This window comes from Hyaena hyaena, unplaced genomic scaffold (genome assembly GCF_003009895.1).
Source record: "Hyaena hyaena isolate Hyena2069 unplaced genomic scaffold, ASM300989v1 scaffold_1176, whole genome shotgun sequence".
Lineage (NCBI taxonomy): Eukaryota > Metazoa > Chordata > Mammalia > Carnivora > Hyaenidae > Hyaena > Hyaena hyaena.
The window spans coordinates 90,732-234,910 of NW_024081810.1; the positions used below are offsets into that span (position 1 = coordinate 90,732).

The following is a 144,179-nucleotide window of genomic DNA, read 5'->3' on the forward strand; positions in this document are numbered from 1 at the left end:
AGTGCAGGCTCAGGTTTGCTGTGGAAGGAGTGGAAGGAGTCTGATCCAGAAGGGCACCGAGCCAGATCAGACCGCAGGGCCCTGAGGCAACTGGGACACGAGCATCTGCTCACACAGGGGTGTGGTGTGGCGAGGGTGTGCACACAGAGTGTGGGTCTACGGTTTTCACACAGAATCAAAGAGACCTCTGACACTGAAGCTGCACCCCAATGGAGGCGGACAGTCCTGGGGCTCACCCCTGCTTGCAGCCCAGGATGCAGTCTGGATCTTCAGCCGCAGTCCTGCTCCTCTCACTTTGACACTCTTCTCTGTTAGTCCCCAACACCTGTCTCCCTATGCTGTTACAACCGCAGTGATAACATCAGGAGCACATGGGGCCCTCACTGGGGGCCTTTTCATCTCTGTGCCTATGTCCAGATTGGCGTCTGTGGTTCATTATCAAGCCCTGTGACCTGAGGGGATGGGGGACTGCTGGGGACATCTTGCCTGATGCCCTTTCTTCTCTAATATAGGACCCCGGTGATACACCTCCATCTTACTCTCTGCATCCACAGCTTGCCCTGCAAGGAAACACCTGGGGTACCCACAGGAAGGCCTCTTACCCTCCCCACTCAATTTTGCAGTTGCCCAGAGATGAAAAGGAAAAGAGGCAGCTGCAGTGGAGTGGCACAGGAGGGCGGTACATGGTCCTCTCTGACATCCTTCCTCTGCTAACGTATTCAAAATATTTCTCTAGTCAGATATATGGGTATCACATAGCTATGTAAATAGACAGCTATAAATCATAACTTTAAGACTCTCAAAAATAAAATCTCCAGGCCCAGATGGTTTCCCTGGAGAACATTACCAAATATATATATATTTTTTAATTAACACCAAATTTATACAACCTCTTCCCAAAAAATAGAAGAATTTTCCAACTTATTTTATGAAGCCAGTATTACCCTGAAACCAAAATCAAAGATAGTATATATTTAAAAAACAAAACCAAACTCCAACAGAACAATATATTTCTTGAACAAAATACAAGCAATCCCAACTCAATAATGTATTAAAAAGATTACACACCATGATGAAGTGGAATTTATTCCAGGTATGTAAGGCTAGTTCAACATTTGAAAATCAATTAATGTAATCCACCATATCAAAAAGCTAAAAAAGAAAAATCTTAGAATCACATCAACTGACACAGAAAAAGTACTTATAAGATCTAACATTCATAATTTAAAAAAGAAAACATCTCTCTTCAAGTTAAGAACAGCAGGGAGTTACCTCAATTTGATAAAGACCATCTACAAAAAAACCTACCCTTAGTATCTTACTTAATGGTGAAAAACTTGAATGTTTTCTCCCTAAAATCAAGAACAAGGCAAGGATGTTCATTCTCACCACTTTTATTCAACACCGTACTGAAGGTTCTAGCAACTGTCATAAGTCAAACAAAAGAAGTAAAAGGCATTACAGATTGGAAAGGAAGTAATAAAACTCTCCCTGTTTGCAGGTGACATGATAGGTTGTATAGAAAATCCCATGGAATCAGGGTGTCTGACTGGCTCAGTCAGTAGAGCATGTGACTCTTGATCTCAGGGTTGTGAGGGTGAGCCCCACATTGGGTGTAGAGAATACTTTGAAAATATAAAGGGGCGCCTGGGTGGCTCAATTGGTTAGGCGTCCGACTTTGGCTTAGGTGATGATCTTGCAGTTCGTGGCTTCAAGCCCCACGCTGGGCTCTGTGCTGATATTGTGGTGCCTATTTGGGATTCTCTCTCTCTCTCTCTCTCTCTCTTTCTCTGTCACTCCCCCACTTGCACACACTCTCTCTCTATCAAAATAAATAAACTTGAAAAAAATTAAAAATAAAATAAAATCTTAAATAAAAAGAAAATCCCAAAGAATCTGCAAAAAAAGCCCTCTTAAGGGGCGCCTGGGTGGCTTAGTCGGTTAAGCGTCCGACTTTCGCTTAGGTCATGATCTCACGGTTCGTGGGTTCGAGCCCTGCGTCGGGCTGTGTGCTGACTGCCAGCTCAGAGCCTGGAGCCTATTTCAGAGTCTGTGTCTCCCTCTCTCCCTGACCCTTCCCTTGTTAAGGTTTTTTTCTCTTCCCAAAAAAAAAAAAAAAAAAAAAAAAAAAAAAAAGAATCATAGACGGAATGTAAAATGTAAAACTCTAAAACTTTTAAGAAAAAACAAAGAAGATTTTCAGGTCTAGGCAAAGAGTTCTTATTCTTGACACCAAAAGCTAGATTCATAAAAGAAAAAATTTATAATTGAGCATCATCAAAATTAAAATCTTTTTTTTTAGTTTATTGACTAATTTTGAGAGAGAGCAAGAACGAGAAGGAGAGAGGCAGAGAGAGGGGGACAGAGGATTCAAAGCAGGCTCTGTGGTGACAGCATAGAGCTCAATGCAGGGCATGAACTCACAAACCATGAGATCATGACTTGAGCTAAAGTCAGACACTTAACTGACCGAGTCACTCAGGTGCCCCTAAATTAAAATCTTTTGCTCTGCAAAAGAACCTATCAAGAGAAGGAGAAGACAAGCTACAGTATGGGAGAAACCATTTGCAAACTACTTATCTTACAAAGGACTCATATCTAGAACATATAAAGAACTAATAAAACTCAACAGTAGAAAAGCAAACAGTAAATAGAAAATGGGCAAAAGACATGAAGAGACATGTCACTGAAGAGAACGTACAGATGGAAAATATGTACATGAACAGATGTTCAACATCATTAGCTATTAGGAAAATGCAAGTTAAAATCACAATTGAAATAGCAACACACAGCTATCGGAATGGCAAAAAAAAAAAAAAAAGACAAAGCAAATCCTGGGGAGGTTGCAGAGAAAATGGATCACTCATACATTGCTGGTGGTAATGTAAATGGTATTTGCCATTCTGGAAAATACATTAGCAGTTTCTTATAAAACTAAACTTGTCATTATTATACAGCCCAGCAATTGCACTCTTGGGCATTTATCCCAAAGAAATGAAAACTTCTATACAAAAGATCTACACAGGAATGTCCATAGACAAACTGGAATCAGCCCATGTGCCCTTCAAGAGTTGAATGGTTAAATAAATTATAGAGTATCTATCCATGGAATACTAAAAGGAAACAATTAATGACACACAAAACAACTTAGGGAATCTCCAGGGAACTTTGCTGAATTAAAAAAGCCAGTCTCAAAAAGATACATAGAGTATGATTCTATTTGTATAACATTTTGAAATTATAAAATTTTAGAAATGGAGAAGAGATTCGTGGTTGCCAGAGGTTAGAAACAGTAGGGAAGGGAGGGTGGTAACAGGAAGGTGGGTATAGTTATAAAAAGGCAACAGAAGGTATCATTGTGAAGTTTGAACTCTTCAGTATGCTGACCATTGTCGTAAATACACAAACGTATACACATACTTGTGCACACACATATAAACAAATGGGTACAAGTAAAACTGGGGAAATCAGAACAAGATAGGATTGTATCGGTGAGGTCAATATCCTGGTTGTGATATTACACTATCGTTTTGCAAAATACCACCAGGGGAAACTGGGGTCCTTGTATTCTTTTTTTTTTTTTAAGTTTATTTATTTGTTTTGAAAGAGAGAAAGAACACGTGCATGTATGCCCATGTGAGTGGGGGAGGGGCAGAGATAGAGTGAGAGAGAGAATCCAAAGCAGGCCCCCAGTTGTCAGTGTAGAGCCCAACGTGGGGCTCCATCTCACGACTTTGAGATCATGACCTTAAGCCAAAATCAAGAGTCTGACACTCAACTGACTGAGCTACCCAGATGCCCCAATCCCTGTATTATTTCTTAAAACTGTATGTGAATCTAGAATTTCCTCAACAAAATTTCAATTAAAAAATACAACCAGGGGTACCTGGGTGGCTCAATCGGTTAAGTGTCCGACTTCAGTTCAGGTCATGATCTCGTGGTTCATGAGTTGGAGCCCTGAATCAGCCTCTGTGCTGACAGCTCAGAGCCTGGAGCCTGCTTCAGATTCCGTGTCTCCCTCTGACTCTGCCCCTCCCCTCACTCACACTCTCTCTCTCAAAATAAAATAAAGACATAAAAAAAAAACCCCACAACCATAATATCATCACATGTTAATAGTATTAACTCTGATTATCTGAATGACAGGATATACTCTGAAAGATCATGATGGGAAGGGGCGCCTGGGTGACTCAGTCATTTAAGCCTCCAACCTCAGCTCAGGTCATGATCTCACAGTTCATGGGTTTGAGCCCCACATTGGACTCTGTGCTGACAGCTCAGAACCTGGAGCCTGCTTCAGATTCTGTATCTCCCTCTTTCTCTGCCCCTCCCTTGCCCATGCTCTGTCTTTCTCAAAAATAAAATAAACATTAAAAAGGAAGTTTAAAAGATCATGATTGGATAAACTCAAAATGAGACGCACCAAGGAAAATGTGAAGTTCTACAATTAGGTCCAGTCAGTTAAATCAGTGAGGGAGACCTTTTAGGGAGGGTGTCCAGATGATTAGGTCACTCAAGGATTTAAGCAACACACTCAGAGGTTTAATTACTGGGTATGTCTTTCTTCACAAGAAGGCACCTGGGCAGGAAAACAGCAAGAGATGTCCCAACTTTTAGGTGGTTCCATTATGTTAATGCAATAATTTGTACTTGTGTGACTCTCTTCTACTTGTAAAGTTCCATACCTGACTCCATTATGGGCAAAATACTCAGTCTTGTTCCTGTATCAAAGTGAAAATTGCTGCTTCTTTCTGAGCCCTACAGGCAACATCATTAATATCCTTATGCTACTTGTATAATATATTCCAAATATCATCTTTGTTTAGCCCGTGTTTATGCAACACATATACATTGGGTGTGAGATGGAAAAACAGTAATGCCCATGAACGACTGATGCCACGCAACATAATAGAGTTACGTAGAAAGTATCATGGCTCCTCCGCATGAGGAATGATTCCTTTTCTGCTAGGACGCTAACTAGGAAATAGGAAATGACTCTATGAGATGGGAACTCAAGCCAAAAGTGATTCTTTCCACCTTCAAAGGGATAAAAAAAATCCTCTCCAACTGTTACAGAATGTTGTCTTGAGAACACAGTTAAGGGGAGGGGAAAAATAAACCTTTGTTATCCACACAGCATTTTTTTGGTAAGAAGTGTCATCAATCATGTGTATTGAAGTCAAGTCTCTGAAGAAATCAGTTAATAAAGGTTCTACCTGATGTAAATGTACAAGTGCAAAAACAGAGAATACAGTTTACCCTTAAACAACAAGGGATTGAACTATGCAGGTCCACTTACACACAGATCTTTTTTGATAAATACAGTACAGTACTGTAAATGCATTTTCTTGTCCTTGTGATTTTCTTAGCTTACTTTATCATAAGAATGTTGTAGATAATACATGTATTATATAAAACATGTGTTAATCAACTATTTATGTTATTGGTAAGGCTTCTGGTCATTAGTAGCCTATTAGCAGTTAAGTTTTGGAGAGTCAGAAGTTATATGTGGATTTTCTATTGCACCAGGATTGGCATGTTGTTCAAGGCTCAACTGTATAGTCAAGGGGAAAGGGGAGAGTAAACTCAGAAGTAAGGACAGGACAGACAAATTAGCCACATTGAGGAGAGTGAAAAATCTGAAATAATTCTATCTTAAGCCACACTGGATAGGGTGGAGAGAGGTGCTGGAACCCTCTGTATAATCTTTTGATTCCTTCTAAATATTTGTACTTTTGTTTTTATAGAGAAATGTATTGTTCTCATTCTAGCAGTCTCGACTCAAGTATCTGAAGAAGGACCACCGGGTGGAGCCTCTGGTGTTTCCAATAGAGTTGAGACAGGTGACCATGACTATTAAGATTCAGCGTGGGCAACACTAAGCAACATTTTTTGCACAGAGTTTCATTCACAATGTTGATCTCTCTCTCCTGCAGTCTATTAAGTGCTCTATTGCTGTTGTAACAAATTACCACAAATTTAGCATCTTATAACAACACACCCTTTTTTCATTACAGTTCTATAGGTCAGAAGTCTTACACAGGACTCACTGGGCCTATGAGTAGGCAGAACTACATTCCTTCTAGAAGCTCCAGGGGAGAATCTATTTCTTTGCCCTTTCAGCTTCTAGAGGCTGCCTACATTCCTGCTCATGGCCCCCTTCTTCCATCTTCAAAGCCACCAATGGCTGACTGATTATATTTCATGCTTCAAATTTCTCCTGCCTTCCCATCTCTCTCTCACTGCATCCAGAAAATGTTCTCAGTTTTTCAGGACTCATGTATTATTAGATTGGGCCCTCCCTGATAATCCAGGATAATCCCCCAGTCTCAAGATCCCATAATATTAATCACACCTTTAAAATTCCTTATTCCATGGAAAGTAACATATCACAGATTCCAGGGATTAGAGCATGTATATCTTTGGAAGACCATTTTTCTGCTTATGACATGGAGCTTGCAGTGTAGAGGATATTGGCACTATAAACTGACGCCATGCTCTAAAATTCCTCCCTCCAATACAGTTAATTATTTTAAGAAAATTACTTTGTAAGTGACCAGAAGAACAGGCTAAGGCTGAGCTGGGACATGGCTGCTGGCATCATTTGCTGCTGGAGTAACTGGTGCCTACGTCCCAGCTTCAAAGGGTACACAAACAAATTCATGCCTCAGGAAAGTGACAGATTACTTCATAGTCTTAAAGTATGGTCTTTGGATCAGCAGCATCACATTACCCAGAAGCTCATTAGAAATGCAGACTCTCAGGCTACAACCTACATCCTACTAAACCCGAATCTGCATTTTAACAAGTTTCCCAGGTAATTCATGCGCACATTAAAGTTTGAGAAACGTGGGTCTAGAGGCTATTCTCAACCTTGGCTGCCCCATTAGAATCATGAGGCAGATGGTTTGGTTTGGTTTCTTTAAGTTTTGTTTTAAAATGATTTCAGACTCAGAGAAGAGTTGCAAAATATAGTACAGAGAGCTCCCATATGCCCTCTATTTCAGCCGTGCATATGTACATAAGCATGGTACAATTATGAAAATCAAGATATTAACATAGATACAATATCATTAATTAAGCTTCAGGTTCTATTTAAACATCATCAGTTTTTCCCCCTAATGTTCTTTCTTTTTTTCTCAGGAACCAATCCAGAATCCCATATTTAGTTACCACATATCTAATTAATCTCCTCCAGTCTGTTCTCAGTCTTTGTCTTTATAACATTACCTTTTTTTAAAGAGGACTACTCAGTTGTTTTGTAGAAAATTCCTCAGTTTGATTTTGTCTGATGCTTTCCCATAATTTGACTGAGGTACTACATTTTTGGCATGTATTGACAGGGAGTACATGAGGCTAGTATGTCTTATTCCTGGTGATGTTTGGCATCTCTAATGTAAAAACTACGATTTCCCTCTTTATAATTAATAAATAACTTAGGGGAGATACTTTGACACTATGAATATTCTGCTTCTCCTCAAACTTTCATCCATTAATTTTAGCACTTACTAGTGGCTACCATTTGCAACAATTACGGCTGTGATGTTCCAATTAACAGTGATTTTCCATTTATTACTTAGAATTTTGTAAGGAAGAGCTGTTCCTTCTCCACTATTTATTCATTCCTTTGTTCAACTATTTATATTAGTGTGGACTCATGAATATTTATTTTATCCTATTGTTACTTACTTTGGTACCCAAATTATTCCAGCTTTGGCCACTGGGAGCTCTTTCAAATTGGTTCCTGTGTCCTTTTGACTTACTCCCACTCCTCACTCTCTTTTTTTCATGTTATTTTTATTAACAGAATTTTTATTTTTGGAATTATTTTAGATTTACAGAAAAAAACTGCAGACAGTACACAGAGTCTCTATATATCTTCACCCAGCTCCCGCCAATACTAACACCTTGCATAACCATTATATATTTGTCAAAACTAAGAAGCCAACATTGGTGCATTGCTACTAAATAAACTCCACACTTATTTGAATTTTGCCTGTTTTTCCACCAATGTTCTTTTTTCAATCCAGGATTCAATCAAGGATACTCATTTCATTTAGGCCTCCATCCTTTTTCGGAGCACTTTCTTACCACAAATACTCCAGACTTGTATTTTCTTTGCCCAGTCCTGGAACAAACCACTTCTCTCAGGAGCTCCACCCAGGGAGTTTTGAAACATCCCAATGGCCAGAAAGCACCATAGATTAATTAAGTCAGACTCTCTGGCTGCGAAACCCAGCATTTGTAGTTTTAAGAGCTCCCCAGATGATTGCAATGATTGCAATGTGCATTTGAGACTTAGTGCCACTAATCCAGACCTTACCTCCAGTTGCCAAATAGTAGTTGAAGCTATAATGGTAAATTCCCAAATGCCAAAGACTTAAATACATTTCCCAGGAGGCTCTTAGTTTCCCTAAAGGCAAGGGACTCCAATTTGTCATCTATAATCAGCACCTTGCCCAGAACCCAGCACATAGTAGGTACCAGAAATGTCAAATGAGGAAAAGTAAGTGAAGCAAGCTTGGCTCCCTTCATGAAATTAGCTTCAGCCTGACTTCCTTTTTCCTAATCTCCTATGTTGCATTTGACCTTTTGGCTGCTAAATGAAGGCTGCCCACCGCAAAGCCCTTGGGCAAACTTTCCAGGCAGAAATCCTTGTTCCTCCTCCCTAGAATGATGCCACGCTGGTTTCGTCCCACTGGGTCTGCTGTCAACTCCCCTCTTTTGGGTTCCTTTCTGCCACTTTCACCTCCAACAGCCATTATGGAAAATGCTCAGAAAAGGTATTTCTTTTTGTTTCTTTATTCCCTTTACTTTGTCCTCCCTTTTCCTGGTCTGCTTCAGTGTCTCAGCAGCTTCTGCAGAGGAGTACAAAGGGCACAGGCTATGGAATCAGCCAAACCAGAGGCAAATTCCAGTTCTCCCACTTACTAGATGCATTAACTTGGGCAAATTATGGAACCTCTTTGAATCTGTTTCCTAGTATGTAAAATGGGGATAAAGCCACCTACCTTACAAGATTGATGTGAGAAGTCAAGAGAACATTTTTGCTAATCTGGAGCACAGTGTGTGCTCAAAAATGGCCAGTGTGATTATTATTATTGTTATTATTATTATTGTTGTTGCTGTTGGTGGTAGTAGTAGCAGTGGCAGTAGTAGCGAAAATAGTAGTAGTGGCAGTAGGAGGATAGTGGTGGTGGTGGTGGTGGTAGTGACAGTAGTAGTAGTGGGAATGGTGGTGGTGGTGGTGGTGGTGGTGGTGGTGGTGGTGGCGGTGGTGGCAGTGGCAGAAGGAGGGGGAGGAATGTGAATAGACTGAGCTAAACCCCTGGCATGTGCCTGTGCAGATAAACCAGTGACCCCTGGAAAGACCAGCAATTACCTCTACCTCATTATAATATGAAAATCTCCACCGGAGGAGGACCACACGCTTCATTTATGTAACATAGACTATATGGATAGGCATGTTTCCTTAAGGTGCATGTGTGACAAGGCTTCCCTATCTAAACAGTCAGCCTAACCCTAAATAAAAGGAACCCATTCACCCTTGGGGAGTTACTGCTTTTGAAGCCATTCCCTACGATCTCCTTATTTGCTGCAAATACAAGTTTTCTTTGTGCAAAAAATGAAGCTGGTGCAGTTTCTGACTCCTCAAGAAGCGAACTCACAAGGGTTCGGTTACATAACTATGTATGGTGATGGATGTTAACTAGATTTGTTATGGTACAAGTACCAAATCATTACGCTGTATACCTGAAAATAATATAATGTTATCTGTCAATATACCTCAATAAAGGAAAAAGAACCTAGAAGAAAAATGCTGAGCTTTCCCCTTCTCATTTGACCTTCCTGTCTTCTCCCTCTGGCTTAGTGGGGGCATGTTTTCCTGGCAACTTGTTCCACCAACTGATCAACCAGCTAACTAACCAATTAACCAACAGGTTTACCCTATGCTAGGAGCTAGCATAGGTGAGGACACCAGAAAAGATGCCCAGCACCCTCCTACACTGCTGGTGGGAATGCAGACTGGTGCAGCCCCTCTGGAAAACAGTGTGGAGGTTCCTCAGGAAACTAACAATAGAACTCCCTATGACCCAACAATAGCACTGGTAGGAATTTACCCAAGGGATATAGAAATGCTGAGGCATAGGAGCACATGGACCCCAATGTTTATAGCAGCACTCTCCACAATAGCCAAAACATGGAAAGAGCCTAAGTGTCCATCAGCGGACGAATGGATCAAGAAGATGTGGTTTATCTATACGATGGAATACTTCTGGCCATGTGTAGCAACATGGATGGACCTTGAGGGGGTTATGCTGAGCGAAATAAGTCAGGCAGAGAAGGACAAATACCATATGTTTGCACGTATAGGAGGATTAGGAGGAACTTGACAGAGGACCATGGGGGAGAAGAGGGGAGAAATGGTGGGGGAAAGGGAGAGAGGCAAACCATGAGAGACTCCTGAATGCTGAGAACAAACTGAGGACTCATGGGTGTGGGGAGGAAGGGGGGAGATGGGCATGGAGGAGGGCACTTGTGGGGATGAGCACTGAGTGTTATATGGAAACCAACTTGCAATAAACTATTTGTAAAAAAAGAAAAGAAAAGAAAAGAAAAGATGCCCAGGCATTTCCCTCAGGTCAATGCAATTAACAGAAGTAGCCCCCCTAAGTAGAGTATGTGGGGTCAAGGGTCAAAGGGGAGAGAGGTCCAGTAAGAGTCTGAAGGAAGAGCGGCCCATCCAGAATGATGATAGGAGGTTGGGCTGGAGATGGGGCTTCTGGTGGGAACCATCATAAAAGCCAGGAGGAGATGAGGGTGTTACATGTCAATGTGAAGACAGCAGCTGCCTGTCGTTTGTATTTGTTGTCAAGGAATAGTGAGAAATAGACTTGAGGCCTGAATATGCTGGGTCATGAAACAAACAGCAGATTTGAACACCATGTGCTGAGCAATTGGGACACCATAAATATGATGTTAAAGCCAATTCTAAACATTTGCAATCACTTTAGCACTAATGTGTTGCCTGATTTAAACTAAAACAATTAGTTCTCAGTGTTAAAAAAAAAAAAAAAGAAAAGAAAAAGACAGTACTCAAGGCTCCTACCAACAGTGCAAAGTTCCCAGTACCTTGGAGCATTAAACATGAAGAAACATCAAAGACTAAAGAGCTTCAATTTTGGAACAATAAAGCATGTAGGTACAAGCAGCCAGGGGTGGAGCAGAGAAAATTGTGTAAACTGACTGGTAGGGAAAATACTCCAAACCAAGTTTGTTCAAATGCTATGGAATATCTAACTGCTACTTTCTCTGCAGTGATCAGGAGAGAAATCCAATTTTTATAAGTCTTATACCCAATATCAAGGTTGCAAATTAAGCCTTTTTATTCATGTGTATTTTGTTAGAATCTTTATTTTACTTTAACATGTCCTTCCAATTAACATCTCCAAAGCACACAAAGACTGAGATAACCATGTTGTGCCTTGTAAAACCAGATGAGATAAATAATAAAATGCATGGAGCTCTGCTAACCTTTAAAACTGTTTGTTTTGATACTTTATTTTTTTAGATTGTTCTGTGACCATTAGGAAAGAGATTTCCAAACAGAACGCTGGCTTTTGCTTTGTGATATGGGATGAAGATTTAGGCGGTAAGAAACCTTTTTATAGAAACAGACAGACATAGGATGTTCTATGCATATATTACAACTCCAAACTCTGCTGAAGTTATTTTTCCACCTTCTTAACCTACATTTGAATCCCAAGCTATTGGCCATATCCTAATTCGTACTTACCAAGGAGCAAACATGGAATCAAGGCGTAGAAAAACCACATGGTAAGACGTGTCAAAATTTCTTCTAGAACCATAGAGTGGGTCTGTATTTGGCCGACTCAGCTTGACCTGGACCACTGTTTCCTTCCAGAATGAAGCATTCTGTCCATCTCAGCCATCCTTGCTTCAGAGTATAGATGTTGGAGCTGAGGTCTGAGTTGCTGTGAAGCCTGAATTGTTCTAGGAAGAGGAGCCAGCCCAGACAGCTCAGAAGGGGCGGGCTGTGCAGCACCGTCCTTTCTGTCCAAACCCATATATTGCATCAGAGGGAGTGGTCTAGGAGAGCTCCAAAGATAACTCTGAGGAGCTTGAAAATCTGCCAGAACCTGCCTCGGAGAGATACCTGACCACAGGCTCTGTCTTGGGGGACCCTAGGAGTCCCTAGAGGCCCCCTTGGTGGTAAGCAAGCAAGATTATTTTACCTCATCAAATAAACTATCCTCTTCCAAGTCTCCATCTTGTGAATTCATTCCAGCTGAGTACTTATTAGCTCTTTTTGCTACATACTTCAGAAAAAGTACCTAAACATTTTTCTTTTTAATATAAATTTTTAAAAAGGTCAGAAGGTGAAGAATATAGCTTTATATTTGCTTGTATTGGCAAAAATAAAACCTGGAAGGAGACATAGAAACTAACAAGATTGGTTACCTTGGGGCAGAGAGAGAGGAAATCGGGACGATGTAGGAGAAAAATGGGAATGAGACTCCTTGCAGTATATTTTGTTTGGGGGCTTTTCTTGGAAAATTTTTATTGTTGTAACATACACATAACATAAAATTCACCTTCTTAATAATTTTTAAGTATAAAGTGATATTAATACATTCAAATTGTGCAATCATCATCACCCTTTGTCCCCATGAATTTTTTCAGCTTGTAAAATTAAAACTCTATTATCAATTAAATAATAACTCCCCATTCTCCCTTCCCCTTAGCACCTGGCCACCACCACTATACTTTCTGCCTTTATGATTTTGACTACACTAAGTATCTCATATAAATGGAATCATGCAATGACTTGTCTTTCTGTAATGGACTTATTTCACTTAGCTTGATGTCCTCTAGGTTCATCCATGTTGCAGCATATTGCAGAATTTCCTTCCTTTTTAAGGCCAAATTATATTCCATTGTATGTATATACCACATTTTGCTTAGTCATCCATTTACCCATCAGTGGACATCTGAGTTGCCTCCACCTTTTAGCTATTGTGAATGCTGCTGCTATGAACATGGGTATAGAAACATCTCTTCAAGACCCTGCTTTCAATTCTTTTGGGTGTAGTATCTTTTTATACCATTTGATGTATGCATTAGTGGGAGAACATGGGTTTTAGAGTGCCACAGAATTTTGGTTCCAGTTTCAGAACTTATTTGCAATATAATCTTAAGAAAGTTAATCACTTATTTATTCGTTCAGCAAACAATCACTAAGGGCCTACTGTGTCCTAGAAGATCTGGGAATTCAATAGTTCCTGCCCTAAACCACAAACTTACCAACTAGTGCAGAAGATAGGTATGGGACAAATCATAAATCAGTACTGAAGATGAAGTGACAGAAATATTCACAATGTAGGGGTGCCTGGGTGGCTCAGTTGGTTAAGCGTCCGACTTCGGCTCAGGTCATGATCTCATGGTTCATGGGTTTGAGACCCACATCAGGTTCTCTGCTGACAATTCAGAGCCTGGAGCCTGCTTCGGATTCTGTTTCCCTCTCTCTCTGGCCCTCCTCTGTTTATCCTCTCCCTCTCTTTCAAAAGTGAATAAATATAAACATTTTTTTAATTAAAAAATATTCACAAGGTAAAATAGGAGCATTAAAGAGAAATATCTAACCTAGCCTGGGGGATTAGAGAAGGCTTCCTGAAAGGGGGACTTTTAAGCTGACTATTACATGCTGAAAAAAAATTAGTGAGGCATGGTGTACTTAGGAAACCACAAGAAGTTTCGTTTAACTGGAGAGCAAGGCTGGGTAATGGGGCCCAAAGGCAGACAGAACCAGGATTCCAGACAGCTTTGAGTGTCTTGTTGAAGGGTTAGAGTTCATCCTGAGAGCAATGAAGATCAAAGGAGGGACGAAAAGCTCAAAACCAATGTTATTCCCTGCATTTGAGCTTTAAAAATGTTATGACTGGAGTGGAGAAAACAAAAGAAGGGGCCAAACTGGAAGTAGGAAGACAAGGAGTGAACTGGTGGTCAACGAGGTGAGAGGTGTTGTTGGCTTCCACTAGGTTTTCCCAGGTCTGTAGACAGAAGTGACTAAATTCAGAAGATGAAGGAGACAGAATTGACAGCTCTTAGATTTAGAATGGATTAGGAGGGTGGAGAAGAACATGACTTTCAGGTTCTAGGTTTGAGTAACTGGGTGGTTGGCAGCACCTCAACTGAAAATAATGGAGAGGAGGGAGAGGTGGCTTGAAGCCAGGTAGGGTTGAGGGTGGTACAGTAAAAGGTTGAGCTTGATACACTTCAACTTGAGATGCTTATGGGGCAGTTGCAGTCTCTTTGGGATGTCTTTGGGATGTCAAGGGTATGGTGCCATTTCCCCAACCTTCAGCATTCCAGTGGTAGCTGAGACCAGGAAGTGGGTGAGAACATTCAAGGAAAGTATGTAGATTAAGGAGACATGTGGATGTGCTCCTGGAGAAGACTCACATATAAGAACCAGCACGGGGCGCCTGGGTGGCTTAGTTGGTTAAGCGTCTGACTTTCGCTTAGGTCATGATCTCGCGGTTCGTGGGTTTGAGCCCTGCGTCGGGCTCTGTGCTGACTGCCAGCTCGGAGCCTGGAGCCTATTTCAGAGTCTGTATCTCCCTCTCTCTCTGACCCTCCCCTGCTCACGCTCTCTCTCTCTCCTAGAAAAAAAAAAAAAAAAAAAAAAAGAACCAGCACAAGAAGAAAGAAAACGGGAAAAAAAAATAGGTCAGAGAGGTAGCCCTGGAAAAAAGCTATAGTCCTGTAAATGATGAAGGTTGAAGAAATCATCAAGGGGGAGTGCAGAAGAGTCACTGAGTTGATCACTGAAGAATGTCCCCTGGGTTTAGCACCAGGAAGGCTATTGTAATCTCACTAGAGAATTTTCAGTGGAGAACTTGGATCAGAAGATAGTTATAGAGGGGCGCCTGGGTGGCTTAGTCGGTTAAGTGTCCGACTTTCGCTTAGGTCATGATCTCGTGGTTCGTGGGTTCGAGCCCCGCATCAGGCTCTGTGCTGACTGCCAGCTCAGAGCCTGAAGCCTATTTCAGAGTCTGTGTCTCCCTCTCTCTCTGACCCTCTCCTGCTCACACACACACTCTCTCTCTCTCTCCTAGAAATAAAAATATTAAAAAAAAAAGTATAGATTGAGGAGTGGATGGCAAAAGTAGTATTCCTTTGATGTGAAGGGGAAGAAAGCAACTTCATAAGCCTCATGTTTTCATTTACAAAATAGATACTATTTTACATAGTAGTTGTGGGATTAAAGAATACAGACAAAGCAAATTAGTCCAGTGCCAGGAAATCAAGTCTTCACAAATGCTATATTAACCATTTGTTATATTAATAATGTTAACAATAAATAGAGGGGTAGCTGGCTGGCTCAGTCAGAGGAACACGTGATTCTTGATCTCAGGGTTTTTGGTTCAAGCCCCAGATTGGGTGGAGAAAACCTAAAAATAAAAATCCTAAAAAAAATCACAATAAATAATTAGAGATTATTTGCTCTGCTGGCTGACCCTTTCCAGGCTCCCCATCTTCTGGCTTGGCCCCTGGATCCTCAAAGAAAAGCTTCCAGTTGGAGATCTCTGTTAGAGGGTAGTAGTTAAAAGAATGGGCTCTTGAGACACTATCGGTTGGCCTCTGGGCTCTGCCACTTACTAGCTATGTTTTTTAGGCAAGTCATCTAAACATTTAGTCTGTTTTAGTGCCCTCAATTATAATAATACCTAATTCATAGGGCTGTTGTGAGGACTAACTGAAATGGTACACTTAGAATGGGATATGGCAAAGTAAGTATACAGTAAATATTAGCTTTCTTATATATTTTTTACTACATCATGATCAAGAACACTTGGTGGATACTCTCCTTGACCCCAGCAATGTAAGTCAGTGGCCACATCTGTGCCCTGACCTCTAGCTGCTTGTAGTCTCACTGCTCCCCTGGTGTCTGATCCTGGTTCCCTTTGCCCTTGGGTTAACACACCCAAACTTCGGAGTGCTTCATATTTGCTGGCCTCAACACCTGTCCCCAATTTTATCTTTGTTCTCCTAGTCCTGGCTTCCTAATCCTCCATCTTAAATCTATTTCTGCCCACAATTTCCACATGAAAAGCTAACAATAAAAGTCAATGTGTACTGGGTATCTACTATGTGCTGAGAATTGTCTTAAAGACTTTCCACAATTATAAATATTTCCATATATTATACAACAGACTTGCAAGGTAAGATTTGATTTCCAACTTCTCAGATGAGGACACAGGGCTCAGAGAAATGTACTTACTGCAGATCACAGAGCTAGTCAGGGATAGAGACAGGAATTCCACCAAGGTTTGCGTAATTCCAAGTCCCTGTCACTCACCTTACTGTCCTAGGTCTGAGGAGTAGTGTGGTGAGTGATTCCAAGATTAGCAAAGAAGGTTTTAGGGAATAGACAGCTCTCAATATGGAATCCTCTGGATCTACCAATTTAGATTTGGGTTGGAGAGATGCATTCAGTTTAGCATTCCAAGTGAGAGAATGGCATGAGCCAGGCCCAAGGATTGAAAAGCTGCAGGGAATATAGACAAGAGGATGGAAAGGAAAAGCTAAGTAAACAGAAAATGAGAGACTGAAAAACACTTATTTACTGATGCTGTGGGGGAAGGAGTTGTTCATCAGACTGGGTCTTAGGATAGTTAGCTCTACTTGGATACGGGTTCTTGTTAAGATGCCCGTCTGCCATTCTGACAAGGCAGTATTGCCTACCAATCCTTCACAAGCCACTGCAAGGAGTCTCTATCTTGGGCTCAGCACACCTCAGGGGACACTGAGGGGGTAATGCTACCTGCCTGCTACAGCTTTTGAATGACCGTCCCTGTCAGGGCTGGTTCATGACTCAAGGAACTCAGACCACCCATCTCTGCTTTGACCTGACTTTGGTGAGGACTTCCGGAGGGCTGTGCTTCACCGAGCTCCTACCCTGGCCTAGACATCCCCACTCTGACCTTGCCCTTCCTCTTCTGGCTTTGAGGTACTTCTATTCCTTCTCATTAGCTGGTTGTACCCTCTTGTCTATGCAACATACCCAAGGCAAACTATCCTTTAACCCGTTTCCTGCACTTCTCGGGTTAATTTCTACTGCTCTCCAGAACTGAAGGATCATCTAAGTCTGAAAATGAACTGCTGGAAGAATGGAACTATTTCCTACCATAAGCAAGTACAGTCTAGAAATAGGATTTTTTTCTATTACATTATTTGCCACTCAACTATCTGATATTTAATTATGGAAGAAAAAAGGAGATAAAAAGTTTTTATGTAAAGGTAAAGATGCAGTGGGTAGGGATAGGAGGTTGATGGTCAAAGAAATTTTAAAAAGCCCTCTGAGCCCTGTAGGGCAGGGACTAGAATGAAGCAAGGGGCAGTAGGGTGCAAAATTGGAAGCACTCACTCTTAGGGTTGCAAGATAGGCCCTGGTGCCCTGGCACAGCCTGCATCATCAGTATTCATTCCAATAACCATTCCTTGCCCTTCTTAGCACAGAGGAGTTCCCTTCCCTTCTCCAGGATTTCTAAGTATCTATGCCCTATGTTTTTAGCACATCTAACATTTAGTTGTAATCCATTCTAAAATTTTTTTAAAGTCTATTTTGAGAGAAAGTGCAGCAAGGGCAGAATGAGAGAAAAAGAGAAAATCCCAAACAGGCTCTGCACTGTTAGTGTGGAGCTCGATGTGGGATTCGAACTCAAGAATAGTGAGATCATGACCTAGGCCAGAATCAAGTCAGGCATTTAATTAACTGAGCCACCCAGGAACACCCCCACCCCTTTTTTTGGAAGTAACACATGGTATTTAAACAGTGGAATTTCCATCGTCTTATATTCTTCGAGCTCCTGCTTTCACGGAATCTGCTCCAGATGTAATTTCCATACTTTTAAGCTCTAGTTTTCAGGATCCTTGGAGCCCTTTTTCACCTCCTCTAAATATACTTTAGTTTTTCCATTTCCTCCCTAGTTTATGGTCTGCCCACCAGGGCAGAGCACCAGGAATTTAACCTTCCTTAACCTCAATGTTTTCCTTAAGGTGTGATCAATGAGAAACCTTACATTGGTCAAATGGTCCTTCTTCCTGTAGTTATGACCAATGTTTTTCAATGTGACACTCCCCCCCCAACAACTCCTCTTAAGATGGAGAATCAAGCTTTATTCAGAATAGCCCTTTGTAGTTAAAAGTTCTGTATTTAAATAAAATACCATTTTATTCAATTTAAAAAATTGACAACCAGAAATAATGCTCTGTATAATTTTCAAATGATTATGGTTGCTATATTTTCCCTCAACCACTGGTTTAACCCCAGTGAGTCATCAGTGATTATATTAAGAGGAGTACACAATATGCTCAAAGGTCAATTTTTTTAAAGTGTTTATTTTTAAGAGAGTGTGCGAGCGTGAGTGGAGGAGGGGAAGAAAGAAAGGGGGACAGAGGATCCAAAGCGGGCTCTGCACAGAGCCTGATGCAAGGCTCAAACTCAAAAACAGTGAAATCCTGACCAAGGTAAATTTGGACGTTCAACCAATGGAGCCACTCAGGTGCCTCAAAGGTCAAATTCTTTTTTTATTAGAGGCTTCCTTTAATCACCCTATTAAATTAACACCTTCCTCTTACTCTCAACCCCCTTAGCCTGCTGATCTTTCTTTAGAGTACTTCTCCATCAGGCATCACTAGAAAGGGAAATTTTATAACAACTTATAGACAACTTTTTATTTTCTTCACTATCACATTGCTAGCTCAGAACTTTTGATATCTAAGCATTAAAATATTTGAGGTGAGTTGGTTAGATGCATGATGGATAAGTATCTCCAAAAGCTAAACACTGACAATCATACACAGATGTAACGGTTCAAAAATTATTTTTTTCATCTTGGCACCAAGTGATTAGCATATGCCCCAAGGAAATCAATATTTGTTTTCTGTAACATCCTCTTTATCTATAATCTAGAAAACATATCAAAACAAGTAAATTTTGGCACTGCATTCTCCTAGAAACAACATGCTTGAATATTCAGGGATTACAAATTTCTTCCACAAGAACTCAAGAAAATCAATTTAATAATAATTCCTCCAAAATAGACAATACTTCAGTCTTATTCTGGAACCCACCTGTCTCCCAAACGCTATCTGCAACTTTTCCAGATACAAATTTTCATACAGCCAGCCCAGAGATATATTTAAACCAACTAGATCTCTTTACCTTAGATGTCTATTTATGTTTTCCTGTTTCAAAGTCATTATTATTCCAAAAGGTACCAGAAAACATGAAATAAAGGAAATTGACTACTCTTTTTGTCTTCTGTGGTTAAAACTAAAAATGAAATTCGCCACATTATTACAAAATACCGAGCTCAGCTTTACCTGTTTTAAAAACAGCTTAAAAAAGGGGCGCCTGGGTGGCTTAGTCGGTTAAGCGTCCGACTTTCGCTTAGGTCATGATCTCATAGTTCGTGGGTTCGAGCCCCGCGTCGGGCTCTGTGCTGACTGCCAGCTCAGAGCCTGGAGCCTGTTTCAGAGTCTGTGTCTCCCTCTCTCTCTGACCCTCCCCTGTTCACGCTCTCTCTCTCTCTCCTAGAAATAAATAAAAATATTTAAAAAAAAAAAAAAGAAAAAAAAAAAACAGCTTAAAAAGTAATTTGAGAAACATTTAAAAATGAGCCAGACCGGAAGGTAAATTAAATGTGCTACCCCACTATAGGCAACAGGCCAATTCTGAAATATTTGATAATTAAAGTGCTCTGGCCAGCAAACCTTTGTAAATTGACACTTTGGTTTAAAACATTTACCTCTATGAACATGGCCAATTGCAACTCCTATGTCCTTCAAGATCTCAATTTCAATTTAGGTTTTACTCCTTAAGCAAAAAACGTCTTGGCAAATTGTGTACACTTCCAGATCAAAAGAACACCTTGTTAGTAAGCCAGAAAAATATATTTTGGTTCCTTGGTCACTTGGTTTAGTTCATGTAACAAGAAATTAGGGTGTGGAGTATGCATAGTTATACTGGTCTGCACGTGCTTAGAAGATGACAGAGTTGAGTCATATAAACAAACCTGCTATACCAATAGAATGAGCTTATCAGAAGAGAGGAGCTTCCTACTTGCCTAGAGAAAAATCAAGTAATGGTTTTCCCTAGCAGTAATGCTGCATTTTTTTAAAAGTCCACTGGATGAAGATGTCACTTCTCTTGTATCAAGTGTCCTTTACGGAAGAAGTGACTAAAATTGTAAAGCCATACTATTAAAGAAGAATAAATTAAAGCATGTTGTAATGCTACATTTCTATTTTGATTTGGATATTTCATCTGTTTCTAAAAATGATAGATTCCGGATTCTAAACCAAAAAAATCCATGTTACAGGAAAGTTAGGGCCTAACAACAACTGCATTTGGAAACACGAACTAGGGAGATAAGGGCTGGGAAGTAGACTTTTAGAGGGTTTTTTTCCCCCCCATGTACATCACTTAACACAAGGGGACCATTCACATTAGGTTCTATCCAATAGTCACCTATGGGAATCCAACTCCAGGATGGTCAGCTTCTTATTATTCAAGGTAAAGCAGAACTCTGAATTTTATGTGAAATTCCTCAATTTTTAAATGTTAACAATGACTTTTTAAAGCACTCGTGGGCTGTATTCCTATTTGGCTGTACCCTGCACAAGGTACCTGGCCAAGATGTGGGAAAGGGGTAGTGGTGAAATTTGGGACTTTTCAACAAGGAAAAAGGCTGGGCTTGCATTGACGGGGCAGGGGGAAGAGGTTTCCTAATTCTCACAGAAGTACTTAAACTGACAGTAGTGCCCCTGCTTCTCTACAATCTCTGGATTAGATGACTGAATTAGAGCATTAAAGCTGGAGATAATTTATGTGCCACAGATCTCTAAGGATGGCCTTTTTCTAACAACCCAAGTTACTCATCTGCTAGGCCTTTTTATTCTCCCAGTAATAGCAACGGGTTACTTACCTGTCCTGTTTTCAGTGATATACCTGTGACACTGTCTTTAATTATGCTAGGCACCTGTGTTACTGCTCATAGTAAAAGATATGTTATGTGTTCATATATATCCAGCTGAATCCTAAGGACTTATGACCGATTAACAGCTACTGCAAAAACAGTTTTTCATTATTGGACTTATATAAAGTTCTGAAACAAATTCTTCCAAGATTTTGGAGAAGTTATTTATAGAAGTGGGTTGGGCAGGGTTATGTGTATTATCTGTGTTTAAATTGATGGCTAACTGTCTCCTTATATGTGGAAGAAAATTTCTGTAATACTGCTCTCATCCCCAAACTCTTAGTCTAAAACAAGCACACAGAGGGCAATGTGGTACGATACACGACGTACCAGGCTGGGAAGAAGTGAAACCTTGTTTCCAATACAAGTCTGCTACTAGCTATGTAGATGTTTTCTATGGTTTTTTCCTTCCTCTTAAGAAGACTGCTCCAAGTAAAATTTGTGCTTATAAAAACAGCCATTGATGTAACGACTGGTTTAAGACGTTTAAAAACTGACAAAATATTGGGGCATCTGGGTGGTCCAGTCGGTTGAGTGTCCAACTTCATCCCAGGTCACGATCTTACAGTTCATGAGTTCAAGCCCAGGATCAGGTTCTGTGCTGATAGCTCCGAGTCTGGAGCCTGCTTTGGATTCTGTGTTTCCCTCTCTCTGCCCCTTCCCCACTTGCACTCTCTCTCTCTCATTTAAAAAAACTAAAAACAACAACAACAACAACAACAAACCCCAAACTGATAAAACATTTAAGTACAAAATTCCACAGTTGCCAGTGAGGTTTTCATCCCATAATAATCAGAGCTCACAACAGACATTATTGGCTCATCAACTCCCTGGCATTTGCAGCCACCTGGACTTGAGAAACTACAGGTATGAGGATACCTTTTATATCTGTATGGAATAGGTTTTTCTCTTGCCTGACTTGACAAATGGAAGAGTTCTACAGCCTGCTCTGCCTGCCTCACTCAAAGGATGCTGTTCAAGCTTTGTTTTGTTGAACAACCAGATGCCCAACTCTGATGAGCTGGAAGATGAATAAATGCAGTGCTTGTTAACATGGTCATAGGGGCTATCTGGGCACTCTACAGTTATTATAAATCTAATTGTGGCACAGAAATGTGCAATCTACTTCCAGTGCTACTCCATTCCTAGCTGCTTTCTCAAAATCCTTAACATAAGCTCACTGGAGTTTCCTATAAATACTTTATGACTGTGATACAAAGTATTAATTGCTCTTCTTAAAAAAAAAAAAAAGCAAATGTCCTCATTTGAAAAAAAAAAAAAAAGACGGGGAAAATGGAGAAAAAGCATCATAAAATGTTTAAAATTAAATAAAAAGATGTTTACTACCTAGTCACATTTACAACCACTTTTAAAACTATTCTCAATTTCTATTAAAGTGATTTTACAGCAAAAAAGGTACATAAACAAGACTTTTATTTCCATTACACTTCTCCACTAATAACCATCTTAATAAGCAAAGTGAGATTGACAAAGATAATGAAATATGAACTAAAGGGCTTTTAAAAGTGATGTGATGAAAATGAAAAATTATACATCGATGTCTTAATTATATTTGCTGACTCCCGTTGCTTAATGGAAGAAGCCAGGGCTGCCACCCAGTGGCAATCTAAGTCTTTTAAATGATTTTAAGATTTAAAGAATAAAATATATTTAAAATAAATTTTAAAACACAAAACCAAAAACCTCATGAATTAGACCTCTTCAATGTTAACATCAATAATTTTGGTATATTAAATGCTCATCTATTACATACTAAAGAAGAGAAACATTCATTTGCTTAGGCAGCACTGGGGAATTGTATGATTTCCTATTATGTTATATGGCTTTAGTAAGTATTTTAATTAAAATAGTGAAGGTTACTTTGCTTAAATTTAAATTCCAAAATAACGTGGGGCTGAGGAGCTAAGACCACAAAATACAGCTGTTTTCTTCTATGACCTGCAGAAGTAGATTCGATACTCCATAGTTACCTCCCATCTATATACCCAGACTTCTGCTTATTAGTAAACAAAAAACGTTAACAGAAACCCTTGCAAAAGTAAGATTTTAAAAATAACTTTCTCTAACCATTTGGCACATCCCATTTTTTCCTCAGGTATAATCAAGTTTAGTGTCTCAGTTAACAAAACTCAGAGCTAAAAGGAGGAAATGAAAATAGTAGAAATACCATGCCTGGAAATTACTGATGTTCACAGGTGGAAAACCAAGTAACTCATTGCCTCCTATTTCCCCAATATTTGGCCACGGCTTTTTTTCACACTGATACAGATATACCCCAAAACAAGATGCCTTGGTAAAATAAGAATAGAGAAAAATAAATTACACTAAAGCATCCACTTATAGTTTGAAAAGCTAGATATCTCAGACACTGTTTTATTCTCCGGAATAACCAGTTAAGAAAGAAGCACTCCCTTCAAAAAATCTTAGAAAATCAGAGATTTTTGTTTCCAACAGCTGTAAATTAAAAGTCTACAAGATACATTTTCTAACCATGTCCCATTTGTTTTGCTTTACAATGAAGACAATGAATAAATTTTTAAAAATGGGAGACACAACATACTTGATATTTACAATGGCTTATGACAAATACCTGCAAATAATTTCTAATTTTCCATTTATTATTGCTATTTAGTCACAGAAAAGATCAACATTCTCCATGAAATTTATCTTAGCATATGTCATATACTGATATAATAATTTTATATGAAGAGAAATTGTTGCGGAAGTGACTTAACATGGCGCCCTTACAAGGAAATAAAGGGAAAAAAGACAATAAATTCTTCCATATAAAGACTTCTGAGCTGCATCATTTCCTCAAAATATAAAACCTTAATATTAGAAGCAAAGAGAAAAACAGCAAAGGAAACAATAAAACAGAAGACCAAGGATAAGGAATTACTTTGTGCAGATGCTTTGCATATGTAGTATATATGTATGGGCTGAGTTATAATAAAAATACTTATGTATTATAGTCAATTCTCATGTAGAGTTAGAAAGCATTTCCAATCAGACACGACTGGACTGACATTTTCTCAGTCTTCAATTACATGATGAATTATAGCTGTGTAGCAGTCACTTCTGGTCAGCATCATCATGACAAATGCTTGATCAGATACAATTTTTCTCCTTGTTCACTTGTAAAAATTGGTGCCTTTTTGTAATGTTCTACAAGTTCTTCCATGGTGCTGAATTTACGCTGCCCAATACAGTAGACAGTCTCTTTTAGTTGAACTTTAAAATGCTTGTTTTTCCCTTGTGCTTTTAGTGATACAGAGAAATCATTTGGCTAAAAGAAAAAAACAGGTGGGGTAAACATTTTGAAAGACATCTACTACCATTTTTCTATTAAACTAATAATAACTAAAATTTGAGCACTTACTAAGGCTCTAAGCTAAATTATTTACATAGATTATCTCCTTTACAACTCCAAATAAATCTGTTTAGAGATGACAAAATCGAGGCCAAGAGAAGCTACGTTGCTCAAAATCATCCATCTAGTTAGTTAACAAGAGAGCAGGATTCAAACGCAAGCAGTCAGACTCCAAAGTCTCTTAAATAATATGCCCTAACACCCACAGCAAATCTTAGTTTAACATCTGAGACACAAGAGCTAGTTTTTCTCCTGTCAGACTACTGGAGTAACACATGAGAAAACATAGGATAACAGTAGTTCTCCTACAGACAAGCTGAGATAATGCTCTGAACTCTCAAAGCTGACAGACATTAATGAGCAAATGCCTACAAGGGGAAAAAGACATGTAAACGAGTCACAGAATAGACAGGAGGAACGACAGTACATGGCCAATCTAAAGAAGGTGACCACTTAGCTGTGATTGTTGCCTTACTGGAATATGCGCAATGTTGGCAGGCCTTCCAATTTTAAAAGGAAGTCTGTCATCTGATTTTTTATAATAAATCTCAATATTTAAGTAATGGTAACAAATTCAAATGTTCAAAAACATTGCTCAGGTCAAACAAAATATGCTTGTATGAGACCTTTACTTTAAAAATTCTACTGCTAAACATAATGGTGTTTTTTTGGCTAATATCCATGCTCATTTACCCACCACAAAAAATACACAATATTCTGCAATCAAGCTACTTTCTGATTTTTGTTGTTTGTTTTTTTAAATCTAACACTTTCCTGAACAGTCTTAAAGCCTCCAATTATATAGTTAATGCCAAAGTTTTGAACAGCGGGCTTCTTGGAAATATCCTATACATACGGTTACTCTTACTACCTGCTCTTACTACTTATTACCTGGGCTTCTTGGAAATATCCTATACATATGGTCACTCCCTTCCTAACCCCTCTGGCCCACTGCTTGTCCTAGAAAGCAGGATCAGGTCAGGCATCTAACAGAAAACAAATCCCACCACTCGTCCCTATCATCAATCCTGCTCTTCCTGAGGGGTTACATTTCCTGAACTTCTATCAAATGTCCAATTAGCTTCAATTTCTCCCTCTTCTTTCCTCCCTCCCTCTCATAAATATATATACATCATATGCATGTGCACACACTCATACCAGACAGGTTTTCTTCTTTCATTCAGCCTTTTACACAATCACATCTTCACTTTTGTACAACTAGATACACAGAAATAAAGCCAATACTAATGATTTGAAAAGTGGAAAAGTAGTGGTATTCTTTTTTTTTTTTTTTTTTACAAATAGTTTATTGTCAAGTTGGTTTCCATATAACACCCAGTGCTCATCCCCACAAGTGCCCCTCTCCGTGCCCATCCCCCCTCCCCCCCCCCCCATCCATCAGTCCTCAGTTTTTGTCAGCATTCAAGAGTCTCATGGTTTGCCTAGTGGTATTCTTTTAAAAGGAAAAAGAAAGACCATTTTAAAGGGAAACTGAGTACCATCAAATTTCTAATATCCTCACCAAGAGCCCACAATTATTTTCTTTCAATTTTTACGGTTTTATGGTTTTACTAGTGCTAGAATAACAATATCTTTTATTGTAAATGCATTTCAAATACAATGAGTATTAAAATAGGTGTTTCAGGTAAATAATAAAAGTGTATTTCAACTTCCAAACAGCCAATTTATGAAGAAACTTAAACCTGAATTGTTTTAATTTATGGATTTTTCTTTACTATAAGGATGACCGCGCATCCAGTATGCAATTTAAGACACATTTTCCCAGTTTAGTTTACTGCACTGTTAACCTAGGGTTCAATTTTGTCCATTTTTCAGTTTAATGCAACAGAAGATATTTCAGAAATGCAAGACCCAAAGATTTAAACAAGGCAAAAGAATCCAGTGAGGTATCACTGCTAGAGCGATATTTTATTCAAAATAAATATGGTTGGAAACAACACTGACATTAGCTTCTGAACATGTTAAGTTTACCACCTGGTTAATTTTAGGGAAGCAACTAAATCTCTCCAATCTTCTATTTATTTATTTACTACTCAGCGCTCTATTTCCATTTACCTTTGAGAATCGACTTACCGAAGATTCACTGTCACGAATGAGGAAATCACCTTCATGCCCTCTTTCATTTAATGCCATTTCTGCTTGATGCCTGGTGACCTTTCCATAATACCATGGATTGCCAGCAAACTTTCCAGTGAGTGAAGGCCTAATGTAATCACACTGCGGAGGTGATGGTTCCAAACCTGAGGTTAACGGATTATTCTGCATAATGGTAACATAGTTTTTTGGCACCAAACCAACCGTTCCATTGATCTTCCTGCATTTCCACCATTCAGGGTCATTTTCAGGCTTTTCAATAACATCCATTACATCTCCTTTCTCAAAATTAAGTTCTTCATCATTGGACGAACTGAATGGATAAAGAGCCTGTACCACATGCAACACTTGCCCGGTATTTAGGTTATTGACAACTGCTGCTAATTTCTCTGACAGGGAACCCACATGGTCACCCAAAGGACTATCGCCTTCCTCAGTTACATAGTTTGAAGGGAACCATCCAACTTGTCCATTGTAGCTACCCCGCCACCACCCATCACTGCATTTTTCCATGACGATCACCTTCGTCCCTTTTATCAACGATAATTCATCCTCTCTCTCTGCCATGTAGTTAAATTTCACATAAGCAGGCATATTGAGGTCATAGAGACGTTCCCCTGGGTCAACAAAGCTTTCATCAGCAGGAGATGCAGAATCTGGCACACTAGGTTTTCTTTTCACTTTTCCAATGCCTGTTGACATAAAAAAGAGTAATAGGAAGAGACTATAACACAATGATAATCCAAAAACCCAATTTATTCATTATTAAAAAATATCTTCAACTCAGTAGTTCTCTTAAGGCTTTAAACTTAGGTAACAAATTTCTTTCTTCTTTTTATTTTCTTTTTCTTTTTTTTACATCTTCATGACTTGTTTATACTTGGAGGTTTGTACCTTTTGACTTTCTTCATAAATTCTCTTTTCATAACCAAACATATAAACGCAGTTATTATATGACAGTTTACCTTCTCATCTTTTCTCTCACCAAAGGTGCTGAAATAACTGTATACTATAATCACAGTGTTCCTAAATTAAGAGAAGTTCTTCCAAATGTAAATATAGATTATTTCTCTCATATCTACAATGTAAGTACATGAAGGCTCCACCAAGCCCATATTATGATCTTATTTTATTAACCTAGATTCTACAAATAGTTGTACAGAAATAAAACAAATCACAACTTGATATACGATATAAAATTGTAGTTATGTCTGGATAATCCTTCTATTTGCTTTCTAAGTTCCCAGATCCATGTTGCTCTATTTACCTCATTATGTTTATTTTAAAATAATACATTATTTACTTGTTTGTTTCCCTCACCCTGTTCACATGTATGCTCTTAAAGGACAGGAAGTTTTGTTTACTTTGTTCACAGATATAACACCAAGAATCTCAGACAGTGCTTAGTACATGATAAATGCTTAATATATATTTGTTGAAAGAGGTGAGAAAAGCACCAAAGAGTACTATCATCCCAAATGTATGCTACCATCAACTTTGGTCATGTGTTTTCACTGCTTATCATTTCTTACACATGATTTTGTGTTGTGCTTTTACTGGGTAAATGGAGGCATTTTTAAAATTTCTCAAACCTTCTCCCTATCTTAAAACTCTTTATTACCCTGACTCTTTTTCTTTGAGACTCTTTACAAGTTTTCAACCTCTGATCCTTCTGGGTTCTTAAATACCATCATTCTTGCCACTTTTGGGACTCTTGGCCATCCTTGTTTCCCTCCTTCTTAGTCTCTTCTACTGTCTAAAATCATACATCACTTCTATCCCAAAATAAAGTTACTTCAACTCTGCTACTCTTTTTGAACTACACCATTCTTTAAAAAGGTGTCTCCTTGGGGCACCTGGGTGGCTCAGTCAGATAAGCGTCCAACTCCAGCTCACATCATCATGATCTCACCATTCATGAGTTCGAGTCCCGTGTCAGGCTCTGTGCTAACAGCTCAGCCTGGAGCCTGCTTTGGACTCTGTGTCTCCCTCTCTTTCTGCCCCTGCCCCTGCTCATATTCTGTCTCTCTCTCAAAAAAGAAAGAAACATTTTAAAAATTGTTAAAAAGGTGTCTCCTTTTTTTCCTTCAACTTCTTTACCACTCACGCACTCACTCCCTAACGTCTTATGATCTGATCTGGTCCTTTAATCTCGACCATTCTACCAAAACTACCCATTTAACCATTCTTATAAAAACACTGTCATTTCTTTACTGCCAAATCAGTACCTTTTAAAGTCCTCATTCTTTACAAACTCTCTATGTGGCAACCAAGTTCACAGATTGATTACTCTATTGTTCTTTTAACTTCCTTGAAAGTCTCCTGCATTCCCTACTGACTAAATATTCTTGTGTGTATCCATCTGGACTCCTCTAAACCTTGTTATAAAATTGTATCATACTCGTTTCTTGAAGGCAGAAAACTAGAAAACTATATCTTAGTACCTTTTTATCTCCAGTACCCACTAATAGGAACAGAGTGAATGCTTGCTGAATAAAAAAGTAAATGACTGCTTATAGTTGAAAGTGCTTCCCAAGATACGGTGCCTTGACTTCCTCTCTACTTTGAGGAAATCTTACACTTTCATTTTCCGTAACTTCTATATAGAAGGTTCCAAGGTCTCTTGGCAGTTTCAAGCTCTTTCTGGGAAATCAAGCACTACAATTCCAGACATTGCTATACATATACCATACTGTACTCTTAGCACCTCAAGTACAACACTTTTGTCCAAATAAAACTAGCCTCTCCCATACCCATAATCAACTCCTTCCCTCCCAACTTCCTTACTTGTGGTGTTCATGATATCACCCTGAAAAACCCTCACATCAGGGATTTCTGACAGAATAGGGAATTCTAGGGCTCCATCCACCAAAAAACTGATTAATGAGTTGCCAGGTACTGTCAGAATAAACTTTTGCAGCACTGTGGAATCTAGTAAAAAAAAAAAAAAAACTCAGAAAAACTTACAAAAGCTAGGGCAAGCCTTAGTGAAAACAGCTGCTGCTTTGAAGTAAGAGAATGCTGTGGCATTTTAAATTGCCTGGCCACAATGGCTTTGAGGACAGCAACTGGCATTCCTAATGCCAGAAGGAGCTTATTCTTAAAGAATTGTGATTGCGGATTTCAACCTGTGTCACAGCCACCTGAAGGACTGGCACAATGGCTTGTCTTGGTTTCATTGGACCTGGAACATTCCCATTCTTTTACTGAAATCATTTCATTGGTGCAGTACCTTGGGGATAAGGAACAGACTGAAAACCCTGGGAAGGAAAACACAGAACACCAACTTCAGAGGCCACACATGACAAAGAATATAGACTTTACAAAAACAGTTTAGAAAAGTCACTCAACAAGCAAACAACAATGCACAATTAGAAGCAACAACAAACCCTAGTAAGAGGATAGAATCTGATGCTAGAAGAAAAAACTGTCAACCAGGAATTCTATAATTAGCAAAACTGTCCTTCAGAAATGAAGGAGAAATTAACACACTCCTAAATAAACAAAAATTGAAGGAGTTTGTCATACCAGACTTGTGCTACAAGAGATACTATAAGTCCTCCAGGCTAAAATGAAAAGACACTGAACAGTAACCTGAAGCCATATGAGGAAATAAAGAACGACAGTAAAGGTAGCTCCATTCATAAATATAAAAGCCAGTAGTATTAAGTTTTTGGCTTGTAAATCCTTTTTTCTTATATGATTTAAGATACAAATGTAGAAAACAGTGATTTCAAATCTCGGTTAATGGGCACACAATGTATAAAAATGGAACTACAAAGGAATAGTTTTTGCATACCAGCTAAATTTCCATTAATTCAAACTTGACTGTTAAATTGTAATCCCCAGGGTAATCACTAAGGAAATACTAAAACATATACAGAAAAGAAATGAAAAGGGAAAATAGTACATCAGGAAAAAAAAACAATTACAGAAGAAGACAGTAATATAGGAATTGAGGGGAGAAAAGGTGTAAGATCTATAGAAAACAAAGAACAAAACAGCAGAAGGCCTTCCTTATCGGTAATTACTTTAAATGTAAATAAATTAAAATACTGGATTAAAGGAGCAGAGACTGGCATAATGGATTTAAAAATAAGATCCAAGTCTGTACTATCTACAAGCACTCACTTTAGATCCAGAGATAACAGATAGTGAAAGGATGGAAAAAGATATTCCATGAGAGCTGGGGTGGCTATATTAGAGTCAGACAACACAGTCCTCAAGACCAAAGTTGTTACAGAAGATGAAGACATTATATATTGATAAAAGGGTCAATACATCAAGAAAAATAATCACAAATATTACACACACCTAACAAGAGAGCTCCAAAACATATAAAGCAAAAACTGATAGAATTAATGAAAGAAACTAACAGTTCTACAATATGGAGACTTTTTTTTTTTTTTTTTTTAAAGCACAGCAATGCAAAACTCATGGCTCTAAATAAACTGCATAAAGGACACTTATTCACTGAAACAAAAAGGCAGAGCATCACCTTGTTCAACCTTAGCTGGCAACATGTTCATCAGGCAGGTCAAAATTTCTGCCACTCTGCATAAACCCACAAAAGCAACACAATTATCAATTTGAGGCTTATAAGTAACTTTTAACAAGTAGCCAAATTCACAAATGTGGAATTTGCAAAAGCAGGTTTCATCTATACTAGCAAACAATGTAACAGTATGTTAACAAGAGTGTACATCATGATAAAGGGTGATTTGTCTCAGGAATGTAAAAGTAGTTCAAGACATGAAAATCAGTATTTTATATATATATATATATACCACATTAATACAACAAAGGAAAAAACCCACATGATCATCTCAACTGATGCAGAAAAAGCAATGAATAAAATCTAACATCCTTTCATGATAAAGAGTATCTATCAGCAAATTGGGAATATAAGGGAATTTCCTCAACACCATAAAGGGCATCTATTTAAAAAAAAACAACAACTCTGCAGTTAACATCACACTCAATGGTAGAAGACTTAAAGCTAAGATCAGGAAAAAGACAAGGATGCCCTTTTACCCACTTCTATTCAACACTGTACTAGAAGTGCTAGCCAGGGCAATTAGGCAAGAAAAAGAAATAAAAGAGATCCAAACAAGAAAGGAAGAAGTAAAAGAATCTTTATTTGCAGATGACATAATCATATAGAGAGAAAATCCTAAAAAACCCACACACAAAAAACGTTAGAATAAACAAATTTAGCAAAGTTGCAAGATACAAAATCAACACACAAAAACCAGGTGCATTTCTATACAGCAGCGGTGAACAATCTGAAGAGGAAATTGAGAAAACAATTCTATTTATAATAGCATTAAGAATAAAATATATAGGGGCGCCTGGGTGGCTTAGTCGGTTAGGCGTCCGACTTTCGCTTAGGTCATGATCTCGCGGTTCGTGGGTTCGGGCCCCGCGTCGGGCTCTGTGCTGACTGCCAGCTCAGAGCCTGGAGCCTGTTTCAGAATCTGTGTCTCCCTCTCTCTCTGACCCTCCCCTACTCACGCTGTCTCTCTCTCTCTCCTAGAAATAAATAAAAATATTAAAAAAAAAAAAGAATAAAATATATAGGTTAAGTTTATTAATCAAGGAAATATAAGACCAGAATACTGAACACTACAAAGTACTGCTGAAAGAAATTAAAGTAGACCTAAAAAAAATGGTAAGACATTCTGTATTATGGACTTGAAGGCTTAGTATTTTTAGATGGCAATAACTAACCAAAGTGATCCATAGCTTCCATGTAATCCTTATCAAAGTTCCAATATTTTTTTGCAGAAATGAAAATGCTGATTCTAAAATTCATATGGAATTGCAAGGGGCACCAAATAACCAAAACAATCTTAAAAAAAGAAAACAGAACAGGAGGAATCACACTTACTAATATCAAACTTAGCCAAAGTATTCAAACAGTGTGGTACTGCACAAAATGACAGACATATAGACCAACAGAATAAAGCTGAGAGTCCTGAGATAAATTCCTACATCTGTGGTCAACTGATTTTTGACAAGGGTGCCAAGACCACTTATGGGGGAAAGAACAGTCTCTTTAATAAGTGGTGCAGGGAGAAATGGATATCTACATGCAAAAGGATGAAGTTAGACTCCTATTTCACAAACAAAAATTAACTCCAAGTGGATCAAATACTCAAATATAAAAGAGTTAAAACTTTAAAATTCTCCGAAGAAAACAGAGGGGAAATTTTTCATAACCTGTGCAGATTTGACCCCAAAAGTATAAGCAATAAAAAATAAATATGGTGCCTGGGTTGCTCAATTGTTAAGTATCTGACTTCAGCTCAGGTCATGATCTCACAGTTCATGAGTTTGAGTCCCACATCAGGTGAGCATGAGTCCTGCTTCAGATGAGTACACACCCCACTTTGGTTAAAGTGTGAGCCCAGATGAGCACCACTTTCTCTTTCTGCCCCTTGCTCACTTGTGCCCTCTCTCTTAAATAAATGAACAAATAAATAAATATTACAGAATATATCCAGAACATCTAAAGAACTTTTAGAACCTAGCAACAAAAGAACCTATTTCAACAATGGACAAAGCACTTGAACAAACATTTCTCCAATAAAGATACACAAATGCCCAAAAAGCACATGAAAAGATGTTCAACATCATGAGTCATCAGGGAAATGCAAATGAAAACCAAAATGAAATGCCACGTTACCTATTAGGATAGCTATAACCAAACCAAACCAAACCAAAAAAAAGGGGGGCGGGGATAACAAGTGTTGGTGAGGATATGGAAAATCTGGAATCCCTCTTACACTGTTGATCAAAAAGTAAATATTACAACTGCTGTGGAAAACAATGTAATGGTTCTTCAAAATATTAAAAACATAATTACCATATGATCTAGTAATTCCACTCCTAGGTATATACTCAAAAAAACTGAAAACATATATTCCAACACTTTTACCCAAGTGTTCACAGCTTCACTATACACAAAAACCAAAAGGTAGAAACAACCCAAAGGTCCATCAATAGGTAACAGATAAAACATAGTACATACCCATATAATGGAATATTATTCAGCCATAAAAGGAATTAAGCACTGACACATGCTACATACAACACAGATGAACCTTAACAAGAGGCCAAGTGAAAGAAACCAGACACAAGAGATAACGTATTGTATGATTCCATTTACATGAAATAGCCAGAATGTAAATCCAGACAGCAAGTAGATTATTAACTGCCATAGGATAAAGAGAAAGGGTAATGGGGAGTGACCACTCAATGGGATTGGAGGTTTTTTTCGGGGGGGGGGGGGTGATGAAAATGGTTTGGAACTAGATATGATGGTTGCACAACACACTTGAAAATGATTCATTTTGTTATATGAATATACCTCATACAAATTTTCTTTCTTAAAAAGGTTCCCATATCAAATCCTTATTCCCTTTTTGCCGACACTTTCCAGTCCCACTATTTGCATACTATTTCAGGCCCACTTTGTTGTGCTTGAGTCTTCAATACCCTCTAAACTAGTTCCTTACTAATTCAATCTGTCCTGCTACTACCCATCATCCACATAACTGTAAATACAGTTGCAATCAGATGACATCACTGCTCAAAAGTCAACAGTGGCTTTTCTACCTATCAAATTAAGAAAAATACTCTTCCTAGAATCTACAAACCTCTCCAGAATATCCTCATCCTTACTTTCTAGGCTTACAGTATAGAGTAATGAAAACAGCATAGACTTTGAATAGCCTTTGAGTTCAAATCCCAAATATATCACTTACTGTGGAAATCCGAGCGAACGATATCACTTTTCTGAGTTTAGAAATGGAGAAAACACCACTTACGATGTAAGATAAAGTAATAAATAGCACAATACATATAGCAAGTGTTAAATAAAAGATTCTTCCCATAATGTCCTGCATTGAAATTATCCTAAATCTTTCTTTTGCATGTTGCTGTCCAGTTCTCCCAGCACCATTTGCTAAAGAGACTGTCTTTTTTTCAATTCATACTCTTTCCTGCTTTGTCACACTAGTTTCTCATACATTTGTGGATCTAATTCTGGGTTCTCTATTCTATTCCATTGGTCTATGTGTCTGTTTTTGTACCAATACCAAGCTATCTGGATGATTACAGATTTTGATGCCTCCTACTTTGGGTTTTTTTTTTTTTTTTTCATTATTACTTTGGCTATTTGGGGTCTTTTGTGGTTCCATACAAATTTTAGGACTGTTTGTTCTAGCTTTGATAAACTATCCTAAATCTTAATAAAAATGGGCCACTTAAATCCCCTGAATAAATAATATTTCAACCTTCACTGTTTGCCTTGCTATTTCTTCCCAAAACCTTATTAAAACTTCTGCCTATCAAAAACCCATTCAAGAAGTGCCATTTCAAGTTGTTTTATTCATTTTCCATTTTGTGTTTTCCAACATCCTTCATTTCCCACCATCATCCCCCAATGATATAAGCTTTCCTTTTTAAAGCACCCTAGCACCTTGTACCTCTGAGGTACTTATATGACAGCATACAAGTCTTTTAAGCTCATCCACTAGAGTCATCAGCTTTCAGAAAGAATTATTCCAGGTCTCACTGAGTTTTTGCATTTCCTGTACTATTCAGAACGGTGTACACACCAGATACTCAATAAATGTTTGCTACATTGATTAAAATTGAAGAGTGATATAAGCAAATTCAAAATTTAAACTTGAAGCTAAAGTCTAGTTTCAAAATGATTTTTTTTAATTCTGAAAAAGATGTCTAAGACTAATTATACACTGTCAAAAAAAGAATGAAGAATTTTTGCATAGACTCGTGGAAAACACCAAACACAACCTATTTTAATCTCAGAGGCCAGAAATATTTCAGGAAAAAAAACATAAGCTTAGAATATTTGTTTTCTATGCAACACAAATCCCTCTGTGATCTCTCTTATGAGCATGTTTTCAACTTCACACGAATGCTAGAGCACATAAGCTCTTCAGTACCGGAAAAAAACTCATGCTCTTGAAAGACTGAGCCTTCGCCCATGATGTATTTTATTTCAAACACTTGCCACCCTCATTCCTCAAGACTCAAACACTCAAATCTCTTCTCACTAGAGATTTTTCCTCTCTCCCCAAAACAGAACAGATATATTTCTTTTTCGTGGCATTACTACTCTTTGTAAATATTTTTACTACCATGCTCGACCCTCTGTATACCAATATTTACTTCTTCGAGATCAAACACCATGTTTTTAATCACGCATCTCCACTGCCTGACCCATATTAAGTGTTCCATTAATGTTTATCATGGGATTGACAAATGCATGTATAATCAATATCTTGCTTTTTCCCCCCTGCTTCCAACTCTTTGAAGAACCTATTTATTATTGGCCTTTCTCTCTATTGCTAAAAAATAGTCCTTCCAATTTCCTGTTAACAATGAAAAAATGCATGGAAAAGTACTTTACAAAATTATACAAACATACCAGTTTCTCTTAATTTCTCAATTATGTTATAATCAGCAACAATTAGATCACTCCACAATAAGCAAGCTCCCTCAGATCAAGGCATTACCTTTTCTAAATTCTTCTCAACTTCATAGTTAGTTCTCCACAGTCCTCCTAATCGGTAGTCCCCTTTGTGTCAAATCTCACTAATCACTGCTTATCTGACCCTAATTCTTCCTCTACTCTTTAATCATAATGGGCAAACTAGGAAAAGTCTAACAAAAGAACCCCTAAATTTAAATTTTAGTCCTGCTATTTACTGGTCAATTTGATCTTGGTCAAGTTATTTAATCTTTAAATTCCAGTTTCCTGGTTTGTAAAACGGTGGTATGTGGTAAAAACCTACCTCATAAATTAAAAAAAAAAAAGTTAACGTTTATATGTAAACCACCTACACAGTGCACAGCACATAGCAGGCACTCCATTAATCAATGGTAATTATTACTCCTAGTGCTTCTGGCACTTAATTTTTCAAAAACACATTTATCTTTATTATTGCATTTTATAGCTAGACCTGGCCAGAGGTGGAAGAGAATCCTCAGGTCTAAGCACTGAGGATAAGGCAGTCATTTTTGATGTAGGAAACAAAGGCAGAAGAAAATGACAGATAAAATTAAATTTCCTTATAACCTGCAGCACACTGACAAATACTTGAGGCTGGCAGAGTAAAAAACATTTCTCCAGGAACTTCCTACTATCTTAACGTTAATGCATGGCTACAGAGTAAAACAACCTTAGCTTGACAAACAAAACAAAACAAAACAAAAAGCTAGGCCTCCAGTATTCTGTAAGTCTTCTTTAGCATAAGAAAACTCTTTGGAAACTTCCCATTTGGACTTACCTCTCCTAATTCCCAAATATATAACCAGTCCCTCCTCAAGGTCCCAGGGAAGCTCTTTCTGCACCGGGTCCTGTCCCCGTGCTTTAATAAAACCACCTTTTTGCACCAAAGACGTCTTCAAGAGTACTTTCTTGGCTGTCAGCTCCAAACCCCACCACCACTCCAAAACTTCATCAATTTTTATCATTAGCTTTGTTAAAATAAAACCAAAAGTGTTAGTATAGCTTCCAATCTTTCCCTTGCTCTTACCCACTGGTCTTACTTCTTTTCTATAGCACTGCTTCTTGACCAAAACAATGTATTATTAACTCCTCAATATTTTTAAGAATCTAACTGAGCACTGTGAATATTACAGTCACATGACAACTGTCCTTTTCCTAAAGGCAAATCTTTGTACCCATAACTACTTTTATGTGACCTGGTTTGTAGATCCTTGATACTGCAATACTGGGTGCCAGTATTTGGAAGCATCCAAGTTTCCCAATACCACTGCTGAAGTATATATCTATCCAAAGTGGATAACTATGACATGTTTTATTTGGCCAGCACACACATGAAGTGGCTATTTGCATCCTTTCACTTGAACTGCACCGATGTGAATCAATGCTATCATGAACTGCACTGAAATTCTTTAGGACCCATATTATCACAGCAGCTCTTAATAAGTCTTTTACTGATATAATATCCTGCCAGGCCAGGTTCTCAGCAATCTTTTCAATTCCTTTTAAAAACTTTACATAGGGAGCCTGGGTGGCTCAGTCAGTTGGGCACCCAACTTCAGCTCAAGTCATGATTTCACAGGTTCGTGGGTTCGAGTCCCCCATGGTGCTCTGTGTTGACAGCTCAGAGCTTGGAGCCTGCTTCGAATTCTGGGTCTCTGTCTCCTTCTGCCCTGTCCCCACTCATGCTCTCTCTCTCAAAAATAAAAAATTAAAAAAATTTTAATAAATATTTTAAATTAATCAAACTAACTAGAACCTTACCTTAATGCCTGTCCCTATTCACCTTGTTTGTTTCCATCTGTTTTTACCTTTCAAACATGCCTGAACCCAATGTATTAGTTATTCTTCCAGTATTAGGTCTTCTTTATTTTAAGCATGTCACTTTTCCTCCATCTAAATCACTGACTAAATAAATGTTCAATAAAATGAAGCCAAAGAAGTACTACTGATCCTTCTAATTCTTTAAGAAACTGTAGTTCTGTTCTTATGTTTCTACTTCTTCAAAACCAGTTTCTCTCCCCCTCATGTATTTTCCCCTGATTTCTATCACATGTAAAACTCATCAGTGGTTTACCAGGATTATAAGACTTTCAGAATTAGAAGGGACTTTCCAGGATCATCTAGTCTTGCCTAACTCTCTCCTTCACAAGTAAGTAATAAGAAATCAGCAAAGTTTAGTTATATAACTTTGGCCACATGGCTAAGTAAGGGGTACATCTGGGAGCACACTAGGGAATTCTAAATACATATAAATGGTGTCCTTTCCATTACAAGTTTATTGGGAGGGGGGATGCACGTGCACACATGCAGGGAAGGGGCAGAGAGAGAGGGAAAGGGAGAGAATCCCAAGCAGACTACGCACTATCAGTGCAGAACCCACATGAGCAGGGAAGGGGCAGAAAGAGAGGTAAAGAGAGAATCTCAAGCAAGCTCCACACTATCAGTGCAGAACACAACTCGGGGCTTAAGCCCATGAACCGTGAGATCATGACCTGAGTCTAAATCAAGAGTCAGATGCTTAACCAACTGAGCTACCCAAGCACCCCTTCATTATAAGTTTTTATTTAAATTTTTGTATTTTTATCTGTTCATTTCACCTATATGAAATAAGACAAATTTTTGTTTTTGATTATTCTGTTTTACCTAAAATCCTGAGCCCTCTTTTTTTATTCTAGCCACCACACAAAGATGCACTGTATCTTCTACTGCAAATTCAAACTTTGGCTTGCTGCAGGTAATGAGAAAAGGAATACCCTGGTTACAAACCCTGACCCTCAGTCTACAAACATATTTAAGATTATCAACTTTCTAAGACAAATGAATGAATAATTTTATTACTGAATTGATGGTATATAATAAATCACCATATTAATGATATAATATATTCCTTTTATACCATTTCTGGTTGATTTATGGTCAGCATCACTTAAAACCAGAGATATGAAATCCACTGTATTATCAATATTAAATAGCCACCACCACCTATTTCCTCACCATGTGAGTTCCATGAGAGTTAATATTAGTTTTTCATTCTATAATTTTTATCTGGCTTACAGCTGCTCTCAAGAAAAATATGATAAACGAATGAATAAATTAATAAGCTTTCTAAAAGGAAAACTAAACCCAAAAAGTGGACCTAAAAATGTATTAACTTTCCAAAAAATAAACAAAAGAGATCTATTCCAGAAGGATTCACTTGGCCACCGAAGTTAACTAAAGAAACAAATGAGTCTTAATAGTACAATTACAGTATTCTTTTTCAACAAAAAGTACTTGCTCCTTTCCCATACTGCCCTTTCCCTGAAATCTCTCAACAGGTTACCCTTTGTTTCCCTAGAATCCTTATGCATAAGAAACTTCTACAACAACTCCTCTGTTCATTTTTCTAGAAACACCAAGCAAATGTTCAAACAGATCAAATCAAGTTCACTATCATAAGATCATAAAAAGGCCATCAGCAAATAAACACCTTAGGCTCTTGTAAGTTAGTATTACTTTATAACATGAACTCAAAAATAATCCCAATAATTTACCATCTTCTTTCAGTGTTTTCATTTTCTCTGGATGCCGCTGCTCTCTAACTCACTTCAAAATATCAAATCTCACATTTACCAAAATAGCAGCTTCTAGCAATCCTACAATGATTAAATGAAAACATTCCCTTTACTGCTGCTTTATGCATTATTATTTTCTACACTGTTCTTCTAAAATCTAAGTAAAAAGTACTAAAATAATATTATGTTAATTGAAATACTGAGGTTGAAGGAACTTGCTCACCTAATCCTTTCTTTTCTTCATATTTTTAATGTTTATAATTTAACACTTCAAATGTATATATTAAGTTCAAAGTTACCAAATTAAAACTAACTGCAAACTCATTTATATCCTCTTCCTACTTATTAAACACTGAAAGTAAAGCATTTTAAAACTATTTTACCTATCAAGTCGAAACTAATACTTTATGAAGTATCACCAATCATTTAGCTTATGTTTCATAAACAATATAAAGCACCAGTCTGTTATATAAATGCACTAGGTTCTCTCCAGTTTTTCTTTAAATTCACAAAAGTGAAAAATCTAATTCAAAAACTACAAGAAAACTATGGATTTAACAAACAGATTAACTTACTGAAAAAATCTTTAAAGACGTTTAGCCAATCCATTTTGAACAAAAATCCCGTGTTCTCTTGTCAGTTTGTTAACACAGCTCAGGATAATTCTCAGTGAGCTTCCTGGTCTGTTCTGCAACACTGAAACTCCCCACACCCAATCCATGTGACCTGGCCCACACCCAGGCAATAGAAAGTCTTTCTGAGGCTTCTCTCTTTCCAAAACTTTTTCCCCTCTAAACTAAAACAGAACCTGTAAAACAAGTATATCATCAGGGCCACAAATGTTACCTTATTATTCAGCCCTTTTTGGAAGAAGCTTTAAAACATGTATTTTCAGTAGTTGAAAATATATTCATGCATTCACGCTTTCCTTTGTTTTCTCCTTTTCCTTCTTAACTATCAAACAAAGTCTCCACAAGCACAATCATTGTAAAGCAAATCCATTAAATACATGGGACATTTAAGTTACCAAAAGGGGGTTCAGAAATTCTTAGAGAAGGCAATCTGATACAAAAGGTGGATATACATTATTATACAGAAAAACTAAAAATCATTAACATAAAACAGAATGCTTTCAAGTATCCTGCAATATAGGCAGCAATAACTGTAATATAATAAAGGTAACAGAGACTTCTCAGGACTTAAATAAATTAAAATTGTCTTAATATCAGAAAATAGTATGGAAGATGTCCCGGGAGTATTAACAAATAATAAAAATTCTATCTAGTTGGGCCCTTTTTATACATTAAAGTTTTTTTTTTTAATGTTTATTTGAGGGGGAGAGAGAGAGAGCATGAGAAGGGGAAGAGAGAGAGGGAGGAAGAAAGAGTCCCATGCAAGCTCTACACTGTCAGCGCAGAGCCCCATGTGGGGCTGGAACTCATGAACCGTAAAATCATGACCCGAGCTAAAATCAAGAGTTGGACACTGGGCAGACTGAGCCACCCAGGTGTCCCTATCTAGTTGGGCTTTTTAAATCTATATGCAATAGTATCTAAAAGTGGGATATTTTTGGGGTGCCTGGGTGGCTCAGTCAGTTGGGCGTCTGACAAATCTTCTGATTTGTCTTCCAATTTAAAAACTAATAGGGGTGCCTGGGTGGCTCAGTTGGTTGAGTGTCCAACTCTTGATTTCTGCTCAGGTCATGATCTCATAGTTTACGAGTTTCAGCCCCACATGGGGCTCTGCACAGAGTGTGAAGCCTGCTTGAAACTCTCTCACTCTCTCTCCCCCTCTCCCCTGCTTGTACTGTCTAAAATTAAAAACAGGGTGCCTAGGTGGTTCAGTTGGCTAAGCGTCAGACTTTGGCTCAGGTCATGATCCCGCAGTTCATGGGTTTGAGACTTGTGTTGGGTTCTGTGCTGACAGCTCAGAACCTGGAGCTTGCTTCAGATTCTGTGTCTCCCTCTCTCTCTGCCTCTCCTCTACTCATGCTCTGTCTCTGTCTCTCAAAAATGAATAAATGTTTAAAAAAATAAATTAAATTAAATTAAAAACAAAAACCTTTTTTAATTAAAAAAACTAATAATGGTCTTATTTGTAAAACCTTAAAAGTCAAAATAAAAGGTAACCTCAGATACAGAGTTAAAAGTTAGGTGAAAATTCAGATTAATAACTCCCACTATTAAACTACCTTTAGAATACTGGAAATTTTATTATCTCACAAGCCAATATTCTAATATTTTATATTTACTTTGAGTTATACTATATTTCAGTTTTTGCTATTTGTCTTCTATTGCTGATAATTGAAAGAACACTCTAGAATAACAATAATGCTTAAGAAGAAATAAAATATAAGGCAGTTAGTCAATAATATTTCATATTTGTTAATCATGGCACATTACTTCCAAACCATCATTGCAATGAAAAATTTTACTTTCTCTTCTACGTATAGACAAAGAACCATCAAGTAACAGTATGTTTGCCTGAATACCAAAAATGAAATTCTGTCCCTCCCAATTCCTTCCTGTCAGCCAAGGAGAGTTTAAATTAAAAGAAAAAAGAGGCCAGTCCTCATTTGTGCATACTTCCTTCCTATCAACTCAGCCAAGCCCAGTGTGAAGTGGGTTGCATTATCTCTAGTCCTAATGGAGAGCTTGTAAAAACAAACTACAATTAGAGGGGGGAAAAATAGGGAAAGAGATCAGCTTGGTATATGCTAATCTACAGTAATGATCCACAGTTTAAAACTCTTATCGGGGCACCTGGGTGGCTCAGTTGGTTAAGCATCCGACTTGGGCTCAGGTCATGATCTCACGGTTGGTGGGTTTGAGCCCAGCGTCGGGCTCTGTGCTGACAGCTCAGAGCCTGGAGCCTGTTTCGGATTCTGTGTCTACCTCTCTCTCTGACCCTCCCCTGCTCACGCTGTCTCTCTCTCTCTCAGAAATAAATTTAAAAAAACATTAAAACATTTTTTTAACTCTTATTAAATATAAGAATAAAATGATGGCTTGTTTTTAAGAGCAAAATTCAAAATATAAGCTATTAAAGGTTAAAATACAGCAATGTGCCAAGTTAAATAAGTTGCCTTAACACCATAGAAGCAATTCTGAATCTCTCTCATTGTCTCATTTAGATGTAGAATCTACTTACACTCCAACAAGCACTCATGATTAAAGGAGAACTGACTAAAGTCAGTTCTTCTATTTAGTACCACTCTGGTTTATCCCTTGGAAATCAACTAGATTTATAGATACTGCCCACTAACACTTACGACCTTTAACTGTCTTCTGACTTGAGCACCTGCTACAAGCCAAACTTACCTGGCCTAGCTGAAATTCTAGTCCTGGATTTCTCTAGTCAATTATGCCCAATGCTGCCAAAATTCTCTACAAAGAACCAAGCTCTAGCATCCATTTTAAAAAAGTATTGTTGGGGTGCCTAGTTGGCTCAGTCAGTGAAGCATCCAGCTTTGGCTCAGGTCATGATCTTGTGGTCTGTGAGTTCAAGCTCTGCATAGGACTCTATGCTCACAGTTTGGAGCCTGGAGCCTACTTTAGATTCTGTGTCTCCTTCTCTGCCCTTCCTTCATTCATGCTCTGTCTCATTTAAAAAAATTATAAGGAAAAAAAGGAAGAAAGTATTGTTGGTGTTTTAAAACAAAAATAACTTACCTAAGGTATCCTTTAGGTTTTTTACAATAGATGCTTTCCGAGCACTGTTTTTCCTTTCCACATAGTTAGAAGGCACAAAACCCGTTTTATTCATGGAGTTTCGAACTCGCCACCAGGATTTAGAGTCATCCAGAAGCCATAATCTCTCATTCTTCTTGATGTCCAGCTCTTGTTCTTGTTGGGCCACATAATCAAATTTGGCTACTACCACCACTTCTTCTGCCATCTTTCAGCAGCTTCAGAACTGTAACCACATAGAAAACATTTTCATAAGGTTTAAGTAGTAGTAGTGTACATGCTTTTCAAATGAGATACACTAAAAAAACCTAAAAGCCTTGAAGGGATGAAAGGAAAAATATGAAAAACAAAAAACAAAAAAAAAAAACACCAGGCAATCCTAATATTAATAAAAGCAAAACTGGTGTAGCTTTATTAATAACATACAAAGGACTTTAAAGCAAACATTACCATTTATAAATCAGTTCACTACAAAAAATAGTTCATACATAATAGAAAGTTTTATGAAATATATATAACAGCTAAACTTATATGTACGTATTAACATAGTTCCAAAATAGACTGATAGAACCATAAAAAAAATAAATCCATTATCACAGAGGACAATTTTTAACATACTAATCTCAGTATGAATCAAAGAGACAAAAAAGTTAGTAAAGCTAGATAAGAACTGACATCAAGAGATGGCTGGTGGCTCAGTTGGTTAAGCACCAGACTCTTGATTTCAGCTCAGGTCACAATCCCACAGTTCATGGGATGGAGCCCCATGCGGAGATCCATGTTTAACAGCACAGAGCCTGCCTGGGATTCTTTCTCTTCCCTGCTTATGCATGTGCACTCTCTCTCTCAAAATAACTAAACTTACAAAAAATTCTGACAGCAAAACCATTAATCTGATCTAATAAACATGCACAAATATTACTTCCAAAGAGAATACAAATGGAATATATATATAAATTGTTCCAATGTTAGGCAATAGAGAAAATTCAATAACTTTCAACTACTTGGTATCCTACAGCCATATTCTCTGACAACCATAATAAAAGAGCTTTTTAAAAACCTCCTATTTGGAAACTTCTAAAACTTTATGAGTCAAAGAAGATATTATAATAGAATTGTGAAAACAGTTAGAGGAGTAAAGTAATAAAAAGACTACATAGCCAACCAGTGGGATGCAGCAAAAGGACTATATATAGAGAAATCCTAGTTGTAAATAGTTACATCAGAAAAATCAGAAAGCTTTAAATTAATGAACTGAGCATCTATCTTAAGCAGTTAGAAAAGCAGAATATAAAGTGAAAAAATGAAGTAATACAAATAAAAGTAGAATTTACCGGAACAGAAAACAATGATATAGTAAAAAGGCTCAAGAGAACACAAAGGTAGTTCTCTGCCTTGACTAAAAATGGAAATAGTTTGGCAACACTGATGAATGAAAAAAGGAAAAAACATACCCAAATACCAAGAATGAAAAGGGAGTCATATTTATGGATGTGACAGACATTCAAAATACCTGACAATATTATAAACAACTTTATTAATAAATCTGAAAACTAAAATGTACAAATTTATAGAAAAATAAAAACTAAAAAAGTAATAACATTCAATCACTCATTAAGAAATCTTCCCAAAATACGGGGTGCCTGGGTAGCTCAGTCGGTTAAGCGTCCAACTTCAGCTCAGGTCACGATCTCACGGTTCATGGGTTCGAGCTCGGCAACGGGCTCTGTGCTGACAGCTAGCTCAGAGCCTGGAGCCTGTTTCAGATTCTGTATCTCCCTCTCTCTCTGACCCTCTCCTGCTCACGCTCTCTCTCTCTCTCAGAAATAAATAAAACATTAAAAAAAAAAAAGAAATCTTCCCATAACGAACATCAGGACCACATGGTTTTACAGGCAAGTTCTATTAAAATTCAAGGAATTGTTAATTCCAATTTACACAAACTCTTTCAGAACAAAGAAAGGAAAATTACAAGCCTAACTCACTCTTGAACTTACTAGATCAGCTACCTGCTTTCTTCAGAGAGATTATTATACATAAACAGCTATCCCTGGCTTAGCAAGCAAATAAATTCAGCTTTTGGTTTTGGATACTGAATAGCGTTCATTCTCTTTTCTCAACAATGAAGCAAGTTGTTCAATGTTCTCAAAGAAATGCATTTTAATCTAGAATTCAACATTCAATAGCATTCAAGTGTAGATAGTTTTGTGTCTATACGGTAGATACTTTTTTGGGGGGAGGGCAATGCAAGGCCTCAACGCCCACCACATATTCTTCTGAAAGAATGACCCAAGGATGTAGTGAAATAACTTGCAAATTTTCTGTTTGAAATTACTTCCAAATAAAAAGTTACAACCAAGTCTAAATAATTACTAGTACATGATGTAAAAAATTACAGCAATGAGTGATAAACTTTCTGAAGCAAAAGAAAGCAGACGGGTTTTTTTTCCAGGCATACTTGAGCACGGACTCTGATTCCTTCCCTATGGGAACCTGTGCGCACGTGCACGCAACACACACACCTTTATAATTAATCTATATATTTAATGAAATTTAACTGTAGGTCCCAATGGAATTTATTTTGAAGCTTGACAAACCTACTTTAAAATTCATCTAGAAGAGTAATCACATAAAACCAGCAAATGAGATTTTATTAAAATTAAGAGTTGGTATGATGATACTGTAGGTTGTATACCCAGAACTTTCTCATTTCCTCATAATATTTCAATTACCCTTCTAGTTGTCACCTCACTATTATTGTTTTAGCCATGCAATTTCAGGAGGGACTGACTCTAGCTTCAAAGCTGTATTTGGGTTAATCAAAGCCATTCCCTCCATCAAAAGGGTAATAAGGGAATTCTACAAACAACTCCACACACATAAATTTGATGACTTAGAGATAATGGACTAATTCTTCAAAAAACACAAATTATCAAAACACACTCAATATCAGATAGTTTAAATAGCCCTATAACTATTCAGGAACTTAAATTCATTATATAAAAACTTTACCCCCCAAAATAAATCTTCAGGTCCAGATGGCTTCACTCAAGAAATCTGCTAATTATTTGAGGAATTTATACCAATTCTACATAATCTCTTCTAGAAAATAGTAGAGGGGGGAAACACTTTCCAATTTATCTTTGAAGTTGATTACCCTGATATGAAAAGTAGACAACAGTATAAAAAAGAAAACAACCAACTAATATACCTCATTAATATAGATGCAAAAATTCTTAAAAATATATTAGCAAATGGAATTCAGCAGTATATAAAAAGAATACTCCATGACCCAGTAGAGTTTTTTTCCAGGGATACAAAGCTGGTTCAATATTAAAAAATTAATCAGTATAATTCATCACATTAACAAGCCAAGAAAAATCATATGAACATATTACTCAATGCAGAAAAAGAAGCATCTGACAAATTCAACCCCCATGATAAAAGTTCTCAGAAAGACAGAAATAGAAGGGAACTTCCTCAACTTGATAAATGGGATCTGCAAAAAACCTACAGCTAACAACACACTTAATGGTTAAAGACAGATGCCTTCCTCCTACAATCAAGAACAAGGTAAAGATATCCACCCTCACTACTCTTATTCAACAAAGTACTGCAAGTTTTAGCCAGCTCAGCAAAGTAAGTAAAGGATAAATAACATATAGATCAGAAAAGAAGAAATAAAACTCTCCTTATCTGCAGAGAACATGAATGATAACCACAGATTCTAAGGAAGCTACCAAAACAAAAAAACCAACCAAACAAAAACCTTCCTAGTACTAACTAGTGACTTCAGCAAGGTCACCGGACACAAGATCAACATGCAAAAATCAACTGTATGTCTATGTACTATGAATGAATACAGGGACACCAAAATTAAAAATCCATATCATTTACAATTATTAAATATGGGAAAAAATGAAAAAGGTACAAAGCTAATACAACATGAAGGGGACTGGATGCTGAAAACTACAAAATGCAGATAAAAGAAATTAAAGATCTAAAAATGTTTTTCAAATGGAAAACGCAAACATAGTAAGGGTACTAATTTTTCCCAGACTGATACACAGGTTTACATAATTTTTAATCAAAGTCCCAGCAAAATTTTTTTGCATACACACACACACACACACACACAATTATTCTATAATTTATATGGAAAGGCAAAATACTAGAATAAGCTAAAACATTTTGTAAGTCAAAACAAAATGATCTGGGAAGACTTATTATATAGATATAGTAGTCAAGATTGTACAGTATCCTCAAAGAAATAGACATGTATATCAAATGGAAAAGAAAGAGAACCCAGAAACAGACCCACACAAATGTGCCCATCTGGATTTTGATCAGGTGTAAAAAGTAATTCAGTGGTTGGGGGCTAGGGGAGAGCTTTCTCAATAAATGCTACTAAAGCAACAGGACATCAACAGCTATCCCCCAACCCCTGGCAAAAAAGTACAATACCTAATCTCACATCTTATACAAACACTAACGCAAAACGAATGACAACCTTAGATGTAAAACTATGAAACTTTAAGAAAAATATATCAGGATACAGAGCTAGCTAGGCAAAGAATTCTTAGACTTGACATCAAAAGCAAGATCCATAGAAGGAAAAAGTCAACAGTAAAAAACAAAGTTAGAAAATGAACAAAAGAGTGTTATAGGGAAACCAACTTGACAAACTATGAAAGAAAAAATAAATTTAAAAAATAATAATAAAAAAGAAAAAGAACAAAAGACATGAAGAGACATTCACTGAAGAAGATACATGGACATGATGTATTCTGGACACTAAATACATTATATTATATACCAAGACAGATTATATTCTGGACACTAAAATAAACCTTAATGATTGTAAAAAGAATTGATATTGTACAGCATATGTTCTCTCACCATGACAGAATTAAACTAGAAATCAGTCACAGAAAGATAACTGGAAAATCTATAAGTATTTGGAAATTAAACAATACACTTCTAAACAATTCATGTATCAGGGGCACCTGGGTGGCTCAGTCAGTTGGGTGTCCGACTTCGGCTCAGGTCAGGATCTCACAGCTTGTAGGTTCGGGCCCCGCATCGGGTTCTGTGCTGGCAGCTCCGAGCCTGGAGCCTGCTTCAGATTCTGTGTCTCCCTCTCTCTCTGACCCTCCCCTGCTCATGCTCTCTCTCTCTCTCTCAGAAATAAATAAAACATAAAAAAAAATTTTTTTAATAAAATAAAATAAACAATTCATGTATCAAAGAGGAAAACTCAAGGGAAATTAGTAAATATTTTAAAGTAAATAAAACTGAAACTCAACACAGAAAAATGTGTTAGATGCAGCTAAAGTAGTCCTTATAAGGAAATTTATAATATTGTCATAATAAAATGTTAGAAAACAAGTCCCAAATCAATAATGTTAAGTTTCTGCCTTAAGAAACTGGAAAAAGAAGAGCACATTAAACCCAGAGGAAACAGAAGGACATAATAAAGACCAGAAATCAGTGAGACTGAAAGAGAAATTAGAGAAAAACTTCTGAAACCAAAAGATGTTCTTGAAAAGATCAAGAAAACTGGTAACTCTCTAGCAAGAATGACCAAAAGACAAGTTACCGATGTTGGAAATGAAAGAAACATAAAACTAAAAACATAATGAAATACTATTGCTATGGTCTGAATGTTTCAACCCAAATTAATGTTGAAATCTTAACCTCCATAAGGTGACAGCTATTAGGAAGCAGGGCCTCTGGGAGGTGATTAGGCCCTAAGGACGGAGCTCTCATGAATGGGATTAGTACTTTATAAAAGAAATCCAATAGAGTTCCTAACCCCTTCTACCATGTAAGGATACAAGAAGGGACTCACATGACCATGCTGGCAACCTGATCTCAGACTTCCAACTTCCAGACCTATGAGCAGTAAGTTTCTGCTGTTTACAAACCACCCAGCCTATTATTTTGGTATTATCAGCCCAAACATAATGGCTGTAACAAATACCTAAAAACGTGGGAGGGGCTTTCAAACTAGATAATGGGCATAATCTGGAGATGCAGGCTAGAAAAATTCTACATTACCATGAACAGATTGTTGAGGGTAAATTCTTCTGAAGGCTCAGAAGTGGAGACATACAGGGAAAGCCTCAATCCTTTTCAGAGAATCCCTAAGTGGTCATGAACAGAATGTTGGCTGAAATACGGTGCTAAAAAAAGAGACAATAGATCAAAAATGGAGTTCCTCGGGGCACCTGGGTGGCTCAGTCAGTTAAGCGGCTGACTTCAGCTCAGGTCATGATCTTGCGGTTTGTGACTTTGAGGTCCACGTTGGGCCCTGGGCTGACAGCTCGGAGCCTGGAGCCTGTTTCGGATTGTGTCTTCCTCTCTCTCTATCTCAAAAATAAATAAACGTTAAAAAAAAATTTTTTTAAATGGAGTCCTTCATGCTAAGCCCCATGTCAGCAAACTAAGACTCAATACCAAGCATAACTGCAGTTTCAGCCTCTTCCAGAAGCGTAACCTTTAACCAGTCTATCTGAAATTACCTGGTGAACACCAGTATGATAATCCACCCAACAGACCCCTTTCATCCTCCATAGAAGGTGGCCCTACCTGAAACAATATCCTCTTTGCTAGAAACTTCCTTTTCCTGTCTCTCTCTACCAATAAAAGGCTTTAATTTTGTATTAAATAGCTCTTTGGAGCTCCTTTCTATCTGTTAGATCAGATGCTGCCCAATTCATGAATCCTCAAATAAAGTCAGTAAGATCTTTATATTTTTTCAAATTTGGTTTTTTGACAACAGTAAAGGCCAATCTATGACATCTCAGACAGAAATAAGGTACATGTTATTGGAAACTGGTATAAGATGGTAAGGCACTTAGCTGAACTGTATTCACATCCCGGTATTTTGTGGAAGGGTAGAACTTGTGAGAATAAAATTGGAATATCTGACTGGGGCCATTTCTATGCAGTGTTGAAACTGTGACTTGGCTTCACTTGAATGCTTACAGTAAAACATGGGAAGAAAAATATCTCCAAGATGTAATTGTTAACCAAAAGGGAAGTTAATTAATTATTTTTTAAATAGTTTATTGTCAAATTGGTTTACATATAACACCAAGTGCTCATCCCAACAAGTGCCCTTCTCCATGCCCATCACCCCCCTTCCCCTCTACCCTACTCCCATCAGCCAAAAGGGAAGTTAACTTAAAAGACAGAAATTCTCAGTCTGATGTACCGCCATAGAAGGGAGAGAGAGAGAGAGAGAACACATTCAGAACAGAACACTAAGAGTGTGGCAAGAGACCCTTTGATACAGATTTGTATGGGTGTGAACACAAGATTCAATCAGCCACTCCAGCAGGAAACAGTCAATTTGAACTGGAAGGAGACAAGAAGGAAAGAAAAAAGACTGTCAGTGTTCTTAGATTTTACAGGATGAGACCTAGAGATACTCCACTGCAAACGTTGAGATAGTCTTCACATTGAGATATTCTTCAAGACAAGGGAAGAAGGACCCCAAACATGATTTAGAGATCATTAAGCCCACCTCCCGCATTTCAAAAAAGTAGGCCATTACCTGAGTTTCAACAGGCTGGAAGACTCTCAGCCCAAAGCCATGGAAGCCAGGCCAGGCCAGTAGAGCCATTGGCATGTTATTCCCTACGAAGCATTGCATCTCAGGCTGTGCTGAGAAAAGCCATAGACAAAAATATTTAAAAATTTAACATTTTTAATGGTCAAAATATTTGATCAGATACTTCACCAAAGATGACAGAGGTTTCTCCCACTACGTGAAAGTACAGCATTCCTATGAAACCTTTCAGAAGCCAAAATGACATAAAGTGAGTGTACCCTCTGCTTTCTGAAAGTAACATTTTGCTTTTACTAAAGAATATCTCACATACTAAGTACCTGTTTTCACCAACCGACAGAAATCCAAAGAGGATTTTCACTTCAAAAAGTCATTACCATACTGAGATCTTGGGTGGCATAATGTGAACTTTTGGAAAGAGGGGATACTGTACAAGGATGACATATAAAGATCCTCAACATTAGTCATTACAGAAATGCAAATTAAAACCACAAAATGATATGATGACACAGCTAATTAAACAGCTTAAAAAGATAAGGGGGGAAGGGAAGGAGGAACAAGGGGAGAATGGGGGGGGGACACAAACAGTACCAGGTGTCAATAATAATGCAGAGCAACGTGAACTCAAACACTGAGCTCGTGGGGATGCAAAACAGTATAGCCACCTACGGGTAACAGCTTGGCAGCTTCTTATACAGTTAAACATACATTAACCATATACAATGTCCTTGAACCAGACTCAAAAGGCTCTGTATGACATTCTGGACTACAAAGCATGAGGAGGTGAAGAACTGTTCTGTATTTAGATTGTGGCAGTAATTATATAATTCTGTTAAATCTCAACCACATTCTAAAAAGTGTGAATCTTCCTGAATGTGAACTAAAATATACAGCAGAAAATATTCACTGTTCAGTCTGATACTTTAAATGGACTTGTTTATATTCACATATGATTCTGTATCATCATGTAATATACATTCACTAAGTTTTACAGATCTTCAAATGTTGACATTTTATTATAAAATATCATTGTATTCATACAGCCTCTGGAAACTCCAGAGCAAAAATGGAAATTAATATCTCAGTATAATGAAAATAGTCTGGCCTTGGAGACTCCACTTTAGGAACCTCTAGAGAATAGCTAATCTAAATACAGGAATAATAACATCAGGCCAAACACCTAAAAATATATTCTTCCCTAACCTACTTTTACAAATTCACTGGGTGTATTTATATATTAATGACACTAAGTCTGTCAAATCATGTTACCAATCATATTGTGTATGATATGTAAACTATGATATGTAAACTATATGACCATTTTTGGCAAGCCAATTGTTACATTCTGAGGAAGAAGTTGGAAATTAGCTAGTGATTGAAAAAAATTCTAAAGAGAAATCTCTCATGCTAATACAAATGTGATTTTAGACTCTCTTATAGTTTAACACATAACTTGACAATTTCCTGTTTCTGATAAAAATCAGCAGAGTGACAATACCCAAGTGACTAACTCCGGAAGTTTGGTTGGGTTACAGATCTTTCGGTAAACAATGAAGGGGGAAAAAAAATCCCCAAATAACTAACTTCAATATGCTGTAAGTAATGCAAAAAGACAAAGCAATTCATAAGATGATTTTACTGTATTCACTGTTTAAAACCCTACTATCTTATCAAGTCATTTTAGTGTTAAACACTCTTACAATGAAACGACACGGGTAAGAATCTCATCATGGGGAAAATAAAAAATTACAGGCTAGTCTTAAATAAAGGCTCTTAAAAAAATCAAGCCTTTTTTTAAAAATAGGTCAAATTAAATGCCATCTTATTCTATTCAGTTTTGGAAATATCACTTTGAACATATCCCCCAATAAAAGCAAACACAAAATAACACAGACAAAAGTCCTGTGCATACCAAAATTCATTCAACAAATATTTACTGAGTAGTTTTTATAGACTAACAGGGTACTGACTTGATAAGGCCTGAGAGCAAAACATGTTCTCAAAAAATATCAACTGTAATTCTATTTTTCAACAACTTACTTAATCAATGCCTTACTACTCCCTCTATGATTATTTTGTCAGGTATCACAAAATTTTACTTATTACTCTGAATTATAATAAGCTGTACCAAGATCACCTTAAGAACACATCACTATTCTATAATCTGAAGAATATTACATTTTACATAATCTAAAGAAGCAGTCATTAATGTTACCACAAAAGCAAGAGGAATGTAATATTCTTGCTAATATTGCTAAATGATGAACAATTATAGTATAAATCACCAATTATGAAAAAAAGTAACATAATGAAGAATTTAATGGCATAATACAACAAACAAACACATTAACAGACTTAATCCTTATTGTACTACATGGCAATCAAACATAAATTGGTTGATAATAGACTATACTTATGTTTCTAATATGCAGTTTTTAAACTGTGCTACAATACATGTGACGGACTGAATTTTTCCCCCTACAAAATATAGATGCTGAAATCCTATCCTCTAGTACCTCAGAATGTGACTGTATTTGGAGATAGGGTCTTTAAAGGGGTAATTAAGGTAAAATGAGGTCATTAGGGTAGGTAGGTCCTAATCCAGTATGGCTGGGGTCATTATAAGAGCTGATTAGGATGCAGACACACTACTGAAAGATCATATGAAGACACTGGGAAAAGACAACCATCAACAAGCCAAAGAGAGAGGCATTCAGAAGAAACCAATTCTGACAACAACTTAATCTTAGACTCCAGCATCCAGAATTTTGAGACAATAAATTTCTGTTGTTTAAGCCACCACACTGTGATACTCTGTTACGATAGCCCTAGCTAACTAATACACATAACATTTATTATCTGAACCATTTTTAAGTGTGCAGTTCAGTGGCATTAAGTACGTTCACAATGTTGCACAATTACCACCACTATCCATCTCAAGAACAATTCTGATCTTGCAAAACTGAAATTCACTTTAAACCATAACTCCCCTATACAATCAAACTACCAAGTAAAATTGAGTATAAGAATAACAGTCATTTTCAGACAACCATTCTCATAAAATTTAATTCCAATTTACTCTGACTTAGGAAACAACCAGACAATATGTTCCAGCCAAACAAAGAACTAAAGCAAAAAAAAAAAAAGACACAGTTCTAGGAAGCAGGAAAACCAATGAAGAAAACCAAAAGGAAATTTCCAGAATGATAGCAAAAGCAAATTAAGATCAGAAGCAGATCTAGAATAAACAGTCCAAATTAAAGAATTCCAAAAAAAGAAAAATAAACAGGTAAGACTATCTGACAGATTAGACTATGTATAGAACTGTTAGAATATGGGAAGATTTAGCTAAATTCAAAGACAATAAAGAAAATTTTAAATGTAAACCATATAAATTTCTTATAAATTAAAAAAATTAATTACACAAGAAAGAAAATTTAGTTATAGGAGGTGAGTCAACTATAAACAATATTTATGTGATCATATAGTCATAATGATGAAAATCCTGAATATGAATATACAATTTTAACCAAGACAATAAGGCTAAGAAAGGTTAAGAAAATAAATGGGGGCGTCTGGCTGGCTCAGTAGGTAGAGCATATGATCCTTGACCTCGAGGTTGTGATTTGGAGCCCCTAGTTGGGTACAGAGATTACTAAACAAGTAAATAACCTCATTAACCTTAATAGAAAATTAGTAGAGATCTCAAATTAATGAATCAGGAGATAATACAATGTATGTTTTTTATTTATCAAAGTAATATATTAACATAGTTTAAAATGTCAACATAGTGCTATAAGGCCTTTAACAAAATTAACAGTCCTTTGTTCTCCTCACCCTTCTTCCTCCTGCTTGTCTCAAGAAGTAATCACTTTCAACTTTTTAAGCTGTTGTTTCTGAAAGAGCTCAAAACATTTTAAAGTGATTACTTCTTGAGGCAACAGGGTAGAGAAAGGAGAGAAAGGACTGCTATTTTTGTTATTAGGACTGTTAGCACTATTTGACATTTTAGTCTATGTTCATATATTACCTTGATAATTTAAAAAATTAATTTAGAAAACATCATTGATCCGTTAAAAATCAAATTTAAGTCAATTAAACCGCCGAATAGCTAGCTGACATTCAAGCTGTATAAGCATCCATTTTCTCTTCTTTTCATAATAGTGTTTCAGCTTCCTTCTCAAACCCTATCCTCTCCATCCCTGCCCCCACCCCCCAATTCTATTTTGACATTCTTCAGGTGGAGTTCCAACTCAAGGGTAGTATATGCAATCATGAACAGCTAACCAGAATATTAAATTCCCTTATTTCCTGTGACTAGTGAAGAATGGACTTAAAACAAGTCATTCGTTCAGAAAGTTTCCTGGGATGTCTATAGGGGTTACTGGAAGGCATTCACTCTTTTCCCAACAGACTTAAATCTGAAAGCAGAGTAAATGTCACTACACAGAACCTGACAACGAAACTGAAAGGTGCACATAGATTGGATTCTATTTTTTGAGCTTTCCAATCTAATTATTCCTCAACCCAGATCTATACCTGGATATTTCACTTCATAAACCAAAATTACTTTTCTGTTAAAACGAACAAATAGGGCCAATATATGATAAAACCTGAACTGAAAGAAAAAAGAGTGAAGATTAACAAATTTGGGTTTTTTGAACTTTGTTTATGTAATCTCTCCACTCAAAGAGGGGCATGAACTCATAACACCAAGATTAAGAGCATGCTCTTCCAACTGAGCCAGGCAGGCACCATTAGGGTGTCAAATTTAAAGGAAAAAGGCACACTCTGTAGGAAAGACTTCAGAAGTAAGAAAAATGCAAAAGTAATGATAAAAAAAAAAAAAACTAGACAGAGATTAAGAAAACCGTAATAGCAAGTACAGACATTCCCAATGTAACAACTGTATGTGTGTGTTACTCATAAGCACTCTGGACCAGGTTTAATGAAGGCTAACACTGGACTCTCTTTCACTGCCTGACTGCCGCCATCATGAGTCACATGCACGCTCCTGGGAAGGGCCTGTCCCAGTTGGTTCTGCCTTATTGTCACAGCGTCCTTACCTGGGTGAAGTTGACGTCTGAAGGAGCAGATCTACAAACTGGCCAAGAAGGGCCAGACTCCCTCACAAATCGGTGTAATCCTGAGAGAATCACATAGTATTGCACAAGTATATTTTGTGACAAGCAATAAAATTCTGAGAATTCTTAAGTCCAAAGGACTTGCTCCTAATGTTCCTGAGGATTCTACCACTTGATTAAGAAAGCTCTTGATGCTTAAAAGAATCTTGAGGGGAACAGAAAAGATAAGGATGTTAAATTCCCACTGATTCTGATGGAGAGCCAGCTTTACCAGTTGGCTTGATACTCTAAGACCAAAGGAGTCCTGTCCCCTCAACTGGAAATAGAAATTATCCACAGTCTTTGCCCTGGGTGCATAAATTTGACTATGTACTCACACAATAAAATCATTGTCTAGAAAAAAACAAAACCTAACACTGAAAACTACCTGGATCTTATGAAAAACCAAACCCCTGATTTAACCAAGCTTTTACTTGTGAATTACTTATCTTTTTAAGGCTCTACTATGTGAGAGACACAGTCTGAGCTATCCAGCTTACAAAGCTAAATCTGTCCTGAAAGAGCTTACAGGCTGGTGGGAAAAGTTCTATTTCTTGCTAATATTACTTCATCTGCAATGCTGACTTATATTAAACTTACTCTGCTCCCATTAGCATCACAAACTATGCCAACTGCATTTGTAAACGGGGTCTAATGTACTGCTAATGTTTATATACATTTAGCTACCTTTGACTAAGCCAGTAAAACCACCTGTCTTCACTTTTAGTTCCCAGAATCCACTGATTTTAAAGTGTATTATAAAAACAAATGGTCTGCCTTTAACTCCAAAGGCCTTAAAAACAAAAAAATAATGGTCCTAAGGAGGCAAGCTAGGTACCAAGTATAAAGAGGACATTTCCAGAGAAGCAGCATAACAACTTTATACCCAGTAGTTCTAAGACAAAAGCCGTGCATTCTGGGTTTATTCTCTTCACATAAGGTAATGCCAAGAGAGCCACTAATATTTGAAGGACAGCTTGTCTATTCCATGTGTCATCCACTGTGGAGATTCTGGAAAATACAAATAATCTTCCTGAGACACAGAAGTAGAGATTTCATTCAGTCTAGACTGCCTCTAACCCCTAAGTGCTGGAAAGAAAGACCCTCATAAACAAACTTGTCCTTTACCTACGGGGAATGGAGCTCCACTAGGGACTGCACCCTCAAAAACAAAATGGAAGTCAGAAACTAGAGAACAAAGGCCATGATAGTAAAAGCAGATTTGGGTTAATCTCTTACATCTTTTTTACTGTTATCTCTAAATTGCTTCCATATTTGGCTACATGAGCTGTAAAAGAGAAAGAATGAGAGGTGTGTCTCAATTTTTTAACTCTCCGGCCAAGTTGACAGAGCTGGAGGTGTTGTAAGTGAAAGGTGTTGTAAGTGAAAACACCTTTTTTGAGGGGGCGGGGGGGGGGGGCATGTGTGGCGTCTAACTTTGGCTCAGGTCCTGATCTTGCAGTTCAGGAAGGAGTTCAGGTCTCACATCAGGCTTGCTGCTGTCAGCGCAGAGCCCACTTCAGATCCTCTGTCCTACCCACTCCCGTTGCCCCCATCCCTCCACCTGCACTCTCTAGCTCTCTCAAAAATAAGTATTTTTTTAAAAAGTTTTAAATGTTTATTTAGTTTGAGAGAGACAGCACAAGCAGGGGAGGGGCACAGAGAGGGTGAGACACAGAATCAGAAGCAGGCTCCAGGCTCAGCTGTCAGCACAGAGCCTGACCGTAGGGTTCGAACCCATGAGCCGTGAGATTATGACCTGAGTCGAAGTCAGGTGCTCAACCAACTGAGCCACTTAGGAACCCCAAAAATAAATAAACATTTGTAAAATAATTATTACAGCCTCTGAGATCTGATTCAAAGAAAAAAGTAGGGGAACCAATCCGGGTCTGAGAACAACTGTTCTCACATTAAGTGAAGTACATGCAAACTGTTAGATTACCATATACAAAGGGCTAGGTCTCAAGGGATAATTCTCTTCTAGCATCAGCACTCCATCTAGCTTCCTCAGGCTATCCCTAATCTGCAGGGCTGGGCATTGTGTCCTAGGACTTTTCAAATACTACTTTGATAAATAAGGATCTTCCAAGTCTAGGATCTTTCCCTGAAAGTAACTGCCTCCTTCAACTTTGTACCCTAGGCAACTTGCTTGCCTTGTTCTAGTCTCAGCCCTATTCTACTGCTCCTATAAATAAAATATGCTTAACAAACTAGGGTTGCCATTAAACTGCCTTGCCATTAACTATGAGTCAATGAATGTCATTAACTTCCTTGAAACTCCATTTTCTAATTTGTAAAAGAAGAGAACTGAGATTGTATCAAAAAAGTCTCCTGAGTTATATTAAAACTACAATCCTATCAAAACTATTAACTGAATTTTTCCTTAAATTTATGGACTAAATAAAATCAGATATGTATTGTTTTCTCTAATGTTTTCATCATCTTACTCCCTTGGTATTCCAGTCTTTACTCTTTAATATGCTCTTAATTACCAAATCTTTTAAAAGTGTCATTCCAAGTCATGTTTCCAAAGTTGTACATATTTCTAAAAGAATATACACAGTACAGGGGATAGTGGAACTATCATTTCTCCATGCTATATAGTATTAATAAGGTTTAGACTGTATCATTACATTTAGCAACTATATTCTCCTAACATATACTAAACTTGTAGTAATGTGAAATTCCAGACTTATTTAACATGCAATGAATCATAACATTTGAGTATTATCACATTAACTGCTATACTTAAATCTAATTCTCCCTCAAGCCCTCCATGCACTTATGTAATTTGTATTCAAAAATACTTTCAGGGCTTTACCACTTAAGCCTTACTATTTTTTTTAAATGTTTTTATTTATTTCTAGGAGAAAGAGAGAGACAGCATGAGCAGGGGAGGGTCAGAGAGAGAGGAAGACACAGAATCTGAAACAGGCTCCAGGCTCTGAGCTAGCTGTCAGCACAGAGCCCAACGCGGGGCTCGAACCCACAGACTGTGAGATCATGGCCTGAGCTGAAGTCGGATGCTTAACCGAGTGAGCCACCCAGGCGCCCCTAAGCCTTACTATTAAAATTACCTTATGCCTTTACCTTTTTTGGCTTATGCATGTAAGAGGACCTACGAGAGAGTTACCAATACACTATTACTTAAAATTCCTCGGTGTGGGGGAGCCCAGGTGGCTCAGTCAGTTGAGCATCTGACTCCTGATTTCTGCTCAGGTCATGATCTCATGGTCGTGAGATCAAGCCCTAAGATGGGCTCTGTGCTGATAGCACGGGGCCTGCTTCAGATTCTCTCTCTCCGTTTTTCTCTGCTCCTCAATGGCTTGGGCTAACCCACGTGCATGCTCTGTCTCTCAAGATAGTTAAACATTTTTAAAAATTACCAGGTGTGAAAATACTTTCTAAAGCACAGTACTTGTCTCATAGGTACTCCACGTTTATCCCTACCAAGTTTCTGCTTCTGTGTTCTATAATTCAGCAAATAGTACCACTATTAATTTAGTTATCCAAATTAATGAACCCCTACTCAGTCAACCCGCATCTCGACTCTTGTCCTTTTAACCTCCTTCATTAAGACTCAAATGATTCCATGTATCTCCATTCTCACTACCACCACCTTAGTAGTAATGAAGGCATTTGCCTCCTTTACGGGTCTCTCCGTTTCCAGTCTCTCCCTCTTCAGTTGGAAGCATTAGTTTTCTTCTTAGGAAAAAAAAAAGTATCAAAAACAAGAACTCTTTCTTTTAAGTGCCTGCTATCTAGACTTAAAAACTAAGTAAAACATCTCAACTGCGTTATCTTTGAGGCATAATCTGAAAAACAAGGAGAAAAAGCCCAAGAACCCCAAAACTATAATGGAACTTCCTTTTGTAAAGTTATGAGAAGATTCTGGGAAGATAGTGGCATAAGAAGCCAAAAAAAGAAAAATTGGTTTCTCCACCTAGACAACAATTGTACTAGAAGAATCTATGTGATTTTAGCAGTTTGGAGTCTGCTCCAAATTTAATAGATTTTAGAATCTATTTTAGAATTTTGGAGTCTGCTCCAAGGCTTGAAACTTCCAGAGGAAGTCTTGGACTATTCATTTTGGTTAATTTGTGTTCTTAGCTCAGCAATACTAGTAGCATCTTCTACTCCTCAGGCCCATGCTAGGCAGCTGTACATTAGTTCCAAGAGCAGCTTGCAGGAGCCAAAATGAGCAATAAGGATCCTGCCCATCCATATATCAGGGATCTGCGTTCTGATAGCTGAACGATGCTTCTGATCACTGAGGTGCTGACAAAAGAGGCAGTCACTGGTGCGCGTGTATGCACACACACACATACACACACCCCGATTATGTAAGCCCCTTTCCCTCAGGCTGAAGAAAATCTAAAGGGTTGGTGCCTTTTATAACCTTCTCCTTTCAGGGGCCAGACACTAAAGAATTAGTAACAAGAGAATTAAGTAAGTCACCACATATATACAGAAAAAGGCACAAGCTCAGTGAAGACCTGAGGAAAGCTTAAATTTATACCTCAAAGTGATTCCTTACCCTCCGTAACCCTACAATATAGAAATGTGTCTATTGTTGTCTTGCCAAACCCCAAAAACAAGACTAAACACATATTCAATCATAAGGCCCGAGTGCAGATCTAAGATCGCCACAACCCAATAAACACTAAATCTAAACATCTGCATTATCCTAGCTGTTCGCGGATATCTATAGATATATGTTGCTCGCTCTAGCTCGTCCCTCACAGAGACAGTTTATGACAATAAAAACAAAAACCCAGGAAAGCCTGAGGAAGAGATAATGATCTGATTTTCAGACTTACTACATTATTAGATTCAAACATTCAGTTTTCAACAACCAAAGTATCACAAGGGATACAAAGAAACAGGCAAGTGTGATCCATTCAAAGGGAAAAACCAACAGTAACCATCCTGGAGAAAGATCAGCTGACAAACTCAACAGACAAAGACTTTAAACAAGTATCTTAAAGATGCTCAACCAACTAAAGAAAGATGTAGAGGAAGCAAAGGATGTATGAACAAAATAGTAATTTTTTAATAGTTTAATAGTTTTTTAATAGTTTATTGTCAAGTTAGTTTCCATATAACCCGTTAGGATTATAACCCAGTGCTCAACCCAACAAGCACCTTCCTCCATGCCCTTCACCCCTTTTCCCCTATCCCCCACCTCCATCAACCCTCAGTTTGTTCTCAGTATTTCAGCGTCTCTTATGGTTTGTCTCCCTCCCTCTCCTTAACTATTTTTTCCCCGTCCTCTCCCCCATGGTCCTCTGTTAAGTTTCTCCTGTTCCACATATGAGTGAAAACATATGGTATCTGTCCTTCTCTGCCTGACTTACTTCACTCAGCATAACACCCTCAAGTTCCATCCACGTTGCTACAATGGTCAGATTTCATTCTTTCTCATTGCCATGTAGTATTCCATTGCATAGATAAACCACATCTTCTTGATCCATTTGTCAGTTGACGGACATTTAGGCTCTTTCCATGATTTGGCTATTGTTGAAAGTGCTGCTATGAACACTGGGGTACATGTGCCCCTATGCATCAGCACTCCTGTGTCCCTTGGGTAAATTCCTAGCAGGAAACCTAAGAAACTCTCCAGCTGAAAAATACAATAACAAAAATGAAATATTGACCAAAGGTATTTAAAGCCAGATTTGAGCAGGTAAAAGAAGGAATCGGTGAGCATGGAGACAGGGAAATTGAAATTATCAAGCCTAAAGAATACACACACAAAAATGAAAGAATAAAGGATCTGTGGGACACCAGGAAAAGAACCAACAGATGCACTGTGGGAGTGCCAAAAGGAAAAGAGGAAGACTAAGGGGAAAAGAGATTATTTAAAGAAATAATGGCTGAAAATGTCTCAAATTTGACAATGGACATGAATTTAAAACATCCAAGAAGCTCAACAAACTCCAAGTAGGGTAAACTCAAGAGATCTATACTGAGACACACCATAAATGAAAATATTAAATGACAAAGAGAGAATCTTGAAAGCAACAAAAGAAGTGAAAGATCACATACAAGAAATCCTCAATAAGATCACCAATAGATGTCTCATTAGAAACTTTAGTGGATAGGGGCTCCTGGGTGGCTCAGTCAGTGAAGTGTCTGACTTCAGCTCAGGTTATGATCTTATAGTTTACAAGTTCGAACCCCGTGTTGGGCTCTGTGCTAAGAGCTAAGAGCCTGGAGCTTGCTCCAGATTCTATGCCTCCCTCTCTCTCTGCACCCATCCCCCGCTCATGGTCTGTCGGCCTGTCTCTCTCTCTCTCTGTCTCAAAAACAAAAACATTAAAAAAATGTTTTTAAAAACTTTGGAGGCTAGAAGACAGTACAGCTGACTGACCCTTGAACAATGCAAAGATTGAGGCACTTACCCTGTTGTAGTCAAAAACCTGTATATTCTGACTCTTCCAAAACTTAACAATAGCCTTCTGCTAACCAAGAAACCTTACCAATTAACATAAACAGTTAACACATATGTTGTATGTTGCATGCATTATATACCGTATTCTTACAGTAAAATAAGCTAGATAAAAGAAACTTAAGAAAAGCATAAGAGAAAATACATTTACAGTCCTGTAGTATAAAAAACCTGCATAAAAGCAAAGGAAATAATCAGCAAAACTAAAAGGCAACCAATGGAATGGGAGAAGATATTTGCAAATGACTTATCAGATAAAGGGTTAGTATCCAAAATCTATAAAGAACTTATCACACTCAATACCCAAGAAACAAATAATCCAATGAAGAAACGGTCAAAAGATATGAATAGACACTTCTCCAAAGAAGACAACCAGATGGCCAACAGACACATTAAAAAATGCTCAATATCACTCATCATCCAGGAAATACAAATCAAAACCACAATGAGATACCACCTCACACCTGTCAGAATGGCTAAAATGAACAACTCGGGCAACAACAAATGTTGGCAAGGATGCACTGAAAAAAGAACTCTTTTGCACTGCTGGTGGGAATGTAAACTAGTGCAGCCACTCTGGAAAACGGTATGGAGGTTCCTCAAAAAATTAAAAATAGAACTACCCTACAACCTAGCAACTGCACTACTAGGTATTTATCCAAGGGATACAGATGTGCTGTTTCAAAGGGGCACATGCATCCCAATGCTGCTATTGACAATAGCCAAAGTATGGAAAGAGCCCAAACGTCCATCAGTGTATGAATGGAGAAAGAATATATGGTATATATTTACAATGGGGTACTACTTGGCATCAAAAAGATTGAAATCTTGCCATTTGCAACTACGTGGCTGGAACTAGAAGGTATTTTGCTAAGCGAAATTAGTCTGAGAAAGAAAAATATCACAAGACTTCACTCATTTGAGAAATTTAAGATACAAAACAGATGAACATAAGGGAAGGGATGCAAAAATAATATAAAAACAAAGAGGATGACAAAACATAAGAGACGATTAAATACAGAGAACAAACTGAGGGTTGCTGGAGGGGTTGTGGGTGGGGAGATTGGCTAAATGGGTAAGGGGCATTAAGGAGGACACTTGCTGTGATAAGCACTGGGTGTTATACATAGGGGATGAATCACTGGAATCTACCCCTGAAATCATTATTGTGCTATATGCTAACTATTTGGATGTAAAAAAATAATTCAAAATAATTTAAACAATAACAAATCTGCATATAAGTAACCCACACAGTTCAAACCCATGTTTTTCAAGGGTCAACTATATAGACTGACATATTCAAAATATTGAAATAAAAAACTGTCAACTAAAATCCAATATTCAACAAAACTGTCCTTCAAAAGTGAGGAAGAAATTAAGACATTCCCAGATAAACAAAAGCAGAGGAAGTCTGTTACTACTAGACCTACCCTACAAAAAAATGTAAAGGAAATTTGGGAATGAGCACTGGGTGTTATATGGAAACTAACTTGACAATAAAATATTTGTAAAAAAAAAAAAAAAAATGTAAAGGAAGTACTTCCTAAGTTGACATAAAAGGATACTAGACAATAATTCAAAGTCATATTAAGAAATACAGATCTCAACAAAGGTAAATATGTGAGCAATTATACAAGATAGAATTACTGAAAATACAGTCTACAACTCTAATTTTTGTTTTTGATAAGATTTAAAACATTAATAAACAATTTTTAAAAACACTTGTCTAAAGTGACTATTATTGTAATGTTGGTTCCTAACTCTACATTTTCTGTTCTATAGAATGTAAGAGACTAATGCACTAAAAAACCCAATTATTAGTCTATGTATTTGGACACACAATGTTTAAAGATGTACTTCATTTCATCAACGAATGAAGGGATGAGAATGAAGCTTATAGGAGCAAACTTTTTCTGTTATCAAAGTTAAGCTGGTGTAAATTCAGCAAAAGTAGCAAGATATAAAATCAACACAAAAATAGGCTGCATTTCTAACACTAACAATGTTAGTAAACATTGTCAATAAACAATCTAAGAAGGAAATGAAGAAAACGACTGACCATTTACAGCAGCATCAAAAAGAATAAAATAGTTAGGAATAAACTTAATTAAGGAACGAAAAGACTTGGACAATGAAAACTACAGAACATTAGTGAAAGAATTTAAAGAAGGCATAAGTATACAAGAAGAGTGAACCATAATGTAGTAAACTATGGACTCTGGGTATCATGATGTGTTAATGTAGGTTCACCAATTATAACAAATGTACCACTCCGGTGGGGAATGCTGATAATGGAAGAAGCTATGCCATGTATGAGATAGGGAGTATATAGGAAATCTTTATATCTTCCCCTCAATGTTGCTGTAAACCTAAAACTGCTCTTAATTAAGAAAAATAAATAAAATTAAAAAACCCACAAACCTCATTTAAAAAAAAAAAGAGTAAGGGGCACTTGGATGGTCAGTTAGTTGAGTGTCCAACTTCAGCTCAGGTCACGATCTCACAGTTTGTGAGTCTGAGCCCTACATTAGGCTTGCTGTTGTCAGCGCAGAACCCACTTTGGATCCTCTATACCCCTCTCTCTCTGCCCCTCCCCTGCTCATGCTCTCTTTCTCTCTTTCAAAAATGAATAAACAAAAATAAGTGGAAAAATACATTACTAAATGGAAAAACATCCTGTGTTTATAGATTGGAAGACTTAAAACTGTTAGGATGTTAAGACATCAATACTATCCAAAGCAATCTAATGATTCCATACAATTCCTAGAATTGCAAAAAAAAAAAATAATAAATAAATAAATTTCAACCACTGCAGGAGTCTCTAATTTAGTTATACTAAAAGCTGATAGACAAGAAGTCAAATAAATAACGATATAGAATATTTGACCAGCAAAATGAGTAAGTTTAATCTGACAGTTATATAGAGAAACTTCCAGCAAACAAAAAATGATATAATTATGTCCAAGTACACTAAGAACATTTTCAAAAAATGATCATGCATTAAGAGTCACAAAAAGGGGCACCAACATGGCTCAGTCGGTTAAGGGTCCGACTTCAGCTCAGGTCATGATCTCCTGGTTCGTGAGTTCGAGCCCCATATCAGAATCTGTGCTGACAGTTCAGAGCCTGTAGTCTGCCTCTGATTCTGTGTCTCCCTCTCTCTCTGCCCCTCCCCAGGTCGCAATGTTGTGTCTCTCTCTCTCAAAACTCAAAAAATGTTAAAAAATTTAAAAAAAAGAGTCACAAAGACACCAAATAATTTCAAAGAACTTACACCTAAAACTGTACTCTCTGCCCACAATATAATGTTGAAATTGCCAATAAAACATTTTTAAATGTTTGTAAACTTAAAAGTGGACTCCTAAACAAACCAGAAACAAAAAAACCAATAAGAAAATCACATTTGAAATGATAAAATAAGAACTGAGCAACAATACAAGTACTACATTATCAAAATGTGTAATTCAACTCAAATTATAGTTGCATTTGTAACTGAACAGTATAAATGAATATGCTGAACCAAGACATATTTTTGAGAGGGGGGAGGGGCAGAGGATCTGAAGCAGGTCCCACTGACAGCTGACAGCCCAATGTGGGGCTCAAACTCACCAACCGTGAGATCATTACCTGAGCTGAAGTCAGATGCTTACCAGACGGAGCCACCCCGGCGTCCCTTAACTAATACATTTTTAATCAAGAAACTAGAAAAAGACAACTAAGTAAATCAAATGAAAGTGTAAGTGTATTAGTCATGTTTTTAAGGTTTTTTTTAAAATATTTATAATGGTCTGACATGGCAGGGCCCTTTGGACCCAGAGAGAGACTGTCTGTTCTAGGGTTATCTAATTCCTAAATGCCAAACAACTTGCCTGAGAGAGAGCACATCTCTGATACATAACCAACTAATCCAAAGCATATACCCACTACCTATCATCTCCTTTCAAAAATTCTCACATACTAAGTCTGTATTCCCACTGTTCTAATTCACCCTGGAGCCAGGTACTAGATAACTAGAGACAACCTCTATCACCCAGAGCTATAAATTATTCAAATTATCCAAACCTCAACTTGCTCAGGCTTGCCTACCCTGCTTTATCCATTCTTACCCACTTAACCACAATAAAGGCTCTGGACATGCTTTCCCCTTGGCTCCTTCTGCCTCCTGACCAACCCTTGTGCTTCCTCATGTGGCACCATGATGTGGCATGGAATGCTGTGCCTCCAGTTTCTAGGGAACTAAGTAAAATCTCCTTCCTTCTAACAGTCATTTCCATTCTATGGGTCTTATACTACCTGATTAAAATATCCTGGGTATATTTCCAGATAAAAAAGGAAATAAAGAACAAAAATCAATAAAATGGGAAAATCCGGGAAAAAAAATCTCAGAGAAGAATTTCTCAAATCTAAGAATCAAAAATTATTACCTAAAAGGAAAAAAGTAAACATGGAAAAGATGAATGCATTAACAAATGAGTACATTAAATCCTCTTTCCTTCAAATAAATTGTGAGATTTAATCTATACTGATTTTAAGTGCAGAGCTTAATGAGGGGCGCCTGGGTGGCACAGTCAGTTAGACATTTGACTTCAGCTCCTCAGGTCATGCACTCAGTTTGAGAGTTGGAGCCCCACTTCAGGCTCTGTGCTGACAATGCAGAGCCTGGAGAATGCTTGGAGTTCTGTGTCTCCCTTGCTTTCTGCCCCTCCCGACTCATACTTTGTCTCCCTGAAAAACAAATAAGTATTTTAAAAAATAATTTTTAAAAAAAGTATAGAGTTTAATGTGTCTTTTTTTTTTTAATTTTATTTTTTATTTATTTCTAGGAGAGAGAGACAGACAGCGTGAGCAGGGGAGGGTCAGAGAGAGAGGGAGATACAGACTCTGAAATTGGCTCCAGGCTCTGAGCTGGCAGTCAGCACAGAGCCCTACGTGGGGCTCGAACCCACGAACCTTGAGATCATGACCTAAGCAAAAGTCGGACGCTTAACCGACTAAGCCACCCAGGTGCCCCGAATAATGTGTCTTTTTTTAGAGCAGAAAGGGAGGGGGAATCAAACCATTTTATTGAGGGGCTTCGGAGAGAGGTTAAAGGGGAAGAGGACAAGGAGATCCTTATGTCCGTGGCCTGGAATCTTCCCAGCTTCGCTGTCGCTGAAAGATCTAATGAATCTTAATAAATGTATAAAATTGTGTGACTTATACCACAATGAAGCTCTAAAACATTTTTATCACCTCAAAATGCCCCTTAAAGTCAATCCTCTCCCTCTAGCAACTGCTGATAGACTGTCACTACTGTTTGCCTTTTCTTGAATTCCTTATAAATGATATCATAAAATTGACCATATTAAAATTTTTTTTTTACAAATAGTTTATTGTCAAATTAGTTTCCACATAACACCCAGTGCTCATCCCCACGAGTGCCCTCCTCCATGCCCATCCCCCCTCCCCCCTACATCCATCAGTTCTCAGTTTTTGTCAGCATTCAAGAGTCTCTCATGGTTTGCCTCTCTCCCTTTCCCCCACCATTTCCCCCCTTCTTCTCCCCCATGGTCCTCTGTTAAGTTCCTCCTAATCCTCCTATACGTGCAAACATATGATATTTGTCCTTCTCTGCCTGACTTACTTCACTCAGCATAACACCCTCAAGGTCCATCCATGTTGCTACACATGGCCAGATTTTACTCTTTCTCATTGCCATGTAGTATTCCATGGTATAGATAAACCACATCTTCTGGATCCATTCGTCCGTTGATGGACACTTAGGCTCTTTCCATGTTTTGGCTATTGTTGAGAGTGCTGCTATGAACATTGGGGTACATGTGCTCCTGTGCATCAGCATTTCTGTATCCCTAGGGTAAATTCCTAGCAATGCTATTGCTGGGTCATAGGAGAGTTCCACTGTTAATTTTTTGAGGAACCTCCACATTGTTTTCCAGAGGGGCTGTACCAGTTTACATTCCCACCAACAGTGTAGGAGGGTGCCCGTTTCTCCACATCCTCGCCAGCATCTAGAGTCCTCTGATTTGCTCATTTTAGCCACTCTGACTGGCGTGAGGTGGTATCTCAGTGTCATTTTGATTTGTATTTCCCTGATGAGGAGGGATGCTGAGCATCGTTTCATGTGTCTGTTGGCCATCTGGATGTCCTCTTTGGAGAAGTGTCTGTTCATATCTTCTGCCCATTTCTTTACTGGGTTGTTTGTTTTTCGGGTGTGGAGTTTGGTGAGTTCCTTACAGATTCTGGATATCAACCCTTTATCTGATATGTCGTTTGCAACTATCTTTTCCCATTCCGTTGGTGCCTATTAGTTTTGTGGGTTGTTTCCTTTGCCGTGCAACCATATTAAAATTTAAAACTCATGTTCATCAGATTCCTTGTTATAAAAAACATCAAATTACTTTTGAAAAATATAATTAAAAAGCCTTACTACAATTGAAAAAATTCTAGTAGGATTAGGATCACTGCAAAATACACATAGCAACCTATCAGACATAGAGTTGACCAGGCAGCATGATGGGGCTGGGATTCTAGCATTTTGGAAGGCATCAGAATTTACACTTATTTAAATGGTATTGCCTTCCCTCTCCAAAGTATCCCTCAACAGTACCTCTGCCCAGCACCATCATCCAATGGCTTCAAAACCCTTGCTTTATCAAAATCCATCTCAACATCACACCAAACCAAAATATCTATTTAATGGTGAAGCATTAGACCATGGCAACCACCAGTGGTCCTACCGCATATAACATCACCAAGAAACTGTCAGACTAATAAAATGATGGAACGGTACACTAAAAGTGCAGCTCAACAGTCACTTTGTTGGTCTCCCAGGATGCAGTATATGCACTGAACCAATGGCTATGGTATTATATCCGTAATACCTAGAATACATAAGTCCAGAAACCAAGTGGCACAAACTGGACTGACCCTTTTCACCATCAATGCCAGTAACTCACTTGTGGAATTTAGGTTTCCCCTTCCCATAATTTAAACTTTCTGTATTAGAGGTCCTGAGGGTAATGCTTCCACCAGAGGACAGTGAGGTTCCAGAGTCAAAAAGGTATGACCACTACTTGGTCACTTTGGGCTCCTCATGCTGATAAGACTAGTAGGCAAAGAAAGGAAAAACTATACTAGCAATAATAACTGACTCTGATTATCATTAGGAGATGTACATAACTGGGTGTTTCCATACTTGGTATTACAGTAAACAGGAAGTTGCAGTAACCATGGCTCAAAAAGGGTAAAGCAACTAAAGGCTCAAATCCCTCAAGAATGAAAGTCTGGAAGTCACAAGCAACTTAAAGTAGCTGAACTGCTAGCCTAGCGTAAGAGAAATCTAGAATGGGTGGTAAAGAAGGAAGTTATGAATATTTATTCCTGCTTCAATACCAGATGCAGCAGCAGGCAGCAGTAGCTTATATCACTAACCCTTCTTATGTTTCTGTTGAAGAGCCTGCAGTAAATTAGATCCAAGCAGATCTGAGCAGAGCAAGTAGTAGATTTGTGGTAATTTGCTAAACAGCAGTAGGAAAATAACACACTACCATCAAAGGAGAGGCCAAAAGCCAAGAGGTGGATTCAATCAGAAATCTCTATTTCATCTTCATGCTGTTGGCCTCTCCTTTGATGCTAGCTATAACAGTTTCCTACTGCTGTGTAACAAACTGCCACATATTTAAATGGCTTAGAACACAAATTTGTTACCTTAAAGTTCTAGAGATAAGAATTTCAAAACCAGTTTTACAGAACTATAATCAAAGCCTGCATTCCTTGGGGAATGGGGAAAATCCACTCCTTGTCTATTCCAACCTCTAGAAGCTGCCTCGTATTCCTTGGCTCTGGATCACATCATGACAAACCTCTGCTTCCATTATCCTATCTTTTTCTTGGACTGACATTCCTGTCTCCCTCTTGTAAAATAAAGCTTTTGTGATTACAATGGACCCACCCGGATAATCCAGGATAATCTCACTATCTACAAAGTCCCTTTTGTGATGCAAGGTAACAGATTTACAGGTTTAGAGAACTGGGATATAGACATCTTTGGGAGATCATTATTCTGACCACCACACTTGTCAACAAGCTCAGGCTAATGGTTCCAGGTAAGTTTTGACTTATTCCCCACAAAGAATACACTGGGATTTGTTTGCTTTCTGCTCTGGGGCTCTTTTGAGGACATGAAATGAGACACCACAAGGAACCAACCCACTTGGCTGGCTCCTGAGTGGAAAGATAAAGTGATGAAGGGAAGGCAAAATAATTTACACTACCATAGGGCAATTGTCTACTAATGGAGAACAAAAGCAGGCAACAGTTTACTACTCCTGTCCATCCATGAAGAAACAATTTGAGAAGCATCTATATCCTCAGAAGTTCCTATTACAATTAGGCCCTCGTTGCCATAGCAGAAATTCAATAATACATTCCTGTACTGGCTTTTCTTATTTCATTTACCCTAGACCCTTATTCTTGTTCCCTAGGATTACCTGCCAAATAAATTACCTGCACACAACTCATTGTTTTTACACTACTTTAGAGGAGATGATGGGGAGGAAAACTAAAGAGTAAAGAAGTAGAGAATTTTAGACACACTGATGGGGAACACAATGATTTAACAAAATGAAAGCTATATTCATAGTAAGGGATCTAGTCTTGACACTATCACTCTATAACTGGGTCATATCTCTTCCCCCAATTTTATTTATCAAATGAAAAACAAATGGTTTAACTTCTGTGATTAGAAGGGTAGAAGATTTCACCTCTAATCTTTTATGACACAATGAACAGCATTAAGATTGCTTAAACAGGACAGGAGAAAAACAGAGTTGTGAGATTATCACCAAAGAGGCCAGCCAAAGAAAGTTTTTAAATAAGCCAGTCAGAAGGTAATGTGGTTTGGGGGCGCCTGGGTGGCTCAGTTGGTTAAGTGTCCGACTTCAGCTCAGGTCATGATCTCACAGTTTGTGGGTTTGAGCCCTGCGCTGGGCTCTGTGCCGATAGCCAGCTCAGAGCCTGGAGCCTGTTTCAGATTCTGTGTCTCTCTTTCTCTCTCTGCTCCTTCTCTGCTCGTGCTCTGTCTCTGTCTCTGTCTCTTAAAGATAAATAAGCATTAANAGTTAAAAAAAAAAAAAAAAAGAAGAAGGTAATGTGGTTGGGATCTGAAAAGCAATAGAGAAATCAGAACCCTCATATACTGCTAGTGGGAATGTAAAATGGTAGAGCCATAGTGGAAAACAGTTTAGTAGTTCCTCAAAGGCTAAACATAGTTACCATTTAGCCTAGGAATTCTATTCTGTTATACGGCCGAGATAAATGAAAACATATATTCACAAAAAAACTTACAAAATGAAGTTGAACCCTTACCTTACACTATAAACAAGAAGTCAAAATGCATCAAAGACCCAAATAAGCTGCAAGCATAAATCTCTTAGAAGAAAACAAGGCAATAGCATCACAACACTGGATTTGGCAATAATTTCTTGGATCTCACCCCAAAAGCAGAGGCAACAAAAGAAAAAAAATAAACTGGACATCATCAAAATTAAACTCTTTTGTGTACCAAAAGACACTATCATGGAATGAGAAATAATATTTTAAGTCATACATCTGATAGGGGATTAATATCCAGAATATATAAAGAACTCTTACAACAGCAACAAAAAACAAACACCCAATTAAAAAATGGGCAAAGGACCTGAACAGGTATTCCTCCAAAGAAGATATACAAATGGCCAATAAGCACAAAAAACGATGTTCAACACCACTAATCATTAGGAAAATGCAAGTCAAAACCATAATGAGATAATATATTAAGACAACTATTTTCAAAACACAGAAAATAAAGGTTGGAAGACATGGGCAAATTAGAATCTTTATGCACTGCTGGTAGGAGTGTGTAATGGTGCAGCTGCTGTAGAAAACAGTTGTGCATTTCTCCAAAAAAAAAAAAAAAAAAAAAATCAAAACTAGAGTTCTCATATGATCCAGGAAAAAAAAAATGAGAGCAGGGTAATGAGTAGGTATTTATACACCCATATTCAGAATAGAATTAATCACAAGACCAAAAAAAGCAGAAGCAGCCAAGTGCCTATCAACAAATGAATGGGTATATAAAATGTGATGTATACCATCAGTGGGATATCACTAGTCTTAAAAAAGAAGGAAATTTTGACACCTCCTATAATATGGATAATCTGTGAAGACATTACATTAAATTAAATAAGCCAATTATAAAAGGACAAATACTGCATGATTCTATTTATATAAGGTTCCTAGAGCGGTCAAATACATAGAGACTGAAAATAGAATGGTGATAGCCAAGGAGCTGCTGGAGGAATAAAAGAATGGAATTTAGTGTTTAATGGATAGAGTTTCACTGAGGAAAATGAAAAAGTTCTGTAAGTATATGGTGGTGATGGTTGTACAACAGTGTGAATGTACTTCAAGCTATAGAACTATACACTTTGTTATGTATATTCTACTACAATAAAAAACATAAATGTTGATTTCAATATTACTCATAATAGTCAAAAGGGAAAAACAACACAAATGTTCATCAACTGATGAGTGGATAGATAAAATGTGGTATATCCAAGGGTGCCTGGGTGGCTCAGTGGGTTAAGCATCTGACTCTTGGTTTCAACTCAGGTTTTGTGAGTTCAAGCCCCACACTGGGCTCTGTACTGAAAGTGTGGAGCCTGCTTAGAATTTTGTTTCTCTCTCTCTTTCTCTCCCCCTCTCTTTGGTTCTCCCCCACTAGAGCTATCTCTCTTTCAAAATAAATAAGCTTTTTAAAAAAAGTACTATATCTATACAATGAAATATTTAGCAAAAACAAGAAATGACATTCTGATACACGCTTTTAACTTGGATGAATCTTAAAAACATTATGGTGACAGACACTAGTCACAAAGGACCACATATCACATGATTTCATTTATATGAAACTTCCAGAATGAACAAATCCATAGAGACAGAAAGTAGATTAATGGTTGCCTACAGCTGGGAGTAGGGGAGGCTAAAGAATGATGACAAATAGGAACGTGGTTTCTTTAAGGGGGGATACAAATGTTCTAAATTGTGGTGAGGGTTACAAAACTCTGAAATTACTAAAAGCCACTGAATCATGTACTTTAAATGGGCGAATTGTACAGTATGTGAATTGTGTCTCAAAAGAGCTTTATTTTTTTAAGCCAATAGGCCAACAAGTGACTAAATGGAATTGTAAAATGAAGCAAAGGGATAAATAGAAGATAAGAGAGGACAGAAACACCAGAGTTAAATTCTTGCTCTGTTGTTTATTATCTGTGTGACACTGAGTAAGTTACCTAACCTCTCAGAGCTTCAGTAGCACCTACCTACGGGTGGCTATGAAAATTAAACAAAATCATACATAAAACACTTAGTACAGTGACTGCTACAAGGTTGTCCTTCCCTCCCTTATCCTCCTACCTAATGCTAAAAATTCCACCACCAATTGTATGGATATAAATTCAATGATAGTTATATGTGAATTTTACAATTAGGAAGTCATGTCTCCTCCAGGTAGGAAATAACCTAAAAGTCACCAATTATATTTTACTGGCAGAGCTATTTTATTTTAATTCCAATATAGTTAACATACATTATAATATTAATTTCAGGTGTACAATATAGTGTTTCAACAATTCCATACATCCCCCCACTCACCTCCCTTCTGTTAACCATCAATATGTTCTCTAGAGTTAAGAGTCTGTTTCTTGGCTTGTCTATTTTTTCCCTTGCTGTGGTTCTTGGTGTATTTCTTTTTTAATGTTTATTTTTGAGAGAGAGAGAAACAGAGCACACATAGGAGAGGGGCAGAGAGAGAGGGAAGACACAGAATCTGAAGCAGGCTCCAGGCTCTGAGCTGTCGGCAAAGAGCCTGATGTGGGGCTTGAACTCACGAGCTGTGAGATCATGACCTGAGCCAAAGTCAGCTGCCCAACCGTGACCCACCCAAGCACTCCATAATCGTTCTTCTGTTATTAGTTATTGCTGTTAATCTCTTACTGTACCTAATTTATAAATTAGTTAAAACCTGATGCAAAGGAAAGATAAATTTAAATAGCTCTTTTCACCAATTATTTCAGCTTCTTTTATTCTTCCCTTATGTCTTCTTTCTTTACCTATTTGCCTTTTACCTTATCCTTTATTCCAAAGTTTTACTCTTAGACTGCTATTGATCATGAGAATGGCAACAATAACTTACTTTTTCCATTATAATAGATGTTAAGATATTAATATATTTCATATAGAAAATGACTGATCATACAAGATATGAGACAATACCAAACTCTAATCATCTAACCCACTAAAGTACCCTAAACAAAAAGATGAACTTTAAAAGATGAGAATAAAAAGGAATGCAAGAAAGCTTCCATTTTACCTTGTGTTAATGACTCTCATACTTGTTTAGCTGGAGATGGAATTTCTCCATTCTATCCATAAGTGAAGTTCCACTACCAAAAAAAGTTAGATGCTTTAAGCTGGTATTAGTACAATGTGACATATTAAACTACGTTTCCAATTTAAATGTACTCTACTCTTCACTTAAATATACCTTCATTTCAATGTTAAATAGTAATTTATTCAAACTATTTTAAAGGACAATGACTTTCAAAGGGGCATGTGTGTTATAAATGCTTTCAGAATAAGACTGAGTAAATTGATATGGTTAAGAAAAATAAACAGATGAACTGCCACTGTATTCTTGCTGATTTTGTATACTTTCAGATGACAAAATTCCTACTAAAAACATTTCAAAAGAAATTCTTAAGTGTTATCTCTATATAAGCTTTTAGTACAATTCTAACTTACTGTAACATTGAAGAAGAATATTATCTCTAAAGAAAAGCTGCTACAGAAGCCCAGAAGTCTTTTGTCCCTCTACAAACTCTTTAATGCCTCCTTAATCCCTAACTGTGCTCTGTCATTATATTTTACTTCATTATATTTTTACTTCAAAATGTTTACTGGACACAGTGCATGAATTAAATGTCAAGTGCTTTTAATACAATATATTAATAATCCTCACATCAATCATAAGCAGCAGATATTATCACCATTTTTATAACCTTAGTAAAAAGTAACACTTCAGAACGTTCAAATACATATCACAAGGAAGAGCCATACTAAAAGGACCCAAGCTAACCAACACCCTTTTCTGAAACTCTTTGCTGGTTTCCTTAACTCTATACTAAATTGGTTCTCTTCCTCCCTCTCCACCTACTCCTCCTGGTCTCTATTTGTGGCTCTTCTTTTTTCTTCCCTTGACTCATTTGCTCTTCTCAATGTGTTCCCACCCTCCCTCTCAACAGATGTTTTTTTGGGGTGGCAGGGAGCAAGTGAGCACAAACAGGGGAGGGGAAAGAGGGGTAGGGAGAATAGGAGGGAGAAAGGGGGAGGGAGAGAGAGAGAGAAGGAGAGAGGGGAGGAGAGAGAGAATCTCAAGCAGGCTTCATGTTTAGTGCAGAGTCTGATGCAGAGCTCAATCCCACAACCCTGGGATCATGACCTGAGCTGAAACCAAGAGTCAGGCACTTAACCTATTAAGCCACCCAGGTGCCCCAGATCATCCATTTTTATGGCTTCATCTTATCACTATTGGCCAGCTGACTCCCAAGTCTATAATTCCAACTGTGTTCTCTCATCCAAACTACTATTCCTCAACATTTCTTCTTTCAATATCCCAAATTCAACATGCAACAATCCTAACCCATTATCATCTCCAAGGAGCTAACTTGTCTAACCTCCTTACTCACATCCGGTAATCACAAACCATCATCATCCCATTCACCCAGACTCCCGCCTTAAGTCACACAACAATTTCTACTGGGTTTTCCTTGGAAATGTGCCTCATTCATCCTTTTCTGTTCCACTGACACAGACACCACTAAAACTCAAGCCCTCAACAATTCATCTAAATTATCATAAGAGCTCTTGGTTATTATTCATTGAGTTTTTCCACTTTGGTTTGTGTATAATAAATAGTCTTTCATTCATACAACACACTTATGAAATGATTAGCATATACTAAGTACTGGCTGGTCAGCAGAAATTGAACAGTGAGAAAAAGAGACATTTCTTTCTAGCAGAGGACACAGGAAAAGCAAACAAAATGTTCACATAAAAAATTACAGACTGTGATAAATGCTGTGATGCATACACACACACTGCTTTCATAGAGGACAGAACTAGGAGGGCTACTTTAGAAATTTAGTTAGAGATGGATTTTAAGCTGACATTTTAAGATGAAAAGGACACAGTCATGTAAATATTTAGAATGCTCCAAGCAAAGGAAACCACAAAATACACAGGTTCTAGGAGGGAAAAAGCCTGGCAAATTTTGAGAAATGACCTAGTCTAATGTGGCTTGAGAATAAGGAAAAAGTGATACAAAGTAAGGATGAAAGAGACATAGGCCAGTTTTATTCTACGCATTAAAAGAAAGTCCTTAAGGGCACCTAGATGACTCGGTTAAGCATCCCACTCTTGGTTTCGACTCTCTGTTTAACTCGGGTCATGATCTCATGATCTCACACAGTTCGTGAGTTCAAGCCCTTTATCGGGCTTTGCACTGACAGTGCATTGCCTGCTTGGGATACTCTCCCTCTCTCTCTGCTCATCCCCCACTTGCTCCCTCTGTCTCTCTCAAAAATAAACTTTAAAAAACTTTTAGTAAGTCCTTAAAGAATTTTAAGCAGAGAAGTTCTAATCCAGTATATACTGTGACAGAGACTGCTAGTGCTCATTAAGATCTGTGTTCTCCTCTCCTTCATTAGCATACCCCTATACTACATTTCCCAGCCATCCCTGTAGTTAGGTGGGATCATGTACTCAGTTCTGACTAATAGAATGTGGGTGAAAGTGATATATGCCACTTCCAGCCTGGGCCCTAAAAGCTTCTTCCATACCCTCTTCTCTTTTCCAAACAATCTCAAAAGCCACATCATAATAACAGTGATGACTTAAAAAGATACAGGAGACTCTTTTCCTGAAAGACTGCATGGAACAGAGCCAAGTCCTACTCCATCACACATATACACTAGACTATAATGTGAAAAAGTAATATGAACCTCCACTGTGTTAAGCCACAAAGATCTGTTGCTTATTAGGGGTATTAGCATACCATGACTAACACAAAAATCTTAAGAACATTTCTCTGCCTGCTGTATCAAGAATGAGTTAAAAGGAAAGAAAAAAAACACAACAGATAAGTTTCTATCAAGACTCAACAATCACCCAATGAAAAAACAAAGAACTTAGACATTTCTCCGAAGATACATATACAGCCAACAAACACAGTACATAATGCTCAACATTGCTAATCATTAGGAAAATACAAATAGAAACTACAATGAGATGATACTCTATATCCATTAAGATGGCTACTATCAGAAAGAAAGAAAGAAATAACAAGGGCTGGGAAAGATTTGGAGAAGAAACTGGAGAAGAATCTTTATGCAATGCTGGTGGGAATGTAAAATGGTAGAGATCTCTCCTAGACATATAAATGTGTAAAGCATTCACCTATTGATACTATTTAAAAATCACAGGACTATGAGAGAAATAAATCCAGAATAAAGGTTAAAACACCAATATAAAATACTAAGAAAATTAATGATACCGCGTATTCAACTCCAAATTCCTTGCAAATTGCCTAAATATATAGACATCAGATATTCCATTAATTTCATTGTCATACAGCTACCAACACCTTCTCACCTGCTAAAATCTGGATTTACTGCTCTTTTATTAGAAAATCAGCATTCAGGGAATCCTCTTTACTATCACTTTAGGGATTCCCTTTCTCTCTCTAGAATCTGATTTCCTTTTTCCTGTATCTTTCACGTTCTCTTTTATGGAGGTTGTCTCCTTCCTTTTGGTGGATAGAACAAATCACATATTAGCTCCCTGAAAAAGGAAGTAGGGAAAAGAAATTTTTGGAGACCTTGGACGTCTAAAAATGTCTACACTCTAAACTTATGCTTAATTTGACTAGGAAAACAATTCTAACTTCGAAATCATTTCTTCAGATTTTGAGAGCATTCTGGCTTGTGAGTCTGCAGTTGAGAATACTGAATCTCTGTAATGTGACTCATTTCCCCCTCTTCTGATGTTTACAGGATCTTCTTTGTTCTATGTATTTCAAACTTTCATGAGGACATACTGCAATGTCTATATGTACAAGTTAGTTATTGCCCCTGGCTTCAAACCTACTTCTCTACTCTGTATTGTTGGGAGCTAGAACCCCATAAATCACATTTCTCCTTTGCTAGCTGACTCCCTATTAGATTCTCTGTGTATTCTCCATATAAGAAAGAGACACCAGAAGACTAAAGAAGGGAACAAGGAGATACTCCTTCAGGTCAGCATCAACCAACAACCATCAACCATCAACCTACAAACTTCACTCTGATAACAGCAACGATTCCAGCAGTAGCAAGTGGCTCCAGGTAGCAATTTTTTGCTTTTGTGCTTTTCCTACCATTCACAGACCAGCCTAAAATGCCTTTACTTTCTGAGCAGCTAACTCCTCAGAAGTTTGTTTCAGCTCCTCTGGGCCACTCTTCATGTTTCTAAATTCTAATAATCCCAAGATCTTCTTCCAACCCTAGAAGCTAGTAATTTACTTCCTATAGTTACTAACTGTATGATACCTGAGTGTTTCTTTAGTGTCTTTTCAGTTCTCCAATTATCTAGTATCTTGGTTTCTGAGAGCTGCTATAACAAAGAAACAAACTGGGTTGGCTTACCACAAATATCCATCTCACAGTGGTGGAGGCCAAAAGTCCAAAATCAAGGTACTGGCAATGTTCTGGGGAACTAGGGAAGGATCTGTTCCAGGCTTCTCTCCTAGCTTCAGGTAGCCTCAAGCATTCCTTGGATTGATAATGGCCATGTTCTCTTTATGCCTGTCTTCATCCAAATTTATGTCTAAATTTCTCCACTGTTATTAAAGAACACCAGTCATAATGCACTAGGGCACACTCTACTCACCTCACTTTAACTTGGATTTACCTGTGTGAAGACTCTATTTCCAAATAAGGTAACATCCTGAGATGCTGTTGGACTAGGACTTCAACATATCTTTTTGGGACACAATTTAACCCCTAATATGGCTAAACAACTCTTTATATATAATTGTTATTATAAGTAGTGTGGTCTCCATTTTCCTGACTAGTCCCAGATTGAAAGTATGCATTTATTTTCATTCATTTTCCTGAGTACCCAAGGGCCTCTCAATCTGTAAAATGAGGTTCCTCAACTCTGGGGATTTTTCTTCATTGTTCCACTGACACTTCTTCTCCACTCTTTTCTCACTGGCTCTTCTGTTATGTGGAAGTTCATCTCCTGGACTGATCTTTTATCTTTTTATAACTTATTTCCCATATTTTCCTCTACTTTATGAAAGGTTTCCTCTACTTCAACTTCCTTTCTTCTACTGTTTTTAATTACAATTATGCTGTAATGTTAAAGAATTATTTTTTGTTCTGTTTCAAAAAAAGGTTTTTTTGTATTTGGTCTCATATTAAAAGCTTTCTTCATGTACCTGGTGATCCGTGATTGTCTGTTATTTATTTTTCATTTGAGACAGAGAGAGAGAGACAACACGAGCAGGGGAGGGTCAGAGAGAGAGGGAGAAACAGAATCTGAACAGGCTCCAGGTTCTGAGATGGCTGTCAGCAAAGAGCCTGACGCGGGGCTCGAACCCACGAACCACGAGATCATGACCTGAGCCAAAGTCAGACCATAACCCACTGAGCCACCCCGGCACCCCTGTCTGTTAATATTTAAAAGTAGGGCCCTAGAGGCGGCCTGGCTGGCTCAGTCAATAGAGCATGTGACTTTTGATCTCGTGGTGGTGAGTTCAAGCCCCATGTTTGATGTAAAGATTACTTATAAATACATACATACATACATACATAAATAGTCTTAGGCTGGAATGGTTGCAAACAGAGATAATCATTCAGGTCATCATGATCTAAAGCCAAAAATCAAAACAAAACCAAGTAAAAACTTGCTTGGGTTGAGTTAATTAAATTATTAAAAGTACATATGGGCTCTTTTTGCCATTTTGGAACCTGCAGAGGCATGCTGGAAACAAGACTCCTAATATGACAAATATGTCCGGAAGGCTGTGGTCCAAGGCCATTGCTGATGTCCAAAAGCAGGGTCTCTGAACCAGAGGGAACATACAGCTCTTCTTAAAATTGAAGGCGGTTATGCTTGAGATGACACGGAATTCTATCTAGGCAAGAGATGTGCTTCTATGTACAAAGCAAAGAACAAAGTGACTCTTAGTGGCAAACTGAATAAAACCAGAGTTAATTGGAGGAAAAATAACTCGTGATCATAGAAACACTGGCATGGTTCATGCCAAATTCTGAAGGAGCCTTCCTACTAAAGCCATTGGCCATAGGATCCAAGTGATGCTGTACCCCTCAAAGATTAAATGTGCTATAAAGTAAATAAAGGTGTAGATTTGCCCTCATAAAAAAAAGAGTAAATATGGAAAATGAAACAGGCCACAAAAATGTGTAACAGAGCCTCTGTGCCAAGACTACTGAAGAATAGCTGAGTAAGTCTTTTAATCCTGAACCTTCAGTTTCAAAATTCTCTTAAATGGATCTAGACAAGGAACTGGAGTTCAAAAATGATGTAATTGAGGCACCTGGGTGGCCCAGTCAGTCAGGTGCCCAACTTGATTTTGGCCCAGGTCATGATCTCATGGTTCATGGGACTGAGCCTTACGTGGGACTCCATGCTGACAGTGAATCCCTGCTTGGGATTCTCTCTCTGCCCCTCCCCCAGTTACAAGTGCATTCTCTCCCCCCCAAAATAAATAAATAAACTTTAAAAAAGGCTAGGGTGCCTGAGTGGCTCAGTCGGTTACGCGTCCAACTTCGGCTCAGGTCATGATCTCACTGCTCGTGGGTTCGAGCCTCACATTAGGCTCTGTGCTGGACAGCTCAGAGCCTAGAGGCTGCTTCAGGTTCTGTGTCTCCCTTTCTCTCTGCTCCTCCCCAACTCTCTCTCTAAAATGAATAAATGTTAAAAAAATAATTTAAAAAAGAGATCTGATTGATGTCAAGGAGTGTGATATTCCTCAAAGGTGATACTCCTCCAACACTGGAAAGCGTACTCAGTAAGACTGATGATGAGGAGTCTTTTATTCTTGAGGATCTTACACTGTTATACACTGATACTACTGATTCTCACTCCTATGATACTTCATCTATATCAAGTTCTGATAGTGGTGACAGTACCAACTTAAAAAGGAGGAAGAATTACCTGATTCTTTTTCACTCCTTGGGTCAGTTAGGCAACATTCACTATTGAAGGGAATTTCTGCCCACATGGTGTCTGTAGCTGACAAAGTGGATACTGGCTTCCCTACAGCAATTACAGTGTCCAGTCTGATAACAGTGGACACATCTCATGAATTGGCTATAATATTTAATCAGAACCAAACTTTGTAACTAGGGAGCACTAGTGTTTTAGGTCAGTATGGAACCATCTCTGCCCACAGTATCAACAATGATTACTAAAGACTTCTCTATGGCTTTGCTAAAGGACCTATCATAATGTGGGATGTGGCCAGCAGAAAACTTCTCAGATCAGTAACAGATGCTCATTCCCCAGGAATAGCAATATTGCATATTAAGTTTATGGATGATCCAATTCATGCAATCTCTAATGACAGCACAGGCTCTGTTTTTGAACTGACATTTAAGAGTGATGGGATTAAAAGCATGTGAATGTAGGTGTCTGCTAAATGGTTCCAAGGGTGAAGTTTGCTATACTGAGCCTCTCTGTTCTAACCCAAAGTTGAAAGATCCATCTCATCACAGTTTTTTCCTTATTGGCCATGGCATTCTTTTTTTTTTTTTTTAATGTTTTATTAACTTTTGAAAGAATGAGACAGAGCACAAGCAAGGGAGAGGCAGAGAAAGAGAGAGACATAGAATCCAAAGCAGGCTTCAGGCTCTGAGCTGTCAGCACAGAGCCTGACACGGGGCTCCAACTCCCAAACCATGAGATCATGACCTGAGCTGAAGTCGGACGCTCACCTGACTTGAGCCACCAAGGCACCTCTGGCCATGGCACTCTTAATAAAGATAATGATCACTGGATTGAAACAATCCCTGAAAGTATGGATGACTTTTCCTTATGGATGGATATATTCTTCCACTGTTCCACTGCTGGCCTAGCACTTTGTGGCAGTGCATAATTACGTGAATCCCATGCTTGCCTTCTGCAGAGGAGATGTTGTTCATTTTCTATTGGTTAAAAGATGAAACTGGATCATAGCAGCACTCTCCACAATAGCTAAAACATGGAAAGAGCCTAAGTGTCCATCAACAGATGATTGGATCAAGAAGATGTGGTTTATCTATACCATGGAATACTACATGGCAATGAGAAACAATGAAATCTGGCCATGTGTAGCAACATGGATGGACCTTGAGGGTGTTATGCTGAGCGAAATAAGTCAGGCAGAGAAGGACAAATATCATATGTTTGCACGTATAGGAGGATTAGGAGGAACTTGACGGAGGAACAAGGGGGAGAAGAAGGGCGGAAATGGTGGGGGAAAGGGAGAGAGGCAAACCATGAGAGACTCTTGAATGCTGACAAAAGCTGAGGACTGATGGATGTGGGGGGGAGGGGGGATGGGCATGGAGGAGGGCACTTTGGGGATGAGCACTGAGTGTTATGTAGAAACTAATTTGACAATAAACTATTTGTAAAAAAAATAAAATAATTAAAAATAAATAATTATCTAGTAAAAAAAAGATGAAACTGGAGCAACATATGTTACCAATAAGCAAAAAAATCTTTACCTATACTATGATCTCATCAACCTTATTTGGATAAACTCATGCACAGCTGTGCTCTTGGACAGCATATAGAAAGAAGTTGACTGATCAGCTGACTCAAGAGAAATTGGAAACAGTGGAGATCTCACAAGTTCAGTTGGTCTGTTAACAGCAGCCATTTCAAATCACTAGCCACCACAGGAAATGTTAGCCAGGCACTGGCTGTAGTTGGAGAAAAGGTTTATTATTATCAATCCACCAGCAGCTATGGTGGCCAAATCTTTTATTTGGGGACAAAATTTGTTTATGTGATGGTGGTGATGATGATGATGATAAGCTGGAGAGACTGGATCATCTCCTGAAACAAGACTGTCTTACAAAATCCTTGGCTCTTGCGTGGTCTTCTCATGAAGGAAAAGGAAAAGAGCTGTGGGATCATCAGGGGATGCCTGTAAGTGAAAGGCTATTGTTCCAGATCACATGGTAGAAATCCTATTCCATTATGCAGATCGAGCTCTGAAAAAGTGTACAGACCAGGGAAAATTTTAAGTGATGGAGCAGCATTTTCAGGACAGGATGCCTGTCATAGTTGATTATTACCTACTACTACAGCGGAAGTATCTTTTATTTAGCCAGATGTAAGATAAATTGAGAATTCAGGGGCCAAGGAGTGTTTTTGGAGTGCCTTGCGTCAGTTAAGTGATAAACTGGCAAGGATGACCCCCCAGGTAATGAAAGATTTGATTGTTAACTTCTAAGATAAAAAATTCATGGAAAATGTGGAAATTCTCATTGTACATATGGGTATCATGAACCTCGATATTCAGCAGGTGTTTAGAGAAAATTTATTAATATATAGAACATCATTCCTTTATTGCCTATCCTTACCTGACTGATTTGGCCTCACCTGCCTTCCATCAACCCAATAATTTACTGAGAACTTTTGGTAAGATGTTTCTTAAACTTGTCTTTGTCAACATATATCTTAGGACTGTTCTTTAATGAAAACTAGATTATGAACTCTTGCAAATCATGAGTCTTCTATTTCTCTGACATTCCCCAGAGCATTTAGCATAAAGTTTACATTTGGTAGTTGCTCAATATATGTTTATTATATATACATATAATACTTTATATGTAATATAAATATACAAATATACATATAATACTTCAAAAAGTAAAATAAAATAAAAGTAGGACCCTAAAACGGATTGTGAATTACTTACAGTTTTTCCTCTTGGGCTATTTAAGAGAAGTATCCTGTAAGTTCCTACCTGATTGCCAGAATTCTGGGAGCCAAAGAGGAGAAGAGGGCTTAATTAGGGTCCCAACAATGAGTACATTTACTTGAGGTAATTCAGGTGTTTTCTATAGAACACCTGGTCTTCAATTATATCTAGTGTCCACCACTCTGAGACACTCTTTTGTCCTCTACAGAGGATAAATCCTCAGTCTCCTGCTGAAGTAGGAAAGAAGCCAGGCACTGAGCTATACACACTGATGAAGAGATTTAGGTTTGAGCAGGTTTTTTTCCTTTCTGTGGTTAATACCTTTCTGAGATATAATTCACATTTTATACAAATGACCCATTTAAAGTGTACAATTCAATGGTTTTTAGCATATTGAATTATGCAACCATCAACACAATAGATTTTTGAACATTTTTATCCCATCAAAAAGAAACCCATATCCTTGAGCAGTCACTTCCCATTCCCTCTAATCTCCCCTACTCCCAGCCTTAGGCAACTATTAATTTACTCTCTGTCTCTATAAATTTGCATTTTCTGGACATTTTGTCATTATAGAATCATAAATATGTGGTCCTTTGTGATTGGTTCCTTTCACTTAGCATGTTTTCAAGGTTCATTCTGTTACATATGTATCAATACTTCATTTTATTTATTCCAAATAGTATTCCATTACTTGGATATACCTTTTATTTACTCATTTGTCAGTTGATGGACATTTCTATCTTTCAGTGATTATGAGTGAGCTGCTACTTAAACAGATTTTCAAGTGATCTTTATATTTTTAGCACCATTCTCACCCCTCTTTAACAAAAGTACATTATGCTGCCAAATTATGAGCCTGAAAATTCTTTTCCATTTTTCTTCCAGCTTAGGATTGAACATTTTTAAGCCTACTAAGAAATTTCTATCAATTTGTTTGCTTTCCAGGTCCCAAATTTTATTGTTTCTTCCATTCTCTTTACCTGTGCAGTACAAATCTTTTTAAAATAACCTTTATTATTATCTTGGTGGGCTTTGGAGGGGACTGAGTGCCTCTTCCACTCATCCATCTTTATCCAGAAGTCGTTTCAACTATTTTTACCCTTTACTCTAACATATACAGTTTAAGGCTCTGCACTTTGCTTTAACCACAACTTACCTATATATGTATCCCTTAAGTTCTATCATATTTTCATCACTCAGTTCAAAATAGTTTAATGTCATTTCTTTAATTCCTGGGTTACTTACCTAATAGTATTTTGTTTAGTTTCCCAATAGCTGAAATTTTTCCAGTTATTTTTCTGTAATTAATATCTGGCTTAATTCCAACATGTCAGAACACATACTCCAGAATTATTTCTTTTTTTTTTTATGGTCCAGCATATGTCAACTTGAGGAAATTTTCCACAGGCACTGGAAAAAAAGCCTGTTTTCAGCAGGTACTGGGTGAAATATTCTATGCAGATAAGTTAGATTCATTTGTTATTTATGTTGCTCCAATCCTTTTTTTTTTTAATTTTTTTTGTCTTAGTGTTCTACTACTTATGCAGAGAGGTATGCTAAAATATCTCCTATTTTGCTTATGGGTTTGTTGATTTCTTTTAGTTCTGTCAGTTTTTTGCCTATCAGGTTGGCAAAAATTAGAATTCAGTTAAGGAATACTATTTGTTGGTAAAGCTGTAAATTGATGTTTTTCTGAACAGCAGTTTCACAACAGTTAGCAACGTTAAAAAAATCTGTATTTTGAACCCGGTTATTTTACATCTAGAAATTTATTCTAGACTTTTAAGTGCACCAAACACTACTTCAACAGTCAAATGGAACCTGGAAATAAATATGTACTTATAATAATCCTTGTAATAATCTTTTGATTAGGTATCATCCCATATTACAGAGAAAAAAATATGAGGCTTATAGAGGTGTAAGCCCAAATAAATAGTGATGAAGCCAACACTGGAATTTAAGCTGACTCCAGAATCTCTAAATTAGAAAATAAGATGTAGCATATGGAGCATATTTTTTTTAAAGTAAGCATGAGTTCGTATATTCACAGAAGTAATTCTGAAATATACATAATAAAAAATAAGTGATAAATACTAAAGATACCATTTAGGGGAATTAAAGGTAATCATACAAGAAACCTGTGATGAGACTGCTCATACAATTAAGACTAAACATAACTGAGTTTTTTGGCAGCAGAACTTAAAGAAAAAAAAATTTTTCCTACAACAATGTAATCCTGTTTCTCCTATTCTGACATGTGGCTCATATTAAGTCTCCCTCTAATTTCTGACATCAGGTAGAAAAATACAAATTATACATATATAAATCGAAGTATACACACACACACACACACACACGTGTATGTATATTACTGCCTAGAACAGCTTCTTGCATAGAGCCAAAAATATTCTGCCAGTTACGATTTACCAACTAGGGAAGGCTGATAAAAATGGCTCCTTTAAAATATGACTTGAGCCTGTTGTCAATATGACAACTGTCCTTTTCCCCATTCCTCACAGTACTAGTGCCTAAATTCTGCACTTAAGTGACAAGACAAAGAACAATGTATACATATGTATACACTGCATGTTCCATGATTTATTTCCTCAATATTTTGCTTATCCTACTCCTTGAGATTTTACATTAAAATTGTCTCACATCTTGATAACTAAGTAGAAACTACCAATTCTTAGTCATAACTTCCATGATGTGCACTAAACTAAATTAAAAGAAAGAGCTTCAGGAAACTCCAAAATTGTAAACTGAAGCTTGAGTGGGAGTAAAGTAGTAGTCTAGAAACAGCTTTATTAAAGAAAATCAAAAACTTTGTAGCAAGGACAGGTAAGCCAACTTTTTCTCTAAAGGACCAGATAGTAAATATTTTGTGTGTTGTGTGGGCCACACAGTCTCTGTCACATATTTTTCTTTTCTTAAAACCCTTTAAGAACGTAAAATCATTCTTAGCTTAGGGCAGTACAAACAAGGTTTTTGAGAGGTTTCAATCAAAATAGTGGGTTTAAAAAAAAGTAGTCGATTTAACACTTAATTTTTCTTAAGGAAATTAACACAGAAGGCAAAACATAAAGCAAACAACAGCAACAAATTTTTGTAATCAAAAAGACAGAGACAACTGGTAATTACCTCAGCAAATTCCAAAAAGGTGAACCTGAACCCAGTAATTGAAAAACCCAATTTATACCTCAGAATGAATCCTCGAGTCAGGAACTAGCAGCACCTGCTAATGCTTAAACTCAGAAAAGAAGGGGTTAAATAAGGAAGACTGGGTAAAAGCTACGAAGTGGTTAAATCCTTTGAGGTTTCCTCCTCAAATCTATCTGATAGTTGGCTACCTAATTCTAAACTGGGGGACCACCAGATATAATTAAAGACCTGTGTATCCTACCAAATATGGGGAATGAGAAATCTAGTCCCTTACACACACACACACACACACACACACACACACACACACACACACACACNCCTCAAGAAGAAACACCTTCAGGGTTTTCTAAAAAAAAAAAAAAAATGGACCACTTGGACCACCATGCAATAAAGTTCAAAGTCTTTAAGATGCCATTAATTCAAGCTTTCAATCTCAAGATAACAATCAAGGATTACTGACAACTGAAGCAAGCCTCCAATATAAAAGAAAGACCAATTTAGAAGAGAGTCTCCAAGAAGAAACAAGGGCAAAAGACATTTTACAGTCTCAGAAATTAGAGAAGAAAATGTATCTAAGAAACCAGCAAAGAATGCTCCCTATAAAAAAAATTTTTTAATAGAACAAAAAGAATTCTTGGGAAATTAAAATTTGCTTGCAAAAATGAAAAATTCAACAGAGGACTTAGGGAATAAAGTTAAGGAAACCTCTCATATAATATAGAGCAAACAGACTAGAATGAAAAATAAGGTAGAAAAACAAATACTGAAGGAGTAGTCTGATATACAAACAGAATGAGCAGAAATAACATTTTCAGAGAGAAACAAAAGGAAGGAGAGGAAACCACCGTTATAGAATGAATTGTGTCTCCCTCTCCATATCCACGTTGAAGCTCTAACCCCCAATGAGATAGGACTTTTAGGAGGCTTCATAAGAGTGGGGCCCTAATACAACTGGACTAATGTCCTCAGAAGGGGAGGAGGAGGAGAGAGATTATTCTACTTATAGAAAAACCTTGTAAGGGTTCAGTGAAAAGGCCAGTCTACAAGCCAGGAAGAGATCTCATCAGAAGCCAATCTTGACAGCACCTTGATCTTGGACTTAGCCTTCAGAACTGTGTGAAAATCAATTTCTGTTGTTTAAACCAACCAGCCTGTGGTATTTTGTTATAGCAGCCCTAGCAGACTAATATAATCATCAATGAAATAATTCCAGAAAATTTCCCAGAACTAAGAAACATAATTTTGCAGAACTGGCTGGAACAATGAATATCCAGGAAAGCACACAAAAATACATGTACATCAAGTCAAACCTTCATGAAACTTCAGAATATAAGAGATACAAAATTCGAAAAAAGCAAAAAACATTAGGATCAGGAATCAGAATGTCCTCAAAATTCTCAAAAGGATCACAAGCCAAAAAACAATGGAGAGGTCTTCAGAATTCTGAAAGTAAATTATTTGCAACCTAGAAAATAGGTTGAAAAATCACGTGGGAAGACCAAAAATGGAAAGAAAAAAAAGACGCTTTTATTAATGCAAGATCTCAGCCTTTCACAGCAATCTACTGTGGGATAGACTCCACCTAAAGGAGGGGTCAAAACTACATGATTCACAGGAAATAAGAGATTTAACACACAGGAGAAAGGCAAGGGGAGTCACTAGTCTGATGATAAAGGGAGAAATTCCAAAAAACTATTATGGACAAGAAAGAAAGCTGCTCCAAGCAGGTTCAGAAACTGGTAGACAAGAAAATTATACTTCCAGATATACATACCCAAAAGAAATGAGTATGTACGCTGAAAAACGTATAAGTAAATGTATATAGCAATTTTATTCATAAAAGCTATAAAAACTAGAAACCAAATGTCCATTAATGGTGAATTTTTAATTGTAGATTTCATGAACAGAATACTACCACTGGTAAGGAAGAGCCACTACTGCTGCATCCAACTTCATAAATGAATCTCATGAACACAATATTAAGCAAAAGTAGCCACCCATAAAATATAGATACTATATGGTTCCATTTATATGTTAAGTTCAAAAACAGGGAAAAATAACCTGTAATGATACAGGTCAGAATAGTAATTAGCTTTTGGGGACAAGAAATAATGTCTGGAAGGACACATGAGAGAGCCTTCTGGAGCACTAGAAATGTTCTATACTTTGATCTAGGTGATAGGTATATGTCTACAAATATAAAAACTCAATGAGCTCTACTATGAAATTTGTGTACTTTTCTATTTTAAAAAAATTAACCATATTTTCTCTAAATAAGTTCTTAAAGAAATTAATGACATTTTCAATTGCATCCCACAAAAGGAATTAAACAAAAGGGGGAAAAATTAAGGCTTTATACACAAAGATCTGTATTTCACAATTATTTACACTAGGGAAAAAAAAAAAAACACCTGGAAATAACGTTTAGTAAATGAGTGCCATGCAAAGGCTGGATTTCTCTGGTGTGAGAGAGAAATTATTTGGCCTCTTTCTATTAGCAGCAGCCAAATTTAATACTAATTAACCTAAGGGGCCCATAGGGAAAAGCATGTTCACAGGTTCCAAGACAAAACAAAACAAAACAAGCCTGGCAACAGAAGGCCCAAAAAGCAGCCTAAAGGAAAGGGAAAATGGCAAGAGATGCAGCTAGAAGTAGGCAAAAGCCAACTCATGGAAGGCCTTATAGGCCTTTTTAAGAATCTTGTGGGGCACCTGACTGGCTCATTCGGTGGAGCATGCAACTCTTGATTATGGGGTTTGAGTTTGAACCCCACATTGAGTGCAGAGATTACTTAAAATCTTTACAAGGGAAAAAAATATATGGAAAAGAAATGGGGAGGAAAAAAACCACAGAATACCAAAGTATTCCAAATGTTTCTAAAAATAAAAAATGTCATCAAGAACATGTAGTACCTGTCAGCAATCAGGAATTTCTAAGGAAATTTTTTACCTTGTTTAATTAATAGAATATTCTTGATGTAAACATAAACTTTTATTTTGCTAGAATACTCAAAAAAAATACAGGGCATATTAAATTCTTTGTTAAATCAATTATTTGAATTGATCTAAATGTAACATGATTTGGAAGTATGGACTGAAATTTTGGGAAGGCTGATTCTTAAAAAAACAACAACTAAAAAGCTTTAGACCTATCCATTTTTTAAAAGCCATATTCTCACTGCTTTATTCAATTGGTCTGTTTGAAGAAAAGCAGAAATTATTCATACCATACTCCCATCCAATTCGGCAATCCTTAAATACAATTTCAGGAATAAAGAACAAGATAATCACTGTTTCAACAGTTTATTTTAGCAGACCATTTATTTATTTTTAAATTTTTATTTATTTATTTTGAGGGGGAAGAAGCAGAGAAGGATAAAGAGAGACACCTTGCTGTCATTGCAGAATCTGACATGGGGCTCAATCAGGGCTCAATCTCACAACCGTGAGACCATGACCTGAGCTGAAATCAAGAAGTGAATGCTTAACCGACTGAGCCCCCCACCCAGGCACCCCACAGCAGATAATTTATTTAAGCAAATAAAAAACATGCAGTTATGAGGCACCTGGGCTGCTCAGTCGGTTAAGTGTCCAACTTCAGCTCTGGTCATGATCTCCTGGTCCATGGGTTTGAGCCCCGCATCATGCTCTGTGCTGACAGCTCAGAGCCTGGAGGCTATTTGGCTTCTGTGTCTCCTTCTCTCTCTGCCCTGCCCCTGCTCATGCTCATATGCGAGCACTCTCTCAAAAATGAATGAACATTAAAAAAACAATAATAATTAATAAAACAATAATAATTAGGGGCGTCTGGGTTGGTTAAGCATCCAATTTTGGCTTAGGCCATGATCTTGCGGTTCATGAGTTCCAGCCCCATGTCAGGCCCTGTGCTGAGAGCTCAGAGCTTGGAGCCTGCTTTGGATTCTGTGTCTCCCTCTCTCTCTGGCCCTCCCCCACTCATGCTCTGTCTCTTCCTCTCAAAAATAAACAAACATTTAAAAAAATTTTAATAATAATTACAAAAGCAATTACGAACCAAAAAATAAAAGGAAAACCACTTCTAACCTGTTTCAAACCAAAAGAGTAAAACATTCCCCCCAGAGATATTTCACCTAACAATTTTCTGTGCTACCTTACACCATTTAAGTCTTGCTACATAAATGTAAAAAAAATACCAAGGCAACACCATGCTGATTATATTAACAGAAACTTTAGAGTCAAGAGGAGAAAAAAATGTCAAGAACAAATATATAAAAGCTCTGACTCCCGAAATGGAACAAACGTTTTCAGAATATTTTGCTCAATAATCAGATAGCTCAATAATCTGGTTCCTGACAAATGAAACAAGATGACAAAGTAGCAAAATGTAAAAAGTGTTGCTGTTGTAAGAGTCTAAATAAAAGAGAAAATGAACATTTAGCTAGACCACTAAATATAGTTATTTGATAAACCCTGCAGATTTCCTCCAAACCATCACAGTGTTCGTATTTATTCTGAAGGCACCCAAACATTCAGTCTCTTTGAACCAAGAGATTCAAGCAAACTAAACTCCAGCAGTAATACTTCTTAGGGATCCATTCACTTTTTAATGAATCATGGACTCAACTACAGAGATGACAATATTATTTTTGTTAATGCTGTTAATACAGCTAACAAGCAAAGAAAAAAGACTAAATCAGTTTTAATTAAACAATCCAAGTCTATGCCCTTATATAGAGGTTTTGAATCTAAATGAGAAGACATAAAAACAAAAAGTTCAGTAATGTGAAGCAAACAATACAAAACTACACTGCAAAATATGAGTAGTATAACTTCACAAGAAATTCCCAGAGAGGTGCCTCAGTGATTAAGTGTCCAACTTCGGCCCAGGTCATGATCTCACAGTTTGTGGGTTTGAGCCCACATCGGGTTCTGAGCTAATAGCTCAGAGCCTGGAGCCTGCTTTGGATTCTGTGTCTCCCTCTCTCTCTGACCCTCCCCTGCTCATGCTGTCTGTCTGTCTCTCTCTCTCAGAAATAAATGAAACATTAACAAAGATTTAAAAAAAAAAAAGGAAATCAAGGTTTGGGTTTGAGCTCTGCCATCGTCACTCAATGTGTGAATTTTAGTGTAGTTATTCTGTATGGATTTCTTTTTCCTTACCTACAAAACAAATGGTTGGAATTCCAACGTTCCCACCATACTGCTCCATATTATGACACATGCCCACACAAGATTTAAAAAACCAGGGGCGCCTGGGTGGCTCAGTCAGTTAAGCGTCCGACTTCGGCTCAGGTCATGATCACACGGTTCGTGGGTTCGACTTCGGCTCAGGTCATGATCACACGGTTCATGGGTTCGAGCCCCGCGTAGGGCTCTGTGTTGACAGCTAGCTCAGAGCCTGGAGCCTGCTTCCGATTCTATATCTCCTTCTCTCCCTGACCCTCTCTCTCCTGCTCATGCTGTCTCTCTCTCTCTCAGAAATAAATAAAACATTAAAAAAAAAAACCAAAGGAATGATGAAACAGTAAAGCTATGGGTTCAAAGGAAAGCAACAACACAGGTAACAGAAAGTTCTGGAAGGCCTCACTGACTTCAGGACCAAAGACCAAATTTAAAACAGGACTTCATTTGTTACTCTGGTAATATGGGGGGGAGGGGGAGGAGATTTCTTTTAAAGAATAAGAAGGCTATGGATAGACCATCAAATTTTCAACAGATATGAAGGTAGAAAAATACAAGTCTAAATGAGAATGAGAGATTGGTCTGGTTAGGATGGACAGCTCCCAAAGAGAAATACTGTTGCCATAAGAAAAAAAAATAGCTTTGAGCAGACTCTTAAGAAGACTAGGAATTCTGAAGTATAAGTAACAGGGAGCTATAGCTGGTTTCATAGTGCTGGACGTGCTGGAAGCATTAAGATTAAGGCAGGACAAACTGAATAGAGAGAAAAGATAAGCAGAAAACCCAGTTAGAAGCTAGTGGAAAGGAAAGATATCCGAAAAAATTTTCCAAAAAAATGGTAGATGATAATTAGCCAATGTTATGTGAATGAAAGATGTCAAAGACAAAACCAAGGTTTGTGTATGGGTGGCTGAAAGTATACTACGAAAACAAAGTCCTCATACATGGAATCAGCAAAATGAGGATCATCCAGATAGAACTGTTTCCTAAAATAATCTTTGAACATCAGTTGTCTTCCTAAAACAGCACAGCCTAGTACTTATAAAGAATTTGTTAAATGCTTAGTGATTTCACGAGTTTCCTCCAATTTTACTTATCGACTAAATAACTAATCACTTAGTCTTCTGATGTAGCTAGAAAACATTTGGTACCTTTCCATATTGTAGCGGTAAGTAAATTGTAAAATTTGTTAAACTATGATACTATGATAGGAAAAAATGGACTGCATCCTACACTTTTTAAATATTTATTATTTTTTGAGAGAAAGAAAGAGAGAGAGGAGCAGAGAAAAAGAGGGGGACTGAGGATCAGAAGCAGGTTTTGCAATGACAGCAGTGAGCCAGATGTGGGGCTCGAACTCATAAACCATGATACCATGACCTGAGCCACCCAGGCACCTGTGCATCCTGTATTTATTAAGTGGTCTTTCTGACAAGTGATTTATAACCATAACCACATCAAATCTACCTTGAGCTTTTTGGCAAGAAGGTTCTCAAAGGTCCAAAAGAAAAATAAACTCAGAGGCATAAAGTATCATTCAGTATCTAACATTCTGTGTATGCTGGGAATTTTATTGACATGGACCTTAAAGCACTGGTAAAATCTGGATTAAAAGATAATGCGCAGGAAAAGCGGAAATTTAAAATGCAATACTTGAACAAGCACAGCTGAGTCAAGCACTCTGCAAATAGCGTTTACAAGTATTATAACTAATTCCTCCAGATCACAATTTTCCCAAAAAAGAAAATTCGAGTCTATGATCAAGACGGAATGAAACTATTATTAAACAACTAATGCTTATTTCTTGAGTTACTATCAAACTGTGAATGGGAGCCTATTTAAGAACTGAACATTACTAACAATTATCAAACAAAACCATCTTGGATTATTTCCCCCATTTACTTTGTGACCTCGCTTAAAACCGAGACTTTAGAAAGTGTTTTCCAAATGCTTACTTAACAAATTGTATGGTTAGTTTCTCATAAATTTACCAAAGTAAGACTTCTAAAAATGAATACCTCTTGTAACATTTACCCGTTCTGATCAGACAGTGAGCTTCTTTGCTCACCGTCCAAGATGGGATCAGAAATTCTCAACTTCATTCTTTCCTAACTCCTATGGTTTCCTACCAAATCTAACGGGTAGAATTATTTTTAGGTGACCAGCTCATCCGTTCGACATTAATTGAGCGTCTATAATGTTACAGTTCTCAGACCTAAACAAAATCCAGCTTCGCAAGCTTCTAACTGCAAATTTAACTTTCATGGAAGCGCCTAAGAAACGGTACAAAACCAACTATCGAGATCATTTCTTTCTTCTGCCGGATATATTACACTTAGAGTCAAAAGACCACAGCGCAAGCTACAAGCAAACGTTCATAAGTACATCAGGTCCACACGGTTAAAATAACCCAGATTTCCCGACAACGAGGGAAACGGCTGGGGGCGGGTGGGGGGAGGGGCACAGGGCGCATCCTAAGGATGTCCACCTCGGCACAGGTTACGGCTCCCTCCCCTCCTGGAGGGCAGGAGGTGAGCGCGCCCCTTCCCTCCTCTACCCGGCTTCGGATTACGCCACAACAGGCAACAGGACTTTATAGGGAGGAAAAAGAACCAGCGGAGCGCGCACGCCGCACACTCGACCTCCCAGCCTCGTAGGAGCGGCCGGCCAGAGCGAGGCCTGGGGCTGCGCCCTCCGGGGCACTGGCCAGAGGGTCGCGCGGAGCCGCAGTGCAAAACGCCCAGGCCCGGCCGAGCGGCCTCCCCGCCCCCTCCGGCTCAGCTCCGGGCCGGCAGACGGCGCCCGGGGAGCTAACTTCGCCGGAGAAGAGGAAGCGACGCAGCGAGTAACAGGCTGTGTGGATGTACGGAGGAAGGAACCGCTGTCTATGCGTCTGCCTATCGGCAGGACTGTCTCACCTTCCCTCTGCCAGGTCCGTGCGGCCCCAGCTCACCTGAGGAGGACACCGGGACGCCGCCGCGGTTGCCGCGATGGCCGTTAGGGCACGAGGCCTCCGCTCCGCCGCCGCGTAGCTCTCCGGAGAGGGGCGGGAGGCGCGCGGCGAGCGGGCGGGGCTCCAGCATCTACTGGCCAGGAGGCGGCGGGCGGATCAGCGCGGGCAGGAAACCCCCTCCCGGCACAATCCGATAGGCTCAGTCGCTCCCTTCCCTCCTATCCCTGAAGCGAGGGCTGTCTGCGCCGCGATCGGATTGGGCATGCCCGCATGCCAATCAAGCAGTATGTTGGGCGTGGAGCTGGCTGGGACAGCTCCGCGGAGAGAGAGCGAGGGGTTGGGACGCGCCTGGCCTGACCCTGACTCATGTCGCTTTTGCCTCTCCGGTTGCTCTGGCAGATTACTTTGGGCCTTTCTTCCTCAGTGCCACATTAGAGACTCCATAGCAGAAGTTATTGCTTCCCAAGTAAAGCCCCAACTGTTCTGGGAGCTCCCCTCTGGTTTCGCCACCTGAAAGAGGGTCTTGCCAGCAGATTTTTAAGGGCGGGGAGCAAAAACGAAAAACAAACCAAACGGCCTGAAATGGGGACTTGAGAGAAAAATGTAAGACGTACGGTTAATTTGAGCCACAAACCGAAATAAGCTGAGTCTGAAGGCCTTCCAAGTACCCAGGTGCATGGGTAGCTTCCAATCTCTGTGGTAGCCATTCTTTGGGGAGGACAACGACCTTCGGTGCCAGATGTGCCCATTCTTGGGGACCCTGTCCCAGCCACGTGCCGGGTCATCAATAAGTTGGTTCTCCTCACGCCAGTACTGCAGCCCCTCGCCCTGAGCCTGAATTATTCCTGCTGAACAATCTCTGTGGCTCTGCTTCCTTGCCTCCTCAAGGAAGCCTGGTGTGTTAGGTCCCTTTCATGGAGCACAGGTATTTTCCCCATCCAAGCTGTTGAGTTTGTCCGTATCCGTACTTGGATTGTAAACTCTATTAAGTCAGGAATCATGTCAGTATTGTTTTTCCCCACTGCCTAGTACATGACAGATCGTTAAGTAAATATTGTTTAAGTAAAAATTAGTACATCTGGGGGCACCTGGGTGGCTCAGTCGGTTAAAAGCCCGACTTCGGCTTAGGTCATGATCTCACTGTTTGTGAGTTGGAATCTGGCACCTGGATCTGTGCTGACAGCTCAGAGTCTGGAGCCTGCTTCAGATTCTGTGTGTCTCTTCTCTCTGCCCCTCCCCCGCTCGCACTCTGTCTCCTCAAAAATAAGTAACATTAAAAAAAAATTAATACATCTTCGTATCCTTTCTTTAATCCTCGCCTGACTGTAACCAAGAGTTCACACTTTTCTGCATTTAACTTAAAAATTATTCTTTTGAGTACTGATATATGTGGTTTGAGTGCCATTATTTAGGATAACAGGGTCAAGCACAAATCACCTATGACTTCACCTGACTTCAAGTTGGCTTCAGCAAGTAAACCATGATGAAACTCTGGCCAGCTATTCTATGTCTCTATCCCATTATTAGCATCCAAAGTGAATAATGTAAGTGAATTTTAAATTAATCTAAATGTCTAAAATACCTTTGCATATTTTATCGTGCCTGCTACAGACCATTATATCCCCTCCCAAAATTTATATATTGAATCCTTAACCTGCAATGTGATTGTATTTGAAGTTGGGCCTTTAAGGAGGTAGTTAAGACTGATGGAGATTAGTGTTCCTGTAGAGAGAGCAGAGAACTTGCTGTCTATCTCCACCATGAGAGGACAGTGACAAGGGGGCCCTTGTCTTCCAAGCCTGGAAGACAGCTCTCCTCTGTAATTGACCATGCTGAAACCCTGATGTGGGACTTCAGCTTCTACTGGTTGGTATTTGTTGTTGGAGGCTCAAGCTAATACAATAGTTTTATTTGTTGAAACATCTTATAAAGTTGTGGATTGAGATACTATTATATTCATTTTTGAAGCTGGAGAAATGATTGTTCAGAGGTTAAAAAACTGTTTCTCCAAAATCATACAACAAACTGTTAGCAAAATGTGGCTCAGTTAAATTCTACTTACACATATTTGACATATGATGTGTTTGCGGGTGTTAATGCAAATACAACAGATAAAGTGGTTCTTGCCATCAGGTAGCTCTTCCTGAAGCACTGCCTTAATTGGGGAAAATAAACTCAGAAAAATATGCGAAGTCATCAGTTTGGATTTTATTGTATAAGGGAATATGTATTTTGAATTCACCAATGGTCTGGAAAGATGGTTCACAAGGTTCTGATCCAGATGTGTCTGAGTTCTGTTCTATTTAAGTAATAGAAGTAAGGGAAAGAGGGGCGCCTGAGTGGCTTAGTCGGTTAAGCGTCCGACTTTCGCTCAGGTCATGATCTCACGGTTCGTGGGTTCGAGCCCAGCGTCGGGCTCTGTGCTGACTGCCAGCTCAGAGCCTGGAGCCTGTTTCAGAGTCTGTGACTCCCTCTCTCTCTGACCCTCCCCTGCTCACGCTGTCTCTCTCTCTCTCTCTCCTAGAAATAAATAAAAAAAACACTTAAAAAAAAAAAAAAGAAGTAAGGGAAAGAGATTTTTAAAAAGCCTTTTAGTTCCCTGTAAATATGTTTTTATTTTCCTTTTAGTTATCCTTCTTCAAGTTTCCTCACTACCCGTTCTTACCAGGAAATCTTTATAGAAATAAAGAAAGGTTCAAAAAAAATGAAAAGGAGAAAACATTGAAGAAAAATAATGATGAAACAACAAAGCATTGAGGAAAAGGATAGATAGGCAAAAATCATGTATGAAATTGTGGTATGGTGACTTAGAAGGAATCGAGTACATGTTCTTATGGGGTGGGAGTTGTCCCAGAGACTTCCTTTCACACACTCTCTCTCCCCAACTTTCAAACATAAGCATGCATGTGGCCTCTTCTTCCTCTCTTTTAGCGAAACTCAAACCAAAAATGGGAATCACCCCCTGGTAATTAGTGCTGAGTGGCCCGGGGACTAGCCAGAATCAGATGACAATAAAATTTGGGCCAAAACCTATGACCTATGGATTGGAAATGGGGCTTTGGAAATGTAAGAAATAGCAAGTCTATGATAAAAACATTCAGGCAGCTCACTTCATTAATCTCAAAGGAAAGGATTTGGGAAGACAAGGAAGGGAAAAATGAGCCTCCATGTCTCAAGACCTTTCCCAGGAAACTTGATAGCTTATAGTTAGAAATGCTTAGACAATGATCTGGTTTAGCATCACTGCTGGCTAGGACTGTTTAGGACGACAACAACAACAACAACAACAACAACAACAACAAAAGAGCCCTACCTGCTAATCAATAAGAAGTACTAATCACAAGCTTGACTGTGAAGTATAGAATTTAGTGGACCCTGGTAGCTAAATTTAATATCTGGACAGAGTATTGTTATGCCTTTACAAGAATTACTTCAACAAAAATTTATTGACTCCTCTCTGTGGTAGGCACTGCAATAGGTACTAGAGATCTAAAGATCAGTCTTAAGCTGAAAGGAGCTCAATCCAGTGTCAGAGAATTAGCTTTAAATATATTTATTATTAATATAGTTAACACAGCAATAGATATGTACATGGGAACATTAAGCCACAGGGGGAGTCGTACGGTCAAGCTAGTCAGGCAAATAAGTAGGCAAAGAAGAGAAGGGCTTTCCACATGGAGGGACCTGCACTGAAGAGGGTATTACACAATCAAAAAGGTATTACACAATATTGCTGGAGCAGAAGATGATTAGAAATGTAGGCAATAGCAGGTTGTAGAAATTAAGGACTTGATTCTATAGATGATATGAAACCATCAAAGGGTTTTTTTGTTTTGAGCACTTTAAAATGTCATTCTGTTGTTTTCAGGCCTCCATCGTTTGTGATGAAAAGCTAGCTGTAAGTCTCATTGTTTTCCTGAATGTCATATGTCTTTTATTTTCTGGCTGCTTTTAAAGTTTTGTTTCTTTATCTCTGTTTTTCAGCAGCTGCACTATGTTTCTAGGTGGGGTTTTCCTTGTATTTATGCTGCTTGGAGTTCACCTATTTTTCTGGATCTGTGGATTGCTGTTTGTCGATGTTGTTTCCTTTTATCAAATTTAGAAAACTTTTGGCCAATATTTCTTTCTGCCACTTTCCCTCTCTCTTCTTTTCTGAGACTACATTTACATTTACGCTAGACTTCTTTGTCCTTAGTACCGATTATTCAGGCTTTGTTCATTTTTTTTTCAAATCCTTATCCTTCTGTGCTTCAATTTGGATAATTTCTTCAATTTGGATAATTGAGAGCCAGTGTCTGATAATGCCTGGAATATCTGAACATTAACATTTTCCCAAAAGCACATCACCCTACTAATGACTGCAGGTTCCTTTGGGGGAGTTTACAGACACATTAGTCAAGAAGACAGAAATCACAAGATACGATAACAGACAGAATCTAGTATTGGGTACTGATGGACTGAAAAAGCAAAAAGGGAGCCCTGCAGTAGACCAGAGGGATAACTGTACAGAGCAGCTACGGCCATTAGGGCAACTGAAAAAGAAGGGTCAAGGCTGGACTATAAGGTCTCAGAAATTCAGAGGAATGACCCAGCTAAGCTGTAGTTCAATTCCCTGAAAGGAGGCTATTTAACTGGTCCTTCAACTACTGAGAGGGATATCATGAGGCTGGTTGGGGGATGGAGAGTGCCAAAAAGAAGCTCAAGGCTGAGATCAAATGCTGCCATTGGAGCAAAGGACTATTGCTTACTGCTGGGGTAACAATGACAGAAACTGCAAACAAATGGAAAGGCAGAAATCCTTTTTTCCCTTCTGTCTTCCAGGCTCCCTCTAATGCCTTTTATTGGTGGAACACAGTGAGACACCAGCTGGCATAGAAAAAAAATGTACTTTGCAGGGTCTGAGCCATTGTATCACAGAGGAAAGTACAGAAGGGTGAATTTGGAGCTAAGATAGCTCAATAACAATAGCTTAATAACCATATTAACTTTTGTTGCGCTAAATTAGTAAAAACTGCCCAAATTAGACCCAAATTAATGCTACCTTCTATGCTTTTACAGAATTGTATGCCCCTTTGAAAAGACTTTCAAGTTACCATGTTGTAACAATTTTCTGCTATACTCGATTCCTGTTACTATCATTATTAAGAAGTACCTTTTACTGCAGCTCTCATATGTACTTGCTACAAAATCATAAACAAGGGCAGTTTTGGAAAAGATTTGTAAAACTGATAAATAGACCCTGCCCCAACATTAAGTCTCCCACAATTAGGTACAAAAGGGCATAGACAAATAGAGCTGTCAAGAATCCAGTCCTCTCCCTACTTCCATTTTGAATGCATTTCTTAATGTAGCCTTAGCAAAGAGAAGACCAATTTCCTATCTCTAAGAAGGACAGCTACTAAGGTCACTGAAAAAGCAGCACTATTCCTTTGTTCCCTCTTTCTTGCCTCAACTCAAGCTCCCTTACACAACCCAATTACCTCTGGTTTTCTTTTTTCTTTTTTTTAATGTTTGTTTTTTTTTCAAATGTTTATTTATTTTTGAGAGATCTCAAGTGAGATGAGGGCAGAGAGAGGGAGACAGAAGATCTGAAGCAGACTTCTGACAGCAGTGAGCCTGATGTGGGGCTCAAACCCATGAAGTGCAAGATCATGACCTGAGCCAAAGTCAGACGCTCAACCGGCAGTCACCCAGGCACCCCTCAACCCTAGTTTTCTAATGTAAACAGGTGACAAAAAAGGACTTGGTATTAAGCATTTCACCTTATTATGTTCTTTTCAAAAATGAATATTTTTGAATATTTAAGGGTTTTTGTTGAACATTTGCAGAACATTGGGCATGAATATTTTTTTAGGACCACAAAAGTTCCATCCAAAAGGGGTCATTTCCTTAAGTCCTATGTTCTTTAGTGATGAAAGTTAACATTCTCCTACCACAATGACCTTTTGTTAATAATAGTAAAGACACTGGGTTCATGGTGTTTCACATATTTATTAATACTTGATTTTGAATATATTAGACTAAATTTTCTACATCTCCATATATTAATTGTATATTATATAGCACTCTGTCAACTATATAACACAAGACATTTATAGGTAAACATTAAAATGGCAGTGTACCTATTAATAAGTGAATGTTAACAAAGTAATAATCAAGTACTCACTTAATGGGAGAGTCTAGTATTTCCTGATAATCCTGCCTTCTTAAATTCCTCCAATAAAGTTTATAACCAGCAAGGACAAAAACACTAATCATAATGATTACCCCTCCAAAAACATCATAGACACTAGGAAATATATGTAACACTAGAAGCTGCAAGACCATAGCTACTACAATCTCCAGGTGTTGCACTGTGCTGACCAAAGCTGGATGGAATTTGTCCAAGGCGTAATAAACTCCTAAGAATGCTGCAGTAGAACAGACACATATGGCAATGAGATAACTCCAGGTTTCTCCATCTAAGGGAATGATGGGTTCTTGAAGAACAAACATAGTAGATATTCCCCAGATTGTCCCCGTCCAACCAAAGGTAAATAGTGCAGTCCACATGCTAATCTTCTCTTTAATGGATCTGTATACTATCATGGAAAGAGCAGTGGTCAGTCCAGCCATCACAGTCATAGTGTACCCAAAGGCTTCTTTCCAGGCATTTAACAAAGAATTGTCTTCATCAACAATGTTGGGGATCATGACAAGACAAACACCTAAGATGCTGCAAACAACGGTAGCCATGTCAACATAAGCCATTTTCTCATCCACAAGTAAAAAAGCCAAAATAGCACTGAAGACTGTGGTTGTGGCTCTCCACATAGTGGTCCCATTACTGGGAGGAACTATTGAAAATGATGTATAAGCACAGGTTATAGAGATGACATTGCATACACCATAAAAGAAGAGTCGTAATCTGTATCCACTGGGACCAAAGGGCGCCTCCTGGTAGTAACACACAACTAACACAGATAAGACCTGTAAGACAGAACGGATAAAAATCAGTTCTAGGGATGGAACTTTAGAACGATCAGAAACAAGCCTAGTGATAAGAGCTACACATCCATGAGCCAAAGCAGATCCAAACAGCACGATCCACATTTTTCTGGATTGAAAAATGTTTTTTTCTGCAAAGCTCTGGAATTGTCCATTATCATTGGTCACTGGGTCTTCTGTTGGCAGAGGTCGAGTATCCATGGTTCCAAAGAAAGTCCTTCCTTTTCGTTTCATTTCACTCAGTAGGCCTTTCTTTGGATTTTCTTCCATAAAATTTCCATAGTCTTCATTGATTTCTTCATATCCATCATCCCCAGGCTGGGGATAATGAGAAGTATATTTCACCATCACAGTGTTGGGATGTATTTTCACTCGCTTTTTAACTGGATATTTTTTGGAAGGAGAAGTATTCATTTCTTCAGATAAGTAATTCTATTTAAGAAAAAAAAACCAATGTACATATTTATTAAGTGGAAATTTAGTTTTAATTTCTATTATAATCATACACACCAATTTAATAATAGAAAGTAGAGGTTGTAACAGGAGTTTTAAAAAAAAAAAAGTAATAGTAAGAACATCTGACAGTGCCTTATCAGATGTAGGAAGCCCAATGAAATTGTCTGCACTTTTTCCATTCTCATCCTACGTCTGCCCCTATTTCTCATTCTCCTTATTCTTTGTCTCACAGCTCTGTTGCTTATCTTTACACCTCAAACAACTGATATTTTTCCATCTTTTCATTCCTACCTGTTTCTCTACTCATCCAAGAAAAACACAGAGAAGTAAACAACTTAGGTAAAATCTTCCCTTTCTACTGTGTTCTTTTGTCTATTATAAATTTTAAATGGATAAATCCAAAGTTTTTTTATATAATCCCTTCTGTATAATATCACATTTAGCTTTATATTACAAATTATAGTCTTTTCTACATTTATTCCGGGCTCCCCATACACATTCAGATATATAGGTAGACCAAAATTAGAAAATAAATAAAATGGGGATGCCTGGGTGGCTTGGTCAGTTAAGCATCTGACTCTTGATCTCACCTCAGGTCTTGATCTCAGGGTTATGAGTTCAAGCCCCACATTGGGCTCCATGCTGGGGGTGGAGCCTACTTTAAAAATACAAAATAATAAGTACATAAATACATAAATAAATGGATTTAGTGACAGTCATGCATTGTTGGTGTATACTACCTCTCTGATGAGCAATTGGTTAATATGTATTAAGATTTTGACTGAAAGTACCCTTTAACTCAGCAATATCATTTCTTTTTTTTTATTTTTAAAGAGCTTCAAGGTTTTTTTTTATGTGTATTTATTTATGTTTGAGAGAGAACACAAGTAGGGAGTGGGGCAGAGAGAGAAAGGAAGGCAGAAAATCTGAAGCATGCTCCAGGCTCTGAGCTGTCAGCATAGAGTCCAATACAGGGCTCAAGCCCATAAACTGTGAAATAATAACCTGAGCCAAAGTCAGACACTTAACCAACTGAGCCACTCAGGCACCTCTCAGCAAAATCACTTCTAAGATTTTATCCTAGAGACGTGATCACAAGATGCTTTTTATCTTATGTGTTTAAAAAAAGGAAAAAACAATACATTTTTATATGTGTTTATATAACAAAGAAATTATGGAAAGATACAAAGTAAACTAATAATTATTAGGGTAGAACAAGGAACAAAAATGGAAGAAAATATTTTTTACTGTATACTTTTCTGTATTTTTATTTTTGAATCACAATATTGTTCAAAAAATAAATTATAAACTAAAACAAGATGTTCTGTTCTTGTAGGAAAAGAGAATACAAAAAATGTGGAAAAAATATAGGAATAGGAGGGTTCACTATAGCTTACCACAATGACCCTTCATACATTAAAATACTATGCTATAGGGGCACCTGGGTGGCTTAGTAGGTTAAGCGTCCGACTTTCGCTTAGGTCATGATCCTGCGGTTCATGGGTTCGAGCCCCGCGTCGGGCTCTGTGCTGACTGCCAGCTCAGAGCCTGGAGCCTGTTTCAAGAGTCTGTGACTCCCTCTCTCTCTCTGACCCTCCCCTGCTCACGCTGTCTCTCTCTCTCTCTCTCTCTCTCCTAGAAATAAATAAAACATAAAAAAAAATTTTAATGAATTAAAATAAAATAAAATAAAATACTATGCTATATATCCATTACAAACAACAATGCAGATCTTTACTGACACTGAAAGATGTCCATGACATTTTGTTGAGTAGGGAAAAAATACTTTTTAATTAAATGAAATAATGCATATAAAAAAATTTGGCACAGTGCAGGCATATCATGAACTCTCAACAAATGTTGACAAGAATTCAGTTTCCTTTTACCTATAATTAACTCTCTTAAAGCACTAGGTATCTTCTACATTGTAATTCTTTCTTCAAGACATATTTGTTCACTCAGTTCTCTTTCCTGTTCATTCTCTTTCTCTTTTTCTAAGACCAATTTCCTATTTCCTCCCCAATGATTCCTCCCCTCCCTTCTAAAAAAAAAAGAAAGAAAGAAAGAAAGAAAACCTTTTTTTTTTTTTTTTGTCCTTATGACATACTCCCTGTCCTTGCCAAAAACTCACCAGGATCTTAAACCATGGTCTAGAAATCAAATCCTATTTTGTTCTTTGACACCATCTGGGTAGCCAACTGTTTCATACCTTTTTACTCTTTTCTCTTCTAAACACCATCTTCAGTTGGAAGAAGTCATTTGAAAAAACACCACCTGTGTGTGCCTCCAAGTTATTCACTTTCCTAGCCCAGACCTCCCTCTTACAGTCATCTCTGCATATTGCTGTCAAGCTAATATGATGTTCTTTCCTTCCAACATTTTTAAACATTTATTTTGAGAGAGAGAGCACACACAAGCAGGAAAGGGGCAGAAGACAGAAAGGGAGAAAGACAAAATCCCAAGCAGGCTCCACATTGCCAGTGCAGAACCCTATCTGGGGCTCAAACTCATGGAACTGTGATATCATGACCTGAGCCGAAGTGAAAAGCTGGATGCTTAACAAACTGAGCCACCCTGGTACCCTATCTCTTTTCTTCCAACTTTTATCAAGTTGTGACTTTAGCTTCAATAATCCCAAATTGAATAGTCTTCATCTCCCACATAGATTTTCCTTCCCTAACTTCCTCATTTTTTTGGTGATCCCACCATTTCTCCAGTTCCCCAAACAAGAAACCAGGGAATACTCTGAATTATCCTTTTTGCTGCCACACTTCCATTTGGTTATCAGTCTTGCAGTTCTTGTCTTTGAAACACTTCTCAGATTTTTCCTTTCTTCTCCAATTCCATTTTACCTTTGTGATTCTGGATCAGGTTATTGTGAATTCCTATCTAGAATATTGCAACAGCATCCTAACTAGATCCCTTGAATCCTAACCCTTCTCCCTTAAAATCTACCTATATTATACCACTGCCACTTTAATCTGTCTTTAAAAGATTCAAAACAAAACATTCCCTTAAGCTTTCCCCACTTTTAAGAACTTACAGTGATTTTTTTCCTGGCTACCTCATTGACTCTCAACTCTTTTGCCTGGCTCTCCAGACCCTACCTCATCTAGTCCCTATCAGTACTTGACTCCTTTAACACACATACTGCTGGGACCAGTCAAATGCTCTCCCTGACCTAACTCCCCACATGTACGTGTCGTATCTCTAAAGTCTTTATTCTCACTAGTTTCCTCCACTCCAACTTTCAAAATATTGTTCATCTTTTAAGAAGGGACAGTCCAAATTTTGCCTTTTAGAAACAAGCCTTCCCTCGTCACTCTAGCCTCTTATTTTTTCCTTCCTTGTTTAACATCTGAAGTAGTTCTTCTAATTTTTGTAACTTAAATCATTTTATTATTTAGTTTTCTCAACTCAGTGGCATTTCATCTCCAGTCATTGTATTTATTCATTTAAAAAATTTATGAATATAATTTATTGTTGAATTGGCTTATATAAACACCCAGTGCTCATCCCAACAAGTGCCCTTCTCAATGCCCATCACCCATTTCCCCCTCTTTCCCACTCCCCTGCCAACCATCTTCAGTTTGTTCTATATATTTAAGAGTCTCTTGTGGTTTCCCTCCGTCCCTCTCTGTTTGTAACTATTTTTTTCCCTTCCCTTCCCCCATGGTCTTCTGTTAAGTTTGTCCTGATCTACATATGAGCAAAAACATGAAATGTGTCCTTCTCAGACTGACTTATTTCACTCAGCATAATACCTTCCAGTTCCATCCACATTGCTGCAAATGGCATGATTTAATTCTTTATCATTGACAAATAGTATTCCAATGTATATATAAACCACATCTTCTTTATCCATTCATCAATTGATGGACATTTAGGCTCACCAACCTTTGTATTCAAATTTCTATGTTAAAATCTCCTTTCCTTGCTAGTTAGCAAGTATCTTGATGACATCTCTTTTAGAACCCATAACTTCTCCTGTGCTGCCCGTTGTTACAGTTTTGTCTCATATCCATTAAAAGCTTTCCCCTACCCATTGCAGGCCAGATTTGTAGCTCCAGGGGCATGGATAGGGAGAGAATGTGGTCTCCCATTCTGCTCCTGCTCCTATTCTCTCCCTTTGTAGTCTGTAGAAGGATGATGACTCTGCCTCTAGGACACCTCTTCCATCTCCCTGTTCTAGACTCTAGCTCCCCTGGTGTATTGGCACAGGGAGAAAGGAAAAGGAATAGAACACATGTTTTATATTGGCTGCTGTTATGTGATGGCTTTTTGATGTATAAACTTGGCTGTACTGAACTATATTCCCTAATTATTTAATCAAAACTAATCTGGGTTTTGCTGTGAAGGTATTTTGCAGATGTGAGAAAAACCCCTAATTAGTTGACTTTAAGTTAATCAAAAGAAAGTCTGTTCTGTAAGGGCCTGACATGAATGGGTGAGCATGTTAAAAGAGGGCTTAGGGGGTGCCTGGGTGGCTCAGTTGGTTAAGCATCCAACTTCGAATCAGGTCATGATCTCACGGTTTGTGGGTTAGAGCCCCGCGTCGGGCTCTGTGCTGACTGCCCGCTCAGAGCCTGGAGCCTGTTTCAGATTGTGTCTCCCTCTCTCTCAGAACCTCCCCTGCTCACACTGTCTCTCTCTCTCTCTCTCTGTCTCTCTCTCTCTCTATCTCTCTCTCTCTCAGAAATAAATAAAACATTAAAAAAAGTTTTTTTTGTTTTTTTTTTTTTTGAAAAAGAGGGCTTAGGCTTTTCTTGAGTTTGACGATTCCAAACCTTTAACTCCCTTAGGGCTCCAGCCTACTCTTGATTTTCTTTTCCTATTGCCAGTGGGTAAAGCTTCAGCTTGTGCTCATGGGATTCCAACATGTTCTTGATCTTCTCTTCCTGACTGCCTGCCCTACAGACTTCGGACTCGTTTATCCAGTCCCCACAATTATATTAGCCAACTCCTTGTAATAAATCTCTTACTGATTCTGGGTCTTAGGCTGAACCCTGATTCTGATAACATGGAGTGGAATTCACTCTTTGATTGTTGTCTTTGTTTCTCTGTTAACTCTGATAGGTCACTGGTACTTTCTAGGTTGCAGGTATCCAAATTCAGGCTATCTTGGGTAAATTTTGTAGGGCCTCCACATTACATAAATCTCTGATGTGAGAGCACCTGCTGCCCTAGGGCCTATGGCCCAAAGATTTTTGCTACTAGGTCCTCTTCCCTGGAGAACATCTCTCTTGGGCAGGTACCAACAGTATTTACTTGGCCCCAGGAAACACATCTCCTTACCACTCAGTGGAGTTTGCTGCTGTCCCCTTCTCTCCAATTTTATTTCTCTTTATTCAAACAAGCAAAAGTCGAATTAAAATGTGCTATTTATGCAGACTTAGAAATGGAGAATGAGAAGGCACACTCAGTCACTATACATAATGTTCTGGTAACTTTCACCCTCAGCTATAAGAGGGGACTTGCCTTTCCCTTCTCCCATTAAGAAAAAGCATAACATATTTCTTAAACCAAAGACCCATAATAGATAATATGATCCCTGTGACAGTATTTTCCAAAAAGAACCATAAATCTAGTATTTCCCATACAACATGTTTGGGTTTGTTTTTTTTTTAATGTGAATTTGACATTACTAAATAGAGAGGCAGGGTCTATATCCCTTCCCATTAAAAGTAGGTAGGCTTCTGTGACTGTTTCAACCAATAGAGTATGGCAGAAGTGAAATATTGTGACTTCTGAGGTGAGGTCATAAGAAGTAGAACAGCTATGTCTTCCTAGCTGCAATACTTTTGTTTGGAGCTCTGAGCCAACAGATAAGCAGTCTGACTGCTCTGAGGGTACCAAGGTGTGAGGATGCTCAAATTAGCCCATGTAGAGGAACCACATGGAATGTCCTGAAACTATGTAAAGAGGGAGAAATGCCTGGCCATCACCACCCCAAACTGCTCTAACCCCTTGCTGTTCCAACTGTAGCCACCCATCTGATTTCATGTATATAAGATACCCTGAGTCAGAATCTCCCTGCCAAGTCCTTTCCAAATTCCTGATCTATAGAAACTATGACAGATAATAAAATGATTGTTGTTTAAGTTGCTCAGCTTTGGAGCAATCTGTTACCTGCAGTAGATAACTGGAACACCCCACTGCCTTCCCCAGTGTTTTAAAGAATGAGAAGGAGTAGGGATCTCAGTGATAGTTAAAGTGAAAGGTCTCTTATATCTGGTCCTACTTGATGGACTTTCAAAAGTAGAACACTTTGCCCTCCATCCTAAGTTCATAGACACTAATTCCAAGATAAAAAGTTTATTCTACATCCTATTAGGCATACTTTAGTGTATTTAACCCTAGTCCAACTGCATACTTTAAACTAGTATTTGCACAGTGCAATTTATGTTCATTTCTATTCATGAATTAGTTTATGACAGATATATTACAGGTATTTTTCAACACTATTAATATTATATTGTGTCCCACTGATCCAAAAATCATCGTATAGGGGTGTCTGGATGACTCAGCCAGGTAAGTGTCCGACTTGATTTCAGCTCAGGTCATGATTTTACAGTTGGTGGGATTGAGCCCCACACTGACAGCATGGAGCAGCCTGCTTGGGATTCTCTCTCTCTGCCTCTCTCTTGGGTGTATGGGGGTGCTCTCTCTTTCTCTCTCTCTCTCTGTGTCTCTTTCTCTCAAAATAAATAAACATTTTTTTAAAAAGATAAAAGCCATCTTATGCTAAAAAGATACATAAAAATCTTCAGTCTCTCTAGTTTTCATTAATTTTAGGTTTCATGAATACATTTCTTTTTTTTTAATTTTTGTTTAATGTTTTACTTATTTCTAGAAGAGAGAGAGAGAGAGAGAGAGAGACAGTGTGAGCTGGGGAGGGTCAGAGAGAGAGGGAGTCACAGACTCTGAAACAGGCTCCAGGCTCTGAGCCGGCAGTCAGCACAGAGCCCGATGCGGGGCTCGAACCCATGAACCGCGAGATCATGACCTAAGCGAAAGTCAGTCGCTTAACCGACTAAGCCACCCAGGCGCCCCTCATGAATACAGTTCTTGAAGAAAACCTGAAACCCTGGCTAGTTCTTACATTTTGGCACATGTAAGAAAACATATATTCATTTCAATAAATATTAATTGAGGTACCATAAGTCCAGCATCATGCTAGGCTCTATAAATATAAAGATTAAATAGGCATGGTTCCTGCACTCAGTGCTCTCAGACTAGAGGAAGAGACATGTAAAGTCAAATTTAATATTTTAATGAGTTAATAATGTGAGCAACTACATGAAGTTCAGGGAGCTGTTGGAGTACATACAAAGGGCATCTAACCCAGATAAGGGGGAAATCTTAGCAAGTTTTCAGGTAAAAAGGATACCTGAATTGGGACTTCACACATATGTGACAATTCATCAAGTAAAGAGGAGGAGAAAAAAATTTTTTTTCTAAAGGTAAGAAATTTAAAACTCAGAAATGTTGGTTTTGAGTTCTGGCTCTGCCGCTAACTAGAGTAATAATTATCTCTATTTCAAGAGAAAGAGTTTTAGATGGTAATCATTGGGATCTTTTGATTCAACTCTCTTTAATATCAGTTTGTCTTTTTTTTATAGGTTTGTTTGTTTGTTTATTAAAAGAGAGAGAGAGAATCCCAAGCAGGCTCTGTGCTGTCAGTGTAAAGCCAGACACAGGGCTGAAGTACTTGACACAAATGGATTAAAAGGCTGCACAGTTTGGTGTCTGCTTGAACAATGGGGACAATTCAGTGTGGCAAGCCTGAAACCAATATTTTTGTCCAAAAGAAGCTGTTTCCTAAGCTACATTCCACAGCATAAGGCCCATGATTAATTCTCTTCTAAAGTTGCGAAAATACTGACATCCCTATTGTCTTGGTAGAAATCCTTGGGACAATACCCTTATCGTACCTAAAGTAAATGCTACTTGGTGGTAAGAATTTCTTTCTTTAGTGACCAGACTGATCCCTATAGTGGTAAAAACTATTAGCTATAAAACTGGCAACTACGATTCGATTATATTATAGTGGTTTAAATGTAGGTACTAATGTAGCATGACATTTATGAATAAAATTGGCTTTTAAATAAAGAACTGATAGGTTACGACCTTAAACCTGAGCAGCCTAGCCCTAAGATACTTTATTAACCCAATATGCTTTGACAATCTTGCCCCTGAGTGAAAATGAAAAGACTACACCTATCTGATCACCTAAAAGGGAGGACACAACAACCACCATTCCAGGATATCATGAGACATCAGGACACGCAGAGGCTCTGTGCTGTTCCATATACCTCCGGAGATCTGCTGAGAGAACCCATTCCTCCCTCCAAAATGATGATGGGAGCCCATGTTCAGAGGCCCCAAAGGCTGTCAGCATGATCCTACCCATCCTTAGTCTGAACCCTGGCTAGCATAACTCTTAACACCCTTCTTTGAATAGGGATTCTTCTCTCTTCCCCACTGCAACTCCTAAAGGTCAGGAGGACTAGAGGCAGCATTTAAGTTTCCTTGTAACTTATTAATACTCTTTGAGCCTGTACTTTTGTGTGCAAAGGCACACTGCTTTGAAGGACAAAGAACTTGCTTTGAAACTCCCACTTCTCAAACTAGAAAATCACTTCTTAAACTAATAGAGTTTAAGAGACAAGAATACTGATAATAACTGAGAAATAACAGAGTAGAAGATAAAGGTCATGCTGTTTTTTTGCATGAGGCACACTTAGGAAGTGAAGAATTTATCAGAAGGAATTAAATGTTTGCCTTTCTTGTAAAGTGTGATAATATTCATGTTGCATGTAAGTGGCAAGTAATAAAATCAAATCATGAAACTGAACAGTTTATGAAGATGTAAAAGAGGGCCTACAGGAAAAGTTAATTGTATAAGACGTCAATCAAATCCTCAGGTTATATAGGAACCTGCCATGGGCAAATTTGACAGAAGACTAAATAATAAAAGAGGAGACATATAGTCTAGTAGTCTCCTTTGGTGAACCAACTGAATATTACCTCTATAAAAATATAAAACAAAATTTCTAGAGCAAATTCTGAAAGTCAGATGTATTACTTAGGACATATATATCACATGTAATGGCAGACTTGCAATAAAAATATCACTCAGATTGCATCAGATTATTGCTTGACAAACAACGGTCCATCTACATCTCACTTAGGAAAACAGAATATAAGGCAAATAATCATTTCCCCTTTTGTGATACTTAGATTCAAGCATCCTTGCAATGAGCTATCAGAAAGAGACAAAGAAAACCTTGATTTAGCCAGATACCATGACAATATTTTCAGTACTCTAACAGAAACAATCAAAAATAGGATAAAAGCAAGAATGGAAAATCAAATAGAATAAAGAAAGGCAAAACTAATGGCTCTAAAATCCAGTGAAAACAGAAGGAAAGGTGGAAGAAGTCAGTAACAATAATACCATCAATAGCCAGGCATACTGATATTTACATTTGTATAGATAATGTGCTAAGTACTAAACATGAGTCAATTCAGCTTTGAGGAGAAGTGAAACCTTAGGAGGTTTAGGAATAGGGGAGCACTGGAGAAACAAATAAAATTTTGGAGAAAGCTAATGGCCTACCTCACTTTGAACTGAAAGAACTTAAAAGGAGGCAAAAGAAACTGATTTGGTAGACATTACTGAACACACTCATGTGAAGGGCACTAGATAGGCTATGTGGAGCAGGTCACTAGGTTCTATTGTTGAAAAGAATTTGTGCCAGAGGGTTGTTTAGAACTTTCTCACACAGTACCCAAAATTAGCCTCTCCTCCCTATTCCGCTCTGCTTTCCTCTTCCCAATCCCTTCCCTCTTTCCCTACTTTACATTCTCACTTTTACTCCTATCTCTCACAGGAGCCCTGTCTGACAATCTAGCCCAGAAGGAGCTACCACTTACTCATGCAAATGATCTCAGGTAAAATATGTATCTCACTGCGTTAATGACAAAGTATTATCACTGTCAGGATCACGTTCTGCTTTCATAATAGACAAAACCTATTTTCATTTTCCAAAAATCTTAAGTTTTCTGACGGGTAGTTAGAGTGATGATGACAAAATATCTGTATGGAAAGTAGGAGAAAAAATCTCAATCCCATGACCACTTCTGTCACAGAGAATCCTACCCTAAAACCTGGCTTCTTGCCATACAAACTAGTTGTTGTACACTAGTTTCACTCCTCTGGGTCTTTTCCCTCTGCCACTTGGTACTCAGCTTCTGCCTCCTTCTGTCATTTTGTTCTCTTTGTGTACGACAATGTTAAGTTTTAAAAAGTAGTGGTTCAGGGCTCCTGGTGGCTCGTCGGTTAAGCGTCCGACTTTGGCTCAGGGCATGATCTCACGGTTCGTGGGTTTGAGCCCCTCGTCAGGCTCTGTGCTGACGGCTAGCTCAGAGCCTGGAGTCTGCTTCAGATTCTGTATCTCCCTCTCTCTCTGACGCTCCCCTGCTCTCTCGCTGTCTCTCTCTCTCTCTCTCTCTCTCTCTCTCAGAAATAAATAAAAAACATTTAAAAAATTTATAAAAAGTAGTGGTTCTTCCATGTGTATTTGGTGGACAGAGGTTGGGAGTAGGGGAGGACAACCTATGTGCCCAAACCGACAAATGGAAAATGAAAATGTGGTATATTGATACAATTGAATATTATTCAGCTATAAAAAAAGAATGAAGTTCTAACAAATACTACAACATGGACAAACCTTGAAGATATTATGCTAATTGAAATAAGCCAGACACAAAAGGATAGCTATTGTATAATTCCACTTAAATGAGATATTTAGAATAGGCAAATTCTTAAAAACAGGAAATAGATTAGACGTTACCAGGGGTTGGGAGGAAGGGAAATGGGGAATTTTGCTTAATAGTTACAGAGTTTCTGTTTGGGATAAGGAAAATGGTTTGGAAATAGTAGTGATGGCTGCACATATTGTGAATGTAATTAATGGCATTGAATTATACACTTAAACATGGCAAATATGATAGTTTTTTGTGTCATGCATATTTGACCACAAGTTTTAAAATTAAAAAGGCACCTGGGTGGCTCGGTTGAGCATCAGACTTCAGCTCAGGTCATGATCTCGTGGTTCATGAGTTCAAGCCCAGCATTGGGCTCTGTGCTGACAGCTCAGACCCTAAAGCCTCTTCAGATTCTGTGTCTCAGTCTCTCTGCCCCTGCCCTGCTCACACTCTGTCTCTCTCTCTCTCTCTCTCTCTCAAAAATAAATAAAAGCATGAAAAAATGTTTTTAATTTAAAATTTAAAAAGATGGGACAAGGGGAGTTGTGGTTCCTCCTGTGTGGCTTGGAGGTGAGAGGGGGAGACAATGCTAGGCACTGGTATTTTTTTTTTATTTTTTTTAATGTTTTATTTATTTCTAGGAGAGAGAGAGAGACAGCGTGAACAGGGGAGGGTCAGAGAGAGAGGGAGTCACAGACTGAAACAGGCTCCAGGCTCTGAGCTGGCAGTCAGCACAGAGCCCGACGCGGGGCTCGAACCCACGAACCGCGAGATCATGACCTAAGAGAAAGTCGGATGCTCAACCGACTAAGCCACCCAGGCGCCCCGGCACTGGTATTTTTTAAAACCTCCCTAATAATCTGAATGTATAATTTCCTTGTGCAAGAACGACCTGACTAAATAATCTGAGAGCCCTACTGGCTTTAAGATTTAATGAATCCATGTGCTAATGCAGGACTAAAGAAGACAGAGTAGCATAGAGTCAGAAATTTACAGCAAATCAAAACAAAATGGACATTGAAGCCAGACTGCCTGGATTTGAATCTTAGCTGCAGAACTTGTTGAAATTATGACCTTGGGCAACTTGTTTTAACCTCTTTGGCTATTTCCTCTTCTGTAAAGTTGCGATAATAATATTACCTCATAGGGTAGACTGAGAATATTAAACCAGTTAATACACACAAACACTTAGTATCTGGCATCTAGCAAGTGCTCAATTAATTTTAGTTTTTCTTTAACATTCTTCTGTCTGCCTGGAATGATCTGTTCCTCCCCCTTTTTGTCCTTGTCTATCTGTTGAGTTCACTTTTGTGCTTTAGTGGTTTGCCCAAGTGTTACTTCCTCCTTTGCAGTCTTCCTTGACCTCTCTAACCTTTGTGCCCTCACTGTCCCTGCATTCATTTGTTTATATCCTGTCTTTCCCACCAGATGGTACACTTCTCGATAGCAGACTTTCTTACCATTTTATCCTCAGCTCCTACCACAGTACCTGGCACATACTGGCACTCAAATATTTGTTGGATGGAATGAAATGGATTTGAAACCAAAGAGGGAGGCATGGAAAAAAATAGGGAATGATGTTAAGACTACTGACATCTCAACAAAAGTGAACTTGAGAAAGAAGAACAAAGCTGGAGGTATCATGCTCTCTGATTTCAAACTATAGTACAAAGATATAGTAATCAAGATCCATAGATCAAATGGAATAGAAAAGAGATCCCAAAAATGAATCCACACATATATGGCCAATTAATCTATGACAAAGGACACAAAGACATTCAACAGGGGAAAGATAGTCTCTTCTATAATGTTAATGAAAACTGAACAGCCACATGCAAAAGAATGAAACTGGAGCACTGCCTTACACTATATACAAAAACAAATTCAAAAAGGATTAAAGACTTAAATGTAAGACTTAAAACCATAAAACTCCTAGAAGAAACCATAGGCAGTAAACTCTTTGACATTGGTCTTAGAAATATTTTTTTGGACCAGTCTTCTCAGGCAAGGGCAACAAAAGCTAAAATAAAGGGGATTATATCAAGCTTAAAAAAGCCTTTGCACAGTAAATGAAAGCATTAACAAAACAAAATGGCAAACTCCTGATTCAGAGAAGACATTTGCAAATCAAACATCCAATAAGGGGTTAAAATCCAAAATATAGAAAGACCTTATGCAACTTAATATAAAAAAAATAGATTGAAAAATGGGCAGAGGACTTGAATAGACATTTTTCTAAAGAAGACATACAGATAGAAAACAGGCACATGAAAAAATGCTCAACATCACTAATCATCAGTGAAATACAAATCAAAACCATAATGAGATATCACTCATACCACCCACACATAATCAGAATGGCTATTGTCAAGAATGCAAAAAATAACAAGCGTTGGTGAGAATGTAGAGAAAAGAGAACCCTCAAACACTGTTAGGAATGTAAATTGGTGCAGCCACTGTGGAAAAACTGTATGAAGTTTCCTCAAAAAATTAAAAATATAACTACCATACGATCCAGCAATCCCACTTCTGGGTATTTATCTGAAGAAAACAAAAACACCAATCTGAAGAGATATGCATCCTATGTTCACTGCACCATTATGTACAATAGCCAAAATAGGGAAGCAACCTAAGTGTCCATTGAGAGATGAATGGATAAAGATCTGGTATACATATACTACAGAATATGACTCAGCCATTAAAAAAGAATGGAATCTTACCACTTGTAAGATTGGACCTAAAGGGTATCATGTTAAGTGAAATAAGTCAGATAGAGAAAGACAAATATGATATGATTTCACTTTTACATAGAATCTAAAGAACAAAACAAACCAAAACAAACAGACTCATAGATACAAGACACAAACTGTTGGTTACCAGAGAGTAGAGGGATTCAGAGTACTGAAACAGATAAAGAGGATTAAGAGAAACAAACTATTTTATTTATAAAATAAGTCATGAGGATAAAAAATACAGCATAGGGAATATAGTCAATAATTATCATAATAACTTCATATGGTGACAGATGGTAACTAGACTTATTGTGAGGATCATTTTGTAATGTTAAAAAAAATATCAAACCACTACAGTGTATACTTGAAACTAGTAGGATATTATATGTCAAATATACTTCAATAAAAAAGAAAAAGAAAACAAAGACTACTGACATCTCTAAAGGATCTTATAGGCCCAGATATTCACTCAATCATTGGTAGTGTTAGGTAACTGAAAGCTTTGTTTCCAATGATAATTAACACTACAGAAATTTTCCCTATTTTCTGCCTTTACCCTCTGTTAGTGAGGGTTCTCCAGAGAAACAGAATCAATAGGATGTGCATATTTATGCATACGTCGGAGAAATTAAGGATTCAGCTCCAGACCACCCCAATAAAGCAAATACTGCTATAAAGCAAATCAAATGAACTTTTTGGTTGCCCCGTGTGTATAAAATTAATGTTTAGAGGCACCTGGGTGGTTTAGTCTGTTAAGTGCCCAACTCTTGATTTTGGTTCGGGTCATGATTTCACGGTCATGATCTCACACTTTAAAAAGGTTATTTATTTGAGAGAAAGAGAGAGTGAGCAGGGAAGGGACTTGTCTCAGTGATAATGGCTGCTGACAGATCAGATGGTGATTGCTGAAGTTTGGGGTGGCTGGGGCAATTTCTTAAAATAAAATGACAATGAAGTTTGCTGCAACCGTTAAGTCTTCATTTAACAAATGATCTTTGTAGCATGTGATGCTGTTTGATAGCACTTTACCCACAGCAGAACTTCTTTCAAAATTGGAGTCATCCCCTCAAACAATCCAGCAACCAAGTTTTATGTAATATTCCAAATCCTTTGCTGTCATTTCAACAATTTTCATGACATCTTCACCAGGAGTAGATACCATCCAAAGAAACTACTCCTCTGTTCATCCATAAGGAGTGACTCCTCATCCATTCACGTTTTATCAGGAGATTGCAGCAATTCAATCCCATCTTCAAGCTCCATTTCTACTTGTCTTGCTATTTCTACCACATCTGCAGTTAACTTCCTCCATCGAAATCTTGAAACCCTCAAAGTCATCCACCAGAGTTAGAATCAACTTCCTCCAAACTCCTGTTAAAGTTATTTTGACCTCTTCCCATGAATCACAAATGTTCTTTTTAAAAAATTGTTTTAAGTTTATTTATTTACTTTTGAGAGACGCAGACAGCGTGAGTGGGGGAGGGGCACAGAGAGAAGGAAACAGAATCCCAAGCAGGCTCTGTATTGTCAGCACAGAGCTGGATATGGGGCTCGAATTCACAAAACCATGAGATCATGACCTGAGCCAAGACCAAGAGTCAGATGTTTAACCAACTGAGCCACTCAAACACTCCCCTAAAAAAAATTTTTTTTAAGTTTATTTAATGAATGTTCTTAATGGTATCTAAAATGGCAAATCTTTGGGGCATCTGGGTGGCTTAGTCATTAAGCATCTGACTGTGGCTCAGGTCATGATCTCACGGTTTGTGAGTTCAAGTCCACATCGGGTGAGCTCGTGCCCCAGCTTTGGGTAGATCACGAGCCCCGCTTTTCTCTCTCCCTCTCTTCTTCTTCTTCTCTCTCTCTGCCCTCCCCCATATAAAATAAAATAAAATAAAATGGCAAATCTTTTCCAAAGGGATTTCAATTTACTTTGCCCAGGTCCACCAGAGAAATCTCTATGTATGTCACTTATAACCTTATGAAATGTATTTCTTAAATAATAAGACTTGAAAGTCAAAATTACTCCTTGATCCATGGGGTTCAAATTGGATGTTGTGTTAGCAGGCATGGAAGACAACATTAATGTCATCGTATATCTTCCATCAGAGCTCTTGGGTGACCAGGTGCACTGTCAATGGGCAGCAGTATTTTGAAAGGAATTTTTTTCCTGAGCCGTAACTCTCAACAGTGGGCTTAAAATCCTCAGTAAACCATTTTATAAATAGGTATACTGTTGTCCAGGCTTTGCTGCTCCATTTAGAGAACACAGGCAGAGTAAATAAGCATAATTCTTAAGCTCTCTAGGGTTTTCAGAATGATAAATGAGCACTGGCTTCAACTTAAAGTCACCAGCTGCATTGGCCCCTAACAAGAGGGTCAGTCTGTCCTTTGAAGCTCTGAAGTCAGGAATTGACTTCTCCTCTCTAGCTATAAAAAGTCCTAGATGGCAACTTTTTCCAAAAGAAGGCTGTTTTCATCTACAGTGAAAATCTGTTTAGTGCAGCCACCTTCATTAATTAATTAACTTAATTAACTTAACTAGATCTTCTGGATAATTTGCTATGGGTTCTAAATCGGCACTTGCTGCTTCACCTTGCACTTTTATGTTATGGAGATGGCTTCTTTCTTTAAACCTTATGAACCAACCTCTGCTAGTTTCAAGATTTTCTTTTGAAAATAGCTTCCTCATCTATCTCCGCCTTCAACAAATTGAGGAGAGTCAGGGCTTTGCTCTGGACTAGGCTTTGGCTTAAGGGAATGTTATGGTTAGTTTGATCTTTTTTTGTTTTCAATATTTTTAATGTTTATTTATTTTTGAGAGAGACAGAATGTGAGTGGGGGAGGGGCAGAAAGAGAGGGAGACACAGAATTCAAAGCAGGCTCCAGGCTCTGAGCTGTCAGCACAGAGCCTGATGCGGATCTCAAACCCATGGACCATGAGATCATGACCTGAGTCAAAGTCAGATGCTTAATTAACCTACTGAGCCACCCAGACATCCCATGGCTGGTTTGATCTTCTGTCCAGACTACTCAAACTTTCTCCATATTAACAATGAGGCTGCTTTCCCTTATCATTTGTGTGTTCACTGGAGTAGCTCTTTTAATTTCCTTCAAGAACTTTGCCTCTGTATTCACCACTTGGCTAATTTTTTGGCACAAGAGGTCTAGCTTATAGACTATTTTTTATATTTTCAGCACCTAGCACAGTGCTTGGCATAAGACAGGTGTTCAGTAAGTGTTGTTGAATGAATTAATGGACTATATTGTTAATGAAGCAAATTTTGTTAAGAACAAAGTTAAGTAACATATATAAATGAATTTAAATGGCTCACATAACTCAAGTAAGGAAACTTATCCACTAAAACACTTTAATGTCCTTAATAAAATTTCAAGAATACACATTACAGTGTACAGTTTGGCTACTAAGATAATTTGTTTATTCAGTTTCTCTACCTTCGGCTCTGTTTCTGCTAATAGGTCTCCCATATTTCTTTAATATTACATTTCCCAGGCATAACTGGAGGTGTTCCTTAAGTAACATGCATCTCCTTTTCTTAAATAAACCATTTTCAATCAATGAGGAAGGGTGCTGAAGAAACATGTCTCTCAGCATTTCTAGGCTGAACTTAGTTGCTATGTCCCTGCTTCCCAGTGCACACCTCACAGCTTGGCCCAATCAGCTGAGTACCACCACCACAATGTCACTGCAGTCCTTCATCAGGCTTCCTGGGGCCTGCTCTAAACAAGCTTCTGACTCAGGAGCTATATACCACCATCAGATGTCTACATTAAAAAAAAAATTACTATTATAAAAACAATATATTTGTATTGGAGAAAATTCAGAAATGTGGAAAATCAAACAAGTAAAACCACTTATAATCCTACCACCCAGAGATAACCACTGATCCTTCCAGGCCTTTTTCTATTTGTGAACATTGGTTTTTTTTTTTTCCAAACAATGGCATCAAATACCATATCTCAGTGTGTAACTTCCCCATTCTACTTATTAATACATTGTAAATATTTTTCCACAACACTAAATATTCTATAATATCATTTTTAATGGCTAGTTAATAAGGGCTTTGAACATAATAGGTCACTCATTAGCTTTCTGAGAGCTAAAAGGCAACTGCAACGACCACTGCCACTGATTCTTTGTGCAGGGACAGATCCATAACCATCATGGGAAAAGGCACATATGTGAAAATGAACAGAAAAAACTGAGGTTTTCCCACTGAATGTAAATGAAGAAACGGGTTTTTGTGGCCAGGGGAAAACTATGAAAGAACAAATAGGAGATAAATCAGGACTATTCATATTTCATTCTTTGTTCTCCATTCACAACACCATCTATGAAAAGAAACTAGCTGAGGCTAAAAGTAAAATAAAGTGTATCTTCATTCATGTTTTGTGTGTTTATTTAGGATCAACACACTGTTTAGTTTTGAGAGGATTTGCGGTAACCATTCAATGAGAGTTAAAGGAAAAATGAAACCACAGGAAATATCAAGCACAGATGCTTCCATGCATCCGGGACACACTCTTTTGGATTGTTTGGTCCTGAATATGACTCTAGATTTTCTAATTATAATGATAGCTATGTTTATTTAGTCCTATCTCTTGTCAGGCATGTAGTAAGAACTTTATTTTCTCATTTAAAGGTAAAAAACAACTCTATGAAGTAGGTACTATAATTTCCATTTTTCATCTGAGGAAATGGGTTCAGAAAGTTTGGGTGACTTACCAGTTTAGTGAGGGACATAACCAGTTAATGATATGAACAAATTCAGATCCAGATCTGCCTTCCAAAGCCCTTTCTTCTATACTACACTGCAAAGTAACCATCCATGGTGGGCAGAATAATGTTCCACCCACATCCCCACCAAAATGTCCACATCCTAATTCCCAGAAGCTGTGAATACATTACTTTATCTGACAAAAGGGAATTAAGGCTGCAAATAGAATAAAACTTCTAATCAACTGACTTTAAAATAGGGAGACTATCCCAGATTATCTGATTGGGCCGATGTAATCACAGTGATTAAAAGTGGAAGACAGAGACAGAAAAATCAGAGGATATGTGACAACAGAAGCAAGACCAGAGTGATGCAATGTGAGAACTCAGCCTCTGTTGTGGTACTTAAGACAAAAGAGGGTCACAAGCCCAGGAATGTGGACAGCCTCTGAGAGGCAAGAAAATGGATCCTTCCCTAAATCCTCCAGAAAAGAATATATGCTGCCCAACACCATGGCTTTAGCCCAGTGATATCCATACTAGACCTCTGATTTACAAAACTGTAACACAATATTCCTGTAGTTTTAAGCCACCAAGTTGTGGTAATTTGTTATAGCAGCAAACAAAACTTATACACTATCATTCTGTGAATGTCTAAAGATCAAATTGTATTCTTAGAAAGAAGACCCACACATTTAATACAAATGTGGACCAAAAACTTGCATGTAAACCCATAAGTTTTCCTAGAAAATAATTTTTGATATTCTTAAGATCTAGAAAAAATGTTGGATAAGACTACAAAGTTCTAAGTCAAGTGACATGGACAAGATTATTTTGGCCTAAGATAGAAACTACTTACTGGCTTGCTTGCCCCCTGAAATACTGTTTGAAATGTCTGGCTTTTAAGAATCACATCCTCAGGGCACCTGGGTGGTTCAGTTGGTTTAAGCATCTGACTCCTGATTTCAGCTCAGGTCATGATCTCACAGTTCATGGATGGAGCCCTGTGTTGGGCTCTGCATTGACAGCACAGAGATTGCTTGGGATATTCACTCTCTCTCTCTCTCTCTGCTCCTCCCCAACTTGCAGGCATGTGTGCATGCTCTCTCTCTCTCTCAAAATAAATAAATAAACTTAAAAAAAAAAAAACAACATTCTCATGGATCATCTAGAAAAGAGTGAATTATAAAACATCTTTTTTTATTTAAAAAATTTTTTAATTTATTTCTGAGAGAGAGAGAGAGAGAGACAGCGTGAGCGGGGGGGGGGGGGTCAGAGAGAGAGGGAGATACAGAATCTGAAACAGGCTCCAGGCTCTGAGCTAGCTGTCAGCACAGAGCCTGAAGTGGGTCTCGAACCACGAACTGTGAGATCATGACCTGAGCTGAAGTCAGATGCTTAATCGACTGAGCCACCCAGGTGCCCCTAAACATCTCTTTTTAAAACAGTTTTTAATCTTTATTTTTGAAAGAGAGAGTGAGACAGAGCACAAGTGGGGGAGGAACAGAGAGAGAGGGAGACAGAATTCAAAGCAGGTTCCAGGATCTGAGCTGTCAGCACAGAGCCCGACGCAGGGCTTGAACTCACAAACTGAGAGATCATGACCTGAGCCACAACCAGATGCTTAACCGAATAAGCCACCCAGGTGCCCCAATTACAAAACGCTTCTTGATGGCTGAGCTAATTGGTCTGCTAGATGTAGTTATTAAATGTTGAATCAGAACTCTGGTTGGATGCCATCAAATAGGATTTTAGATTAATAACCAATATTGGACAACAAGTCTAACCTATTCTGGAGGCCGCAAATCTGGGTTTGAATTATGCCTCTATCATTTTCTAACTGTGCATACATCACCTAACCTTTCTAAACCTCAGTTTCTCTATCTGTAAGAGTGGCTGATATTACCAACTTGAAAGGTTATTAATAAGGATTTAATGAAAATATCGATGAAAAGCATCTAGAACAGTTCCTGGTACATAGCAGGTGTTCAATAAATACTGGCTTGCTTGCTTCCTAATTGTCATATACTATGAAGATTTTCACAATAGCATTCAAGAAAGGTTTATTTTCCTCTCTGCTGTTTCTATAGCAAGAAGGTTATATACAGGTTGTGAATTGCTAGATTAGGAATTTTTTTAAGGATAAAATCATGAATTCAGGGAGGTATGCCTTGAGGCCCAGCTTGAAATCGGCTCCTCCAGTCCTTCAAATGATTGCAGAAATTTCAGATTCCTTGTGTTATATCTCTGATTCAAAGAGGTAGAGAGATTTTTAAATTTTTGTTACCTGTAACTAAACCCTGTCTGACACACAGATAGATTAGCATACCATGTAATGGTTAAAATTGAATCCCATCAATCAAGGAACCTTTCCTGTCTACTCTGCTCTTAACAGTACTTATTTTAATACAGATGCTAATAAAGTACTAATATTTTGAAATTTATGGAAAACTATTCATTCACACATAATGGTCTAATGAATCAAAAAAACTGAAGATAATGCCTTAAATTCTTTTCTTGATGGGATAGGATGATATATAACAGTAATTCATAGCAGACAATTTGCCTGCATTTTATCCTCATGTAGTTTTTGTTGGGGGATAATAGCCTACAATTTATCAAGAAAACTAGACTAGATATTTGAAAGAATCAACCAGAATTGGTGGGCATTCTGGTTAATAATAACATTAGATTTCTTTGAAGATGGGTAGACAGTACTTTGAGCTCATACTGAAGAAATACATGTCAATTGTGGTAAATAAGGACTTAGGGCTGCTAATTATAGGACAGAATCTGAATAACTCCTTCAAAACATTTTCTACTGAGCTCTCTGGAAATGTAGGCAATTTGATTTCCTGTAACTCCCTTGCACACTGTATCTACTCTCCGAAACATTTTTTTTTTTTTTTTTTAAGTAGGCTCCACACCCACCATGGAGCCCAATGCAGGACTTGAACTTACAATCTTGAGATCAAGAGTCAGATGCTTAACCGACTCAGCACCCAGGTACCCATCTCCTAAGCACTTCTACTAAAATCATCTAGGCTTGGCTAGCAAATTCCATGCCAAGGAGCAAGTACTCAAATTCACTCAGACCTCTGATATTTTTTTTTATTTTTTTTAATGTTTATTTATTTTTGAGAGAGAGAGACATAGTGCAAGTAAGGGGTGGGGGTACAGAGGATCCGAAGCGGGCTCTGTGCTCACAGCAGAGAGTCCAATGTGAGGCTTGAACTCACAAACCATGAGATCATGACCTTAGCTGAAGTCAGATGTTTAACCAACTGAGCTATCCAGACACCCAGACCTCTGATTTTACTTTATTTTTCTTAAAATTTTTTCATGTTTATTTTAGAGACAGAGAGAGACAGAGCATGAGTGGGGGAGGGGCCGAGAGAGGGAGACACATAATCCAAAGCAGGCTCCAGGCTCTGAGCTGTGAGCACAGAGCCTGCACCGGGGCTTGAACTCATGAACCGTGAGATCACGACCTGAGCCAAGTTGGCGCTTAACCAACTGAGCCACCCAGGCGTCCCCAGATCTCTGATTTTTAAAGTGCTCTTTCTGAAAAGGCTCAGAGCCACAGAAAAGTCAGAAGCTGCCGTAGTATGACTCCACCTCCTCCCACATTCATGCTGGGCAGAGCTTGTCAGCACATCCCAAGTGTTCTGGATTGTGCACAGTGTAGGGTGGCTCCTTCTATCTGCTGTGTCCACGCCTTCAACAGATTCAGGTCCATCTGAAGGGAGCATGCCAAAGTCAGGATCTCCTTTGTGGCCTGGGAGTTCCATGAAGGCAAGAGAGTTCTCATTCATATTTATGTTCCTAATACACATAACAAATTTAATAAACACTGATGGGAGAAAAAAATAGGTCAGTCATGAACTGCATTCGACTCCTCCTAGAACTCTGTTCCATCTTGCTATCAGTTCTCACAGTCTCACAGTCTCTCATTCTATTTTTGTCCTGATTTCACCTTTTAGATGGTCCTCACACTTGTTATTTTTGTCACTCAGCTGCAATTCTGACTCTGTGCTGGGACACTGGCTCTACATTGCTGAGGAATCCCTCCTGGTCTGGGCTGCCCTTGAGTCTATGTTGGCCCCAGACTGGCCCCGAATAGTCAGAACAACCTAGCAAGGATTCACCTGGGAGAAGGGACCACATCTCTGCAAAGTTCTTGGATTGAGAGAACTTTCATTTGTGCTACATCATTGAAGAGTTCTCAATCTAAAAATAGGAATGCCCTTGAACCTCATTTTTCATATCTCATTGTCATTTGAAACTGATCCTGAACTGTCCAGCAAGGAAGAAATAAGGAAATGGCAAAAAAATCAGATTGAATGATGGAGTAAGGGTATTTGTGGGAAGTCTGGCATTGAGTATTTAGAATATAAAAGACCAAAAAGTCATTGGTGTTACTATTTTTTCCATTTTCCAAATGCTTTGGTGGCTAGAGTAAGCTATACTTTGAATTCTCTTAAAAGCAACAAGAGTTAGGATATTAGACATAACTTTATGAAATAAGGGTAGTATCTTCCTTTATTTCAAAAAAAACACTTCAAAGTCATCATCTAAATATTTACTTTATGAAAGTATTATAACTTTTTATTAAATGTTGTGTTAAATATGATTGCTTAATCACTTAGTACTTTTCATTTATACTAGCCAGAAGTGATTACATTCCACATTTTAGATTTTTTGGAGTGAAAAGATATAATTTTTTAATGTTTCAAAGTTTTTATTTAAATTTTAGTTACTTAACATTGTGTATTAGTTTTAGGGGTAGAATTAGTGATCCATCACTTACATACAACACCCAGTGCTCACCAAACAAGTTGCCCTCCTTAATACCCATCACCCATTTAGTCCACTCCCCCACCATCCTCCCCTCCAGCAACTCTGTTATAATTTTAAAATGGACTTTAAATTGGCTATAAACTTGAGTATTTCACATATGATTTGTAGTCATGACTGTAGGGTGGAAACTCTTAGGTACATATCCTAAAAATATTATTTGGGGGTCTGCTGGGAATGAATCCTGACTTTACGTTCATATTATTTACCAGTGAGAAACATCTTGGCTCAAAAATTAGTAGGATATGAAAGTCTTTCACTCTATGCATAAGAATCTTGCTCTTGAAGGAAAATAATTTACTTTGAGAGTCTGAGAATGGCAAGTTTGTTGCATTCTGGAATCTGGTATTCCTGCTCTGACCCTGTCAGCCAGCTCTTAGATAGGGCTCAGTTCTGTACTACTGTAGCAATAGCTAGCTTTTGTTTCTATAGCCATTGACTGCACCCCCCTGATCCTGATAACCATCTCACAAATGCATCTTCTTGCTCAGAAAAATCAAAGGAAGGGGCATTGGGTGGCTCAGTTAATTGTCTGACTCTTGATTTCAGCTCAGGTCACAACCTTGCGATTTGTGAGATCAAGCCCAATATTAGGCTCTGCGCTGACAGCCCAGAGCCTGCTTGGGATTCTCTCTCTCTTACCTCTCTGCCCCTGTCCCCTCAAAATAAATAAATCAACATCAAAAAAAGAAAGAAAGAAAAATCAAGTGATGAATGTGGAAGAATAAATCCAAATCCCCTGTCACCACTATACTTTGCTGATGACAAGTCAGTGAGGTGACAACTTCTGTGAGGGTCACTCCCTTCAGTGCTAATAAATGCACAACAGCACCAGAACTCCATGACAGCTCATCCATTTCCAGGCTAGAAGAGATTTGGGGCACACAGACTCAGATGCTAAGCTCTTCAGCATGTTAGCTAACATAAGCTCAACAAAGGGATACTTAGGCAAGAAAGAAGCCTTATTCTGGGCGGAAAAGCAGAAGCTGCCCAAGAGGGTGTGGGTTAAGGCTGCTTTGATAGGGCTGAGCCAGGCTGAAACCAGGAGTATAGCAAGTTTGGCTGGGGATGAAGGTTGCCTAGTTGAACTAGGAAAGGCAGTGGATACTGGATTTCAGAGGGGGGCCGGCTAGGAGGAGCAAGGGAGCTGGGAGGATTTAAGCTAAGATGGGGGCTATGAGATCACGGGAGAGAGACCTGAAGTTTTTGCTGGGCTATGTTAGTCTAGGATATAGGACTAGACTGCCTGTATCCTAGACAGTTTTCTCCTGGAGAGGAGACAATTACAGCTAAGAGACTTGGAGATGAGGTGAGGTTAAGAAGCATATGTGATGGGATAGGTGTGGAGTTGGAGAGATGTAGAAAGGAGAAATGGGAGAGATGCACCAAACAGGAGGCTTAGCCCAAGTTTGAGCTGGAGACTCAGTGGACAGTTCTAGGGCAGAAAGTTAGTGAAAGGGATACTTGGGGATTATCAGCTGTGCAAAAGCTGCTAGGAATCAACAGCTAGCTCTGGGAGAAACAACTGAGAAAATGAAAAGAGCTAAATAAGAACAGAAAGTGGAGGGGAAAGCAGGTGGAAAAAGGGAAGCAGGGAAGAGAGTGATCAATCTGGTTAGAGCTAGGCTAAACATTCTCTCCTGCCATCAGCTTGGAAGCAACTGCACCTGTTGCTGTGTAGGCAAAATCAAGGTGAGAAGCTTGGTTCCTCTAAACTCAATTGTGGTTTGATGACTTTAGTATACTATAATGAACTATGCACACCAGGAAAGGAAAAAGTTAACTGAGGTTGAAAGAAAGCCTTATTTGGCAGTTTTCAAACAAGCAGGTTGATTTGGCTTGTGTGAAGGCAATGATGCCTGATTTGGAGCAGAGCAATTTATGTTGTACCGTTTTAAAATCCAGTCTGGCACACTGTGATGAATATGTCGGCTGGCAGCTAAGAACTTGCTGGAATCTAAGAGTCTTTCACCATTTATAATCGACACTTCCCTTTCCAGGAAAGAGCTTTTCTAATCTCTGAAGCAGTGGACCTATCAATTTGCATAAACTATGACATTCTCAGTGAACACATATTTATCATCTACCACTTACTTTCCTACTGTCTTTTTTTTTTTTTTTTTTTTAAAGCAGCATCAGTCGGCAGTGAATCAGCACCTTTAAAATCACTTGTGCTGAATGAATCTGTTAAGAGTGGCAGGGAGCCATCCTTATAAGGGGGAGGAGCAGGAATAAAATGACCTTTTCTACTTCTTTGATCTTTTTTGTATGTGCCTAAGTGGCTAAACCACCAATTACATTAGATGCTAATTAAATGTAAAACAGATTATAAGGCTGTTCTGATATGCTTGTTAAAGTATGATTGCTTGCTTAGCCCTTACCTAAGTCTCATGAGAAAGGATCAAACAGCCCAGGTGAGTTCAAAGAAGCCTACCAACCCCACCGCCCCACATAGGACAGGCACCAGTCCCGGAACAAAAAAAAAAGAAAAAAGGAACACCAAGGACCAACAGAGTCTACTCTCAAATCCCTCAAACGCTACATACACTACCTGGTCACATTTGACCTGTTCCTGCTGCTGTTTATCCATGAGAAAACCAAGCCTGAAATTCCTCTTGAGCCTAAGACTTATGGAAATGCCAAATGAATCAGACCAAAATTTTACAAATTTGGTTTCATTTAATCATATCTGATTCTGCACACTATAGACATCACTCAATGAAATTAAAACCCAATTATATATACCATATACTGTAATTTATTAAACTCAAATAAGAAAAAACAATTAAGAAATGGTGACCAGGGGTGCCTGGCTGACTCAGTCAGAAGAGCATGTGATTCTTGATTTCAGGGTCATGGGTTTGAGCCCCACATTGGATGCAGAGATTACTTAACAAGAAAAAGAAAAAGAAAAAGAAAAAGAAAAAGAAAGGTTGAGCAAATGTTATCTTGCTTCAAACCACACCATAAATCATATTTTGAGTGAAACCCGACAACACCTAGTTGGTTAAGCTGCATACCTAGATTTATTAAAATCACTCCCTGAACTATTAGAGAAAAACATACACTCACACACAAAATACTACTGCAAAGTGGAAAAGAGACTTTGCCAAGTCTCATCATTAGCAGAGACATTGTATCTGAAGGACAAGCATAGTATATCTATCTCATTAAGAGTAACTTTTACCAGCAACATATATCAAAATTTTAAATGTGTGAACTCTGTGACCCAGCAATACCATTTGTAAGAATATATCCTAAGGGGATAACCCAGTAAAATATACAAAGATGGCATGCAAGGATATTCATCACGGCTTTCTTTACACAATAAAAAAATTGAAAACAGCCTCATTAACCTTTAATAGGGAACTGGCTAAATGAAAACATCAATGCAATATTATCAGCCATCCAAAAAGATTATATATATATAATATATACATATAAGAGGACATAAAAAAGCTTCATGACACATTGCTAAGTCAAAAAAAGGTATAAAAAAGTATTCATAGTATATTTTTTAATATAAAATTTTTTAATGTTTTATTTATTTTTAGGAGAGAGAGAGAGAGACAGCGTGAGCAGGGGAGGGTCAGAGAGAGAAGGAGTTACAGACTCTGAAACAGGCTCCAGGCTCTGAGCTGGCAGTCAGCACAGAACCCGACGCGGGGCTCGAACCCACGAACCGCGAGATCATGACCTAAGTGAAAGTCGGACGCTTAACTGACTAAGCCACCCGGGTGCCCCAAATATAAAACAATTTATACTTTGGATGATAGAATTTTAATTTTTTGGTACTATCTTCTATTACTTTTTTTTTTTTAATTTTCTAAGTATGTGTTTACTTCAAAACCAGGGTGTAGGAGGATCAAGCTATTTTCATCAGAGGAAAATAAATCATTATTCTGTATTTCAGTCAGACCAGAATAGTCACCCAGAAAGCCAAATATAGCTCTTGTGTGTCTGTCTGTACCTTCTGTTGGAAGCAAAACTGTGGATAAACAGTATCACAAAATTTGAATGGATGGTGTCTAGAATGCAAACCAAAACAGAAGTGAAATACTACATAAACTAAGAAGGATTCCTTTATCATACATAGTGTTTGAAAGTAATTCACTGTGCGTGTGTGTGTGTTTATTGCCATGTTTTCATAGCTAACAAAAAAATAATGGTGATTCCAAATGGCAGCAAATAATATAGCTACCATTGGTTTTTCTTACATAAGTTACCACTCCATAAATCTTTGTGTTAATGTGGGAAAAATCTGACCTGAACAGATGGACCTCATGCTGTTTACTAAAATACAAACAGATTTGAGATCTTCTGGACCAGGAAATGAAGTCCACACTAAAACAACAGACACTATCATCCATCTCCTAAATTCAATTTCAATTTAAGAAGCTCCTAATAAAAGCCATATTTTTCTCTTTAGAAAGTGATAAATTTCTGTCTTAATGGAATGTGTTCTTGACACAGTAACAAAACATAGTGAGAGATTAGTGGCACTGGTGATGCTGGTTGACTGAACCCTGAAGCACATCAATTTTGGAGAATTCCTTCACTGTGGTTCTTGACAGGTGGTAGCATTTGGCTCTCTCACCTTTTATTTTTCAAGGTTCTCACAGAAGGGGCATCCCTGAGGGCTGCCACCCTGCCTGGTTAAATCTTCATCTCCTTAGTCCAAGGCCCCCTTTCCCTTACATCATCTTCACCAGAGCTGTTTCACAAATAGATGCCCTTGGAGACCCAATAAAAGGCTCTCTGTCAAGTAATTAGCAGCTTGTCAGGGTTTGTCTTTTCTTCCCGCTATACCACTTTCTAGCTTTGTGACTTAAGGCTGTGAGGAGGCTGGTGGGGCCAGCAGGAAAGAGTCTGAGGAGGAGCTGGGGCCAAGGAGGTGGCCCATAAGGCCAGGGTATTGGTTATAGAACAGGAGAATGAACTAATAATTTAATATTGAGGATAATGGGAGCAAATTTCTCATCATCAGAAAGGAAACTACAAATAGAAAAAGAAAGAAGACTGGAATGGACCCTGTGGTATTTAGTGGAGTTGGAGATATTAAACTCAAGGGTTTTAATATAAATAGATGAAGAGATATGAAAATAGATATAGATGCACGCATATATGTGTTTGTAAGTTTCCTGGCTCTGAAAACGATGACACCTCAGTGTTAATAACCACACCTAGCACCAAGATCTTGCATTGTCTACTAAAAGGAACCACGGCTTCTTAGAGAAATAGCTTTTGAAATGACTGCAATGGTTGGGTAGGAAAAGTGCAAGATAAGCTTGAAACATCTTACATCAGAAAGTACTCCAAGATTAAAAAAGAAATGTCAGAAGAACCCAAGGACCAGCCTGACTGGGATTTAAATGAACAAATCTCTGACAATTTTAGCACTGAAATCAATAATGACAGTCGGTTATAATCCATTGAATAAAACAAATCTACAAGACCATGCTGATGTAAATAAATGAATTAATAAATAAATAAAAAGAAAGAGAAAACTCTTCCTTATAATAAAATACCAAATAATAAATGTAAAATAAATGTTGGAGGGACACCTGGGTAGCTCAGTCAGTGAAGCAACTGACTCTTGATCTCAGCTCAGGTCTTGATCTCAGGGTTGTGTGTTCAAGCCCTGAGTTGGGCTCCACATTGGGCATGAAGCCTACTTTAAAATAAATAAATAAATAAAAATAAAAATTGGAAGTATGGTTTCTACTGAATGCATAGGGATTTTGCACCGTCATACAGTTGAAAAATCATAAGTCAAATCATTGTTAAGTAGGGGACCATCTGTATATCTTCTACTGCATCCCCAGTGGCCAGCACTGATTCTGTTGGAACACCCACAATGACAGGAAGCTCACTCCTTCCCAAGGCACCACCTGGAAGTCATCCTGAATGTTAGAAAATTATTTTTTTACGCTGTGTCAGAATCTGTCTCCATATAATTTCCAGAGCCTGTTCCTATGTATTTCCTATGGGGTGACTAATCAATTCCCTCTTCCACATGACAGTTCAATATCAGGAACTATTTCCTACCTTCTACCTTCCCTATTGCAAGTCCCCCATTATGAGTTTTCTCTTCTCCAAACTGAAAACCTCCTCTTTTTTTTTTAAATTATTTCATGTGTAACCGGGGTTTTCAGTCTTCTCACCATCTTAACCACTGAACATACACCAGGCTTTTATAATCTCTCCTATTCAGGAGATTCTGTTTCTATGGGGGCAGCCTAGATTACACCAGATATTCTGGCAGCCTCATGCATTCACGTTTATTCCCTCAGTCAATATTTACTTAGTGCCTATGACGTGGAAGGTACTAGTCTAAGACATTATGAGAGATAAGATTAGGAAGACATAAGCTTTCTCTTAAAAATGTACATGTTCGTTTGGGAGAAACAATATACGGTTATAAGTGCCACAAAACAGATACAGCAACTTCTATATACAGTAAAAGGAAGGAAATTATACAATTAAATATGTATTTGCTTTAACATCAGAGTACTAAAGGACAAAGCTAAAGTCATGACAATGCCAGAGTAGGCCTATTTTGGTTTGGGATATTATGAGAATTGATAAAAAGCAGAATATTGGGATTTCAGCTACATTAAAAGAGAAAATTCCAAATTAAGAGAATTATACAGAATCAGAAAACACAAAGAGTCTATATAGTCCATTTGCCCTTGAAAGCTCTGACAATAGAATCAATAATCATTTGTCCAGAGTGATTTACATGCAGTTCTAGAAAGGTAAAATAAACAAACTAGACTAGTATACACTAGGCTTATACCAAGTGCTTTACATGTAATGTTTTACTTAATCCCACAACAACCCTGACAAGGTAGGCACTAATATTATTTGCTCTTTAAAAAAAAATATATATGCAGCTCAGCCAGGTACTGTGACTTGCCCAAGCTTACAAAGGTGCTAAACATGGCAGCCAGGCTCAAATCCAAACCCTCAGCTTCTAGCCCAATTTGAGGCCATCAACCCCACAAAGCAATCTCTGGCAAATCTCTGAACTCACACTCATAATGCTCCTGGTAACTTAATTGGAAAAGCCTCTCACTGACCAATCTGTTCCTTCCCCGGTTTAAGAACACTTTCTATTGGGGGCACCTGGGTGGCTCAGTTGGTTGAATGTCCAATTCTTGATTTGGGCTCAGGTCATGGTCCAATGGTCATGGGATTGAGCCTGGGTCCAGCTCCATGCCTAGCATGGAGCCTGCTTGGGATTCTCCCTTTCTCGCTCTCTCCCCTCTGCCCCCTCCCTTGCTTGCACACACACCCTCTCTCTCTCTTTCAAAATAAAAAAATAATTAAAAAGGAAAGAACACTTTCTATAGGACTCTGTTATAGTCCTTGACATATGGTATCACTGTGAGTTGCATATGTAACTCATGAGTTTTATAATCATTGATAAGGTCTTACTGCTCCCAGAACAGAGATAGGTCTTTATCTTTTTCATGGTATGCCCTGGGTCCTAGGGCAATACTAGACTCAACAAATGCTGTGAGTCCTCTGGCATAGCTGGGCTGCTTTGGAGAAAGTCACCCTCTTAACAGAAACTTCTAATTCTGGGTCTGATTAGTTGCGGTGCTGAGCTTTGGTTATCATACTTCTGCAACCTGACTCTATCTTCTATCTCCTAACCCTAATTTAAGGGAATCCAAGAAGTAATGTGAGTATCTGGCTTTGGTTCACCACCACCCTCAGAAGCCTTGCTCACCATCGGGATTCTCACCCCCATTTAGAACTATGGCTCAGCCAGAGTTGCACAGAGACCAGGGCAAAATAAATGGGAAATTGCCTAATATTTCTACTTTCCTTCAAGTTCTTAAAGTTAAAGTCAAAGTGGATTAAACCTCCTGATACTTTGGGGTCTTAAATAAAAGGAAAGAGATAATGAACCAAGTGATTTTGATACAGTCAGGAAATGTTTAAATGAACTTTAGTAAAGATGACAGGCATATGAATTAAGTTCCTATATAATTTTAACTATGAAATAGTGTTAAGTACCCATTGATCACATACAATTCTATTACAGCAATGACTAGAAGAGAAACCAGAATTAACAAACAATTTAACCTGTGTAATGTTAAATAAGCCAAAATTTTAAAATTATATGTGTATATTAAAATTTATAGGGCAAACTAAAGCTTTGGTTCACAGAATAAAAAAAAAAAAAACAACTTTGTGACCTCAACTCATCTGACACTTCCTACCAAATAGAAGGCTATTTCCTGCATCTAGACCAGAAGGTAGATGAATGAAAAGTGAGAAAGGAGAAATACTGGAGTGACGGATTATCATTTTCCTTTCCATACCCAAGCCAGGAGCCAAGAGACAGTGACTGTTCATGTAATAACTTAGTTACTGGGAGAATCATTAGTAAGGGCAGAATGGCAAAAAAAAAAAAAAAGTGTGGTGATAATAGGGGTACTTTGCCTGATTTGGTAATAAAAATAATGCATGAGAAACATGAAATAATAAGGAAGATATAGTAGTGGCCCATAACATCCTGGAACTGAGTTATCAGAGTGTTTAAGAAATACAATCCATAGTGCAAAGTGGTCTCAGCAAGGAAGGTGAAACCAGACACTCATCGCCAATGAAGTGTTTAAAGTGTTCAGTGGCACCTGTGTGGCTCAGTCGGTTAAGCGTCCAACTCTTGATTTCACTCAACTCAGGTCATGATCTCACAGTTTCATGGGTATGAGCACAGAGCCTGTTTAGGATTCTCCCTCTCTACCTGCCCCTCCCCCACTCAGGCCCTCTGTCTCTCAAAATAAAAAATAAATAAATAAAATAAATGAACATGTTGGTTAAGTGTCCAACTTCAACTCAGGTCATGATCTCATGGTTGGTGAATTTGAGCCCCACATCGGGCTCTGTACTGACAGCTCAGAGCCTGGAGCCTGCTTCAGATTCTGCGTCTTCCTCTCTGTCCCTCTCCCACTCACACTTTGTCTTCCTCTCAAAAAATAAATAAAAACATTAAAATTTTTTAATAAAAAATGTATTATAAAAATGTTTTTACAAAGTGCTCAGAATAAAAGGCTTGATTAGAGTATGATTAATGACATCATCTTTTCCTCACCAACAAATGCCAATGCCAAACAGGAAAATTATATTTCTACTCAGGACACCAGGAGGTGTCTGACTCTTTAAGCATCTAATAATTGGAGGTGGGAGGTGTGTCTAATCCTCATGACAACTACAAACTGTCAGATTGCTAGATAGGTCAATAACTGCTGAGATTAGCTAGATCTGAAGTGTGGATAGCAAAGCTCTCCAAGTTAAAAGGTACTGGAGAATTCAGCTATCCACCTGAATTAAAATATTGTGAAAATTAACTTTACAAGAACTCCAATCACACTTAAATTTAATAATTGAATTATTTACATCTTTACATTTTCTCATTAATTTTGTGTCTTTGAAAAGACTCTAATACATGTAAAAATATGGAAAAAAGGTATGATTAATCAATCTCCCTGCCAATCTTCCAAAAGCAATTTTCTCTTGTGATTGAATTCACTAACTTCTATTTCTAATAGGTAAAGCAAAACTATTAGCCATTTTAGTTAAATGAGACCAGCGTGTGATCATTGCCCCTCTTCAGGTCATTTGGCCCCTCTACTTATAATTACCCACCTCCTGGCTGGGGCTGATTGATAGATCTACCAACACAAATAGACAAAACTTAATAGATCCTATTTAGAAACAGAATTGGTGACTATCGAAACATAATATGGTTCTAAGCTCTACTCCTTTGAAAATTTAATTGTCCTCTTTCTCTCACCAGAGAATATTTTTATAATCTTGGGTTGGGGAACTAGGGTTGTGTTCTAAGTGTAACACCAAGGTGAAAAATCACAAAGAAAAAATGTACTGATTTGATTCCATGAAGATTTAAGCCTTCTGTGCAAAAAAAAGAAACCATAAAAAATTTTAAATGACTAACTAAAAACAACAATAGCAACAAAGGGTCAACATCTTTCATACAAAATGGGCTCTTAAAAACTAAAAAGAATTGCACAAAGGCGATGAATAGCTAATTCACACAAAAAAAGAAATACACATAGCCAATAGATATATGGAAAGATGCACAATTTCTATAAAAGTCAGAAAAACAAGAATTTAAAATAGACTGAGATATATCTTGCCTCTTAGGTGAGGAAAATGGGAAAAGCTGATTATCTCAGCATAAATGAAGAATCTAGAACATCATGCACTATTTTTTGAAGGGCAAACTGTTACAAGAATTTTGGAGAACAGACAATATGCACCAAAATGCAAAGTATTAATTTTCTCTGCCTATAAATTTCATTTAAGAATTTATTCTAAGGAAGTAGTATCATTACACAGAGGTATATTAAAAGAATATTCGGGGGCGCCTGGGTGGCTCAGTCGGTTAAGCATCCGACTTCATCTCAGGTCATGATCTCACGGTTCGTGGGTTCGAGCCCCGCATCGGGCTCTGTGCTGACAGCTCAGAGCCTGGAGCCTGCTTCCAATTCTGTGTCTTTCTCTCTGACCCTCCCCTGCTCACACTGTCTCTCTCTCTCTCTCTCAGAAATAAATAAAACATTAAAAAAATAATATTCAATATGACATTGTTTACGCTATGCAAAAGTTGTAAATAATCTGAACTTAAATGGGATGTTGATTAATTCAATACTTACATTGAGTATCAGATAGGAACATATCTGTATCTTGTGTGTAAAAAATAACAGAAAAATAGATACAGTATGATTCTATTTATGATACACCAAATTTAAGATGCACATTTTTTACACATTCCTAAAATTAAAATGCATCTTACAATTGACAACATCGTGGGGTGCCTGGGTGGCTCAGTCAGTTGAGTGTTTGACTTCTCCTCATGTCATGATCTGGCTGTTCACCAGTTCAAGCACTGCATCGGGCTCTGTACTGACAGCTCAGAGCCTGGAGCCTGCTTCAGATTCTGTGCCTCCCTCTCTCTCTGCCTCTCCCCCACTCATGCTCTGTCTCTTCCTCTCTTTCTCAAAAATAAATAAACACTTAAAAATTTTTTAATTAAAAAAACAATAGACATCATCCTACGTTCAATGAAATGTATCTTTATTTATAAATTTAATAATCTGGAAGTCTTTATTCCAAACCAATATTCATAGTTACCTGTGGAGAATGTCTTACTACAAGGTTTTATTTTCTATTCTGATGTTGATCTCATTTTTATAATCAACTATATCTTAGAATTTATTCTATAAAAACAATAAAATTATTCCCATTTTGCTGTTCTAAAATATTTTTAAACCCCAGGAAGAAAATAATACAGAATAGCTCATCAATGCCCCAATAACCAATCTTTTGTTTTTTGGAAAAAGTTATTTTGATCTATAAGAGATACAAAAAAATAGTACTTAGGTGGGTGTTTTTTCTTTTCAAGGTATTTTGACCAACCTTATGTGTGAACATTCTTATGAATTTCAATGACATGAATTCCTGATTTGGCTAAAAAGTGGACTTTGTCATATTTTCCTTCTTACACAAAAACAAAATATTCTATAAAAAGAATAGCTCCTTTTTTAAAAGATTGCATACTAACAGTTTAAAGATATTAGAGGCGCCTGGGAGATTCATTCAGTTAAGCGTCCGACTTTTGGTCAGGTCATGATCTCATGGTTTCTGAGTTCCATGAAACTCTTAAAGCTCAAAGCCTGCAGCCTGCTTTGGTATCTGTCTCTCTGCCTCTCCCCCACTCTTGCTCTATCTCTGTCTGTCTCTCAAAAATAATAAACGTTGGGGCACCTGGGTAGCTCAGTTGGTTAAGCTTATGACTTCGGCTAAGGTCATGATCTCACAGTTCATGGATTCGAGCCCCATGTCAGGCTCTGTGCTGACAGCTCAAAGCCTGGAGGCTGCTTCAGTTTCTGGTCTCCCTCTCTCTATTCCTCCCCTGCTCACACTCTGTCTCTCTCTCTCAAAAATAAATAAAAACATTAAAAAAATTTTTTTTAATAATAAACGTTAAAAAATGTTTTTAAATACTAGACTAGGGGTAGCTATGGTGGCTCAGTTTGGCTAAGCATCTGACTCTTGATTTCAGCTTAGGTCTTGATCTCAGGGTTGTGGGATTCTCTCTCATGGGGCCCTGGGTGGCTCAGCAGTGTCTGACTCTTGATTTCCGCTCAGGTCATGATTTCATGGTTCATTAGTATGAGCACCAAATGGGACTGACAGCCTGCTTGGGATTCTCTCCCTCTTTCTGCAACTCCCCCCCTCAAAATAAACAAATAAACCAAAAAAAAAAATCTCTCTCTCCCTCCCTCTCTGCCCTTCTCCCTGACTTGCTCTCTCTCTCTCTCTCTCTAATAATAATAATAATAATAATAATAATACAGACTAAAAAGCATTTTAAGGAAAAACACTTTCATTAAGTATTTAGAAATTAAATACATCATATTAAAGGGCTCAAACTTGGGGCTTCTGGGTGGCTCAGTCAGGTAAGCATCTGACTTCCGCTCAGGTCATGATCTCGTGGTCTGTGGGTTTGAGCGCCACATCAAGCTCTGTGCTGACAGCTCAGAGCCTGGAGCCTGTTTCAGATTCTGTGTCTCCCTCTCTCTCTGCTCCTCCCCAGCTTGTGCTATCTCTCTGTCTCAAAAATAAATAAACACTAAAAAAAAATTTTAAATAAATAAATAAAGGTCTCAAACTGAATAATGAAAACATTATTTTTTATTTTTAAAAATAAAAAATCAAGAAAATATTGCAACATATGTAACAAGGTCCTCATTATACAAAGAGCTCTCACAAATAAGAAAAAATACAAGCACACCAATAGAAAAATAAGGCTGGAAACCACAAAAGAAAAAAATAAGCATGACCTATACTTATATATGGAAAATATATTCTTTTTTGCCTATCCAATTGGAAAATTCTTTTAAAAGATTGATAAAAACTGGGGCACCTGGGTGGCTCAGTCAGTTAACCATCTGACTTTGGCTCAGGTCTTGATCTCATGGTTTGTGAGTTCAAGCCCTGTGCCAGGCTCTGTGATGACAGCTCAGAGCCTGGAGCCTGCTTTGGATTCTGTGTCCCCCTCTCTCTCTGCCCCTCCCCTATTCACACTCTGTCTCTCTTTCTCTCTCTCAAAAATAAATAAACACTAAAAAAAAAAGCAAAACCCAGAACTAATAACCTAATGTTGGTGATACTGTGAAGATACTAACATTCTAATTTAGTGTTTATAGTAGTATATACTGGTACACATTTTCGGTAGCACAACCTGGAAATAGTGTTCTTCCAATAAATATTTCGTGAATACTTATATATCTACCACTGTTGTAGATGCTGAGAACACGGTAAACAATAAAATAGACAAGAGAGAAGAGAGGAAATAACAAATCAATGTATTTAAAATTTACCTACCCATTGAACTGGCAATTTCACTTCTAAGAATTTGTTCTAAGAGTAGAACGAAACAAGTGCACAAATGTTTGACCAAATATGTTATTTGCAGAGGTGCCTGGGTGGCTCAGTAAGTTAAGTATCTGACTCTTGATTTTTGATTCGGGTCATGATCTCACAGTCAAGCCCGGTGGGTGTGAGGCTCTGTGCTGGGCATGGAGCCTGCTTAAGATTCTTTCTCTCCCTCTCCCTCTACTCCTCCCCGCTGTGCTTTCTCTCTCTCAAAAATAAATAAAAATAAGTAAGAACAAATATGTTATTTGCAGAGCTGTCTATAAAGGCAGAAAACTGGAAATACATAAACATAATTATGACATTGTCATATAAGTCAATAAATTATGTTCTACCCAGAGTGCAATATTATGCAACCCTTAAGAATGATGACCTAGTTTTATATGTATTGGTTTGAAAGACATTAGTGATAAATTATATACTGCAAATGCAACCAACAGAAGATTAATCCATTTAAAATGCATGTATGTTCACCTAAAAGAAAATCTGTCTGCAATGGTTTTCTCTGGTTTTATGCATTCCTCTATTACCTAAATATCTTACAATAAGCATACATTTTTATGAGAGAAAAATCATAGATATTAATGCTTTGAAAAATACATGTGCAATCTTTATGGAGTCCACAAACCATATACCACCAGTATATTTGAAATTCCCAGCATTATGATGCATCTTAGTCTTACTTTCTTCAGATTATAGCTTTCCATAAGATTGTTATCTAGCTATTGTTCTGTATTAAATTTTTCATTAATTCTTTTTTAAGCTTCCTTTAAGAACATTTTTTGTATTAATATCAATTTTACCTCTTTTAGACTATCTTCGTTTCGAATTAAAATATGCATAAATGATTAACTTAGCATAATACCAAACACTTTAGTCCACAGGCTCTGTACTTTGGAACAGATGATTATGAAAATTAATGATTCTGCAGAGTTCAGAAACACAGAGGTGTCAAAAAATAAAGATGGGTTACAAAAAAAGCTCTGGAAAAAAAGTATAACTTGTGCCGTGTGATGGCATTGAAAACAGATAAGTGCATTTACATATGCATTATATTTGCGTGCATATACACGTATGTGAATCCTACAGAGGCATAAGTGAGAGTTCATGTTTAAGGTCATCATGAGTACTTGCATGTAGGTCATCAAACCTGTTACACAAACGCTTTATCTGCCTCCCCAAAAGGGAGCTACATTTGCCTTCACCTTATCAGGAAACAAGCATTTAACTCATCTACAAAGGGTTTCAGTGTCAGCCAGGCACCACCCTGGCACCTGCTTTGGAGGTGGGCTATTTTTGACAAAGGTGCAGAGTAGAAAGGGTACAGCAGGCCGTAGCGCGAGAAGTGAGCCAACGAAGGCACCTGAGGCACTTACTTCAGCACCAAGGACACGGGCAACCCCAATCAATGTCCTTTACCGTGGAATAGCCCGCGGAAACCGCCTCTCTCCAGTCGCCCCCAGCCCACTCCGCCCAGTGCGTCACTATCTCCGGACCCTCAGTCGTCATCAGGAGGCGGTCTTTCCGTCTCGCTCTCCGCCAAACCCAGCGAGAGCCTGAAGATGCAGGACCCCCACTCGCCCCAACACGAGTCTCCTTCCAGCTAGACCGCGCACCCCTTCCATCCTCTTCCTCCTCTCAAAAGAGGCCAAATGGGCGCACACAATGTAGAAATTCTTCAGCGCCCAGAGGCGGGTCAGGGAGGGTTCGTGTTTCTCTCCCCGGGGCTGAGGAAGCTCAGTGGACTTGCCCCGCTCCTCTAGCCAGCACACCTGGCCACAGCCCGCCCTTCCTCCACTACCCTTTGCCTTCGCCTTTCGTTGTGGAGAAATTTCTACAAGCCATCCATTCTCCACGAAAATCTCAACCCATATAGACTGGCGTTCCAGAATTATAGACATAAGAGAAGAAAGAAAACTACCGACTCTTGGCTATGTTTCTAAAACCATTCAGCCTTTTTTAAAGTTTGGATTTGAAACTGTTCTCATGACGCCACAGGGACTCACCCTTACTTGGGTGGGCTCCTGGGCCAGAGGAAAGCAATACCCGGCCTTTATCATGGAGGCTGGGGAAGGGTCCAGTAGGTGCGACGGTGGCAGAACACGGGGACGCAGGGTCCCTAGCTGACGCTGACCCCTGCTGACCCGGTGTCCCGGTTCTCCAAGAGAGCAGTGAGGGAACCACGGCCTCTCTGATGTCCAACAGAGCCCCCTACGAAGGTCCCGCCCTGGGCCCCGCCCAACCCCCAAAGAGGGACTCTGCCTCTAGAGTGGGTGTGTGGGGTTCGGGGTCAGCTCTCATTCCTTTCGGGTGGGGCGGCCTGGCAGGCAGCATCAAGGTGCAAGACTGCCGCTGCCGTCTGGCTCCCGAGCCCGGTTACCTTCGTTTCACCGCGAGGAAGGTGCGCGCGGTGCTCCGGCCCGGGATGCCAGCTCCCGGGCGCCTGGTCCAGCCTCTAGGACTGCTGCGTCCGCCGCGCGCTTCGCCAGGAAAAAACGTGGCCAGGGCCGCTGAGGCCGCCAGGAGGGGCGTGGAGAGGGGCGCCGCGTTGCGGACACTGCGCCTGCGCCCTCTGCTGCCCGCCCCCACCCCCGCCCCCAACTCAGCCGGGGCCGGAGCTGAGGACCGCGGGAGACGCCCAGGATTTGTGCTGGAGCTGCGCGATTTCTACTGCCCGCGCGGTGGGAGGGTCTAAGGCGCCGGGAAACTGCCTACCCCGACCCTTGTAGCCGACGCCCTTAGAGACAGCGGGATTGAAGCCATCGTTCGTCAGCCGGGATGACGTGGTCTTCTGGAAGGGGGCAGGGAGGCAGCCTCAGTCCATTTCCACCCATCTATTTTTGTTTAAAAGTAGCTAATCGGTGCCTCGGTATTTAAAAATATGTCTAGCATGGGTAAATCGTGGTCGAGAAAGGGCTTTGGGCGTCCCTGAGTCCACCTGACCTTTTACTGATGAGATAGATCTCTGCCATAGGGGTCTTGACACTTGCCAGAGCTGGTTCCTGGACTCAGGTTTAAATTACCCCATCCCGTGCTGAATGAATATATTCACTTGGAAACAGACCTAGTCATAAAAAGCAATGGTCTAAATGGGTCAAGAGGACAGGCAGGAAGTCCGTAACTACTCCAGGCCAGGCAAGAAAGAGCGTGGCCAGAACCAAGGTGCTAACTATGGGAAAAGAACGTCACTGCTGGGTTTTTTTGTTTTTGTTTTTTGTCTCCCCAGATCCACTCTCTGTCCTGCTCTGTGACTCAGGGCTTACCTTTGTGAACTACATCAGTTGTTCAATAGCTTTCACTTGGTTGTGGCCAGTGGGAGGCATCTGCGGGGCATCACAGGGCTGGGTGGTATTCAGGGCTGCTCCCTATCCCCCCAGAGAGCTCCCTATCCCCCTCTGTGAGCGGTGGTTGTATTCTTCATCTGAAAGCATTACTCCAATCCTGTGGCCCTCTCCTACAGTTCTCTCTGAATCTGGTAACCACTCACTGCCCTTCCCCCTTCAGGTATGGGGCAGGTAATGGCTCAGAGAAGTTTCCTTTAACCTTCCCCACACCCTTTAAAAGTCCTTTCCTTAAATTCTCAACTACCCCATGGGTGTGGCATAACATCTTTTTCCTACCATTTCAGAACACAACAACAGATTTTATACTTCACTGCAGTTGGGAAGATTCATGAGAAAACAGAACAAAACAAAACCAAAAACACGTTAAAGAAAAATGTGCTTTTTAAAAGGTGAGATGTCTCCCACAGTCATCTTGACAGTTCTCTGGGCTCCATGCAGCCAGCATGCTAGGTGGTCTACCCAGTGGGTCCCCCAGTGAGAGGGCACCAAAGACGGATTGACTAGACCCAAGAAAGGAATTGAGACCACTCATAACCAGTGTGTTCACAAAGGAGCTGGGGATCATCTGAGTGTCCAGCCTCAGATGGATCCAACTTTTGGATGCCTCTTGATGTGAAGAGACAATCCAGATCTTTATGGAGCAAGTGCTGGTGCTCTCACAACTGCAGCTGGGCTCCTTTTGAATGAGTCGATATTTTTAGGACACTTAAGGGAGTCCTGGGCACAGTGTCTGAAAAATGTGTTTATGAAGGAGCTGCTGAGTGAGGCAATTGTCAATGAGAGTCTTTGGCTGTTTCTGTAGAAAACCAAAGAATGTTCCCAAAGAAGGTGGAAATAAAAAGCAATAGAGTAACAGTCATTACATTGCCCCTAGCACTCCATATCAGGTTAGTCTAAATCCAGGGCCTGATCATTTCTTTGGCTTTTAAAAGCAGTTGAATTGGTT

At 38.4% G+C, this 144,179-nt stretch overlaps 3 protein-coding genes and 2 pseudogenes across 8 annotated transcripts in view; 2 read left to right on the forward strand and 3 right to left on the reverse strand.

Annotated features, from left to right (window-relative positions):
• Positions 1-11,993, reverse strand: part of IL20RB (interleukin 20 receptor subunit beta) — a 32,941-nt gene extending 20,948 nt beyond the window's left edge. For all 4 annotated transcript variants that reach the window (XM_039222701.1, XM_039222700.1, XM_039222698.1 and 1 more), the window contains exon 1: positions 11,798-11,993. Coding sequence is in view for 3 of the 4 variants with exons in the window: in XM_039222700.1 (XP_039078631.1) it covers positions 11,798-11,870 (73 nt within the window). In the remaining variant the exon portion in view is untranslated. The remainder of the gene's footprint in view (positions 1-11,797) is intronic.
• An 11,433-nt stretch (positions 11,994-23,426) lies between these two features.
• On the reverse strand, positions 23,427-95,994 carry NCK1 (NCK adaptor protein 1). Of its 3 annotated transcripts, none has more exons than XM_039222705.1 (4): positions 95,868-95,994; positions 43,344-43,587; positions 26,554-27,266; positions 23,427-24,375 (listed from the first exon to the last, which is right to left on the reverse strand). In XM_039222705.1, the coding sequence occupies exons 2-4, from the start codon at positions 43,567-43,569 to the stop codon at positions 24,181-24,183; spliced, it is 1,134 nt and encodes a 377-aa protein (XP_039078636.1). In that variant the 5' UTR covers positions 43,570-43,587; positions 95,868-95,994; the 3' UTR covers positions 23,427-24,180. The 3 variants fall into 3 exon arrangements, with proteins under 3 accessions (XP_039078636.1, XP_039078635.1, XP_039078637.1); XM_039222704.1 differs by having other exon boundaries at positions 95,833-95,994; XM_039222706.1 differs by lacking the exons at positions 43,344-43,587; positions 95,868-95,994 and adding an exon at positions 40,248-40,341.
• LOC120224472 lies at positions 55,930-56,380 on the forward strand (annotated as a pseudogene).
• LOC120224469 lies at positions 81,046-96,064 on the forward strand (annotated as a pseudogene).
• Positions 96,065-101,892: 5,828 nt separating this feature from the next.
• On the reverse strand, positions 101,893-142,366 carry SLC35G2 (solute carrier family 35 member G2). Its single transcript, XM_039222703.1, has 2 exons — positions 142,270-142,366; positions 101,893-103,286 (listed from the first exon to the last, which is right to left on the reverse strand). Exon 2 carries the CDS (start codon positions 103,266-103,268, stop codon positions 102,030-102,032), a length of 1,239 nt encoding a protein of 412 aa, XP_039078634.1. The 5' UTR covers positions 103,269-103,286; positions 142,270-142,366; the 3' UTR covers positions 101,893-102,029.
• Between the last annotated feature and the right edge of the window lie 1,813 nt (positions 142,367-144,179).

Excerpts from the sequence above, each read along its gene's own strand:
- SLC35G2 (XM_039222703.1), bottom strand. The coding sequence starts at position 103,268 with ATGAATACTTCTCCTTCCAAAAAATATCCAGTTAAAAAGCGAGTGAAA.
- NCK1 (XM_039222705.1), bottom strand. The coding sequence starts at position 43,569 with ATGGCAGAAGAAGTGGTGGTAGTAGCCAAATTTGATTATGTGGCCCAA. Across the intron at positions 27,267-43,343 it reads AAACCTAAAGGATACCTTAG|GCATTGGAAAAGTGAAAAGA; the intron begins GTAAGTTATTTT and ends TTATGTCAACAG. Across the intron at positions 24,376-26,553 it reads TTCGTGACAGTGAATCTTCG|CCAAATGATTTCTCTGTATC; the intron begins GTAAGTCGATTC and ends TTTTTCTTTTAG.